This window comes from Diplotaxodon limnothrissa, linkage group LG18 (genome assembly GCF_057381915.1).
Source record: "Diplotaxodon limnothrissa isolate DT_005_m linkage group LG18, D_limnothrissa_male_GT1.1, whole genome shotgun sequence".
Taxonomy (NCBI): Eukaryota; Metazoa; Chordata; class Actinopteri; order Cichliformes; family Cichlidae; genus Diplotaxodon; species Diplotaxodon limnothrissa.
Genome location: NC_140613.1, coordinates 650,328 through 779,472, shown reverse-complemented (window position 1 = coordinate 779,472; position 129,145 = coordinate 650,328). Strand labels below are relative to the sequence as shown.

Below are 129,145 nucleotides of genomic sequence, written 5' to 3'. Positions count from 1 at the left end.
ACTAAGCCACAGGAAGCTGGACTGCTGTACAACATTGTATTCACAGATCCAAGCATCATTCATCCATGTAAACTCTGACATGCATCACTATGAACCACATAAACATGTTCACTCTGCTCATTATCCAGATGTGTTTGAGGAGGGAGCAACAAAAACAATGTAAACAGCACAGAGCGTCCTGAGGTCTGTAGTGTTCAGAGAAAGTTAGATTTATCGTTCTGAAGTGAAAGAGTGAGAGAGTGTTCCTACATAACTGAATTAAAGAGATCTGTTCATGTGAGACGGACTTCATGATAAATTAATTAATTAAATCATATTTATGTCCATAAAATATTCATATCTGACTGAACCTTCATGTGTGATTGAATTCTTGGCAAATTATGTGAAGTAAAACATCAAAAAGAAGAAAATGAGATGAAGTGATTTCAAAGTTTAAGCTTTGTTTTAAGTCCTGTATGTAATAAACTCAGAGAGGATGATAAGCTGGACATCGGTCGATAGACGTCAGCAGCAATGATCGGATGTCACAGTGGATGAGACCAGATGTAATCTCAGAAGCTGTCATGTCCAGAGGAGTGAGTGGGGGAGGCAAAACGGCAAAGAAGTGTAAAAGAAGGCACCCGGGACCTTTTGGAGCTGCCACTGCCTCTGGTTCTTGGAATGATTAGATTTGGCCCGCGGAGCCCACAGGTAGAAATCAGAGCAAGTTACAGCAGAGGAGCAACCAAGGCCAGCACAGTGAACGTTTTGTCTTGTTCCCTGAACATTTTTGACATGTGGGACTATAAAGTCAAGAAGATCTGGATTCCAGCTGTTTCTTTCAGTCCTTTCCTGTTGGATTGTATCCACACAGAGACAACGGGCACGTCCTGGCCGACATCTGCAGCTTCTCTCCAGTTTCTCTCCTCACAAAGATTAGAACACACAACGAGACAATGGACGCAAAGCAGAGCAGTGATGTAGGACACAGAAGTAAAACAGGAAACGACACAGACATGGAGTTGACAAGGGGATATGTCTGACAGGGAACACAGACAGAAACCAAAGACTAGAGATTCAAAATAAGACAAAAAGACTTAATAATAACCAACATAAAACACTGGGTCACTGAGCAGGACCAGGACACCCAGGTGGGAGAGGGGTGTGGCTCTGCAAGCGTGGTCCAGGGTCCTGTCCCCTGGTAGGACCTTCAACATGTTGGTGGAATTTGGGGAGTGCAGATTTCAAACATGCCTCATGAAAGTCCCCGACAACAACAGAGTGCTCTCGCTGCTGATAAAAAGTTGGAGGTGATTGAGTGTTGAGCTCACCTCAGCATCAGGGGTGATGTAAACAATGGTAAGTATGGCTGCAGTGAGCTCGCAAGGTAGACAGAAGCACCTACACCTAATTGGAATGGCCTGTAAGTCCGCTGAGCAGTTACTGTCTACAATCCTTCTGTTGAGGCACCAGGCCTGGAGCACAGAGGACAGTATCATTGATATCATTTCATTCCAGGGTCCTATGATTTTTGTGTTTGCATCAACTTTTCTTTTAGACTAGAGAGAAGTGATGGGACTAATTGGATCAGCCAATCAAATAGTTTTGTGCTTCCACAGCAGCTCTGTCTCTGTCTCTGATCTTTACTGCTTCATTTCTCTGTTGTCTTTGTCATCAGTCCAATGACACAAGAATCAGAGGTTTAACAGTGTGTGGCTCCCTCTAGTGGATGTTGTGGAGTATTCTGTTGTCTTTGCTCCAAAGGTTTTTGTACAGAGTTTTGCTGTTTCCTGTCACTGTGGGCTGCAGAGCACAGTAGTACACAGCAGAGTCAGACAGCTGAAGCTTCTGGATCTTCAGAGGAGCTGACTTTTCTGCTTTGTTGATTTTAGCATCAAATCTGTCGTTGTTGAACTCTTCAGATTTATCTGGTGTTTCTGAGAAACATTTGAGCATATACTTTGGGTAACTGTTCACTTCTTGTTTGTACCAGAACAAAGTGGGACTGGGGTAACTGGTCTCATATCTACAGTCAAGTGTAACTGTGTCTCCTTCAGCAGCAATGACATCTCCTTGTTCCTGGATCACTTTGTCTTCTCCTTTACACTCTGAGGAAGAACAGAACATGCAGAGGAAGAGATGGATCAACAAACATGATTAAAAACTCACCATTAATCAGACTCACACATTTATTTAAGCAGAGGAAACATGTTGATGTTTGTATCTCACCAAAGAAAAGAGCAGCAAGAATAATCCACAGCCAATGTTCCATCTGTACAACAAGGTTTAAATCAACAGGAGAAACTAGCTGATGTTCAACATTCAGTCTGAGAATTGTTCTCTTCACAGCAGCACTTATTATTGACACAATGGTTGAACACAGTGCAGAAGGAGAGCCCCGCCTACTGGATGATGTCGCCCTCCAGTGGAGCATCTCTGTGGGTTTGCTGTCACTGTGGGCCTCACAGCAGAGTCAATTAGATTTACAGCTGGAACAGTGATGAGCTCCATCAAACGTATCTGAAGGAGAGCATCACTCAGCTGATGGGCTCGTGTGAGTTCCTGGTTATATTTATCACTTCATGTAACATTTTTGACCTTAAAGAGATAAACCTGCTAAAAAAACCCAACAGATTTTATCCAATAAGCTTAATCTGATGAGTCATTTTAAATGACTTTATTTAATAACTGTTCTTGTTTCTTTGTGTTTAAACGTTCCTACAGTTGGTTTGTGGTTCATTTTGACATATTTTCTTTTCTTCCACTAATAAATGTTTTGTCCTGATAAGTTTCACGTGCGATTGTGAACATTTAACATTTACAGACATAAGCTGTGGGTGGAGGCTGGTTGAGAGCTTGACCTTGAATGGAAGCACATCTTTTAAGTCTTTAACTTTGAGTGTTTTTGTGTGTTTCACTTGATGTGCAGTAGTGGAGAGAAAGCTACAGTGAAGATGATGTTACTGAAATTGTTTTCAGCTGATTATTTTATGTACAGGTACTAATCAGTGTTTTCCCGCTAAAGATGGCGCCGGGTGTCATGGCATGCTGTCTCTCGGTTCTGAAAAGTTTATGAGGGTGTCCAAATTCATGGGCTGCATCCTCCTGAGGCCGCATTGGTAGACCGATTACGTCACAGCAACGCGGCAAAGGCTCCGAAAAATGCGTCCCCCTTTTCCCCGAATTCGAAGGATGGGTCAGGTGTGTCCTTTGTGGCCCACCATATCCCAGAATTCATAGCGCGGCCCAGCCAAACTCCAGTTTCCAGCAATGGCGGCCGCTACTAAGTTTTTAATATTACTCTTATTAATCTTTCTGGGTCACAAAATAAACTTTTAAGATATTTTCAGGCGAGAAAGTAGCTGTGTAAACATCAAATATCTGCTCGGTTTATCAAGATATCCCATATTTGCAAAAGTGCTTCGACGTTTTCAGAGGCGTCTGCTACCCACCAGCTCAATAGCTAGCTGGGAGCTCGAGGGTCACTAGCAGAGTTGGGTAATCCGATTACTTTTTTCAAGTAACGAGCAAAGTAAGGGATTACTATTGCAAAAACGGTAATTAGATTACTGTTACTTTCCCGTAGGAACGCTGCGTTACTGCGTTACTAAAACCGTGATTTTTTTTGCGAGAGTGTCTCATGACAGTGACGTAAGCGAGTGCGACGTTCGTGACAACAGCTGTGTGCAGATCAACAATGGATCATATCTCGAGTGCAGAGAGAGTATGAGCGTGCAGCGTTTAAAGCGTGGAAGTACTGACCTTACTTTGAGTTTGATTCCATAAAAAGTGACAAAAACATTAGTGTCCGCTGTGCGTGGGAAGAAAACTTCTTTTTACAGTGGAAAAACCCCTAAACTTCCAACAAGCACCGAGTAGCTACGACGTAATGGGAAACTCACAGAGAAACTCGTGGATAAACAACAAGGACCTGTTATCACCTAAGGAACGTTGCTAAAGTCAGACAGGTTTTATCACGTGACACCGCACAGGTTCTTATGCATGCATTTGTGTTACATTGATTATTGTAACGCTCTTCTTTCTGGGTTACCAAGAAAAGTTTTAGAGGTTTACAGATGGTACAAAATGCAGCTGCTCACATTTTAACCAAAACTGGGAAATGTGAGTGCATTACCCCAGGACTCAAATCTCTTCACTGGTTCATTGTCAGGTTCAAGCTGATTTTAAGGTCCTGTTGCTCACCTACAAGGCTTTAAACGTTTTGGCGCCTTCATATCTCTCTGAGCTTTTGCACCTCTATTTTCCTTCCCGTGCTCTGATCTCAGGATACTGACCTTCTAAGAGTTCCTAAAGCCAGAAAAAAGATTATTGGGGAGCGAGCTTTTTCTTTTTGTGCCACATTTTTATGGAACAACGTCTGCTGTAAATGTCCAATCAGAACACAGAGGAGAAACTGTATGTATGACATCACACAAAGAGGTGATTCTTACAAAATAAGGAAAAGTTTAAACCCTTCTGGAGAAAATGTGAGAATAACAAAGTAAATCTTTCAGCTGTAAAACATCATTAATGCACCAACAATGTTGGGAGTTTATTACTAGTTACTGTATTTGACTTCTGATGCTTTTTACACACATAATCACTAAATAAGGAATAAAATGTCTTCATGTCTGAACGTTCCTGCAGTTGGTTTGTGGTTGATGTGGATTTGCTGCTCATGTGAATCCTCCCACAGTGTTTCATTAGCAGCTGTAACCACAGTGACTCTGATAAAACAGGAATTAGCAGAATCCATCTGATATGAAGCTGTGCTTTGAATACCACTTCCCTCCTCTTTGAAGAGTAGTCAGATATCTGTGTTCAGGTTTTTGTACAGCCTCTTCTACACTTTGTATCACTGTGTTTCTAGAGCACAGTAGTAGAGAGCTGTGTCTGCCAGGGTTAGGGCTGCTATGGTCAGATTAGTTGTTGTAGGTGATGTTTGGGATCCATATCGATTATTGGGAATATATTCAGCACTCCATGATCTTGCATCTTTCCAGAGTATAAACTGAGGAGCCTGAAGGTCAGAATCATGTCTGTACCAGTGAAGCTCAACACCATCTGCATCTGTCTCATAGCTACATGTGAGTGTGACAGATTCTCCTTCTGTTTTAGTGACTTCAGGTTGTTGAGGAGTGATTGAGTCTCCAGCTGTTAGTCCTGGAAAAAGAAAGAAGAAAAGTAGTGAAATGCAGTCTGTATATCTGCTTAATGCAGCAGCTTCAACTAAACTTTAATCCCTGTTCTTAAACTCACCTATAATGTGAGATAGAAGCAAAAAGAGGTGCAGCAACATGTCTTTGGAGTTATTAAAGCCAGACAGACAGCACATGAACAATGTTCTTCCACTGCAGCACAATGACCAACAAATAATGTCATTGGATGAGCTCAACTTCAGTGGGCGGGGCCAGTTTAATAGCTGAGCCAATCAAATAGTTTTGTGCTTCCACAGCAGCTCTGTCTCTGTCTCTGATCTTTACTGCTTCATTTCTCTGTTGTCTTTGTCATCAGTCCAATGACACAAGAATCAGAGGTTTACCAGTGTGTGGCTCCCTCTAGTGGATGTTGTGGAGTATTCTGTTGTCTTTGCTCCAAAGGTTTTTGTACAGAGTTTTGCTGTTTCCTGTCACTGTGGACTGCAGAGCACAGTAGTACACAGCAGAGTCAGACAGCTGAAGCTTCTGGATCTTGAGAGGAACTGATCTGATGCTGGAATCCAGTGTGGATGAAAATCTCTCCTTGAACTCGGCTGCTATGTTTCCATCATCCCCACTATAGCGACTCAGGATGAATTTGGGGCTGTTGTTTCCATCCTGTTTGTACCAGAAGAGATTAATATTTGATGAGCTGGTGTTATACTGACAGCCAAGTGTTACTGTGCCTCCTGCAGCAGCAGTCTCTTCTCCTTTTGCTTGCAGCACGTTGTCTTTTTGTGCTCTGCATTCTGTAAAACACCAACAAACAGTATCAGTGTGCTGTTAAAGAATCACGTCAATGTTGATATCAAAGAAACAGAGTTGTGTTCATACCGAGGCACATAGCAGCCAGCAGCACTGAGATGAACAGAGGCGTCATATCTGCAGTGTAGAGTAACTGTGAGCTACAGCAAGTATAAAGAAGCTGTGATCTCTCTGTTTAGTCTTCATCAACACTAAGTTGGTGGATTAGAAGGAGGAGCCTGATCACAGTGACAGGACTCATTCACAGCCCTGTGTTATTCCCCCTGCTGACAGCTTCACACTCAGCACCACTCTTTAGCCTTGTTAGTGTTTAACACAGGAAACATGGCGAGACAAAGCAGCATGTAGACATGAAACACATGACAGGAACACAAGGAGAGGTAACTGGAAACAGATAAGTGGGACGAAGGCACGGACATAACTCACACGTTAAAGACAAGACAGACAAGACAGAAGACAGGAAACAACACAGAGACCCACAAGAAACACAAACCAGACTCAGACTCAACTAAGACAAACTAATAGTAAAACTAGAAAACATTATTTCATAAGTAATCAAAAATACAAAATAACCGAACTGACAACATCACGCAAACTAAACATTAACATAAGAAATCAAAAATACACACAATATGCAGATTGTAATGACCATTGATCAACAACCACTGATCAGTGTCCATGAGTCCCATTCACAGAGAGTTGGGGAATGGCTGCAATCACAGCATGTAAGATGGTGACAGATGTACCCTTAGGCCCCTCCTCCATTCAGAGATGGTCTTTCCCTTTTCACGTAAACAGCCTCCTTGACTCCGCCCTCAAACCAGCGTTCCTCCCTGTCCAGGATGTTACATCCAAATCAAATCAAATCACTTTTATTGTCACATCACATGTGCAGGTACATTGGTACAGCACATGTGAGTGAAATTCTTGTGTGCGAGCTTCACAAGCAACAGAGTTGTGCAAAATACAAGAATGGCTACATCTGAGACTAATAAATATATGTACAATATATAATAGTATATGCATTTCTGGATGTGTATACTAAATATTTTTCTACGTGTGTGTGTGTGTGTGTGTGTGTGTGTGTGTGTGTGTGTGTGTGTGTGTGTGTGTGTGTGTGTGTGTACACATATTTTACAAATTAAATAGAGTAAACAATAAATAAAATATATAAAATATACAGAGTGAGACATGTGCAAAACAGTGGCGTTACTGTACAGTGTGGAGTGCATAATGTTAAAGTTCCAGTAGTGAAGCTGAGGTGTCTATGACGTGTTCAGCAGTCTGATGGCCTGGTGGAAGAAGCTGTCTCTCAGTCTGCTGGTACGGGACCGGATGCTGCAGAACCTCCTTCCTGATGGAAGCAGTCTGAACAGTTTATGGCTGGGGTGACTGGAGTCCTTGATGATCCTCCCCGCTTTCCTCAGGCAGCGCTTCCTGTAGATGTCTTGGAGGGAGGGAAGCTCACCTCCAATTATCCGTTCAGAGCACCGCACTACTCGCTGGAGAGCTTTGCAGTTGTAGGCGGTGCTGTTGCCATACCAGGTGGTGATGCATCCAGTGAGGATGCTCTCAATGGCACAGTGATAGAAGGTCCTGAGGATGCGGGGGCTCATGCCGAATCTTTTCAGTCTCCTGAGAAAGAAGAGGCGCTGCTGCGCCTTCTTCACTGTTTTGTTTGTGTGTACTGACCACGTAAGATCCTCAGCCAGATGTACTCCAAGGAACCGGAAGCTGCTCACTCTCTCCACAGCAGCGCCGTTGATGGTGATGGGGGTGTGTACTTCTCTGCACCTCCGGAAGTCCACTATCAACTCCTTTGTCTTTGCGACGTTGAGGGTGAGATGGTTGTCTTGACACCAGTGGGTCAGGGCGCTGACCTCCTCCCTGTAAGCCGTCTCATCACCGTTGGTGATAAGACCCACCACTGTAGTGTCGTCCGCAAACTTCACAATGATGTTGGAGCTGTTAGTGGCTGTGCAGTCGTAGGTGTAGAGTGAGTACAGGAGAGGGCTCAGTACACACCCCTGTGGAGCACCAGTGTTCAGTGTGACGGGGGATGAGGTGATGCTGCCCAGTCTGACCACTTGGCGTCTGTCAGACAGGAAGCTAAGGATCCAGCTGCAGAGGGAGCTGCTCAGTCCTAGATCCTGCAGTTTCCTGTCCAGCTTCGAGGGAACGATGGTATTGAATGCTGAGCTGTAATCTACAAACAGCATCCTCACATACGTGTCTCTCTTCTCCAGGTGTGACAGGGCAGTGTGTAGTGTCAGGGCTATGGCATCATCAGTGGACCTGTTGTGGCGGTATGCGAACTGTAGAGGGTCCAGTGAGTCGGGTAGTGCAGAGCAGATGAAGTCCCTGACCAGCTTCTCGAAGCATTTGCTTACGATGGGGGTCAGGGCTACAGGTCGCCAGTCGTTCAGTGAGGAGATGGTGGAGGATTTGGGTACAGGGACGACGGTGGCCATTTTGAAGCAGGCTGGGACTACAGACAGAGAGAGGGAAAGGTTGAAGATGTGCGTGAACACTCCAGCCAGCTGAGCCGCGCATGACTTGAGGACGCGGCCGGGAATCCCGTCCGGACCTGTAGCTTTGCGTGCGTTCACCTTCCTGAAGCACCTCCGCACATCCTCCTCAGACACAGTGTGCGCACTGACGTCATCCGCGGTGCGCACACTGTCCGGTCTCATGGTGTTCGCTGTGTCGAATCTAGCGTAGAATACGTTTAGATCCTCACACAGAGAGGCCGTGGTCTGCGGTGTGCTGGTTTTCCCTCTAAAGTCTGTGATCGTGTTTAGTCCCTGCCACATACTCCGAGGGTTGTCAAACTGTTGCTCCACCCTGTCCCTGTACTCACGTTTGGCTGCTTTGATCGTCTTCCGGAGTTGGTAATGTGCGTGTTTGTAGTCCGATGTGTTCACGGAGGCAAAGGCGGTGCTCCGTGCCGCCAGTGCCGCGCGAACATCTCCGTTAATCCAGGGTTTTTTTTCCTCATCATTGAAAGAGTGTCCACTGGCCTGTAGGTGTAAACAGACTGCAGAGTCCTGATGAGGTGGCTCTGCTGTGTTGTAGCCAGAGGTTGTTTGGTTTCCTCGATGTATAAATCCTGCCAGTCCTCCTGCACTTAACAGCGTACACTATGTTACTCTGTTTGTGTCGGGGACCCGATCCGTGGACCAGTTTTTGGCGCAGCGTGTTTTGGGGTTTTAAAAGCCACAGAGACCCGGTGTTTAGAAAAAATGTGTCTCAGCTGCTCCGATACTCCTGACACGTACGGGATCACTACAGGTTTTCTCTTAGGCAGTGGTTGTCCTTCTCTCCTGGATCAGCTGGAGCTTTCTTTTGGCGCCTTCCCAGCTTTGACAAAAGTCCAGCTGGGATAACCACATTTACTCAGGGCCTTCTTGATGTGCTGTTTATAAGATCGGGGAAAGCTGCAGTCAGCTGAGACTGAAGAAGTCACCTGGATGAGCGACGAAATGTTTCCCACTGAGAACTCTTCCTCCAGATAAACTCAGAGGCAAAGCTGATGATCTGCTGGTCCTGGGTCAGTTCTCCCAGTGTTTTGAGTTTTCTTGTGTTTTTTCATTATTATAATTTATGTCCTAACAAATCCACTCTGTTAGTCTGGAGTTTATACTATAGTGCCTGGGTTGTTGTTCAGATTTTGATTGTTAGATTCCCTCTGTGTGCTTGTGTGAGTCCTTGTGTCTCGTTTCCCTCTTTGTGTTCCATCCTGTTTCCCCGTCATGGCGTCATGTCCCAATCCAGCGACCGCACGCTTCCTAGTCCGCGCAGTTTGCGTACTACGTACGGCGCGTACTAGGAAGTATGGAAAGTATTGAGAAAGACAGAGAGAAACACAGGGAGGAAGGTTTTGAGTTCTAGAGATGAAGGATACAGTAACTAGTCTGCTTCTAACTCCGGTTTACTTGACTGCAGTCAAAACATAAAGAAGGTTCTTTTCAGGAAAAGCCTCGGAGCCCTCAAGTTGGACCGCTCACTCCGCCATCTTCCCAGAATCACCCCCAAATTTGAAGCGTGGTCCGGTGGACACTTCATGGGCCCATATATCCCACAATTCATAGCGCGGCGGCGGGTGTGGATAGTTTTGCCGAATAATACGGCTGAAGAGTAAACTTTTAAAAGTAAGTACTGAATATGATGTTCAAATGTTTAATAATGAAGAACATTTAAACATTACTGTTGACCACATGTCGGCAAAGTCATGTGACGTTAGTGATGTTTGTACTAACTTGGTTTTAAAGCCTCTACATATATATATAGTCGACCTTAATCTTACAGAGACTGTGATGATTTATGGATAATTAAAGTCAGTCATAAGAGCTAAGTTGATCTATAGTGTTACATCATATTCTATAAGGATGTTATGTGTTTGTAGACTTTCTGCCAGTTTGACCCATTTAGCAGACGTCAGCCTGTTTAAGGCTCTGATATCTATTCTGTGTGACTTACAGCAGTTATGACATGGTCTGATTTTCTCACCCAATAAAGGAATATTTCATATATCAGTCTACTCTTCATTCTATCAGACACAGTTATCACAGCTCCTACATTTGCTTTCTACACATGTATGTAAGCATTGAGCCAAATTTAGTAATGCCAACATATTAAAAGAACAATATTTGTGTCTTATGTATAAGACATATGTACATACACTTTTGAGTGAAGATTTAAGGTGATAGGAAATATAAATAACTGCAACTTGAATCTTTCAAGTTCAAGCTCACTGCTGTAATACACACACACACACACACACACACACACACACACACACACACACACACACACACACACACACACACACACACACACACATATTTACAGTCCTGTGGTCTCAGCCTCAGATACTCAGCTAATCAAAGTGATGTCATGACAAAAATGAATGACCAACAAAACATTTTTCTCCTTCGTTTCTGTCACACAAAGCTGTAACGTTTCTCGCGGTTAGTATCATGGTTGCTAGGCAACCGGAACAGCGCGACGCAGGCTAGACCGTCCCATTTCACACGCCTCTCACTTCCGCACTTCTCGTACTCATAGTACGCACCGTACGTAGTACGCGTAGTGCGCGTACTTCAAGCGTGCAGACCCTGAATTGGGACACAGCCCATGTTTCTCCTGTGGCGTCATGTTAATAATTCACGTCAGCTGTTCCTCGTGTCTTCTCACGTCCTCGTTGTCCTTCTGTGTATTCATGTCAGCGTCTCCGTCCTCCGTGTGTCCTGCAATCTGCCTGGTTTGTTTTGTAGTCCCACATTAGTTAATGTTGTAATCATTGTGTTCAGCAGTAAAGCTGCTTTTGAGTTTACTTTTTGCCTGCCCGACGCGTCTGTGTTTGGGTCCAGCGCTGCCTGCTTCACACACAGTTTAGTACATTTCCCTCCGTTGATAAGGCAGTCTGATATGGAGAGAACGTGTCCATAAGTGTGATTATCTGTTAAGCGAGGTTTGGACGTTCCAAATCTGGAACCAACCACCAGTCCGGGCCTGAGTAACCCTCATCACTGGGATCACTCTCACACAAACTCAGACCACATAATGTACTAATATAATATATTCTCCTCGGCATTCCCATGATGCACTGAGTGTTTCTTCTTCGCTTCTTTTGTCCTGTCTTCCTCCTCTCACATCAAACCCACTGTCACCAAAGTGCTTTCCCACAGTGGGTCATCTGATTGTTGAGTTTTCTCTGTATTATTGTCTTGACTTTACAATATAAAGTGCCTAAAAACAGCTGTTGTGATTTGATGCTATAAATCAGATTAAGTTGACTGAACAGTTTGAGGTTGGCACAGATCAGGTTCAGAGTTGGCAGACTGTTTATAAGGTTACATTCAAACGTTTATACTAAGTCTACATTTAAGAAAAGCATTTCATGAGCTCAAATTACAAACATTTCTTCATCAATAACTTAATGAGAAAAACTGAATGTTGGAGACCTTCAGGGCCTCAAACACGTTTCATAGATTTCATGGTTGATCTTAGGTTTGATTAATAATCGTGGTAACAGATGGACTCCATCAAGACCATGTGTGTGTCAGGTTTGCTCAACTGTTAACATGTTTTTCATTTATGTTATTACATAATAATGTTTTTTACTTTCTGTTTTGTTTTAGAATTGTTTCATGACTCTGTTCGTGTGTATTTCTGTATTTTGCTCATGAAGAACACGTCCGATCTCAAATCTGCAGGCGCAAGGAGCTGCAGAGGCGGAACAAAGCTCAGTGCGCTCTTCTGCCGGAACTTGACTGTGTGACACCAGGCGGAAGTATACAAAGAAGAGGCGGAAGCCCCGTTTTGTGAGCAGAGAGTGTGTTGTTGTGTGAGCCGCGGCAGCAACGATGCCTTCAGTTCAGTATCTGAGAGAGTTCATCAACGAGCGACTAACTGCTGCTGCTGAACAAATATTCTTGGAGTTTGAAAAAACGATCGTCCAGTACGAGGAAGAGATCGACCGTCAGCGCAGACTGCTGGATATCACCTGGAAACCCCAAATCAAGCTGCACACAGCAGGTGAGTCTGTGTCTTCATCTAAAACCTGCCTTTAAATCACGGAGTCCCTGTTTGACACAGTTATAACCTCCGCTGTGAGCAGCATGTGGCCGCTGTCACAGCAGCTAACTGCTGTTTGACGGCGTGTCGGGTAGAGGACACAGGAACCAGTCCAGTTAGCTTTTACTGCAGAGCCTCGTTACTGATTAAAAGGAGCCATATTTATGTTTCTGTCCACCAGACGTCCCACAGGAACATGTCTGTAAGGAGGAGGAGGAGGAGGTTCTCCCTGAGCAGCAGCTCTGGAACCAGGAGAGGAGCTCCAGTGTGGAGCAGGAGGAACCAGAAGCTCCACAGATTAAAGAGGAACAGGAGGAACTGTGCAGCAGTCAGCAGGGAGAGCAGCTGGGACTGAAGGAGGAGACGGACACCTTCATGGTGACTGCTGCTGAGGAAGGAGAGCACAGTGAACCAGGAGGAGACGAGGAGCAGCTCCTCTGTCACAGCTCTGCTGGAGCTGAGAGCCAGGATCAGGAAGGAGGCAGGAGTGCAGGCTCGGGACCGACTAGAATTATATATCGAATTCACTGTAACAATCCTGCACACGCTCGCATGTTAGCGCGTCAGAAGAACTCTGACGCAGGTAAAAAGACTTTAAAGTGTGATGTTTGTGGAAGAGCCTTCAAGAAAAAATGCCAAGTCAAAGAGCATCGCAAAATCCACACAGGAGAGAAACCGCATTCCTGTAAAATATGTCAGAGAAGCTTTACTCAAAAGAGCACCATGCTGCGCCACATGATAATCCACACTAAGGAGAAGTCGTACTCCTGCCTGACGTGTGGAAAGACCTTCAGTCAGAGCGGGAATCTGTACGTCCACATGAGGATCCACACAGGCGAGAAGCCGTATTCCTGTAAAACATGCGGGAAAACGTTCGCACGGAGCAATCACATGTTACGCCACATGAAGACTCACACGGGGGAGAAGTCGTAGTCCAAGAATGCATTCAGGTTCAAACACACTTTTTAGACTCAGTTTGTTGGAGTCGCTCGGTGAGGTTGGTCACATGATCAGTTTGACTTGGGGGAGGCGTGCTCATGTATTAATTTACTTTTCTTCTTCTAGACAACATCACGTCGAGTCTTGGAACTCTGTTAGTATGAATGAGAGGTGGTGAGTTGTGATATGATGAAGAGATGGAAGTGAAGCTGTTCTTCTGAGAGGCGACTGTGCAGCTGTGCTGACGTTTCACTGATGTTCGACACGCAGCTGTTTAAACGTTGATCTGAGGAGCTTTGAAAGGAAACCTTTGGACGTCTTTAAGTTGCCTTGAAGACGTTTAATCCGAGAAGCTTCTTCAGTTCTAAGAGCAACTGGTGGAGAGTCACGGATTTAAGCCCTACAGGACAAGACTCATCAGTATACCTGCAGCTAAAGGTCAAAGGTCACTCTCTGAGGATGCCAATGTTCACATTTTGGACAGAGAGGACAGAGGGCGGGGCTTACCACACCAACTGTCTGCCATCTATAATCCAGTTTGGAGATCCCTCCCCAGACGCCTTAATGCCCACTCACATCCTGGGCCATCTGACCTCAGGAAGTCACATGATAAGGTGGGCCAGGTTTCACAGTGAGCTCACCTGAAACCCTGGCTGATTGGGACCCACACCCGCTTTCACGCCATGGCCCATGTGATTAGGTGGACTATCATCAGGGGGTCATTGTCCCTCTTGGGGGGAAACTCCCACTGGGCTTCTCGGATGAAACGTCTTAAAGGCGTCCCGGCGCTTTTCTTAGACTAGGATGACCTGGATGACCGAGAACCTTCACAGACATGTTGAAACACTCGTGGCTTTAATTCATGTTACTGGGTTTGACGAGTGTGACCAGTTGGTGACCTGAAGGGTTCATGCAGGGCTGTTCTAACATTTCCTCAACTGCAGAAACTCGAGCTGAGCTAAAATTTTAGTTGACTGAAGTAAAAATGAAAACTTGTTTAGAGGAAATAGACCGCACAGTGAAAGCTAAATAACGTGTCACTGAATACATAACTGCAGTTTTATTGGAGTGATGAGAGGCGGCTGAGCTGCTCCCGCCTCCTCGGGCAGCGGCGCGCGCCACGTTGCCCAGGTGGTCTCCAAGGAAACCAACTTTCATGAGAAAATGAAACGGGCTGAGGTGACCTTCGATATTTCAGTGATATTTGAAAAAGGAGAGGGCGCACCCCCCTGACTGTGACTGAGCACAGTCAGCAGGGACTGAAGCGCCGCCTCATGGCTCTCCACCATCGCCACGGCGATCGGGGACCTGCAGGCTCAGACAGATTATAGATGATAACCTCGCAGCTGTTTCACACTCTGTTTTCTATAAAAGCTGTTTTGTAGGATTTCTTTGAGACTCTGGAAGAAAACATGTTTGACGTCTCTGCTTCAGTAGAATCAGAGGCAACAGTGTAAATATGAGAAAGATGCAGCTCTGATCTTCCGCCTGCATCGAGGTTTTCTTCTTTACCTCCATCACTCTGTTTGCACCTGAACGTTTAGTGGAAGATGTTTGGTTTGTGTCCTCAGTGATTTTTGGATTGAAGTCAGATGTTGAACTTTGTGTTTCAAGCATGCTTTGTTTTGTGTTCACATCTTTTTAAACGTTTCCGTCTTTAGAGCTGACACTAACAAACTGTACGAGCTGTTTGACGTGTCGATGTGAAAGGATCTTTATAAATAAAGTTTCCTTCCACAGCAGCTCTGTCTCTGTCTCTGATCTTTACTGCTTCATTTCTCTGTTGTCTTTGTCATCAGTCCAATGACACAAGAATCAGAGGTTTAACAGTGTGTGGCTCCCTCTAGTGGATGTTGTGGAGTATTCTGTTGTCTTTGCTCCAAAGGTTTTTGTACAGAGTTTTGCTGTTTCCTGTTACTGTGGGCTGCAGAGCACAGTAGTACACAGCAGAGTCAGACAGCTGAAGCTTCTGGATCTTCAGAGGAACTGAATTTTCTTTCTTGTTGATTTTAGCATCAAATCTGTCGTTGTTGAACTCTTCAGATTTTTCTGTTGTTTCTGAGAAAGATTTCAGCATATACTTCGGGTAACTGTTCACTTCTTGTTTATACCAGAACAAAGTGGGGCCTGTTCTTGTTGTTTCATATCTACATCCAAGTGTAACTGTGTCTCCTTCAGCAGCAATGACATCTCCTTGTTCCTGGATCACTTTGTCTTCTCCTTTACACTCTGAGGAAGAACAGAACATGCAGAGGAAGAGATGGATCAATAAACATGATTAAAAACTCACCATTAATCAGACTCACACATTTATTTAAGCAGAGGAAACATGTTGATGTTTGTATCTCACCAAAGAAAAGAGCAGCAAGAATAATCCACAGCCAATGTTCCATCTGTACAACAAGGTTTAAATCAACAGGAGAAACTAGCTGATGTTCAACATTCAGTCTGAGAATTGTTCTCTTCACAGCAGCACTTATTATTGACACAATGGTTGAACACAGTGCAGAAGGAGAGCCCCGCCTACTGGATGATGTCGCCCTCTGTCTCCTCTTTGAGTCTGACTTCTCTCACTTCCTCTTCCTCCTGGTTCACAGACTGTGAGCAGCAGTTGAATCACTGTGAGGAGGGAGGATGGAGCACTTACTGTACATCTCTGTCCTCTGCTGCTGTGGACGGTTGACCCGAGGTATTTAAACTCTACCTTCACTTCCTCTGCTCCTTGCAGATTCACCGTCTCTGTCCTCATACATGTCCTCCTCCTGACTCCCTCATGCAGGACCACAGCTCCTCTCTCAGCAGCCAATCATCTGTTTTCTCTGATCCACCTTCTCTGAACTTCTCCGTCACCTCCCTTAACCTACAGCAGCTCTTTCCTATATCTTCATGGTGGTTTAACTCTCTGTAGTTACTGTAGCTCATCCTCAGCTGCCCTCGCTTCCTCCTTCCTAATCCTCTGCACTTCCTGATTCGTTTACTGTCCTCCATCCATCAATCTTCCTCTTTTATTTTCTACATTCATCAGCTCCTTAAATGCTCCTTCACCTTCTCAGCAGCCTCTCTTCATTCATGAGTACATTTCCACCTGTGTCCTTAAAGCTGCTGCACATCCTTTCCTGTGTTTGCTGCACACCTGTCCTGCCGTTACACCTGCCTGCTCATTGTTCTTCCTCATTCTCCTCTTTCCTCTGTCCACAGACACACCAAAGACCTTCCACTCTTTTCTGCTCCAATCTCCACTCTGTCCCACTTACTTCACACTTCCTGTTCTTCTTGTCTCCAACCTGTGAGGCGTGCACACTGATAACATTAATCATCTCACAGCCCCACCCCCTTTGGCCAGCAGTAGCACAGTTTCCATGGAGACAGTTGTTGTTATCCTGGGTCAAACGTCTTCCTGATGCAACCCTCCCGGTGTATTCAGGCTTGTGCGCACGAGCTCATTCGCTGTTCCGACCGTCTGCAGAGTTCTTAATATTATCGTTAAATAACCGTAGCTGCCGGCTTGTTTGAGTAATCTGTAAATGAAGCTGCTGCAACCTCAACAAGTCCCTTCTTAACAGTTGACCTGTCACACTGCTCCCACTGCCAGACTGCAGCTGCACCTTATGTACATTTTGTAGTATTCATTCCACCTCATTCATTTCTGTATTTTATGTATACAAGTTTAGATTCGTTATTTATAGTTGATTTACACAGCGTGTGTGTGTGTGTGTGTGTGTGTGTGTGTGTGTGTGTGTGTGTGTGTGTGTGTGTGTGTGTGTGTGTGTGTGTGTGTGATTTACATTGCTGTGCTTGAGAGCCACCATCTACCGGAACCAAATTCCCTGTATGTGTCTGCACATATACTTGGCCAATAAACACGATTCTGATTCTGATGATTCTGAAATCACAGTCTAGGCCTCGCGGTGCAGCGGGGGATCCTGCAGACTCGACGACCTGCGGCTAGAATGTGCTTTTCGTGCAGTATGAAGGGAGGCGTGCTTGTAGTGAAGCTGGAGTTGTACTAGATGTGTTTGGACCTGCTGGAGCAGATGAAGAGCTGCTGCGTGTTCAGCACCAGCTGTTTGTGCGTCTCCTTCCTGACAAGCTTTTTGTGCAGCGACTGTGGCTTTGCTGTCACTGTGGGCCTCGCAGCACGGCAGCTGTTCCTCCCTCAGCTCAGCGAACAGCGCCCGGCTCTTCGTTCTTCATCCACAGCTGTCCTCGCTCAGTCAGCTCAATCGGACTCCTTCTGCACCACCGCCCCCTCCACCCTCACAGTCACACACAAACCTTACAGTTTATTCTGGGGGTCATCAGCAGCAGTGTGTGCAGGTCAGGGGCTGGTTTTACAGCAGAACGCTGCAGCAGCTCCTCACGCTCTCCTCTCATCTTTGCACTACAGTCTTTGGCTTTGTCTCCACCTGCTGGACTGAAGCAGCTGGAAAAACAGCCCTCGATCGTATTTTCAATTTTGAAAATGTTTCCTCCCTAATAAAAATGTAGACGAAGCAGATACAGCAGTGAGGGCAGCTGTCACCTGGTGCCTGTTTGGGTGTTTTTGTTCTAGTGACATAAACAAAGGCTGTTGGGCACCTGTGCGTGGCCCTCTGCTGCCCTCTGCTGGACAGCACTGAACGCTGACACGTGCATTCTGCTACAGTCACGTGCTTCGTCACTTCCTCAATTCGCACACATTTGTTTTAGTGTGTTTAAAAGCGAAGTCCAAAGAAAATATTAATGCAGGGATTTAAAAAATCAGGTTGAGGAGAAAACCTCCGCAGTCCGCATTCATGTGCGCGTCATGTCACCCAGAATCACGCGGTAAAAGCTCGCAATGACTCATTTTCTCTGGAAATGCAGAACGATCGTGGCTGTCTGACGGTGTGTGGGTTCAATGAAGACAAAGCAGCAACAAAGCGTCACCTGCAGATCTGTAACTGGCTCCACATTTACCTGCTACCTGAAGTCTGACGTCAAACAGTGGTTGATGTTTGCTTTAATAAAACGTGTTTGTCTATGAGTCAACTCTGAGCTGAGCTCCTCAGGATCAGCTGATTTATTTTGTACAGAAACTTGAAACATTTCACGAAGCTAAATCTTCGGAGTCACAGGAGCTCCGATCACTTCATTTTCATCCCGCACGGGTCCAGGAGAGCTTCCAGGCAAACATGTTTACTCTGGTAGAAACTGCCACCAAATTAATGTCACCGGCAGGATATGCTTCCTCCTGTGAGCATCTCACTCGGAGCCAGCTCTGCGCACCTCCAGTGTTCACAACAGGAAGCTAAACTGCTTTACTACGTCCACCGGAAACGATGCGGCCACAGTTTCTCCAACACGTGATAGAAATGTGCAGGTGAGATAGTGCCACAGGTGAAAACAGGAAATGAGCTCATGGAAGTGTTTTAAATCCACTTTTTAAAACTCAGATAAATGTGACGTTTTTGTCTCCAGCTGATCCTGCGTCAATTTCCGGTTCCTTCAGGGCGCGGCGCCATTAGCTGTAGGAACAAAGCAGCTCATTGGTCGGCGCGATCAGGTGGTCTCGGCTCAGCCAATCGCAGGCTTTGATGTTGCGCCGTGGACGGCCGGGTGGCGTTCAGCAGGAAGCATTGCTGCTTCGGTTCACGGTGTTTTCCTCGAGTCGTTAACGGCGCCGGAGACTGAAAATCCGCGCGCACGCGAACCCCGAAGAGGTGCGGATTCGTCACCACCGCGCGAGGCTGCCGGAGGAGAGGCCGACCGGACAGCCCACGCGACCAGTTAGCCGCTAGCCGGCGCTCGGTGTCCGTCAGAGAGGTGAGTGCTCCCGGGGCTCGGGCAGCCGAACACAGCGCCTGAGACCCGCGCTAAGCCGCGACCGCAGGCCGGCTCCAAAGTTAGCGCGAGAATCAGCTGATTTAGCTTCTTCCGGCTTCTGTAGAAAGAAACACGATCAAAGACGCAATAACGGAGAAACGGCAGACACGGGGGAGGTTTCCGGTCGGTTCGGCAGCACATTAACAACTGACATGAAATACAGGGAGGTAGGACAGGTGGTTCCATCCAGACTTCAGTCTGACAGCTGTCAGAATCAAATATATCAGAGCGTTTATCGAGCAGCAAGCATTTCTCTTCATCATCATCAGCGAGGCTCCTCTAAGGAAGACGTTCCTGTGTCTGTTCATGAAGCTTTAGATCCAACATGAGTTTATCAGCTGGAGGCCGGACACCAGCAGGAAACAGCCCTCCGGCCTCTACAGCCTCAGATGTGCTCTCATTAATATCTCTGCTGAACGCTCTGACGGGTTATTACAGACACCTGCATCCAGCTGCATCTCCTACGAGTCCTCCCACAGATGAGCTTCATCTCCAGCATCCTCTCCACCCACTGCTGCAGAACCAGGACAGCCATCACCGGCTGCAGAGGAGGATGAGAGGAAACGAGAGGGGCCGGGTCGTTTCCAAACAAGAGCGAGGGTCTAAGGCTTACCTCCTGCTGCTGGGACTGTGCTGAGACCAACACCCCAGCAGCACCAAGCTTAACTACAACTAAACTGAAAACTAGAGCGCGATGTGACAAAGCGTCCAGTTAACGTAGATGTGAAAATGAAGACCAGGTGAACTAGAATAGAAACAGAGGAAACATTGCTAGTTTCTCACAGCTCGGCGGCTTTGATGGGTACAGCTCTGGTTCGTAGTGCAACACCTGCACTGACCTTCCTGAATCGGTCCCACGCCCTCTGTGATGATTAAAAATACTTAATCTGACACAGGGTCTAATAAAAACTGTCTGACTACGGTCCTCGTATCTCCTCGCCCCCGTGCTGCCTCTGATCCTGAGGTCACCAGGTCATGCTGTTTACCTTCTGATGTAAAGCTCTTAGAGGCTGTTGTCAGGCTGTGAATACAGTAAAATGTGTGTGAGGGAAACACGTTTTCTGTTTCCCGTGATATTCATGGTCTGGGGTTTCTCAGAGGTCAGAGGTCGTGAGAGGAAAATAAATGACGTAGAATACCTTACTCTGCTCGCCCCTCAGCTGCTTCTTTTATGGGCGAGTGAACGGCAGCAGCCATGACCGCCGAGCCGGACGCGCTGGCCGTGGTCAACCAGCTGAGGGACCTGGCCGCCGACCCCATGAACCGCAGGGCCATCGTCCAGGACCAGGGCTGCCTGCCCGGACTCATCCTGTTCCTGGACCACCCCAACCCTCAGGTGGTCTACTCCGCCCTGCTGGTGAGCTCACAGTCCAGTGGAAACACATAGACTCTGTCCAATAGAGAGAGGGCGGAGCTTACATGAGGATTTCAGACACCCGGATCAGCTCAGCTTGATGTAACACCTGTTGTGTGCAAAGATCTGCTCCAGGTGTCTGAACCCAAACATCAGAACGAGTTGGAGGCTGCTGGTCGTCGGTGCTGAAACGCCTCGAACAGCAACAGAATCTGTTATTTTAAATCAGACGATATTTGAATAGAGTTTGGTGTGGGAAGCCGTCTCTCTGATTCAGTTTCTGACTCTTTCCGGGTGTCCTTCCAGGCGATCCGTTACCTGGCAGAATGTCGAGCCAACCGGGAGAAGCTGAGGGCGGAGCTGGGGATGATGCTGAGCCTCCAGAACGTCATGCAGAAGTGAGTCTGATGGAGCTGATCCAGGTTTCTGCAAGCACAGTAGCAAAGTGACTTCCTGTTTGCTGTGAGCTCTAAGAAACAAGTTTAGAGGAGAATAAAGGAAGAAGGAATGTCGTGAGTCGCTGCTGATCGTGGCGCTTTATCTCGTCGATATCAGTGACGTGTACGTAGAGACCAACCTGCTCACCCGCTCGTACTTGCAGCGCTGTGAGCAGAGCGCTGACGCTCCTGCTGCTGGGAAAACGAGGTTCCACAGCTCTGCTCTTTCCATCCAGGTCGACCACGCCCGGCGAGACGAAGCTGCTGGCGTCTGAGATCTACGAGCTCCTGCAGGCGTCCGGCAGCGCCGACTCCGAACCGGCCGAGGAGGCCGTCAGCAGCCGCCGTAAAGCCCAGTTCTTCCTGGGCTCAAGCAACAAGAGAGCCAAGACCGTCGTCCTCCACATCGACGGCCTGGACGACTCGGTCAGCGCGCCTTTCACTCAGTAATGATTCCCTTGGCGTGGGCGGTGGGAGGAGTCATGAGCGTTTTGTTTTGTGACCCTGCAGAGTCGGAGGAGTATGTGTGAGGAGGCGCTGCTGAAGATCAAAGGCGTGATCAGCTTCACCTTCCAGATGGCCGCGAAGAGGTGCATCGTCCGCATCCGCTCGGACCTGACGGCCGAGGTCAGACCAGACCACGCCCCCTCGTGGTTCTCGCTGTATAATCACGTGATCACAGCTTCCTCCTGAAATCTGCTTTTGTTCCTTTGTTGAAGTTTTTCTGTCATTTTCTGTGAATCAGCTGCTGAAATGTGAGTTTCAGGAGGTCGTCTGTGAATGACTGACGGTGTTTTTGTGTTCAGGCTCTGGCGTCCGCGATCGCCGCCACCGAGGTGATGAAGGCGCTGCAGGTGGTGAAAGGAGAAGACGGAGACGAGGTCAGTTTGGCTCTCAGCTCGTTGGCACGTCACGCTTGCTCTCGTGCTCGCAGCTTCGTCGTTCGCTCTGACGTTGCACCTAAAAGCACCAGAAGAGAAGGTGGAGCAGTGCTGTCAGCTGTGGGCTTTAAAGAGCTGAGACACTGTGTGGCCAGCAGGGGGCAGCAGAGACACACTCACACCTGGTAGTTAGAAATGTGCTCGCTCAGCCGGCTGTCACTGTGGAGTGCCCACTCAGGCCTGCTGCATCAAAGACTTCACGTTACAACATTTCCTGCTCACACAGTAACACCCAGTTTGCACCCACTGTGGGCCTCCCACAGGTGGAGCACCAGCCGGGACTACTACACCCGGCTGATAACACCATCAAAGTGGGATCAGTGGGAGTGGGTGTAGCTCATGTTTGTGAGCGTGGCAAGATGACGGGCACGAGTTCACTGACAGGAAGACGCACAAAAACCAAGGGGCGGGGTCATGCTTAAAGAACAGGTGTGCAGCCTATCGCAGCGCGTCTAACGTGTGCGTTCCCGTCCGTGTGTGCAGGTCCTGATCCCGTTCCCGGAGGACGGCTCTGTGGAGGTGGAGCAGAACGTGGACCTGCCGGACTACCTGCCGGAGGAGGAGAGCCCATCTCAGGAGCCCGACAAGGCGGTGAGCCGAGTGGGATCGGGGCAGGACGGAAACAGCTGGCTCGGAGCCGCCGCCAACTTCCTGTCCCGCTCCTTCTACTGGTGACCGGGCGGAAGGGTCGGCGCTGCCCCGCGGCCCCGCCTCCCCCCGTCGGACCTTCGTCCTCGTCTCAGAACAAAAACTCACAGCTGCCAAATCAGGATGTTTAGCTGGAGAGACGACGCAAAGTGTGAAATGTTGCCGTGGAAACCGTTTCCTCCTGGGGTCCCACGCTCAGTCTGACCTGCACGTGGCGACGTCCTCTCCGTGAACCAGTCCTTGTGTTACAAACCAAAATGTCTTAACAGACAGGAAGTGAACAAACGCCGAGTCAGAACAAACGAGACTCCTCCTCCTTTATACTGTTTATTATTTATTCGCCCTCGTGCCGTTTGACGTGTTGGAGCGGCGGCGGCGAGCCATGCCTTTCAGTTTCTCTGATCACAAACTTCCTGCTGCTTCCTTTGGGGCTGCAGAGATCGACCAACACGAGCGAGAGAAGAAGAGGTGGTTAAACACTGCGCCGGGCCGAGCGGAGCGTTTCCTGTAATGTCTGAGCGCGGGCTCGTAACGTGAGCCGCGTGTCGGGGTCAGAGGTGAACGACTGTTCCGCTCATATGTGGCAGATGTGTTAACGTGAGGAAGGACATAACCACAGCTCAGTCAGCTGAGACCCCTCAGGGCTTTGTGCCGCGTGCTGGGGACACGGAGCAGATCATGGCTGCGTCATTAGAGGAGCACGCGGCCGCTTTAACCCTCTGCTGCAGAGGCGTTTACTGACCTGCAGGGTCAGAAGCACAGGTTGGAGCTGCGGGGGTTTGCACAGGTAAAAAAAATGAAGCTGCTGCTCCATCAGTCAGCCCTCGGGGTTTCCACGGGAACCATCACGTACCTTGGCTAACTTCAGCTATAAAACTCCTGACTCGTGTCCCTGTGGGCAGACAGCTCACAGCTTTACTGAGAGCTCAGAGGACTTCATGTTCCTGCTGTCCACTGTTGTGCAAGTTCCACTGACCAACCACGTTTGACCTGTGGTCCTCGTGGAGTGGAAGAACGTGTGGAGACGGCAGCAGTCGCCTGAAAAGAATCCAGCTTTTAAATGTGTTCAGCTGATGAACAGGAGGTGACCTGATGATTCCAGGTGTGTGTGTGTGTGTGTGTGTGTGTGTGTGTGTGTGTGTGTGTGTGTGTGTGTGTGTGTGTGTGTGTGTGTGTGTGTGTGTGTGTCGTCCCCACACACCCAACCACCTCCAAATCAGGACAGGAACGTTTGCAGTTATTCAAACAGGCGGTCCGACACGGTGCCTGGGTCCTTGCTCCGGCTGTGATGAGATGCACGAGCCTTTCTGCACTCATGTCCACCATCACGCCGCCCGCTGCCGTCACGTTTAGCAGAGAGCGTCAGTTTAAAAGCTGCAGGCCGATCAGAGAAACTGAAAGGTCACAGGTTTGATTGCCGACCACCGTCGTGTTTATGGAGACATGTTACCTGCTTTTGTTTCACTTCGGAGACCAAAGGGTTGGAATCACCACCTTTTTTTTATTAAACATGGTTTAATGTGAGGCTGCTGAGTGTAAACGGCGTGCGTGTTACTCTGTGGACGACGCGGGGAACAGGAGCACGATCCAGTGACCGCTCGCTCCGAGCATCAGGTCCAAGGAGCTTTAACGAGCTCGTTAAAGAATCAAAGCACAGTCGATTGGAGTGAAATTTGCAGAACTTTTGACAGTCTGACATCATTTCCTGTTTCCCCTGAACGCTCGCTCACGCTGTGGTTTCCGCTCAGCGGCCAATCAGAAGCTTCATTGTTGATATTTCAGAGTGAAACAAACTGATTTGATTGGCAGTGGAAGTGACCTTTGACCTCCATATACAGATTTCTGCTGTCGTCTCATTCTGTGTTAATTGTGTACCTGCCAGGTGTGCTCACGACTCCACCCACAGAACACACGGTCCAATCACATTCAGAGTAGCCTGTTGAATCCAAACGCGGTGTCGGCTGAATCTAGGACAGCAGGTAAACGCATCGGTGATGTCATTGGCGTTTCCATGGAAACGCTGTATAAAACGCCCCGTCGTAGAGCCTCCACAGAGCGTCGAGCTCCAACCCTCGGGTTCCTGAGGATGTCCCGCTCTGATGGTAACCACGGGACCGCTGAAGCCGCCTCTTCCCGAGGAGGGCAACGCCCCGCCTCCAGGTTCTTGACTGATGTGTTGTGTGACATCACGGTTCTGCCGCCTCGCTAAACGCTCGTGTTAAAGCCGAGCTCTGAGCACTGCGGCGTTTTACAGCGTTATTACAGGTCATGTGACCGAAGCATCTTTAAAACAACACCCAGCGCACATGGGTGAGCTGTTCTCCACCCGTGCGCGCTCTTCTCCACCCGTGCGCGCTCTTCTCCACCCGTGCGCTCTGCTCTTGTTTCCTCTGCTCAGGTCAAAGTGTGAAGTTTCACATGTGTCAGAAATAAAAGCTTTTCTTCGATGTTGTGTTGACGTCATGTTTTTGTTTTCTTCGCTGAAACCAGCTGAAACTCGTGCATTTTCTTCATCGTGTGTTCATCGTGATGTGTGTTGCCGTAGAAACGGTCTGTGTGGTGACTGCTGAATAAAAACTGGTGAACCTCGCGCTCGCTGTTTGATGTTTCGGATTCGTTGTGTTGTCACTCAGCACTGCTCACACAAAAACACACACGGGCCTCAAATGTCATAAACACAGTGGTAAATATCCAAACGGATAAATTATGATCGCACTGAAACGTTTTGTTGACAGATTGTGTAGTAACCTCGAGAGTGGCCGCTGCTTCGTTCAGCAGTCTGATGGCGGTTGGAAAGAGGTTTCCTGTGAGAGCAGGCCGTGGTCGGGCTCTCAACAGATGACGCCGTGGCCCCACTGGTCCTCTCGGCGACCTCGCCGCTCTCCTCGGGGCGCACGCGCACAGATGCTGCCCGTCAGCACTGTCAGTGGAGCGTCTGTAGAACGTGCTGAGGACTCGGGTGTGCCTCCTTAAAAAGCAGATGCTGTTGTGCGTCTGTGCTTAATGATGTGATTTGTACCAAACATTGAACGTTTAAGGGCTCAAGACTCAGCCCTGAGGCGGCCCGGTGCTCAGGAGGATATTGTTATACAGGATATACAGATGTGTTACATTTATACAGATGTCGCAGTGTGAGGTGAACATCTACAGAGTGCTGTGAGTGCATCAGTGGGAGCGTGGCTCTCTGGACTAACAGTGTGGGCAGTGTAACAGAGACTATGTCAGTAACCAATGTGAGCGTGTGGTGAATGTTGAGAATGAATGACATCATGGTCACTGGGGGGGATAGGGGGGTGACAGCTGTGGGGAAGAAGATCTTCCTAAACCTGCTGGTTTTAGTCTGAAGGGTCCTGTAGCGCCTCCTGGAGGGGCGGAGCTGGAAGAGTTTATTGGCAGGATGAGAGGCGTCCCTGAGAATGATGCGTGCTCTGCGTAGACATCTCTTCTTGTGGACATCCTCAATGGCAGGAAGTGGAGTCCCTGTGTCCCGCACAAACTGAGGTGTGCTTGTCAGGAAGTCATGGATCCAGTTTTGAAGGGGTGGGTTCATCCTGAGTGGGCCCCGTCTGTTTACCAGCTGCTGGGAGATGTGGTGTTACATGCTGAGCTGAGCTGTTCCGGTGCGGTGGGTAAGGCATCCTCGGTGGATAAGGCATCCTCGGTGGATAAGGCATCCTCGGTGGATAAGGCATCCTCGGTGGGTAAGGCATCCTCGGTGGATAAGGCATCCTCGTGGAGCCGATTGAAGAGCTGAGGTGATGTGATCCTTGATCAGTCTCTACCTTATAAAGCATGTAAGTGCTACAGGTCGAAGGTCATTGCCTGAGCTGACTGAGTGTTTCTGTGGCACTGGGAGGACGGCCGACCGGCTTGAATATACCTGTGAAGATGTGAGTGGGCTGATCTTCTCCACTCCACCGTTTCAGGATTCACAGATTTCACAATGGGATTTTCTGTGGTAACGATCCAGAAACACAAAAGTCTGCCTGAGTTTGTCACTGTTCCTGTTTCCACACCTGCTGTGGGCCAGTCACCTGGAAAACATGCCCATGCAGGGCTTTCCCACAGAAAACATGAATAAGGACCCAGAGGAGCAAAGCTGCCGTGGGGCAGTGTGGGCACACCCACCTGGGTCCTCTGTGGGATCGGTGTGGGTTGCCGTCTGTGGGCCTGCACAGGCATGTTTGCTGGCACATGGTTTATAATCAGGCAATAAAAGGGAAGCATGTCTGCTGTGGAGATGATGAAACACAGAACAGGTCTTATTACAATATCAGGTGTGAGGCAGAGGAAGGACTGATCCAACACCTCCATGAAAGGAGAAAAGGAAGGAAGGGAGGAAGGAAGGGAGGAAGGGCATGTCTTCAGGCCAGATTCCATTTTCTGAATCAGAATAACCTGTTTGGTGCGAACATTTTGGTTTTTTTCATTCTGATTAGTGATGACTTGTCTCACTGAAGCAAAGATCCCTGCTTAGGGTGTGGGAGGAGGCATGAACGCCGGGGGAATGTCAGGAAAAATCAGCTCTGGATGAGGGAGCAGAGCCCACTGTGGGCCCAGTACTGGTGTGAGGCGTGGGGTTGGTTTGCTGTGCTCCAAATGTAAGAAAGATCCAAAAGTGAGAAGAGGCAAATGAGACGAGTCGACACGTCTCTGCCTGCAGGTCGTCGGCGCCACCTGCAGTGGGCTCAGAGAGGGGCGGCGGCTTCTCTGAGTGTTCTGGCTCAATGCGGCTTTGACTCGTCCGCTGAGAGGAAGCTTTTGTTAAGCTCTGTGCAGAAAAAGAAAAGCTGCTGTTGTTCGTGCTGCTGAAAGGTTACTGCAGTTCACGCAGAGGAGGCCCGGCCGTGCTGCGTCCAAAAACACGAGCGCGATGAGCTCACACAGAGTTACACAATCGTAAACACCACACATGCTGTGGACAGCTCAGAGGCACAGACGCAGCAGCAGCAGGCGAGAGGGTCGGCGAGGGTCGCCGTCCTGGTGTCTTTGGCTCGTTGAACTCTTTCTGAACCGCGTCCAAATCGTTCATCAGCAATCTGAATGCATTTTAAAGTTTGTCAGCCAGCACTGAATGTTCTGCAGCACACAACACGCTCCTCTTACTGTCCTAAAATAATCTCACTGCTCACCCTGACACGAGCCTGCAGAGAGACTTTTGTGGGATATTTCCACTCAGCTGAAGTGTTCACCGTGTCTCATCTGGAAATCTGTTTTTACCAGCAGCGTGCAAACCTCAGCGTTCTTCTGCTGCTGCACTGCCTGCGTTTGCTTTCCCTTCAGTGAGCGTGTCGTCCTCTGAGAACAGCAGAGAACAGTATCTCCTGCAGTCTCACCTGCACATTCAAATAAACATGCAGCTGTTATCCAGCGGTCCCATCGTAAACAATGAGCTCAGCTCCTGATGGGTTGATGGGCAGCATTCACTGTGAGGGAGAGACTAACACGCTGACTGCGGGACCGGCTGCTGCAGTTATTGTGAAAGTTTATCAGCTGTATTTACAAATATTTGTCATAACTTCATGAGTGCATATCATTTGTGTTATTTCTGGTAAATGACCCTCAGCACTCCGTGTGCTTTGGTTTATTTTCCAGCAGAGATTTTGGGCCTGACGCCCACAGCGTCAAACAAACACTGAGTTTATCGTACACTGTGGGGTCTAAGTGCCATGAGAGTACTGCAGCGCTCCAATCTCACTTCAGTTTGATTTACTTAGCATTAACTGCTGTCTCAAGGTGCTTATTGTAAAGTACAGACCCTACAGTAATACGCTGGTCACTTTATTAGGTACACCTTGCTAGTGTCAGGGTGAAGCTCAGAGCTGGTTTCATTCTTCATGGCTCAGATGTTCCTCACAGATTTTGGTCCCTGTTGACATGATATCATCACGACATCATGACACAGCTGGTGCATCCTTGATGCAACTCTCCCGTTCCCCCACATCCCAAATGGCTCTGCAGGACTGAGATCTGTGGCTGCGGAGGCCGTCTGAGTGCAGTGAACTCACCATCCTGTTTAATTCGAGCTTCAGAAGAAGCTCCAATCAGCAGCAGCCTGAACACTGAAACAGGCCATCCGAGGCTCCTCAGACCAGGAAGCGCTTTCCCACCTTGTGTTGTCCAGTTGTGCGAGTCTGTGTGAGCTGTAGCCTCAGGTTCCTGTTCTCACTGACAGCAGTGACACTGACGTGGTCTCCTGCTGCTGTAGCCCGCCTGCTTCAAGGCTCAGAGATGCTCTTCTGCAGATCGTGGTCATAACCCATAACCCCTTATTTCAGTGCCCGTTCCCTTCCTAGAGGTTGGAGAGTCCCAGCTCAAATCAAATCGAATCAAATCACTTTTATTGTCAAATCACATGTGCAGGCACACTGGCACAGCGAGTGAAATTCTTGTGTGCGAGCCCCACAAGCAACAGAGATGTGCAAACACAACAACACAAACGAGCAAAATACAAGAATGGCCAACCTGAAACTAATAAATATATGTACAATATATAATAGTGTATGCATTTCTGGATGTGTATACTAAATATTTTCCTACGTGTGTGTGTGTGTGTGTGTGTGTGTATACACATTTTTACAAATTAAATAGTAAAAAAAAAAAAAATAATAATAATAATAATAATAATAATAAAATATATAAAATATACAGAGTTGAATATGTGCAAAACAGTGGCGTTACTGTACAGTATGGAGTGCATAATGTTGAAGTTCCAGTAGTGAAGCTGAGGTGTCTATGACGTGTTCAGCAGTCTGATGGCCTGATGGAAGAAGCTGTCTCTCAGTCTGCTGGTACGGGACCGGATGCTGCAGAACCTCCTTCCTGATGGAAGCAGTCTGAACAGTTTATGCTGGGGTGACTGGAGTCCTTGATGATCCTCCCCGCTTTCCTCAGGCACCGCTTCCTGTAGATGTCTTGGAGGGAGGGAAGCTCACCTCCAATTATCCGTTCAGAGCACCGCACTACTCGCTGGAGAGCTTTGCAGTTGTAGGCGGTGCTGTTGCCATACCAGGTGGTGATGCATCCAGTGAGGATGCTCTCAATGGCACAGTGATAGAAGGTCCTGAGGATGCGGGGGCTCATGCCGAATCTTTTCAGTCTCCTGAGAAAGAAGAGGCGCTGCTGCGCCTTCTTCACTGTTTTGTTTGTGTGTACTGACCACGTAAGATCCTCTTACTGCAGCTGCACAACGGGCAGAACAAAAGGAGGTTTGGAGGTTTGCTGGTGGAGCTTTACTGGTGGAGCTTTGCTGGTGGAGCTTTACTGTTGGAGGTTTACTGGTGGAGGTTTGCTGGTGGAGCTTTACTGGTGGAGGTTTGCTGGTGGAGGTTTGCTGGTGGAGCTTTACTGTTGGAGGTTTGCTGGTGGAGGTTTGCTGGTGGAGCTTTACTGGTGGAGGTTTACTGGTGGAGGTTTGCTGGTGGAGGTTTACTGTTGGAGGTTTGCTGGTGGAGGTTTGCTGGTGGAGGTTTACTGGTGGAGCTTTAATGTTGGAGGTTTGCTGGTGGAGCTTTACTGGTGGAGCTTTACTGGTGGAGGTTTGCTGGTGGAGGTTTGCTGGTGGAGCTTTACTGTTGGAGGTTTGCTGGTGGAGGTTTGCTGGTGGAGGTTTGCTGGTGGAGCTTTACTGTTGGAGGTTTGCTGGTGGAGCTTTACTGTTGGAGCTTTACTGGTGGAGGTTTGCTGGTGGAGCTTTACTGTTGGAGGTTTGCTGGTGGAGCTTTACTGTTGGAGGTTTGCTGGTGGAGCTTTACTGGTGGAGGTTTACTGGTGGAGGTTTGCTGGTGGAGGTTTACTGTTGGAGGTTTGCTGGTGGAGGTTTGCTGGTGGAGGTTTGCTGGTGGAGCTTTACTGTTGGAGGTTTACTGGTGGAGGTTTGCTGGTGGAGCTTTACTGTTGGAGCTTTACTGGTGGAGGTTTGCTGGTGGAGCTTTACTGTTGGAGGTTTGCTGGTGGAGCTTTACTGGTGGAGGTTTACTGGTGGAGGTTTGCTGGTGGAGGTTTACTGTTGGAGGTTTGCTGGTGGAGGTTTGCTGGTGGAGCTTTACTGGTGGAGGTTTACTGGTGGAGGTTTGCTGGTGGAGGTTTGCTGGTGGAGCTTTACTGTTGGAGGTTTGCTGGTGGAGCTTTACTGTTGGAGGTTTGCAGGTGGAGCTTTGCTGGTGGAGCTTTACTGGTGGAGGTTTGCTGGTGGAGGTTTGCTGGTGGAGCTTTACTGGTGGAGCTTTACTGGTGGAGGTTTGCTGGTGGAGGTTTGCTGGTGGAGCTTTACTGGTGGAGGTTTGCTGGTGGAGCTTTACTGGTTTTCGGACATTCGAGGATTCAGATATCCCAGGAATCGAGCTACCAACCTTCTGATTGGCAGATTCCTGCTCTGCCGCCTGGGCTACAGCCACAGCTTTCTTTGCTTGAACCTCAGGTCAGAGTTAATGGCTCAATAAAAAAAAGCTGCTGTGAAAATGCAGCCAACTGCTGATGAAGAGCACTGTCTGGCTCCTTTTTAAAGATGAGGAGTGGCGCGAGACTTTTGCACAGTACTGCAGGGTGGGGCTAAAGTATTGACAGGTCAGAGGGAGGATGTGAGAGTAATGGACGCGGGTGTTTAATCATCCAGTTTCCTCCTCTGAGCGTTCGAGCTGCGATCGAGCGTACAGTCACACAGACTTCTTTATTCACAGGACTGTGTTGACTTTAAGCCTTCAGCCTGAAAGTCTGTGACGCCGAGCAAACGCTGACTCATCAAAGACTCATTCCAGCCGAGAACCTGAGCAGGAGCTTCCTGTGACGGTGTCACGGTTCTGGGTCGTTTCTTGTGTTTCGGTTTGTTTTCTGATGCTCGTGTGCTCTGCTGGTTCTGTTTCTGGTTTTTGTGTTTAAGGATTTGTTCTTCGGTTGTGTCTCATGTTTAGCATAGTTTGAGGTCCATGTGTTATATTCTGTCTGCCTCTCAGTGTCGAGTCTGCGTCCTTGTGTGATGGTTTCTTGTTTCCTGTTTTATTGTGAAAGTCCGTGTCTTATGTGTGTATTCAGTTTGCCTTCCTTGTCTCGTCTTGTCAGTTACTTGCAGCTGTGTTCCCGACCTGTGTGTAATGTCCCTGTTCTCTGAGTGTATTTAAGCCGTGTCTTCTGTTGTTGTAGTCGTTGGGCCGTCTGCGTATCTGCTGTGTGGTTTCCCTGCTGTCACCATCATGTACCTTTGTGTGTATGTTTGCTGTTCAGTAGTTTAGTTTGTCTCAGTACAGATTAGTTTTGTTCCGTTTTGCCATTTCCACTTTTGTTCTACAATAAACCACATTCAATGAGTGCCTGCAATTGGATCCTCGTTCATTTCCTGACACAGTGTCATGATTCATCGTCCTCACATAGTTAACGATGACTGTGCTGAGAGCCACACGAAGACATCAGTGACGTCTTTTCAGTGTAATCCAATTTTGTGGAAGTCTACGTGAAGCTCGGAGCCGTTAATGAGAACCAGACGGCTGCTTTCCCAACAAGAGCCGGCCTCCTGCGGGAACGCTCGGATTACATCAGATGTGATGTTGAAGCTCACAGAGTTTTTTTTCTCACACTGTTGCTCAAGCAGAGAGCTGAAGTCCTGCATCTATTCAGTGAGTCCTGACAGAGCTCCAGCCCCACGACGTTTAACGCATCTCAATAAACGCCTGATGAGGCTCCAACTGGAGACCTCAGCCCGCCTCTGAGCGTAACGGTTTCAGAAAGAATAGAAGACGCTTCACAGAAAAACATCTGGGAGGTCGCTTTCCAACAAATCCTAACATCAAGGAATGTTGTGTCGTGGTTATGTCCATCTTTTATATACAGTCTTCAGAAAAATGCAGCACAAAGCACTGGCTACACATTAAACTCCTTCTGACCTCCATACAAACGTTTCTGTTTCAAAAATAACCGAACAAATTGAAAACTGTTGCTGAGAGTATTTGGGCTTTTATTTTGAAGGCTGAACAGCTGTAACTTCCTGCACATTGATGGCACAGGAGGAAATGTCCTCTTTCCTTATGCTCTCCTTTCTCACAACCCAACCCTGATCCGGGTTCTTAACTTCCTGTTGGAAGGGAGTTTTTCCTTCCTGCTGTCGCCTCGTGTCGGCCCACAGGGGTCATCCCTCTAACACTGCAGGCTGTTGGCTGCACATACACGTGCACTGAACTCAACCCGCTGCTCGCACACTTTCACTCAGCAGAATCAGGTCAGACAATCACAGCGTGAACCCCGATCCCAGCCCAGAGGCCCGGCGAGCCGAGGGTTTGAGTCCGTGCGCCCACGCTGGCACTGTGTGTTTCTGCAGGTCATCGCTGACGTGCTGTAACTTAACAGACATATTCTGGATCTGTTGTGAAGCAGCTGTGGGACAGTTTGTCCGCGTGAGGACGAGCACATCTAGTGCAGAACTCGGCGTTCGCCTCCAAAATAAAAGCCGTGCAGAGCAGAAGAAACAAATGTTGGTGTAATCAGAGGACATGCAACGTGAGTTTACAGGTAACGGTCTCTGCACAGGACCAGCGTGACATGACTGCTTGTGTTTGTGCTGGCAGCTTCACACAGGCTCTTATCAGCGGTTTCACTGATATGAGTTAAGCTTCCACGTCGGGTTTCGCTCATGTGTCAACACAATGTCTGGAATTTTATCGATTTCCCACTAACTGTTATTGTCTTTGTGTTTCATTAACGCTGATAGACAAACATGTGCTGCTTGTGGCCACGGCTCACTTACAGACCTGACCCTGGTTAGACGACAAAATAAAACGATAATAACAGAAACATTTAAGAACAGCTGTTTCACTGATCGTTAATGTTTTTATTTCAGGTGGCAAAGTTCCTGATCTGTAAAGAGGAGCGGCCGATCTCCAAACACATGAGCCGCTAATGCCAGAGACACGTTAAAGCGTGTTTCTGTCTCAGAAATGTTTGAGCAATGTCTCTTTACACAAGCCGGCATTGGTCACCCATCACGCTGGGATGCCTTCACTCTCAGATTGAGATGATTTCTTTCCACACTCGTCGCTGACAGACTTGGTGGGAAACAGTCGAGATGAGAATGTCTAAAGTGGATGTTCAGAGACATTCAGCATCGGCGCTCTGCTCCTGATTCAGTTTCCTTCTGGAGTGATCGTCGAGCATCAGTTCAGGACCAACAAAAGCCTGCCTTCAGTTTGGCTTCACAGACTTAAAAGCTGAAACCTGTTCGGTCATCCAGGCTGTCCAGTACTGAGACGCTCCAAACTAAAAAACAGGGAACAGTGTCCAGATTTAGAGTCAACAGGTGAAATCTGTGAGCGAATCCCAGCGGCAAAGTTCACTGCAGAAACATGTTCCAACAAAGTTCTTCCTGTTAAAAGGAAATTCTTCTCTAAGTGTTCGTTGTGCATCGTCTGATCTGATTGGTGGTTTCTCTCTAATGTCAGAATTTCTCAGTCCGTAGAGCTCAAAACTTGATTTTGGGGAATAAATGTAATTTTTGTCTCCAGCTGAGGAGATTTTGGACTTCTGCAACTTCCCTTTAACCCCAGATCAGGTACACGGCAGTGCTTCATACAGAGACAGAAAAGCCATGAATGTACCTCCAGATATCTGGTTTCGATTGGCTCGGCCTGCTTCCTGTTACAGTCTGCCCGAGCACACAGACTCACAGAACACTTAAAATGATTGTTTTTGGTTTTTATGTCACAAGTATTCTTATTGCACTTCAGCTAATTTTACAGGAACTTCTTTGACTGTTACCGATCATCAGTAACACTGTGGCGTTTTCCCCGGCTGAGAAGCATCACTTCATGAAAAGACCTAGGGCTTCCTCACAGCACCTGTAAGTGGATCAATAGCTTCCTCACCGACCGCAGACAGAGAGTGAGAGTGGGACGTTACACATCTCCAGCCCTAAATCTAAGCACTGGGTCGCCACAGGGCTGCGTGCTTAGTCCACTGCTCTACTCGCTTTATACACACGACTGCACCCCCGCCCACCAGAGCAACACCATTGTAAAGTTCGCAGATGACACTACTGTGGTGGGGCTCATATCTGGGGGAGATGAGTCTGCCTACAGAGATGAGGTGGAGCGGCTGTCTTCATGGTGCAAGGATAACAACCTTCTCCTAAACACGAAAAAGACCAAAGAACTCATAATTGACTACAGAAGACACAAGACAGAAATCCAACCACTAATCATCAGCGACGACTGTGTGGAGAGGGTGGCAGACTTCCGCTTCTTGGGAGTCAGCATAGAGGGAAACCTATCCTGGAGTGTGAATACCTCTGAGCTACTGAAAAAGACACAACAGAGACTGTACTTTCTGAGAGTGCTTAGGAAGAACAACATCACACAGAGACTGCTGGTGTCTTTCTACAGAGCCTCCATCGAAAGCATACTAACGTACTGCATAGGCATATGGTACGCTAGCTGCACAGTGGCTCAGAGGAAAGCACTCCAGGGAGTAATCAACGCTGCCCAAAGGACAATCGGCTGCCCTCTCCTCAAACTGAAAGACCTACACAGTTCCCGCTGCCTCAAAAGAGCCCATAACATCATAAAGGACACCTCACACCCTGGACACTCCATGTTCGAACTGCTGCCTTCAGGTAAACGGTATAGAACAACATACACAAGGACTAACAGACTCAAACACAGTTTCTACCCAATTGCAATATCATGTCTCAATGCTACTAAAAGCAGATGACTTTCATTGCCCCTGTTGTCATTTGTGCCCTTGATGTTGGAATGCTTTCAGACATGTTTTGTTGGATGCGCTAACAAATTGACTGAGTGATTGATTGTTTGAGTGATATATCAACTAGGTCGTATGTTGAGTGTCTGTATGGGGCCTTAGGCCTGGATTGCTTGGGTGTATCTACGGTATGAGTATACTGTATTTTATATGTATTTCTATCTTTTATATCCTATCATTATAGTTTTTAAGTATTTAATTATAGTTTTTAAGTATTTATCTTTTGTGATGTTGCACTGACCAGAGACATCTTTCAATTTCATTGTACCTGTGACAATGACAATAAAGAATATTCATTCATTCATTCATTCATTCATTCATTCATTCATGAAAGCCAGTTTTCTGTCCTCTCAGGATGTAACTCGGTGTGTTGGTGCAGGCGGTGCGGACTCGGCCGTCTGACTTCTGCATGACTTTAAAGCCTTTCCTGGATTAACTGTGTGGAAAAACAAAACCTGCTGAGTCTGCAAATCCAAAGTTTGGTTAATAATGGATGCTGTTGTTCTCTTAGCTGGTCTCTGCCACAAACAAACTCTCATTGAAATGAATCGACAGATTTTATTGTCATTTCAACCAGACATGTAACACACAAACACAGGACTACGTAAAGTGCAATGTGCAAACAAATGCACAAATAAACAAGATAAGACAGAACAGGACGACACACACAACGCTCTGCAGTGTTGTGACAGCCATGAAACTCGTTTTACTTCCCAGAGACTTATTTATTAGGTCAGGTATATTTTGGTCTCATGAAAGGAAACACCCTGATCTGCCTTCATCCCTTCATCAGACACGGTGATGTGATTAGAGAGAAAGCTGCCTGAGCTCTTTTCACGGTCCCTAACAGTGTTGGTGGTCTCCGTTTTCACAGGCGTGGACTGCAACTGTCCCAGCTGACAGCGAGCTTCCACTCCAACCCCACATCCACGAAGAACACGCACTCAGTGAAGGAGATTTGAGTCTTCGCGGCCTCGTTTTTATCTTTGTTCTTATAACTTTGTATTCTGTGTGTCACATGTGGCATCCATATGATCGATAAAAACAAACTGAAGTTGGTGTGTTTTATTTTGAAAGCTTCCGGTGATGTGCGCGTGTATATGTGTGTGCGCGCGCTCCCGCAGAGTAGAGCTCCGGTGTGAGTCCCGGAGAGAGGTAGGATCATGTCCCCGCTGCTGCTGCTGCTGCTGCTGGTGCTCGGCCTGCTCCTGCCGCTGCTCCTGCTGGTCCTGCGCGGCAGGACGAGGTGAGTCCGCCCGCGTCTCTGTCCGGCTCGGCTCGGCTCGGCTCGGCTCTGATTTTTCGTGTCTGTGTTGATGAGAAAAGTTGTTGCACGCGGAGCTCCTGGTTGGCTCTGAAACGTGTCGGTGATTATCGGCATTGTAACATTTTTCATGAACGATGTTTTCGTGTTTGTTCTGTAGTTTTGACCCGGGTCACGTTCACTGCTAGTCCGACTGTAATGTTTCCCAGCAGCGAAGCAAAGGGTGGGGTAGCCTGGGGTCACTGCGGGACGGAAGTGCTCGTTGTCCCGTTCCAGACTCGGGCACATGATGGAAGTGTGTTGAGATCGATGCTGCCACAGGAAGTGGAAGAAGATCAACACGCACACGAAAGGAAACAAAGAGATGGAGGATGAGGTCACTGAGTGAGAGACGACCAGAGGTCAAAGTGGGGAGAAGCTCAGACTCACGCACAGACCCGGTGCATCACAGAGACGCTACAGGAGCTGCGCTGAAGTCTTAGTTTGAGTCTTAGAGGCAGCTTCAGGTGGATGGTGACCTGCCCCTACCCCAGTATCGCAGGCTGGTCAGCCGTGAATCTCCTCAAAACCTCCTCCTCAGGACAACTGTAGCTGAAGGAGAGGCTTCTGCTCCCCTCGGGAGACTCCGGGTCTGATGAAGAGCCCAGAACTCGTGCAGAAGGACTTCAGGTCTGTCAGCACTGAGCTTTCGGGTATCGAGCTTCATCTCGATGATCCTCGGGTGACAGACTCATCGATAAGATGAATGAAGCAGATCAGAGAGACGATCAATGCAAAAGAAAAATACAGGCAGCAAATCAGTGAAAGTTAATGAACCACAGAAGAGCAAAACAATCAGCTGAGGTGGAGAAACCCGAGGGCCGCAAAACTCCTGCAGTGAGGGTGTGAGGACGTGTCAGCATTACCAGAGGGGCAAACCGTCATCGCCCTGCAGAGGGGAAATCGGTCCAGCGTGGTCATCCCAGTTACTAATGGCAGGAACTAGGGGTGGGGGAAAAATCGATACTGTGTAGTATCGTGATATTTTGTTTGCTAATAATGTATCGATACAGGGACAGCAGAAATCGATGTTTTGTTACAAAAAAGGTTTTTGTGCTCTGACTTCAGAGCATGTTGGTCCTTTTTCTGAGCAAGAATCCTGACACTGTCCAAATGTGTTTAACTTTTCTTATGGCAGCAATAAACATGACCGTTTACTTATTTTAATTTAAGACATGTTTTATTTTAATTAAGTTTAAAACTTTTTTATTTAATGTAAAATTATATTTTGTTTTAATTTACTTTCAAATTCTTCAGTTGCTGAAGGGGCTGCATAGTTTTCATATTGCATAGTTTTTATAAATAGCTGTAATTGTACCAGATGTTTTCAGTTCAGTTGGACTAGACTGTAATACAAACCGTTCAGTTTGTCAACAATAAAACTGAAATGAGAGAAAGACTGAGTGTGAGACTTTGATATTAGATAAAATGAATATTGATAAAGTTTAACTTTATGGACAGAATCTGAATATCGCAAAATATTTTTAAAAATTGCAATAACATCGTATCGTGCGTTAAATATTGTGATAACATCGTATCGTGGGATGTATGGTGATTCCCACCTCCAGCAGGAACCATGACATCACCCTCATCCTTCGCGCCGCGCCGGGCGACTGCAGCGAGTTACAGCTGTTTGCCCTGTAGACGGCGATCACTGGTTAAGTAAGTTGACTCCTGCCGCTGGAGGGAAGGAGCGTACGGTGAGGGGGAGAAATGCAGCCGTGATTTATGGGAGCCACCTGTTTCAGCTGACCCCAGATCAGCAGGTGAGACGGCTGCTTTTTCCAAAGATGAGAATGAAATGGGATGCATCCCGTCTCTGATGCAGCGTGACGTCATCCTATCCCTCCTGCTCAACACATGCTCAGCGTCCTGAGCAGGAGCGCATGGTTCTCAGCGCTGGTGCAAGGCGGACCATCATGGAGGACAGCAGCACGCCACTCACAGCCTTTATCACACGTTTTGGGAACGGCTGGCTTCCCTTCGGCTTGTGCTCGGCTCCAGCGCAGTATAGACGAATGCTTTTGCAGGTGGGACAGGTGAGATCTCTGAGCCACGTTTGGATGAATTTGGTCGGCACCGAATCATTCGAGGAGCATCTGATTGATGCGCCTGGTGTGAAGCTGACTCCAGAACAGTGTGGGGTGTTTGAAGACGCCCTCGGCTCACGAGTGACGTCGTTCACTCAGCGTTTGAAGCGAGCGGCTAACCCTGAGAATCCTGCAGCATCGACAGAAACTCTGAAGGCAGATTTCTCTGGTTTCTTTCTTCTCGCAGCAGATTTGTGGTTGCACATCCAGAGTTTCCGAGCATTTCGAACGACTGTAAGGACTTAAACGCTCAGGCTTCAAACTCTGCTGTTCCAGGACAGTGCCTCCTCAGACTGCACGCTCCGTCCAGCTCTGTCCTGTTCTGGATCCTTATGCTGGATTCCCACAGCTGAGTGGGAGCGCTGATGTCCATCTGGTGGGATGTTCCAAATATTTCTGTCTTGCATTCTTGAACTCTTTGTCCCCGCGGTCGTTCTCAGAGCGCCGATCGCCTCCACGTCTTGGTCTCTGACACACTCGGCGTCTCACAGCGGACACTCGGTGTCTGGACCGACACACAGCGCGTCATTCCTCAGTTTCCACACTTTGCAGTCTGACACAGCTGCTGCAGGTTCATCTAAACTGAGCACATGAAACGGGACGATGTCTCTGAAATATCAGTAACCCGGCTTCACGGGTTTCACCTGGATGAGACGGACGGTGTGGTCACGTGGCACAGCGTGGGATAGAAAGGCACGCAGGGATCTCTCTGCAGGGAGTGACTGGAGGTGGGAGGCTGATGTTTGAGCATGTGCAGACACGGCTTCGTTAGGTTTGGCCGCACGTTAGTGCACACACACCGGCTGTTGGTCAGGTGACTCGTTCTGCAGATGCACTCATACTTTACACCCAACCAGCTACCGGGAGAGACTCACACCCGGTTCTCTGGTCTGATTCAGATATCTGTTGTGTTTTAACCTCGTTGTGAAGAACTTTAGTTTACCTTTGGTTTTAAATGTGCGATAGAAATAAAGTTGTTTTGTATTCAGATGACGTAATGAGAGCAGATTAACTGATGGTGTCGGCGATGTTTGGCTGTCTGGCCCCAATGAAAGGCTTCCTGTCTGTGTTTGAAGACAACTGGGCCGCCTCCAGGGTGTCCCGTGACCTTTTGCTCCCAGGAGGAAGTTCCTCTCAGTGTGAGGCACAAAGACTGGAAGTGCAGGGGAACACTTAGCAGCTCAGGAGGAAACTCACAGCGGGAACCTCAGATTGGTTAAAGGGTGGAACGTTTCCAGCCGCTGCGCATGAATGCGGCGCAGTAATGACCCTGCTGCTCGGTCCTTTGTACAAGTTGTTTTCTCGAGGCAGTGAGGCGCCCTTCAGCTCGGACCCGGCAGGGCCGCGTTTCTCTTTGTTCCCCCGGAGTCACGATTCCTCTCACGGCCCGTGGGAGTCGTGCGGAGTCTTAGTTTCACTCCTTGGTTACGTTTAAAGACATCTCTTTACATCTCGTTACTTTCTGCCTTTGTGTGCGTCCTTTTTACCTGAAGGTCAGGTGAAGGTGATTAAGACAGATGTAAATGTAGGAATGAGTGAAGGAAAGCCTCGGGTTTGTGGACGTAGCGAAGGAGGACATGCAGTGACAGAGGAGGACGCTGGAACAGAAGATGTGACTCCTGGAGGGAGCAGCTCGGAGAGAAAGGCCTCACTTTGCATCGCTTTCAGAAATGCTGTGTTTGTGTTGCACTTCTCTGGGGTCACGTTGTGTGTGCTTGTTTGTGTACACGAGTCCATCAGTAGTGTGAACACAGAGCATCACTGTGACCGACGACTGCTTCGAGGTGATCCGGCTGCAAACTCTGGCAGAGAGCTGAAGTCATTCTGTGTCCTCGTCCCTCGTTAATTCAGGGTTTCGTTCCCTGTTTGCTAATTATGCAGAACATCGGAGTCTTGTTGAGGCATGAACCCTGTAAATGTGACGCTTGTTGTGATAGTTTGTTTCCTGCTGTGTTATCAAACTGAACCTTTCTGTCCAAACGTGGAGCTGGGTGGAGTGTTTCTGGCTTTCTGCACTCGCAGCTCGTTTAGGGTTTGTAACTCGGATCAAAGTGGAGACTCGGCGCTTAAACGCACCGTTGATGTTAGGTCAGGAAGTCGAGCTCAGATTGTGACTGGCCCGGACGCGTTTTCGTGTTTCCTGAGAAATTCCTTCACGACATTCGGGCTTCCACGGCAGAGCTCTGGGTAAACACCGGACTGCTCAGGATTACGGCCATTAATCCAGGGAATGGGGCACAGTGCACACACCGGCTGATGCAGCATGTTAGGCTCCTTGCATTAAATCAAACTGCACTGACTGATTCTCTGTTTAAAAGCAAGTTTACATGTGAGCTGACCGAACAGCAGCGAGCCGATAGAAAACAGATCCTGAAGCTCACAGCAGGCAGACGTCTGTTTAATAACCGCAGCAGACTCTGAAGGTGTTTTATAGGAGGGAGTGTTTTTCTGCCTGAGGTTACCCTTTATTACAGTTTCACAATCTCAGTGAACAGGAACACCTGAGCCTCCGTCCACAGGAGGATTCAAAGTTCAGATCAGACACGCTGTGTGACGCCAGATAAACTGTTTGATGTCAAACTCACAGAGGTGAAATAATGTGGTTTCTCTTGTGTGTTGCTTGCAGACGAGAAGATGAGCCCCCTTTAATAAAAGGCTGGATTCCTTTCATTGGAAAAGCTCTGGAGTTTGGGAAAGATGCCCACAAATTTCTGAAAGAACATAAGAGGAAGTTTGGAGATGTGTTTACCGTCCAGATAGCAGGTTGGTATTTCCAGCGTCCCTACCAGCCCCATTAAAGAGAGACGGCCTGTCTGCACGTTAGCAGCACAAACTCGTTAAAACAGTCCAGGGCTGCACTTCAGTCATTCATAAAAATCAAAATCCTGTAAATTATACAAGTGTGACGCACAGATTATTACGGAGCAGGTGACAGGGTGAGCCTGTGTCCATCTTTGCTTTTGACTAGGGCTGCCACGATTACATCGACTATCAAAATCGTCAACGGCTAGTTTAATAGTCGACGCGTCGTTTGAAGCTTTGTAAGATCCCAAAAGACGCAGGAATAAGTAGCAGGATTTAAGAGTGTAATAACGGACTGAAACAGAAGATGGCAGCACTGCATGTACAAGGATGCCAGCTGCCGTTAAACCCCGAAGAAGAAGAAGCTGTGTACCAGAATTCATAGCACCGCCCAGCTCAGTAGTGATGGTAAATTTGATTCTTTTTGCTGAATCGAGTGTTAATGAGTCACTCACCAAAGTGAATCGGGTGTTTTGAGTCATTTGATTCACTGAGTCAGTTGACCAGAGAGTGCAAAAATTTTACATTTTCACTCAAACTTAATTTGTTTCCCTTTTCATGTAAATCCCACTGCTAAGATGAATGATTAAAAAAAAACCCAAAAAAACCCCCCAACTATTTTATAGAGAAAAAAAGAGCAAAAACATTTCTAAAATTAAGCAATTTCTTATCAAAATTGCTTAATAAACATTTATTTTGTTTATTTGTATTTTATTAGTATTTTCCTTAAGTGTGTCAAATATACATTTTCTCATCTAAATGTCCACTGTGCTGTGAGCCAGGGAGCGGTAATGCGCCTTAACATTGGTTGCCAACCAAGAAGAAGAAGAAGAAGAAGCAGCTGTGAGCCAGGAGGGAGGGAGTGAGTGAGTGATTCATTCGCTCTTTGATTCAGCACAGGAGGGAGGGGGTGAGTGAGTCCTGAGTGATTCGTTCGCTCTATGATTCAGCACAGGAGGGAGGGGGTGAGTGAGTCCTGAGTGATTCGTTCGCTCGCTCTATGATTCAGCACAGGAGGGAGGGGGTGAGTGAGTCCTGAGTGATTCGTTCGCTCACTCTATGATTCAGCACAGGAGGGAGGGAGTGAGTGAGTGATTCGTTCGCTCTTTGATTCAGCACAGGAGGGAGGGGGTGAGTGAGTCCTGAGTGATTCGTTCGCTCGCTCTTTGATTCAGCACAGGAGGGAGGGGGTGAGTGAGTCCTGAGTGATTCGTTCGCTCTATGATTCAGCACAGGAGGGAGGGGGTGAGTGAGTGATTCGTTCGCTCTTTGATTCAGCACAGGAGGGAGGGGGTGAGTGAGTCCTGAGTGATTCGTTCGCTCACTCTATGATTCAGCACAGGAGGGAGGGAGTGAGTGAGTGATTCGTTCGCTCTTTGATTCAGCACAGGAGGGAGGGGGTGAGTGAGTCCTGAGTGATTCGTTCGCTCGCTCTTTGATTCAGCACAGGAGGGAGGGGGTGAGTGAGTCCTGAGTGATTTGCTCGCTCTTTGATTCAGCACAGGAGGGAGGGGGTGAGTGAGTCCTGAGTGATTCGTTCGCTCGCTCTATGATTCAGCACAGGAGGGAGGGGGTGAGTGAGTCCTTAGTGATTCGTTCGCTCGCTCTTTGATTCAGCACAGGAGGGAGGGGGTGAGTGAGTCCTTAGTGATTCGTTCGCTCGCTCTTTGATTCAGCACAGGAGGGAGGGGGTGAGTAGCTCAAATGTGATGTTAGCATGTTAGCAGCACGATGCTACTGTGAACGGAGGAGCTATTTTCTTGATGTGAGCTTCTACTCAGGGGTTTTTCTTCCAGTTCAGAGCAGAAATGCTTTTGTTACGAAACTGGCTGTTGTTCCCCCCCCCCCCCCCCCCCCCCCCCCCCAATTTTAATTATAAGCTAGATATATTTCTACTAATGGAATTAGTTTGCTAACAGCAACAGGGATGAGTCAGTGAGTCAGTTGGGCTTGTGAATCATGATTCACGAGTCAGTAAAGTGATTCTTGAGTATTGAACGATTCGTTCACGAATCGAACATCACTACTGCTCAGTTTCCAACAATGGCGGCAGCTAGTTAGTTTTAATATTACTCTTATTATTCTTTCTGGGTCACAAAATAAACGTTTAACATATTTTCAGGCGAGAATGTAGCTGTGTAAACCTCAAATATCTGCTCAGTTCATCAGGACACCGCATATTTTCAAAAGCGCTCCGACGTTTTCGGAGACGTCTGTTACCCACTAGCTCGATAGCTAGCCGGGGGCGAGGCTAACTAGAGCCGTGAGAACACCGGACTCCCGGCACATCGTTTTCAAACCCACCGCCATCTTTCGCTACTCAGGTTAAACATGATATATGAGTCACTTAGATAACTTAAAATGTTATTGTTTGGCTTTTTTCAGTATTTTATTTGTTCCTGAGTAAATCGGTTTGGCTGAGATTAAAGTTTTTACACAGCTGAATAAACGTCAAGCAGACAGCTGATTATCAGAAGTGTGAGATGCTCCAGAGTTTACTCCGGTGTCCTGTTATATTTTAGATAGCAAGGAGTTTATTAAACTTCACCGAAACAATCTGCAAACTTCATTAAAATTTAATAAACTATCATCTTGTCTTTATTGTTAGTTAGCACCTTAAACACTTAAAGCTGTAAGCTAATGATAGTTATATAAGAGCAGATGCTGCTGGTGCAGTAAGCTGTAATGGATGATGATCTGATTAGTCGACTAATCGCAAAAATAATCGCAGACTAGTCGACTCAAAATAATCGTTTGTGGCAGCCCTACTTTTGACACACTCCTTCTATACCCAATCACCTGAGTGACCACGAGCCAGTGAAGCTGTGCGCTGTTTCCAGGTCATTATACATATCAATGTTCAAGGTTTCTAAATAGTCAAAGTTTATATTATTTACTTGTGATACTAATATGTTTTTTCTGGGAATGATTCTGAGGAACTTATCAATAATGTAGGTGATGAATAAGACAGAATTAAGGTGAATGATGGGACGCAGACACAAGTAGAAAATGAAAAAGCTGAAATGGTAAAGCAGAATAAATTCTTAGGATTGATAATATCAGACACGTAGTCATGACCAAATTAAAGATTATAACTGTCTCTGCAGACGTTTTAGTGTCGAGCTGTGAGGAAATAATGATAAAAATGCACAAAATTATCTTTTCAGGACACTTCTTATAACACACAGATGGGTATTTTCATCATACAAATGTCTTATTTTTACAGTCAAAATAATTAAAACTTCAGGGCTTTGTTAGTTGGTGTTCGAGCTGTTAGAGTTAGATAATGTTTAGAGCACAAAGTAATCTATTACCAGTTGATATTTAAGATCCTTTGGACCACAGAGATGGTTGATTTTAACGTGCTCGTGGTGAGAACGTCTGGGAATGGTTTTTGTGAGTCTGTGTTTGGGTTAAATCGTGTATAAAGACATGGTTTAAATGCAGTGATGGGCTGAGGCAGCATGATAATAGAACATGTTACGTACACTCAGGAAGAAGCTGCATGCCTGAGCTGCACTACGTTACTTCTTCCCACTGCTCTTTGAGCTAGAAGATAGTATTCTCCTTCCTGTATATACGCGCTTGTATATACAGGAAGGAGAATACCATCTTGTGTATATATGTACGCACATGTTCAAAGTGATCAGTCGGCTCCTCCAGCTGTTTCTCTTCGGGACCACTGATCTTTCCAGCTGTTTTTTTTTTTTTTTTTTTTTTTTTTTTTTTGCTCTGTCCCAACTTTTTATAGACTTGTTGACCTTTTATCTTAAAAAGCTCCAGTCTGAGATTAAACACCTGATACGGTTTGCATCTTTTATAAATACAGGTAAATACATGACCTTCATCATGGATCCTTTACTGTATCCCAACATCATCAAACAAGGCCGGCAGCTGGACTTTCACGAGTTCTCCAACAGGGTGGCATCATTTGCCTTTGGCTATCCACCTGTTACTAGCAAGTTCCCCGGCCTGAAGGAGCAGATCAAACGCAGCTTCATTCTCCTCCAAGGGGATAACCTCACGCCCCTGACAGAGAGCATGATGGGTAACCTGATGCTGGTATTTCGTCAGGACTACCTGGACCAGGAGAGCAGCTGGAAGACCGCCTACATGTACAAGCTCTGCAACTCGATCATGTTCGAGGCGACCTTTCTCACCATGTACGGCAAGCCGCCATCCGCCAGCCGCCACAGCGGGATGAGCGTCCTGGAGACGGACTTCATCAAGTTTGACAAGATGTTTCCGCTCCTCGTCGCTCAGATACCCATCTGGCTGCTGGGACGGACTAGGGCGATCCGCGAGAGGCTCATCAACTACTTCCTGCCGCACCAGATGTCTTGCTGGTCACATTCTTCAGAGTTCATCAGGACACGATTCGAGATGTTTGAGCAGTATGACACGCTGAGGGATTTCGACAAAGCAGGTAGATAATTAGCTACTGTGCAAACATGTTTCTGCTGCCCTACAGCCCAGACCTCGAGTGGCTCATGTGCAGCTGTGGTCGGAGGTTAACATCCACCCATCGTGGGCGCTAACTTGTCTTGGTCATTTCAAGTTTTGAATCACTTCTTTGAACGCTTCTAATAAATGTCCCTCAGCAAATCCCACCTTGACCAAATGCTTTTGGTTTCCATCATCAAGCTTCTACCAAGTTTGGCTCTATATGATGATGTTTATTTAATGGTAGAGTTCATCTAAATTGAACTGACTCGGCTTTTAAGCACAGTCCCAAATACTTGACGGGGGTTTTGTGGAGGCTGTTGCAGAAGCGTAATGTCAGCCTGCTTTATGTGTTTGCAGCTGCTGATGGATTTAGGCCTTTCTTCCCTCCCTGTGCAGTGTACCAGTGCCACTGGCAGCTCAACAGCCCACAATATAGACAATAATTGTTTTTGTGACCTGAGTGTAAATGCTGCGTGGAAGCTTTTTGTGGATGACATTCTGCATCCTGCTGACTTTCAGCTCATCACTTTGCCATCCTGTGGGCGTCTCTGGGGAACACGGTTCCTGCTATTTTCTGGGTCACGTATTACCTGGTGAGTCACCCTGAGGCGCTGCAGTTCGTCCGTCGGGAGCTCGAGGACGTCCTGAGACTCAGCGGGGTGGAATTCAGCAGAGATAAGGATGTGATGCTGACCCCAGCGCACCTGGAGAAACTTCTCTACATGGGTACGTGCACACAGAGATTCTGCATTCGTACACTTAGAGATGTGAACCTGAAGATCATTGACCCGACTGTCTCCACAGAGAGCGCCATCGAGGAGAGCCTCCGCCTGTGCTCGGCCTCCATGAACATCCGGGTGGCTCAGGAGGACTTCAGTCTGCGTCTGGATGCCGAGCGCTCGGCGGCCGTCAGAAAGGGAGACATCATTGCCCTGTACCCTCAGGCTATGCACCTGGACCCCGAGATCTACGAGGACCCACAGGTACGCTGGACCACTTTTCAACTTAAAAGGACTCAGTGCACCTTAATACATGCATTTGTTGTTTTGAACTGATTACATACCTGCCTTAAGGTGAGACTTTAAAAAATCCAAATGACAGCGTGGCATGTCTTTCTTTGCGTTTGTATTCAGAGGGGCTGTTACCCCTGAAGCCTTGAATCCCTGCAGAATCACAGTTCTGGTTTTTGTGTAACTTTAAGGTGTTTTCATCCAGTCATGTGATCAACTCCAAATTAAGAGGAAAGTCTGGAAACCTTTGAAATCCACACAGACTGATTATCTGCTGTTGGGGGAAATGATGGGTTATTAAAGCAGCACAGGGAACAATAGTGCCATCTGTTGGCATTTTAGTCAAACTCCATCTTCCATCCATTTTTCTTCCGCTTTCCAGCTTATCAGCACCTCAGCCTGTCCCAGGAGTGACGGGGTGAAAGGTCATCATTCTGTGGCAGGGCTCCATCTGAGCCCAGGTTTATTAAGTCGGTGGTTTCTTCCTCTCAGGGCTTATAGCCGAAGCTGTAACAGTCATTTGCAGTGAAGGGATGCCACGTTTGACTGTTGTTCGTCACGCTGTCGTTCTTCTCTCTGTGCCGTCAGACGTTCCGGTTCGACCGCTACGTGCAGAACGGCCAGAAGAAGACCAACTTCTACAAGCGTGGCCAGAAGCTCAAGCATTACCTCATGCCTTTCGGCTCAGGTGCCAGCAAGTGTCCCGGACGTTTCTTCGCAATCAATGAGATCAAACAGTTCCTGTCCGTGATCCTGCTTTACTTGGACCTGGAGTTGGAGGAGGGCCAGAGCAAAGCCACCTTGGACCTCAGCAGAGCCGGCCTGGGAGTCATGCTACCAGCTGAAGATGTCCGCTTCCGCTACAGGCTGCGGCCTGTCTAACGGGGACCCCCCCAGCAGGTGAGGCTGCTCTGCACGGGCATATCCAACCTGGTGTTCGTAGAATTCTCGATCACGTTCTGCTCAGATTTTTCTAATTTCTGCTTCATTTTCAGTCGTCCTGGTTCCCTGTGAGCGCCGACCTCGCGGCGTGCACTTCTGTGCACAGCCTGGACAGCGAGAGACCAGAAAGAACCAGACGTGCTGCACATGAACGGCTGTGGAGACGCTGGACAGGTTGAAGCTTCCAGCCTGTCGGATTTTTTGCCTTAAAGCTTCGTCAGTTTTAAAAGAAGACCGAAAGTAATTAGTACGTATTTTTGCACCGTGGTTATTGTCCTTGTTTTCTGTGCCTCGGTTCTGTTTGCCAGTATGTACCTTTATGTAGCACTGGGCTGTAAATACTGTATGAGCCAGGAGCTTCAGGTAAACAGTGTTGCATTTGCATGCTTTCATATTAACACTGCAGCTCTCAAAGTTAAAGGAACAGTCCACACTGTGCAGGAAGTCCGGCCGCGGTTAGCTTAGCTTTGCGTAAACACAAGCGTCCACAGCGTACTTCAGAGTCGGCTGTGAACACCGTTAGATTGAGAACTTCTACAGTGGCGGACGTGGACAAAATGCTGTTAATTTTACTCTCTGCAGTGTTTACATGCTTACACAGTTGCTGTGCCTCCACAAACAGCACTCTGTTCTGCTTCTATGCCCCGTCTTTGTTTACTCTTTCCCACCCAGGCTTCTAGGCCTCTGATTGGCCAACACGGTTAGGAATATATCGCCACCTGTTGCTTTGGCATGTTCATAGCAGCGTTTTGCTTCATTTTTGCGTCTGTGGACGGGTTTTTTTTATTTTATTTTATTTTATTTTTTTAAACGAGAACGGAAAATCTCAGTTTTCAAAAATACGTGTGGACGTAGCCTAAAGCTGTCAGCAGACTGAGAAGGAAACTTGTCAGATCAGGAGGGTCCGACTCCAGGCCTCGAGGGCCGGCGTCCTGCAGGCTAAATGATGACCTCCTTACATGTCTTGAAGGTCTCCAGAGGCCTGGTGATGAACTAATCATGTGATTCAGGTGTGCTGACCCAGGGTGAGATCTGCAGGACACCGGCCCTCGAGGCCTGGAGTCGGACCCTCCTGTGTTTGTCCCACAGGGTGCAGCGAGTCAGTGCCACCTGCATGTAACGAGGTCAGCCGTTAACGGCACGCTCTTAGTCAGAGCGGTGGCGTGGCCCTCTGAGGAGCGTGTAAAAACAGCTGATGATAACCCTGCACCGGACTTCCTGGACAGTGAGGCTGTTCCTGTAGCGCCACCTAGTGTCAGCACGCTGAGCACGTCAGACTGCAGGTGGAAAACGATGTTTGAGATCTGTGGTGTGTGTGCACAGTGAACCAGCTGACAGATTTAATGTGAAACTGTCCCACTTGTGGATGAACTGTGCGAGGACCTGCAGGGCGCCGTTAAAGGAGCAGTTCACCTCAAAATCAGGTGTGTTGTAGGTCCGACTGCTCTTCCCTCACGGGGATGTGAGGAGATGCACCGACACCGAGCTTTTAACAAGCGTTTCATTCAGGAACTATTTTCTTTGCACTAATTACTCTAAAATGTGTTGATTTGGGGGTGAGCCGTCCCTGTACTGCAGCCTGTGGACGAGACACTGTGTGCCAGTGTACAGAGGGCCTGATACTCCACAGTAATACCCGTACATGTGTATTTTGATGCATTTCAGGTGATTTTGGTCTTTTATTATTAAAATAAAATGTAACGTGCTGTGTCGCGTGATGTTATGTAACCTGAGCAGCACAGACGCCGAGCACAACCAGCTTCTCTCTAAACTCGCATCTTTCTTTGGCCATGAAGGTCTAAACGGAGCAGACAGATTTAATCAGGGTGATGATTACAGCTCCACTCAGGAAATTCATTTAGCAGTACGCCCAGTGCCAGGAGACGCACACCATCGAACACTAATGACGCAGTGGTTCCCAAACTGTTTTTACTGGCCCCCCTTTGTTTTACAACAAAAATGTTCGCCCCCGCCCCCCCGCGTGCACAGGCACAAACACACCCTCCAACCACACGCCCATGTTTTGCTCCATTGTGGTTTATTTCTCACCTCCAACATTTAGTAAACAATTAAGCAAACACAAGTAATCTGCAGGCAGTAATAAAATAAACTCTTTTACGCTGCGTCCGCACCTACACGGGTATTTTTGAACACGCAGCTGTTTCGTCCACGTAAACGACGTTTCGAATCACAGAAAACAGATTTTTAAACTCCTTTTTTGCGTTTCCGTGTGGATGAGGAATACAGAGTTCGTCACGCAGCGTCAAAGGTATGTGCCTTTTCCACGTCACGCTGTGGCCACGTTATTGTTTACATGAGATGAACTGCAGAATGATAGAGACGAAATACTGTTAATCTGACTGTCTGCAGGTTTTACAGCAGTTACTGTCCCTCTGTTTACAAAGGCAGAGGCTCACGGTGTCATTATTTTACATGCAGTTGTTTTTTTTCCTGTGTAATAATATTCAACATTGATCTCAATACATTTTTCAAAAAATGCAAAATGTGTTCAAAAACATAAACAACTGTGGGATCCTGTTTGTCTGTGACAGGGGGAACAAATTGTGGCAGGATCAGCCTGATGTTATTTGTATCCTGCTGCAACTTTACTGTATAAAGAGCAAACATCTCCAACATGTCAGGAGCAGTTAGTCATTACAACAAGTGTTTGTGAACTAAAGATCAAGAATGTGGGATCCTGTTTGTCCGTGATTTGAAGAGCCCAGCGCTGCTCCCGACGCAGGGAAACTAATCCTGCAGGGAGACCTACCTCCGCACCTGTGCAGGTGAAGCCAAAGGGAAGATTTGCTTCACCATATTTTCTAGTCTTTGAATGAAGTTGGTTTAGAAACATATTCAGCGATGCTTCATCTCCTGCTTTGCGTTTGCGTGGGCGCCTCATCACAAACCTGTCCATTATGCTAGCAGTGTCCTCCAAGGGTTCTCCCCCCCCCCAATGGCTCTGAAGCTCTGGGTTAGGCTAACAGAACAATAATTGTGGTTCTTCTTATGTAAAACTGATTATCTGTGAACGAACAGACTCCACGACAGCTTTTACAACAGCCCTGATCAATGCTCACAGCTGACCTGATTGGCTACCCCCCTGGACTTTTTGGGGGCAATAACAATAATAATAAACATGCACTCATTCTTTTATTTGTTTATCAAGTCATCCTTTTTTGCGCTTACCTTTCTGGCACTTCAAGTTACAGTGTTGTGTTTAGTTGTGCGTAGTGCCGACATGGGACAGTTTGATGTTGTTGCATTGTTGTGCTTGGTGTGACTGTGCAATGACAACAAAGACTTGTATTATGTTAACAGGCTTTGGGGTTTGGTTAAAGCAGCTAACCCAAAGAAAGCTGGCTCTCTGCAGCCCTGAGACCAAAGCTGACAGCAGGTCAGAGCGGCGTCCGCGGCCTCGGCCTTGATGGGAACGTGCTGGCCTGCTTTTGTTGTTTTGACAGAACATTTCCAGCGATGATGTTTGCTGTTTTGTTAAACTGTCCTGCTCGTCCTGGAATGATGTTAAACCTGATCCCCTCGTGTCCGCTCAGACAGACCACATATTTGAGCAAGAGTAAGCAGTGAAGGATCCGCGTGCACGATCCCTGCTTCTGCTCCAGGAAGCAGCTGTACATGTGATTAACATTTATGTTGCTGTAATCGCAGTGATTTGGTTTGGTCACACTCATCTTGTTGGAGATGAAGTGAAGCTTAGGTTGAGATGACTTTAGGACTAGCTGTGGGTCATAGCGGGCTGCTGAATGCGTCCGGATCTGTTCGCACGACGAACACAGTCACTGAATGTTGTCAGGCAGCTTTTTAAATGCACAACAGAATCTAAATCGCCCCGAATCACACACAGATGAACAGTGCTGTCTGTTTCAAAGTTCTTCTCAGCTGCTCCTGTGTCTCGCCACAGCAGACGGAGCCACAGACACCCCCGTCTGTCCAGCCTCGTGACCTCTGACCCACGGTTCACAGGCGCAGAGCCGCTAGCCACAGCTGAGAGCTGGATTTCAAGATCCAGATCAAAGAAGCAGCTTCATCTATGACAGAAACGCTGAAGTCGGCCATTTCTTGGCTCCGCCGGGTTAAAATAGATGCTCTGCTCTGTATGAGCCAGTTGCCATGGTGAACGCTCAGAAATTAGTCCTAGCAGGAGGCCGAGGACGAAGCTGCAGCTCAGGATTTATTCACTGACTCTGCCTTCAAGCCAGCACGTGTGTTTATTGAGCATTTCCATCAGTTTGCATCGCGCTGGCAGAGGAGGCTGCAGATCAGTTAAGCATAAGTGCCACCGTGCTGACTCGAGGCTGCAGGCGCTCTGCGAACGACGACTCCGGGGGTCGCTCTCCTACGTGAGTTCACTGTTTGGATTAAAGTTACAAGAAAGTATCATCAAACCTGAACTCCCCAACATGAATCTGCCGTTAAAGGTCAACATGGAGTGCTCGACCCGTATGAGGCCAGAGGCCTGTGACCGTTCTGTGCTTCCTGAATTCTGTACATTCAGGTGGGTTTGCTGTGGCTGGTCTCCGGTCAGCCTCTGTGCACGTGTCAATGAAGGAAAACAAGGAAAGCACAGCAAAGAGTCTGAATGATGTCAAAGCTTTCCTCCGTTGGTCTTCTGGTTTTCTGTTTAGAGGAGTTTGTACTCCCAGATCAGGCTGTCAGTCGCAGTTTCTCGCTCCGTGACTTCATGGAATGAAGATGAACCTGATAAACTCCTCCTCCTCTGCAGCTTCTCAGCTTTCTGTGTGCACCAAACTGCACTTTTTCTTCTGCCTGTCTGAAGGTAATCCTCAAATAAAACAAAGACTGCTCTCCGTGACTCGGCACACAACATGTGCATGTTCTGTAATTTCACATTTACAGTTCTCGTGAGTTACGAGGAGGCGAGGAGAGGTTGGGTGCTCTGTGATCCAGCCTGCACACCTGACGATACTGTCCTCTGCACTAAACACATACTCGTGAGTACAGGAGGTTTATCTTCCCCTTTCATCAACCTGTTCCTACACTGTAAGCATGTAAACACCTGACATAAGATAAGACAAACCTGTATCAGGGAAATTTGCTTGAACATGAAACAAAGTGGACAATACAAAGATAAGAGCAGCAAAAATTAAGAAAAACAATAGAATTGAATAGAATTGTATGTCAGTTGTGCAATAGTAGCAATACTGTACATAAGAGAGACGAGAGGCGACCATTGTGTGTTGGATGTGTGTGTTGTTATCTGCAAATCAGATTCAGGAGAGTTAAAAGAAACTGTTGGATCTGTTTGCAGACCTGCTGGTTTCCCAGCCGAGCATTCGCATTTTTCAGCAAGTGTCATGAAATTCTTGTCATGGCAAGTTGAGGAGAAGGAAGCGGTGCGGAGCCAGGCCGCACACATTCACTCATTATTAAAGTAGAAATCACGTCTTGTTCTGTGTGTCAGATTTCTCAGCACAGCTGTTCCAGGCTCGTGCGTTACACGCTGATCATTTATTATTATTATCATTATTATTATTATTATTATCGACTGAATGCTTCATTTTCAGCTCCTCTACAGTGATCAGATTTCTGTTCTTCTAACAGCAGCTCTGCACTGCACACGCACAAATGTGCAAATATGAGTAAAGCTCCAAGTTGTGATAGGCAGGTTGATCTCAGTGTGTTATAGGAGGCATGAGTGCTGAGTGTATTCACAAAGATGAGCACACTGCGGGCTCCTGAAGGGCCCGATCACCTGTGATGACCTCGGTCCTCTCCTGGTGATGCAGGTAGCTGCGCTCACTGGGTCTGGAAGAGGAGGGGGGTGGTCTTGTGATGCATGTTGGCATCATATTTGGACTGGAATGAAGTTAAACCTGATAGCTTCTTTCTGCTGCCTGCTCTTAAACACAGCAGCTGGTTTCTGTCCGCATATTTCCTGCTGCTGTCGTGTCTTGCAGACGTGCGACGGACTGGCGCAAGTTTGGGTTCGGATCAGAACTCGCCTTTAATCTGCTGAGAAGAAGAGAAACTCTTGGCTGTCTCTCAGAATTAAAATGCCTCAACTGGCCAGAGAAAAGTTGTGCTGCTCGATCTGTCTGGATCTGCTGAAGGATCCGGTGACTCTTCCCTGCGGGCACAGCTACTGCATGATCTGCATTAACAACCATTGGGATGGAGAGGATCAAAGGGGGGTTCACTCTTGTCCCCAGTGCAGGAAAACCTTCATACCGAGGCCAGTGCTGGGCAAAAACACCATGTTAGCAGAGTTGGTGGAGGAGCTGAAGAAAACTGAACTCCAAGCTGCTCCTCCTGTTCATCACAACTATGCTGGACCTGGAGATGTGCCCTGTGATTTCTGCACTGGGAGGAAGCAGAGAGCCACCAAGTCCTGTCTACAGTGTCTGGCCTCCTACTGCGACGATCATCTCCAGCCTCACTACGATTCTCAGGCCTTTCAGAGCCACAAACTGGTTGAAGCCTCAGCAAACCTCCAAGAAAAAATCTGCTCTCTCCACAACAAAGTGAAGGAAGTTTTCTGCCGCAGTGACAAGCAGTGTATCTGCTACCTCTGCTCTATCAGCGAACACAAAGGCCACGACGTCGTGTCACTGGCAGCAGAGCGGGCCGAGAGGCAGAATGAGCTCGATCCATGTCGGCAGAACCTCCAGCAGAGAATCCAAGACTTGGAGCAAGATCTGACAGTGCTTCAGAAGCAGGTGGGGGTCATCAACATTTCTGCCGATGAAGCAGCAAGGAATAGCCAGATGGTGTTCAGCCAGCTGGCCCAACTCATCGCGAGACGAAGCTCCGAAGTGCAGCAGCAGATCAGAATCCAGCAGGAAACAGAAACGCGTCGGGTCAAAGAGCTCGAGGAGAAGCTGCAGAACGAGATCGCCAAGTTAAAGAAGAAAGACTCGGAGCTGAAGCAGCTTTCATACACCGAGGACCACCACCGCTTTCTACTCACTTTCTACTCGCTGTCAGCACTCGGCAAATCTACACACACCGGCATCAACGTCCCTCCTCTGAGCTTTGAGGAGGTGACGGCGGCGGTATCGCAGCTCAAAGACAAACTCCAAGACCTTCTGAGTCAGGGCTGGACCCAAGGAGAGGTGCCGCTGAGACCAGCAGAGCTCGAGGGTTCAGGGAAGCAACCGCATATAGTCCCAGCACCAACATCCTTCATAACAAAAGAAGAAGTCGTCAAATCAGCAGCCTTCCAACAACCACGTGTGGTTCCACCAGCAGAGCCCAAGAGTTTCTTGAAACAACCCCGTTTTCCACCAGCACCACATCTAACAGCTTTTCTGGCAACAGCAGCACGCAAAAATTCATTGAAACATGTGGTGCCTCCAGCAGAGCCCACGGCTTTGGCCCCACTACACCCAGCTTTGGTGACGCCGCCGCTACCTTTTGCACCGCCGACAGAGCCCAAGACCAGAAACGAATTCTTACAGTATATGTGTCCAATCACGCTGGATCCAAATACAGTGAGCAAATGGCTGTCACTGTCTGAGGGGAACAGGAAGGTCACGTACATGAAGAAGGAGCAGTCGTACCCTGATCACCCAGAGAGGTTCGACAGCCTTCAGGTCAAGAAGCTCTGAGTGGACGGTGTTACTGGGAGGTGAAGTGGAGCAAGTTTGTTGCTATAGCGGTCGCCTACAAGAGCATCAGCAGAACAGGAAGTGAGAGTGGATTCGGATTCAACGACAAGTCGTGGGCGTTGTGGTGTCACAGTAACGAGTTCAGACATGACAGCACCACCATGTTCCTACAGGTTCCTCAGTCCAGCAAGATCGGGGTGTACGTGGATCAGAGCGCAGGTATCCTGTCCTTCCACAGCGTCTCCGGCTCCATGACTCTCCTTGCAAAGGTAGAGACCACCTTCACAGAGCCCCTCCACGTCGGACTCTGGGTTTGTTCGGGATCTGCCAAGTTGGTTCAGCTGCTGTAGGATTTCTTTCTGCTTGAACTTCATTTCTTCTGTCTCTGTCCGTCACTTCAGAAGTCAGCTAACATTCCAAAGAAGCCATTTTTCCAAGTTTCAAGCCACTCCGGGAACTGTTTCTGTACGTACTGTCAAGCCATTTAGAAATCGTTTGGACAAAGTAAATTAAAAGGAAAAAAGAGCTCTAATAATTCTGAAAACTAAGGATACTTTATCTTATGTGACACCTAATGGTTATCTATTGTTAATCGAGTAGAAATAGGGCTGATCAAAATGCTTTTGTTTTATTTTGATTTGTTAATTATTTTTCTTTCAGTGATTAAAACCAACTTCTTTTCTCCTTTTTCTAAACTGAGCACCTGATGATTTTGAACTTTTCTTGTCCATCTTGGTTTTAATTTTGAACACCCATCCCTCAACCCGAGGATCACCACAACATAACCTAACACACCTACACCTTAGTTCACAGATTCACTTTGTCTAAGGTGCTTTTCTGGGATTTCACACAACCCAGGATTCAGATCATGAATCCATAATGAGCTTGGATTTACATCATTATGAATGAAATACGCTCTATTTGGAAGCAGCAGGCCCCTCCCCTTTCGACGGGTTGTGTGGAGACTTTAAATCATCAAACTGTAAATTTTAAATTGTTATTGATCCTTTACCCCGACTCCTAAAGTGTATATTTATTTTCTTATATATATTGTTTGTTTACTTGCACTGCTGTAGCTGGAGCCTCGTCGTCTCGTCTCTATATGCTGGACTGTCTGTAGCGGAGATGACAATAAAGTTTACTTTGACTTCAGCAGCGCGCAGGCGCACCGAGGGCTCTCGCGCTCACTTTTCCCTATAGAAAAAACATCGGTGCAGATTATAAGTCTGTATCATGATGTCTGGTGTTTTCGTGTTTGTTGTTTTGTTTTATTTTGCGAGTTGGTTATTAGATGCTGCTCCAGCCAGAGACTCCCCCGCCGCCCCGCCCTCTCCTCCCTACGCAGCAGGCGTACCTCGCAAACGGGGGGGGGGGGGGGGGGGGGTGCGCCCTTACTCCCAGCAAATGGGCGATAGAAAACCGATCGGTGCCTGTGACATTCCCACTATGCGCTGGCTGATGTCGGGCAGCATGAGCATGGGCAGCATTTTTTTTGCCGACGCCCGTGATCCCGCCCCGGGCTGCCGCCCGTGTCGCCCGTATCAAGAACCGCTACTGGCTCCACAAATGTACTAGACCAGCATCCAGTCCGTGTTTATGACACAGCATTCCTGTCATGCTCCATCTGCCACTGTGCACTTTGATGTTTTATTGTTGTTACACATGAGCGTAAAATTCACAGTTTTACAAAAAAGCTGAAAAAAGTAAATCCGATTATTATTTGATTAAAGTGACACATTAAAGTTATTTACTTGCATTCCTGGAAAAAAGGTTTTAGCGGTTAAGTGATGTGACTGAGCTGCTGGCGCAACTATCGGTGTAAAAACATGAAGTCACGTGTTTCCTTGATTTAAGAGAATTACAACACGCTTTGACAGAATCTTACAGGATCCGAGTTTCTCCTTTTTATGGCAGGTAGTCTGATATTGTTTGAGCACCTCACTGGTTTATTAAAGCGTCTGTATCTTATTGTTTGGTGGCGCTACTTATTTCATGTTTGTGGAGATTTATGCTTGTGTTTTAGCGCCCTCTAGGGGACACTGGGCACACAAACCCTGGTAAAGCCTTCGGGTCACGTGTTGGTCTGTTTGTTACATTATTCCACTCGTGATACTTTTATACCTCCATGCTGAAGATGTTGGATCAGAGCAGCGTCTCCTTAAACTGCAGACAGACCACAAATCCTTTGTGGGCGTATATTCATATGATCGCGTGTTTCTGAGAATTCACAGCAGTGTTTGCAGTAATTATTGGTTACAAAGTACTTATGATCTATAGATGAGTTATATGAGTTTTATTTGCACACAGCTGAAGCAGACTTATATAAACAAGGTAACATTTATGCACAGGGAGGTCGTAGGTCAGCTGCAGGCCGAATGTTAACAGAAGCTGTGATTGTAGAGAGGCTAAGCAGACCACAGGACTACCACAACTCCATGACTGAGGACCTGCGTGCGCAGAGTTTTAAAGGCAGACAGCAGATCACGTGCCTTACATCGTTTACAGGAGGTGCAGTGTTATTTCACAGTGTGGTACAGAGTGGACTATGGACGCAGCAAGGAGCTGCCCGCTGATGTCACTACATCGCATGTGAGGCAGGAAGTGTGGTCCATCAGAGCTGAGAAGCCATTCTCCTCACTCACCGCCTCCACCACTAAGGATACTTTATCTTATGTGACACCTAATGGTTATCTATTGTTAATCGAGTAGAAATAGGGCTGATCAAAATGCTTTTGTTTTATTTTGATTTGTTAATTATTTTTCTTTCAGTGATTAAAACCAACTTCTTTTCTCCTTTTTCTAAACTGAGCACCTGATGATTTTGAACTTTTCTTGTCCATCTTGGTTTTAATTTTGAACACCCATCCCTCAACCCGAGGATCACCACAACATAACCTAACACACCTACACCTTAGTTCACAGATTCACTTTGTCTAAGGTGCTTTTCTGGGATTTCACACAACCCAGGATTCAGATCATGAATCCATAATGAGCTTGGATTTACATCATTATGAATGAAATACGCTCTATTTGGAAGCAGCAGGCCCCTCCCCTTTCGACGGGTTGTTGAAAGTACTAACCCTAACCCTAACCCTCCTCACTCACCGCCTCCACCACTGCATCAGCACAGGGCCTGCCCTCCTCACCGGTCTTCGGTCTGGTCCTGTCCCCAGACCCGAGCGCAGGAGATGGCCGATGCCCCCGCAGTCATAGAAGAGCCTCAGGAGTGCCCGAGTCAAAACACATAAAAACTCTTAGAATGTGTTGCATATGTGAAGATGCTGCTCTTCTCTGTGTCAGCCTGAGCTGCTGAACGACGGCCCCACAGCATCGCGCTCTGCCTCCTTCAGTAGAAGATATTGTGAGTGCACTGTGACGCTGTGCTGGGCCCATCTCTACACACGACTGTCAGCTTGTTGCCACGCTCTGTGCTGCTCTTTGTGCCCTGAGTGAAGCTAACTCAAACCTGTTTGTGTCTGTGTGGATTTATTTCACATTTCCATAACAGGACATACTTTAATCATCATCACATCTCATTATCTTTGGCACAAAGAGGTGTGCGTTTGCATTTTCAAATCTAGACGTTATGTTTTGAACTTTTTACAAATGATTTCCGCTAATGAAGACTGAGCACGCCACAAACACTTAATTCCTCATTTATTTTAGACCCACATCAAACAATAAAATAAAGCCGTGTGTTAGTATTCATTCACGTCAGACTCTTTGGTGTTGAGTATATGAATGATCAGTAGTAGAATGGATATGATTCATTATGGATAAAAACCTGAACGAGGCCTTTTCTTTCCATTTTCTCTCCTTTATTATTTGTAACACGCTGTTTATGTATTTATGGCTCAGTTTGGTACATTTAAATAGGTTTTAGGAAGAAAGAAGGACGTTTATTCCAAGCGGAACAAAGTATTTGAACATCCTCCTCCTGCCGGAACTTCAGAGCGGGACATCCGGTGGAAGTAAACAATGAAAAGGCGGCAGTATGGTTGTTCCAGCGTGAACTTTTGGAGGCTTTGTGTTGTTGTGTGAGCTGAGTGTGTGAGCTGCGGCAGCAACGATGCCTTCAGTTCAGTATCTGAGAGAGTTCATCAACGAGCGACTAACTGCTGCTGCTGAACAAATATTCTTGGAGTTTGAAAAAACGATCGTCCAGTACGAGGAAGAGATCGACCGTCAGCGCAGACTGCTGGATATCACCTGGAAACCCCAAATCAAGCTGCACAGGACAGGTGAGTGTCCCTCTGAGGGAGGATCCTGATCACAGCTCTGCGGGACGTTAAGTCTGCGCACAGACGCGCGCGCACCGAACAAAAGGTCTCGTGCGTCCTGCGCGGTCTGGGCTCTCTGGAAGGTCGCCAACAGCTCAGCCACGTGATCAAATATCAGCTGATCGATTTGCAGCGTACACACGTGGTAAACTGTCGCGATCAACTCCGGACGTGGCCCCTGACGTCGGTCTGTTTGATGAGCCCGTCTCCTTTCCCTGACCTGGAGCGCGAGCCGCGGGCGGCCAATGAGTGCACAGGACAAACTACGTCACCACCATGTTGTCTCTGTTTGTGAAAATAAACCCGGGCTTCATTAAAGCGTGGGCGAGGACACGCCCCGTGGGCTCTCAGGCAGCAGGGATTTAAAATAGCTCTCTACCGACTTACCTGAGCACACCTGCTCAGTCCGCCTCACACCACCTCCACCTGTTTTATAGGCGTGGGGTCAGCTCCAACCAGGCGCAGATGAGTGTCTGGATCCTTAACTGTGGGCCTGTCAGGCTGTCACATGCTGGGGAAAGAAAAACCCAGAGTTATGAACGCCGTGTAACCGTACAGCACCACCACGCCATGAGCTCGCTCTGACAGCAAACCGTGTTCACGTGCAGTCAGCTGTGCCTCGCACGCAGCTCTGGATAAATCCCTGCCTCCACCTGAGGCTCAGTCCTCAGGACCCCGCAGCAGATTATCAGCAGAGTTCTCCCTGATGGCACAAACGTCCTCCTCTCAGACAGAAACACGACCTGCGTGGGTGCTGCGTGATGTTCATCAGGTGTGCTGCTGTTGGAGCTGCGCGGCTGTCGGCTGATTGCTGCTTATTATTACACGTTGTTGCTATTGTCACCATACGTAACAGTTATTTAATCCTATTGTTTTTATCTGCTTTTTTAAGTGTTTATTGAAGTTATGCATGAAATGAAATGCACCTCGTTTAACGGCTTCCTTAGTTTTAAGACTCATAAGTACAGAGGAGCATGGTAGTCTAGGTGTGTGCACTCACTTCAGGTACTTTTCCTTCACACAGGTGTGAGGACAGAAAAAAACAACATGTGCAGATAAATGTAGTTTGTAACTACGTACATGCATGGTGACATTAGTACGTGTTACTATACAGAGTAAAAACATTTAAACATTTATTCCTTCAATGATGACAATCAGCAATATCCAGCGAAGCCATGTCTCATACTCTAAAGTCAAGTAATCTTTTCCATCTTATAAATCTGTAACGTTACATGAGTCCAGCTGGGTAATGTTGGTGGATCCTGTGTTGGCCATCTTTTGGTCAGCAACACACCAAGTATTTATCTACACCCTGTGTGTCTGAGGGCGTGTGTCCTCTAGGGCCGCCACAAACGGTTATTGTGATAGTCGACTAATCAGATGATCCAACGTACAGCTTACTGCACCAGCAGCATCTGCTCTTATATAACTATCATTAGCTTACAGCTTGAAGTGTTTAAGGTGCTAACTAACAATAAAGACAAGATGATAGTTTATTAAATTTTAATGACATTTGCAGATTGTTTCGGTGAAGTTTAATAAACTCCTTGCTATCTAAAATATAACAGGACACTGGAGTAAATTCTGGAGCATCTCACACTTCTGATAATCAGCTGTCTGCTTGACGTTTATTCAGCTGTGTAAAAACTATAACTTTAATCTCAGACAAACCGATTTACTCAGGAACAAATAAAACACTGAAAAAGCCAAACAATAACATTTTTAATTTATCTAAGTGACTCATATATCATGTTTAACCTGAGTAGCGAAAGACGGCGGTGGGTTTGAAAACGATTTGCCGGGAGTCCGGTGTTCTCACGGCGCTAGTGAGCCTAGCCCCCGGCTAGCTATCGAGCTAGTGGGTAACAGACGTCTCCGAAAACGTCGGAGCGCTTTTGAAAATATGTGGTGTCCTGATAAACTGAGCAGATATTTGAGGTTTACACAGCTACATTCTCGCCTGAAAATATGTTAAACGTTTATTTTGTGACCCAGAAAGAATAATAAGAGTAATATTAAAACTAACTAGCTGCCGCCATTGTTGGAAACTGAGCTGGGCCGCGCTATGAATTCTGGGACACAGCTTCTTCTTCGGGGTTTAACGGCAGCTGGCATCCTTGTACATGCAGTGCTGCCATCTTCTGTTTCAGTCCGTTATTACACTCTTAAATCCTGCTACTTATTCCTGCGTCTTTCAAGATCTTATAAAGCTTCAAACGACGCGTCGACTATTAAATAAGTCGTCGACGATTTTGATCGTAATCGTGACTAGTCGATTAATCGTGTCAGCCCTAGTGTCCTACAAACATGGATTTGAAATCAAAGAGTAAATATGTGCTACAGATGTTTTGTATCACTTCCTGAACGTCTCTGCAGTAGTTATTAATATGCTTACAGTCCCAACACGCATGGTAGTGGTGTGCTGCCTCGGCCACAGTTGTTGTTGAGTGATTGTTGAAATCATGAAGACTTTTGTATATTTGTGAGATCACAGCTTTCTTAGTTTCTGACCTTTCAGCATTTAGGAAGAGTTGGATGAACGGCCTCGCTGGTTTTTGGCCTTTAATGTTTCGAGTATAAAGTTTCTTAGCTGGAGATGTCTGTAGTGGTCTCGATTTTCTAAATGAAATGTTTGCTTTAAAGTTTGGAAACTTCGTCTTCCCTCACAACGCCACATATGGAATCCTTTTTCTATCCAGTTTTTAAACCTAGCATCTATCTGATTTGGTGTAGATTCTGAATCATATGCACACATTTCGATATTTTGTATCCTTCTCCAGCTTATTTTCTTTTATCACCATTTTACCCTGTAGAGTTGTCTGCCAGCACTGCCTGTACATGCGTATTGGTTATTGTTGTTCCATGTGATGGATCCCACCAGTGCATCATTGCTCAAGTACAATATTTTTTTGAACGCGGTGGGCCCAGCCACTGTTCTCTTTTAATGTTTTGTCATATAAATCTAGAGATCGTTTTATCCTGTTCAGTAAAATCTTTGTGATTAATCCTGAGTGGGAGGCACTGAAACATACAGAAATCTTTTGATGGTTTCTATTGTGGAGCTTATGCTCGGAGGTGTGATCCTGTCTCTTTAATATAAATGGTTGTAATTTTGTTTCCATTTCAGTGGGTCTGCTTGTTTGGGTTTTTCACATGGGCTGTAATTATAGGACCTCAGTTTACATCCTGTCATTGGACCAATGTTTTTGAGGCAGTTCTTTACCTCAGGCAGGGACTCCTCGGGTGTTTTGAAGTATAAATGTACATCATTGACATTTATTGCAACACCTGTGATTTTTTTCTGTTGCAGCAAAGAGGAGACGAGGCACAGCCTTCTGCAGTACTCTGTATCAGCACTGCCAACTAACAGAGCCAAAAGCCTCTTCAAGGATCACAGCCCGCTCTGTGTGCCGTTGTCTTGTATCATCCTGGGTTTATGTTGAAAGCCAGCTTGATCTCCTTTTTGTATATTGATGTTTCTGTGCCAATAATTTATGTCTTTGTCTACAAAGTAGCATCTTCTGTTCAGTCTCCCGAGTGTATGTGAAGTTCTTTTGATTTCTTGTTTCAGTGTATTCAGATTCTGGTTCAGTGCACGGCTGTTTTCCAGCTCTTTTTGGGAATCGTGACGTTTTTCCTGCTGAACTTTCTTTTTCCTTGAGGCTGCTGCAGTCATTTTATCTGTGAGGACACCTCTCCATTATCATTTTCTTTCATGTACTTTTGAATTTCATTCTTTCCTAAGATTAGCATCGTTAAGTAGGCTGGGCCTAAGTCTCCATGTTGTTTCTCTTTAGTCGACTACAATATTTATCAGGGCGCATTCGCTCAGGTCTACTGTTCCCACGTCCGACTCGATAGCTCTTGATCTGTCCCTGCGTTGGTCTATTCTGATATATGATGAGTGTGGAATAGGGAGCACCAATCAAACCCATGTCCTCCATCAGCTCTTTCACTTTTGTACCGGTTGTTTTGTTGGAGCTGTTTGTTTGGGGTTTAAGTGTATGTTCAGATCACCTCCACGCACCTTTAGACTGGCTAATCACCAACTTCTGCTTGTAAAAAGAGAAAGTACTGCAGGGTGGGATGTACACACCTTTTGCCTGTAACTGCCTTTTACTATTATTTTGGTTCTTATGAGGAGATTTCCTTCAGCAGACCTGGAGCTTGTCTCTGCTGCTGCCCTGGGGTGTGTTCTCTCCCGGGATGCTCCATGCTTGCTGGATCAGCTGCTCCACAGGATCCACTGGGGGGTCTTTGACCGGGGATCCTCGGTCCTTCAGGGTCTTTTGTAGCCTCATCAGCTGAGTGGTAGATTGAAGCTGATTTTCTTCAGCTTCACTTCGTTGTATTCTTTGTTTATTCAGCACCGCTGTCAGATAATCATGATAGAAATAAATCCTCCAATTTGTTGCCTTCATGTCTTTCTTAATCCGTGACTGAGAACCTTCACAGACGTGCTTTAAGCAGAATTTTGTTTCGTAGTGTGAAATGTGATCACCATCGATCTGAGTCTTTCAGTGGAGGCAGGCTTGGAGGTGAGCGCTCTGTGTGCAGCTCAGTGTCGGGTGGACTGTCCAGGTTTTCTCTGAGTTTCTCCACAAAACCTCCCCTCTTCATTTTCTGTGACATTATACATCCTAATATTGTCTCTCCTGGCTCCTCCTGGCCCATAAGTTCTCCATCGTGTCGGGCTGGAGCTTTGAGCACATGTTTCATCACCTGCTCCAGTATTTGAGCTCTGCTTTCGCCTGCTTCAGTCCGGTTTTCCACCTCCCGATTCTCCTCTTGGTCTAAGACATCTAAGGTAAAATTACCTTTTATATCTTCGAGCTGTGTGTTTTGCTCTCCTTTTGAAATTCTTGAATTTCTTGTAAGATAATCTCCGTATTTGCCCGGCAGGTTGGAGGGATGTCTGCCTCATGTTGTCTTCAGCATTGCCAGCACATAGCAGGCCCACCAGTCCTCATCCACTTACTGCGTCACGTTCTTCTTTCTTTTCCTCTCGTTTCCATTTTTCCTGCTTTCAGCGTTTTTAACATCAAACAGGTTTTAAATCTCAGTTTGCAGGACATGTTTCTGTTTTTGATCGGAGGAGGTGTGTCTATGCGGCCGTCATGAGAGAGGGCGGAACAGGAAACCCCCATTGTTTGTTTTCATTCCTCCTACATGTCATGCAGCCGTCTGCCACCAGGTGGAGCATGACTCCAGAAACCCTGTCAGAGTCAGAGAGACTTTATTAAGTCGTCATAGCAACAAATATATAACCAACAACAAGCGCTCGTATAAAACGAGCGTAGAAGCAGAGATATTGATAGATAACTATGAGGTGTGACTAATCCCGTTCCACATGTGTGGATCTGACACCAGTGGATGAATGACAGCAGCAGAAGGAACGAGCTCCTGTTCCCTCACACAGCCAGGCTGAAGGAACCTGTTGCTGAAACTGGGAGTCACTGATCACCTCCTCCAGGCTGGGAGCTTCAGAGCTGCACACACTGAAGGATCTGAGCCGGCTCAGACTCTTTCTGTAGGCGGCGTCCGGCCGGCAGACCTCTCCAGCTTCTCATCCAGCTCGACTCCCAGATACTGACAGGATGTGACATCAGTGCCACCAAAGCAGACAGGCGAGGGTCGGGATCTGTTGTTGTTTCTGTTAAAGGCAAAACAATTAGATTAGGGACACAAGTGGAGGTCATCATTCATGGCGTGCGGCACAATACGCCACGCTGTGTGATCGTCGTCTCTGTTTCGGATGTTACATGTTTTGTAGGAACATGCTTTCCTGTCTCGTGTATATACGGCCGCTTTATTGTCCACGTGGTTCTTTAGTGTTCAAAGGTGCCGCACGGTCAAGCTCATAAATGAGTGATGTCATTAAAGCTTTCAAACGCCTCTGATTAGACGGTTTTTGGCGTTTTCTATGAAACGCAAAAGCAGCACATGTTCCAGACATTTCCACGTCTCGCACGATTTGTTGTCTTTTAAAGTGTTTGTCCTTGTTCCTGATGTGCAGCTTCCAAACACAAAGCGTCCGGCTCGAGACGCATCTTTCACAAACGGGGCCGATATATCTCCAGATGTTCTGGGAGTGCGTTCCTCCGTGCTGTTGGACAACCACACAGCATGTCCGGGCGTTCCCTTTGCAGTGACAGGAGGACACAGCAGCTTTTAAACCAGTACTGTGCTTGTGCTGCGGGTCAGGTCCTCCTCTGTGTCACTGGGATTGTCTCGTCCTCAGAATTGATGATGCTATTGCTGGACTGGGTGGGGGTGTGGATGTGGGTGTAAAGGGTGGAGCCAGCGTTTAGGCTCGGGTGATGTGGGGCCCCGCTCGTCTACCCTGGGAGCAATCACACAGAAGTGAGGCAGTGAGGGGTTGTCAGCTGGTCACCGGTCTGTGACCAGGACATGAGCTGAAGTCCACAAAGAGCAGCGTAGCGTAGATCACCTGACTGAGGATGAGGGAATCCCAGAAATGTATAAAAGACGACGTGTTGAATTAAAAACCAATCTGTTTTATCCCGTGGCAATGAAACTGAAATAAAGATGCTTCGTTTTCAGACAACAACTATACGTGTGTGTGAGGACACTGTTGTGTCATTTGTAGTTTGAACTAATGTTTTCGTGGTTTGTCTCTCTGTCTGTGAGGAGGAGCAGCTGTGTGACCTGAAGATGAACTCCAGTGAGGACCAGGAGGAGCCGACGCCTCTACACATTAAAGAGGAACAGGAGGAAGTGCGCACCAGCCAGGAGGATGAGCAGCTCGTCCTGAAGGATGAGACCGACGCCTTCTTGGTGACTGCTTTTGATGACAGTGACCACAGTGAACCAGAGGCTAACGGTCACCAGCTTCACTCTGACGGCGCTCCCGGCAGCTGTCCGGTGTCAGAGAGTCAGCGCGACGCCGACTCGAGTAAAAAGCCTTTTAAATGTAATGTTTGTGGAAAAGCCTTTAAGAAAAACTCTTACGTAAAGGAACACCAGAAAATCCACTCAGGCGAGAAGCCGTATACTTGCCAAACATGTGAGAAGAGTTTCACTCGGAGGGCTCACCTGTTGGGTCACATGAGAACCCACACGGGCGAGAAGCCGTACTCCTGTGAAACGTGCGGGAAAGGTTTTACTCAGAGCAGTCACCTGCTGAGCCACATGCGGCTTCACACAGGTGAGAAGCCATACGCTTGTGAAATATGCGGGAAAGGTTTTATTCAGAGGGGTCACCTATTGGTCCATGTGAGAACGCACACCGATGAGAAGCCGCACACCTGCGAAGAATGTGGGAAGAGTTTCCGATTCAGCGGCACTTTGTCGGTGCACATGAGAACGCACACGGGCGAGAAGCCGTATTCCTGCAAAGCCTGCGGGAAAAGTTTCCGCCAGAAAAAGATTCTGTCCGTGCACATGCGCACTCACACGGGCGAGAAGCCGTATTCCTGCACAACGTGCGGTAAAGGTTTCGCTCAAAAAAGCGATCTGACGATCCACGAGCGAACGCACACGGGCGAGAAGCCGTATCCCTGCAAAGCCTGTGGGAAGAGCTTCCGCCAAAAAAACATCTTGTCCGTGCACATGAGAACGCACACGGGCGAGAAGCCGTACTCATGCAAGAGCTGCGGGAAAAGTTTCCGTCAGAAAAGCATCCTGTCCGTGCACATGAAGACGCACGCCGGCGAGGAGCTGTATCCCTGCGACGCGTGCAGCGCCACTTTTCCGTCTAGTCGCAGCTTGTTGGAGCACCTGGACACTCACACAGGTGAGGAGTCGTAGCCTGGAAAGCTGCAGGTCGGAGCGGGGCGTTGGCGTCTGCCTCCCGCCTCGACTTTTGGCTCCGACGGCAAAGGAGCTCGTCAGCTCGTGTCGTTCACGCAGCCGTTTTCCTTTGCTTCGTCCATCCAACCCTAACCGTACCGACGCGCTCTGTTCCTGTCATGTTCTCCTCCACGGTTCCTGACCTGGATTCTGTCGTGGCTGCAATCCTCCCAGTTTCATTTTACCCTTCGTGTGTCATACTTACGGTAACTTTGTATCATTTCAGACTGTAGAGGTGACACTAACAAAGTGTAGGTTGTTGTTAAAGTAACCTGTATAAATAAAGTTTCTTCTAAATTGTGATCGTGTTTTTCTTTTGCCCTGTTTATGAAATAAGAGAAAGTTTCAGTCACAGCGGTCTCACCCTCACCTCGCACTCTGAGAGAAGCTGCCCTCCCCCTGAACGATTATGACCTATGAGCTGTTCCACACGTCACAGCCACAAATTTAAATGTGCTGGGGGTTTTATGTGACGGGTAAACAGAATAGAGCATAACTGAAAATGATTGAGCAAGTTCACATGTTAGAATGACCCCGTCAGAGTTCAGACATACATGGATGCTCTCCATCCACTGACTGAACTCTGCCCCCTCGAGTCAATAAAACATTGACTGACCTGCTGCGGCGAGCAGCTGGAAGCTCGTCATTGTTTGATCCACAACAACAAAATGACTCGACTCAGTTTATTTATGGTTGTTTTTGTGCACTAAAGCTCTAATCCACGTCACCAGCGTTAACCCTGGTTTCTTCTTACTGGGGCATATCACCATGGTAACCTACGCTGCAAACAGCTTTGAGATCAGCAGGTATGAAAGTGCCTGCTGACCAATCAGAGCTCCGGAAAACGCCACCATTCCTGGAAGATCCCTCGTAGGAGGTCCAGACATTTCTCCAAAGTCTCGTGTTTCTGTGACGAGCCTCTGGAGGAAAAACAGATTCTCAGATTTATCCTTTCTTCTTTTTCCTGTTGGCAGCAAACAGCTTTCTACAACTGTTAATATGTGACCCTGAAACAGGATCGTTTGTACCCGTTAAGTCCTGTGTTTGAATTCTGTTTTTATTCTTTAGTCGGAGCTCGATAAACAGCTCTGTCAGGACGGAGCGATGATAAAACTGAACTAAATCAACGCCTGTGGGAATAAATCACAGAGCGTATGAATACTGATGGTTTTCTTTTAAATAGAACATTTGGGTTTTTCTGTCGTCTGAAAAGAGATTAAACTCCAGAAGAAGTCATAGAGCAGAAGATATAATCTCAGCACTAAGGTTTGGTCATACAGTTTATATGACACTAAAAAGGATCATCTGAGCAAGTAATGTTAGAATGTGGTTAATATAGACGGGAAAGGCAAATCTGACTTTCAGAAAAATAGAGTTCAATTATGAATAAAAGAAATATTACAAAGCGACACAGGTGATGTAGTTTCAGGGTTTTAAGAGCAAAAAAGCTGTTCTCATCCAGAAGGTGGCGGTAATGCACCGGAAGTTGAAGAAGAGCTGCCGGAACTGTGAGGACGGACATCCGGTGGCTGGACCGTTAGCTTTGCTCCGGTGTGAGCCGAGTGTGTGAGCCGAGTGTGTGAGCTGAGTGTGTGAGCTGCGGCAGCAACGATGCCTTCAGTTCAGTATCTGAGAGAGTTCATCAACGAGCGACTAACTGCTGCTGCTGAACAAATATTCTTGGAGTTTGAAAAAACGATCGTCCAGTACGAGGAAGAGATCGACCGTCAGCGCAGACTGCTGGATATCACCTGGAAACCCCAAATCAAGCTGCACAGGACAGGTGAGTGTCCCTCTGAGGGAGCATCCTGATCACAGCTCTGCTGGAGATCACGGCAGGTGAGCGCAGGTGGAGCCTCGGCTCCGGTTTCCTCTCGGGTCCGACTTTTTCTCTTCTTTCTTTTTTCCAAAACCTTTATTAAAAAACAGTATACAGAGAATGTGCACGAATTAAGAAGTTACATACGTTCAAATGATTTTAAATAGCATAAAATCGTTTTTATTAAGTGATCCACGAATCAATCTTATGTAAGAGAGTATCATTATAGTAGAGTTTAAATTAGGTTTTGGATACTGTATTTGCATTTGTGGAAATAAAATTTAGCTAAGATAACTAACAAATTTATTGTAAAGTATATATCACCTTCTTTTTTGCCTTCGAAATAAACAAAATCCAACATTTTCCCGTTTCAGAGTAAAGTCCTTGTCGAGATGTCCAGTGATGAATGTCCCGGAGTCCAAAACGTTGTATGTGAACAGATCAGAGGTGCTGCGCAGTCTCAGGATGGCTTCCACAACATCCACAGTTCATATTTATGTCCCCTTTGACCTTTGTCATATAATGATTAGCAGGATAATATTTATGAAGTATTTTAAATGAGACTTATTTCACTTTAATTTTTCCCAGATACTTGTTAGGAATTTTTCTCGTTAATGTCACTGACAAAGGAATTCCAATAAGAGATGCTCTCTGGAACAAAGCAGGAATATTCGTATTAGCAGACAGATTCTTCCAGTGTGTGAACCCACAGGGTTCAGAGAGGCAGATGATATGCAAGGTTGAATACCTGTAGAAAGCATTATAATACGCGGAGGTATTGCATCAAATAATACAACATATTCTTTGGATGTGGCTGAAAATTTATAGGTGTTTAAAAATTCTGAATAAGACATAAGCTGCTCATTAGGATTAAACAGCTGTTTCACTAAAACAATCTGTTTCTCAACCCACCTAGAAAAAAATAATGATTTATTTTTATGCACTATGTTCCTGTTATTCCAGATTAAACACGTATGGGGTGTAAAGTTGTGTTTATATATAAGGGACCAAGCTAATAGAACTTGTTTGTGAAACGTCGACAGGTTTTCTGGAAGCTTATCTATATTACAATCACAACCTAAGACAAAACTTTGACCCCCAAACTTAGAGAAAATGTAGTGAGGAATACAATTCCAGATGGAGACCTGATTTTTAGGAAAATGCTTTGTCTGGTTAATCTTTAATGTATTGTTTAGAGCAGGGAATCCAAAACCTCTGTGTTCATCGTCATTCATCACTACACTCGTGCTGATGTAATGTGTCCCGTTTTTCCAGAGGAAGTGGAAGAGCATTCGGTCAACATCCTTACAAGTTTTGCCGTCCACATGCAGAGAAATTGCTGCATAAGTCAGTCGAGACAGACCTTCTGCTTTTCAGAGCAATACCCCCCCTTTAAACTTAAATCTCTCTGCAACCACTGATTTCACTTGGTTTGAGATTTTTTAATAATTTGGGGAAAATTTAGTAAAATTCTGTTGTTTTTGTTTTGTTTTTTATCTTTGCTCATCAGACCTAAATATGTTGCTTCATTTTTAACTGTTATATTACAAAGACTCTGAACGTTACACTCTTTGACAGGTAATAACTGACATTTATTGAAGTTTAGCATCAATCCAGACCCTTCTGAGAAATCCTGTAAATGTAAAGCAGTCAGCACCTGGTTGGAATTTTAAAGAAAGGTTGTGGTATCATCTGCCAACTGACTGCTATGTTTATACCCTTCACAGGGCTATTCGAAATATGAGAGGCAAGAATTTGGGTGCAAAGTAAAAAGATCCGCGCTGATCGGCCTACACCTCGATTAAGACTAAAACGAGAAGTGGTGCTGTTTTTCATTCTAACACAGCTATTAGCATTGGAATACAGAGTTTTGATAGCTCTGCAGAAGATATCACCAAAACCACATTTCTGAAGTGTAAGAAATATAAACTCATGCTCAGTTGAGTCAAAGGCTTTATGGAAGTCCAGGACAAGGATCAATGAGTCATCAGATGCTGAGTAGTCCAGAATATCCAAGACGAGTCTAATATTATTGGAGATGTGCCTGTTTGTCATAAAACCAGACTGTGTCTCGTCTACAATATCATCCAAAATATATTTAATTCTTCTAGCTAGCAATAGAGTTAATATTGTACAATCATTATTTAGGAGGCTTGTTGGTCTCCAGTTGTCTGTAGAAAGTAGGTCCTTCTTAGGTTTGGGAATTAAAGTAATAAGTCCATCCATCTTTTTCCTGAACGAACAAAAGCTCCTTCAGCTTTCTGGCGCAAATCTCATCCAGTTTAGATTGAAAGGTCCTAAGACGTAATCTGTCCTCCTCCGAGACCTCGTCTGGTGGGAGTCAATATATGACAGAACAATCTGATTTTCTTCTGCTGCTGCACTCGACTTTTTTTGCCCCACACCGTCTCAACACTTGTTTCAAATTTCCCACTTTGTGCTGTAGGAATTCTCAGTATTAGCCTCGTCGATAAAGTGTTTTATAAGGCGTGTAATACGCTCTTCCTCTTTGGAGCTTGTCTCTGCCTTTGACATCTTTTATCTTCTCACATGCAAAGCCCACCATTCTTCTGACTCCGGCAATCTGTAACGCGAGGTCATCCATTCTTTCGTTTATTAGCTTTGATAGTTTCAGCAACATCCACGCTATCTTCCTTTGAGCGCAACGCCTTTCTTTGGCGCCGGAGACTGGCTGGATGAGACTGGTAGAGGTGGAAACTCGCCCATCACATCCTCAGTTATTGGGAGAGGTAGTGAAATAGCCGAGTAGTCACGGCAGTTGTTGGTTTACCAACACGGCTGTTTGGCTAGCATTAGCCTTTAGCAGTAGCTTTGTTCTGGAGCTAGCCGAGGGTCTTTTATTATCACGCTGTGACATTTTGGCGCTTTATTCATCAAATTCAGTCCTTTTCCGGATTAAATACCGAAGAAGCTTCTAAAGTCTGAATTGACATGATGTTCCTACCGTATTATAAGCTTACGTTTGCTAAGCGCGGCAGAAAAGTTTATTGTTAGAACAATAAAGTTTTTGCATTATAACATGATGTAGCTCTGGTTTTTGTTTGCCTGAGTGGCAGCTCGACACTTCTGTAATGCAGCGCTTTTCACAGATAAAAATCATAAAGTGCTTCACAATACTAGGAATCAAAATACAACAAATAACAATGTAAAACAATCAAATACAACATAAAAATTAATTGAAAGCTTGTCTATATAAAAATGTCTTCAGCGTAAAAACAGTAGAAGAGAATTCCACAGCCTGAAAGGCCCGATCACCACGAGTTTAAATGGAGTGCGTGCGGCGACCAGCAGTCTGTGACCTGATGACCTCAGAGCTCGGGACGATGAATGCAGTTTCAGCAGGTCCGATATGCACTGGGGAGCCTGAAAGGTTAGAACTAAAACAAGTAGAAAGACCTTTGCAAAAATCCAAACCGGAAGAAATAAAAGCATTAATAATCATCTGCACTTCAGCCTTTGACACCATTAGCCTGAGTTTTGAGATATTCCTTAGACGATGAAAGCAGTTGTGGACCAAGCGACATCGAGCTGTCAAATACGACACCGAGGTCTCGAAGGCTTGGTTTAACAGAAGCTGAAATGCTGCCTAATTTCTGAGATCATATGGTCGGGACCAGTAATTAATGTTTTATCAGAGTTTCGCTGGAGGAAGTTGTCGTTCACATGGAAGTCCTCGTGTTTTTAAATCTGTCACATTGTGTTTGTTCATAAAACTGCTGCTAATCAAACTGAGTTTGCTGCACTGTGATGGGTTCAAGGGTTCTCCCTCCTGCTGAATCCACTTTAACCTCTTCCCCATTTTTATTTCTCTGCTCATGTTCTACTTAATCAGCTGTCCAGCTGATCGGTGGTGTGGTGAGGAAAATGTGGGCTCCTCATCGATGTTACGGAAAGACAGAGACAGGAGGCCGAGGCCTTTTTGTTCACTTTTATAAAAAGACTTTCATTGTTGTCTGAAGATAACAGTGCAGCTGGACATAGAGGCCTTTTTTTGCTGAGCTCTGTAATCTTGTCAACAGGATCATTTAATGAAAACGAGGAATCTACAGATGCAACATCTGGAATACGGAGTGTGGAATATGTAAACAAAGCAACATAAAAACCAGTTACTCAGCCACTCATCAGAATCCAAACCTGAGAGCCTGACAGCGTCTCACTCAGGTTGAGCTCTGGACTCTGACCAAACCATCGTAGTTGCTCCATTCGTTCCTGTTTCAGCCGTTCTGTTGGATCTTTGTGCTGCTGCTGATGGTCCGAGCTTCAGCTGTGGGACAGACGGCCTCACACTGACTCTAGAACACTTAGACAAGAGTTCACGGTGCACTGAGATCATCGTCCCTCCTCCACCGTGCTGACAGCTGCTCTCAGGTGTTTTTGCTGATATGCTGGGTTTGATTTTGTGCGTTATGGACAAACATCTCCACTTTGGTCTTGTCTGTCTGAAGGATACTGCTCCAGGAGGCTTTCTCTTTAGACAGAAGAGGCCTTCCCCTGCTTTTTTTTAGTCATACTGTCATGAAGTTTAAGCTTAAACCTGCAAACTGAAGAGTCTGAGATGAGCTCTTGGGTCTGTTGCATGCTCTGACCTGTTTCATTAATCTTCTGCACTGCAGAATGATGGACTTTGGTTTATTTTGATATGATCTTATAACCTTTCCAGGTTGATGGGCAGCTGCAGTTTCTTTTCTAAGATCACTGCTGATGTCTTTCCTCCTCAGCATCATGTTAACACACACCTGAATGCTCGAGACCAACAAAACATCTGCTTTCATAGCAAGGCTCACACTGCCAATGATCAGCTCATTGTGAAGCTGGTTATGAGCACCTGGCTGCTGCTTACACACTCAGTAAATATCTGCAAAGCTCTCGTGGCATCTCTAAGGTGTTCTACAGCGTCGTGGAGGAGTGTGACAGCTCCTCTGCATCAGTCCATCAGAGCGCGTGATCAGGCGTGTTTGACACTTTATTTTTAATTTGGTTTCTTCTTTCATTAAGCTAGCAGTAGTTACCCTGGAACAGCAGGTCAGGGCAGACCTGGAACAGGACCTGGAAGCACCTTCCCACCTTTGACGTGACCTTTAACCTGTACAGTCCAACAAATCTGTCAGGTCAAGCTGGTTGCATGAGTGTGCTCACACTTAGACTAATACTTTGATTTAGTCACTGCTTTCAGGCTTCTTGGGTTAATGTCTTAGTTTACAGAGAGCTCACAAAGCATGAAAGCAACCTCATTGTTGAAAGACATCAGTCAGAAGAAAGGATTAGATTTATCCTGGGACACAATGAAGACAAAATATGGGACGACAGTGGCGATGCAAGACCTGCAGCATCACCGAAGGAGCTGCAAGAACTTCTGTTAAGCAGTGACAGCCGTCTCCCTTCATAAGTCTGGACTGTGGGGGATGTGTCAAAGAGGGAAGCCTTTTCGAACAAAGGAAAACATCCAAGCCCGGCTACAGTTGGCATAAAAATACAGTAAGTCTTCCAAAAACATTTTGGTCTAATGAGACCGAGGTTCAGCTTTTTGGCCACAGGTACTTCTCTCTTTGTATAGCGTGGACATGTCACCATATTCAAATGATTTGATTCTGCATTAGAAATACACCAACAGCACAACTCAAGAGCTCTGTACAGACGACTTGAGTTAGTAAAATTTAAGCCTTAATCCAATGAAAACAGGTGAGTTGTAACAACATCGTCCACCATACAGGAGGATGTTGTATCTGTAGCAACCAAACCAGTTTCTGTATCGGGCTGTAAACATATGCATTTTACCAGGGGATTCTATGGTTTATGATTTTAACCAGAGTTTATTTGCTGTGTTTTTAATCATGTCTCTTCTTTCATTTGTTGTTGACACTCCAGACGTCCAACAGCAGCCTGTCTGTAAGGAGGAGGAGGAGGTTCTCCCTGAGCAGCAGCTCTGGAACCAGGAGAGGAGCTCCAGTGTGGAGCAGGAGGAACCAGAAGCTCCACAGATTAAAGAGGAACAGGAGGAACTGTGCAGCAGTCAGGAGGGAGAGCAGCTGGGACTGAAGGAGGAGATGGATACCTTTATGGTGACTGAAACTTATGAGGAAAGTGACCACAGTGAACCAGAAGGAGACAGGGAGCAGCTTCTCTTTGAGAGTTCTGTGAACAACAACAGCAGAGATCAGCGAGCAGAACATTATAAAGAAGCAAGATCAACTAAAACCGTAGAGTCAGAGTCAAAAAAGAAGCATCGGAATAACAATGCAGACAGCTCAGTTATGTCAGAGAGAGAGAGTAACACAGGTACAGGTGTGAAGTCTGTAAAATGTTACGTTTGTGAAAAAACTTTCAAGAAAAAATCTCAGATGCAGATACATTACAGAACGCACACAGGCGAGAAGCCGTATTCATGCAAAACATGTGGGAAACGATTCAGCCAAAACTGCCATTTAGCTGTTCACATGAAGATCCACAAAGGGGAGAAACCGTTCCCCTGCAATGTATGTGAAAAAACCTTCCGAGACACACTAACACTGAAATATCACATGAGGGTTCACACGGGCGAGAAGCCGTACTCATGCACAATTAGTGGGAAAGGTTTCTGTCAAAGTAATAACTTAAACATCCACATGAGAACACACACGGGCGAGAGACCTTACCCCTGTCAAATCTGTGAGAAAAGATTCATTGACTCCTCCACACTTAAAAGACACATCAGAACTCATACTGGTGAGAAGCCGTATGTTTGCAAAACATGTGGGAAAAGCTTCATTCAGAAAAATATTCTGTCTGTCCACATGAGGATCCACACAGGCGAGAAAACACATCCCTGTGAGCTCTGCGGAAAAAGCTTCCGGTCTCGTGAACTCTTGTTAGTCCATGTAAGAACACACTCAAAGTAGTATTTCTGTGAGACTTGTGGGAAAAGTTTCAGTGATCGTGGTGAGGGCACTCAGGTGAGACGCTGTAGTTGTGGGAAACTAGAAAAGGACTCACGTGTAGCAGGTTCTTATTTGATGCATACATTTTTCAAAGTAGAAAAGAAAAGCAGTCCTCATACTGAAAGCACCTTTGGACTGTGCTTCACTGTGATTATGTTAATGACATGTGCCAACAGGATAGAGTTCATGCTAATGGTGAGGTGTCAAGCTGTCCTTTGGATTCTTACAGAAAAGCATCTCATTAAGTAGTAATTTATTTATTTTTTGGGAAATTGTCTATGCAAACTTTTACAGGAAACAGGAAGTGTGTTGTTGCCACGGATTTATCAAATTATACTGTGAGCTGTTTCTTTTCATTTTGAAAAATCTAGTTCAGAATTAGTTGTGAAGTTTGTTTTTGCTGTTTAGCGTTATATTTATAGGCCTGCAGGGTTCAGGTCTGTGGTGTCCTCCTCTGTCTTGTGGCTTTTTACTGGCACAGTTTGTGGGCCATCTTATTGTGACACCTGATTGTTCTCTTATTTAGTTATAGCAGTATTTTTAAATGGTTGTACACAAATTGCATTGCATTTTTATATAAATAGTTGTTTACAAAATTTGTGCATACGTTTTCAACATGTACAATTTATATTTGCATTTCAAGTTATGAAAATAATTCACTAAACGGGTGTGATTTCTATAGTAAAAAATATAACTACTGCTAGGATTTTGTTTTTGTTTTTTATGATTTCAGATCAGTTGTGTTAACACAGTATGTCAATGAAAAAATAACTAAATTCAGAACCATGAGGTTGAGCTGAAGAGAATGATACCAAAAAAGGTCAGAACATTTGAAGGTGACATATAAATAATGTAAAACCAAAAGGAGTCAAAATAGACAATTATATTTTGGACCCCAGAGTGAGAACCTAACAAATCATGAAAAATTGGGTTTAATTTTTGTTTATGAAGGTGCAGATTTCTGACATTTTGTGTAAATGTAAACATGTAACAATGTGATTTTTCTAACAAGGCTACACAGTACATGACATGTTTATGTAACTGAGATGTTTAACCTCCTAAGACCCGAACTCTTCCCTGGCATGCATTTTTAATTTCTTATGCTATTTGGGCTGATTGAGACCAGATGAATGTTAAAACAAAGAATTACCTGATGTATTTTTTTTTTTCACCTGATTTTCGTTTCTGAGAAAAATTAGATCCAAATATGAGGATATTCATTTTAAATCTCGATAGGACAGTGGCAGTGTAATGTCCTCATAAGTGGATATCAGGCCCTTATAGAGAAAACTTTTGTATTTTGGTCAACACAACCCAAAATGTGATGTCCACATATGTGGACGCCAGGTCCTAGGAGGTTAATTATGCAGGCTACAGAAAATAACTAGGTTATAGACTACATTAATGTGAAACGTGTATACTTGCTGCATTTGAATCCTTTTAGCCATATGTATTCAATTCAATTTTATTTACACAGCTTCAAATCACAACAACAGTTGTCTCAAGGTGTTTTATATTGTAATGTAGACGCTACAATAATACAGAGGAAAAGCCCAACAATCATATGACCCCCTATGAGCAGCACTTTGGCAACAGTGGGAAGGAAAAACTCCCTTTTAACAGGAAGAAACCTCCGGCAGAACCAGGCTCAGGGAGGGGCGGGGCCATCTGCTGTGATTGGTTGGGGTGAGAGAAGGAAGACAGGATAAAGACATGCTGTGGAAGCGAGACAGAGGTTAATAACAGATATGATTCAATGCAGAGAGGTCTGTTAATACATAGTGAGTGAGAAAGGTGACTGGAAAGGAAAAACTCAATGCATCATGGGAATCCCCCGGCAGCCTATGTCTATCCGGTTGTTCAGTCTGACGTCACTAGCCGTGTCTGGGCCTAAACTCCGCTGCAGGTCCATATATCAAACGATCACTATGGCATTACTGAGAGTTGAAAAACTGTCTAAAGTCTTTCATCTTTAATAAAATGATCAGCGTTCTGCTCTACCAGGTGTAACAATTGAGTTTAACATCCAGGCATCCATGAAAACGGAATTTATGACATTTAACGGAGTTAGAAGTTAGCAGGAAGTTAGCTCGCTAGCTTCTATCTAAATACAATATAGCATGTCCTGACTGCGGGGTTTTGGAAACAAATTCAAACGTACAGCTCTGCTATCACTTCCAGCATAAATGAAGACAGAAAACTAAACAGCAGTGACGTTTGTAGGGTTACTGAAGTTGGGCTAGCTGGTATATAATGATGTGCTACGTGACCGCTAGCGACACAGCTATGTTAGCATAATATAAACAAGCTAACTTTTTTTCCACTCGATGAAAGTTAACGTGAGTGTTCTCGGTGGTCAGGAACAAATGTAATCGCATGGCAGGATGCTGTAAAAGGACCAAACTTCAGCCAGGAGAACAACTGAGATAATCCATCCACAATACGAGGTTATTCATTCATATACTGCTGCATGGGCTGGGCTGTAGTTACATCCTAAGGTTTTAAAAACTGAGCTTAAATAAATGATTAGCGGTAATAAAAGCCGAGGGAGGTCAACAGTGGTCGCTGACTGTTTTAGGAGCTTTTTGAGATCAAATAGAAGAAAATACATAACATTAAACATGTTAACAACACAAAAGCCATATTAAACGCAGACTACTTTAGACCCGGAAGTAGGATTCGTCGCGTCATCACTGAACAACCGGATTGCAGCATAACTAAGGGAGGATTCAGGGTCACCTGGTCCAGCCCTAACTATATGCTTTAGCAAAAAGGAAAGTTTGAAGCCTAATCTTGAAAGTAGAGATATTGTCTGTCTCCTGAATCCAAACTGGAAGCTGGTTCCACAGAAGTGTACAGCTACGTTCTGTTGTTCCAGGCGGCAGCGTTACGGTTACCATGGTTACAGGGTGACACTCTCTCTCTGCGACTGTGTGTTTCCTGGGTGACAGAGCGCCTTTTTGTTGTTGTTGTTGGGCTAAGCTAATAGGCAGAATGCTACAGGCATCGCCCTAAAGAATGTAGCCTCATGGGCAGTGTAGTCAGTGCTGCAGCGAGAATGGACCGCCATACTCGTTATGTGTCTGTGAGCGAGGGAGGGAGATAAAGGAAAAGTGCGAGCTGTCACGGAGCATAAACGGGAGCTGGAAGCATGTAAATATAATAATAACCACTGCAGCCAAGAAGAGTGCCTGACGAGCCCAGCTGAAAGTAAGCTGTTAAGACTCGACTGTACACCGTGTTTGTGTTTTCCTCTGAAACAATAAGTTCTGTTGCAGCAGCCTTTCAACGCCTCTCTCTGTCTCTCGCTAGCAAAGTTGACCCACACAACAAAGTAAAGCTAATTTTCAGCTACGAGCCGACACGAACCCGACGTATTAGTCAGAGGTCCCTTTACTACGGTTCGGAGCCGCGGACCTTCAGTAATAGCAATAAATCAGGTTCTAGTTCCTCCTGCTCCACACTGGAGCTCCTCTCCTGGTTCCAGAGCTGCTGCTCAGGGAGAACCTCCTCCTCCTCCTCACAGACCTCCTGCTGTGGGACGTCTGGAGCGACGGAAGAAAGAAGTTACTGATGCAACCGCAGAAACATTAACAGGACTTTACAGCATGACTGCATCACTCATGAATGTGGACAGGCACCTGAGTTCACCTGTTTTGTGGTTTAAAAGCCACAAAGACGCTGTGTTTAGAGAAAATGGGTCTCAATTGTTCCCATACTGCTGACACATACGGGATCACTGAGGGTTTTTTCTTCTCCAGCTTTGACAAAAGTCCAGCTGGGATAACCACATTTACTCAGGGTCAGCTTTTCATCCATTTCATTAATAGTAATAAAAATCACACAGCAGTAATACGTCGAAGATCCTGAAGTTTGATCTGATTTCCACCAATGAAGACTCTGAGCACGCCACAAACACATTTAATGAACAGCGTGTGTAATTCCTCATTTATTTTAGACCCACATCAAACAATAAAATAAAGCCGTGTGTTAGTATTCATTCACGTCAGACTCTTTGGTGTTGAGTATATGAATGATCAGTAGTAGAATGGATATGATTCATTATGGATAAAAACCTGAACGAGGCCTTTTCTTTCCATTTTCTCTCCTTTATTATTTGTAACACGCTGTTTATGTATTTATGGCTCAGTTTGGTACATTTAAATAGGTTTTAGGAAGAAAGAAGGACGTTTATTCCAAGCGGAACAAAGTATTTGAACATCCTCCTCCTGCCGGAACTTCAGAGCGGGACATCCGGCGGAAGTAAACATTTTTAAAAGCGGCAGTTTGGTTGTTCCAGCGTGAACTTTTGGAGGCTTTGTGCTGTGTGTGAGCTGAGTGTGTGAGCTGCGGCAGCAACGATGCCTTCAGTTCAGTATCTGAGAGAGTTCATCAACGAGCGACTAACTGCTGCTGCTGAACAAATATTCTTGGAGTTTGAAAAAACGATCGTCCAGTACGAGGAAGAGATCGACCGTCAGCGCAGACTGCTGGATATCACCTGGAAACCCCAAATCAAGCTGCACAGGACAGGTGAGTGTCCCTCTGAGGGAGGATCCTGATCACAGCTCTGCGGGACGTTTCTGATTGTGAGGACTTTTTGGAGATGTGAGCTAACAAAGAGCAAACAGAGGACAGGACTGCGCTGCGCTGCATTCAAACAGCAGGCGCTGAAATCAGCCTGGATTTGAGCTTTTCTCTGACCTGGATCCATCACTCAATCCTGTGAATCGTTTGAAAAACTTTTTGTTTGGCGGTGAAACGTGTGTTTGATGGTGCGTTCAGGTGCACCTTCTAAACTCAGTAATCTAGCCTGAAAAGGTTTTTCCTTGGTTTCCTTTCTTCTTCTGCAGAGCTGTAAAGAGTTCAGTGTTAACGTCATAACAATACGTCTTTTTTATTTCTCCATCAGTGACGTCAGAGTGGTCGCCCGGGCCCTTTGTGATGATGTCACATAAAAGCTAAAGTGGTACACAGCACGTGCACGGTTCCTGTGGTCACATTTACACACGTGTGAGAACAACAAAGTCCACCATGTTGTTGTTCAGAGTCACGGACGCGACTGAAAGAAGTGACACAGAGTTTAATGTGCAGCTCGGCACAGTGACACCTAATATTGAATTTATGAACTGTAGTGGCAGTGCGGTGCTGCTGCTGTGCTGAGGGGGCTTTACCTTCCAGATGTTCGTCTGAATAAATGCAGATCTGAGATCAGTGACTTACAGCTGACTGGACGGCTTTACTCTCACACACGAGCGACGCAGTCATGCTGTAAAGTCCTGTTAATGTTTCTGTGGTTGTGACTTCTTTCTTCTGTCCTCCAGACGTCCCACAGCAGCAGGTCTGTGAGGAGGAGGAGGAGGAGGAGGTTCTCCCTGAGCAGCAGCTCTGGAACCAGGAGAGGAGCTCCAGTGTGGAGCAGGAGGAACCAGAAGCTCCACAGATTAAAGAGGAACAGGAGGAACTGTGCAGCAGTCAGCAGGGAGAGCAGCTGGGACTGAAGGAGGAGCCTGAAGTTCATAATGATCCTGTGCAGTACGAGGAAGAGATGGAGCGTCAGCGCAGACTGCTGGATATCACCTGGAAACCCCAAATCAAGCTGCACAGGACAGGTGAGTGTCCCTCTGAGGGAGGATCCTGATCACAGCTCTGTGGTACGTTTACTTTGAGGCTGCAGGGATGTTTCTGGAGGACAGAAGGTGGATGTGTCTCTGTTTAAACAAACATTCAGCTTTAAACTCACCCGAGGACGCTGCTGTGAGGCAGGGTTGGGGTTTTCCTCTCACACTTCTTACTGGGTACATCACCATGGTGACTGATGGCTTTTTGCAGCATAACTAAGGGAGGATTCAGGGTCACCTGGTCCAGCCCTAACGATATGCTTTAGCAAAAAAAAGTTTGAAGCCTGATCTTGAAAGTAGAGAAAGTGTCTGTCTCCTGAATCCAAACTGGAATATAACAGGACACCGGAGTAAATTCTGGAGCATCTCACACTTCTGATAATCAGCTGTCTGCTTGACGTTTATTCAGCTGTGTAAAAACTTTAATCTCAGCCAAACCGATTTACTCAGGAACAAATAAAATACTGAAAAAGCCAAACAACAACATTTTTAAGTTATCTAAGTGACTCATATATCATGTTTAACCTGAGTAGTGAAAGACGGCGGTGGGTCTGAAAACGATTTGCCGTGAGTCCGGTGTTCTCACGGCTCTAGTGACCTTGCCCCCGGCTCGCTATCGAGCTAGTGGGTAACAGACGTCTCCGAAAACGTCGGAGCACTTTTGAAAATATGCGGTGTCTTGATAAACTGAGCAGATATTTGAGGTTTACACAGCTACATTCTCGCCTGAAAATATGTGAAACGTGTATTTTGTGACCCAGAAAGAATAATAAGAGTAATATTAAAACTAACTAGCTGCCGCCATTGTTGGAAACTGAGCTGGGCCGCGCTATGAATTCTGGGATAGGTTGGGCCACGAAGGACACACCCGACCCATCCTTCAAATCTGGGGAAATGAAGGGTGTATTTGGAGGGGTCTCTAAATTTGGACAGCCTTCGTCACGTCGCTGTCATGTGATCAGAATCAGAATACTTTATTGATCTCTAAGGGAAATTAATCGGTCTACAATTGCGCCCTCGGAAGGATGCGGCACCTAAATTTGGACACTGCTTTTTTTTTTTTTTTTTTTCTTCCTTGGCATTTAACGGCAGCTTGTAGATGCAGTGCTGCCATCTTCTGTTTCAGTTCGTTATTGCGTTTTTCAAATCCTACTTATTCCTGATTCTTTCAGGATCTTACAGAGTTTCCAACGACGCATCGACTATTAAATTAGTCGTACACAATTTTGATAGTCGACTGATCGTGGCAGACCTACTGTAAGGTCATTAAGAGTTGATTCTGTTCATCTGGACGTAGCGTTTTGTGGGAGAAACGTTTTATCATCATCAGGTGACGTCTTCAGTCTCAGCTGACTGCAGGTTTCAATCTTATAAACAGGACATTTGCATAATGACTGAAACCAGCCCACTGAAGGACAATGGGCTGTGAGGTCAGTTCATTAATCTTAATTATGCAAATTCTCATGACTGATCAACAACCACTGAACCACAAAAAATTACCAATAATCATCCCACAGATGTAATATTATCTACAGCTACTCTTAGTACCATTGATGTTAAGTTAGACTCTTTTCCTCTAATTGATCTTTCTGAGTTAACTTCAATAATTACTTCCTCCAAACCATCAACGTGTCTTTTAGACCCCATTCCTACAAAACTGCTCAAAGAAGTCCTGCCATTAATTAATTCTTCGATCTTAAATATGATCAACCTATCTCTAATGATCAGCTATGTACCACAGGCCTTCAAGCTGGCTGTAGTTAAACCTTTACTCAAAAAGCATCTCTAGACCCGTGTGTGTGTGTGTGTGTGTGTGTGTGTGTGTGTGTGTGTGTGTGTGTGTGTGTGTGTGTGTGAGATAAATACAGTTTAAAGAGGTAGGGGTGTTGGTTGCATTGAAGTATAAATAGAAATACGATTTATGGACATTACACCTTATTTATGGGTGTTGGCGGTGCACTTATCCTCCAGTCAGGGTGGAGGTAGGGCATGTTTGACAGCCTGTGGGTAAAAACTTCTGTTGAGTCTGTTTGTTTTTGACCTGATGGACCTGTAATGTTTACCAGAGGGAAGGGGGGGGGGGGTCCTTGATGATGATGCTGGCTTTCTGCTGAAGTCTGCCAGTATAAATGTCTCTGAGGGGGGTCAGTGAGGTGCCGATTGCCTGCTCTGCTGCCCTCACCACCCGCTGCAGTTTCCTCTTGCCCTCCATGGTGCAGCAGTTGAACCAGAGTGTGCAGCAGGAGGTCAGAAGGCTCTCGATGGTGGAGCGGTTGGGGTTAATTAGCAGTCTCTGGGGTAACTGGGCCTGACGTAGTTTCCTGAGGAAGTACAGCCTTTGTTGTGCTTTCCCTACCTGGTGGGAGATGTTTGTGGACCAGGTGAGGCTGGCCGAGATGTGGACTCCGGGGAACTTTCCACCTCCTCCATCAATGTAGAGGGTGGAGTGCTCAGTCGATTACCATCTCCTTGGTCTCGGCTGTGTTCAGATGCAGGTTGTTGTCGTCACACCATCGCTTCAGATGCTGAACCTCCTCTCTGTAGCTGAATCATCGCTGTTGTCGATCAGTCCTATGATGGTGGTGTCAGCAAATTTTATAATGGTGTTACTGGTGTGGATTGGTGAACAGTTATGGGAGAAAAGTGAGTATAAGAGGGGACTGAGGACACACCCCTGTGGGACACCTACATTCAGAATGAGGGTGGAGGAGGTGTGCTCTCCCATCCTGATGTTCTGGGGTCACGCAGGAAGTCCAGTATCCAGCTGCACAGTGAGCTGCTGAGTCATGAGTTGCTTATTAACCAGTTTGTGGGGTTGGACTGTGTTGAAGGCAGAGCTGGTCCACAAACGGCATTCTCACACAGGTGTTGCTACTGTCCAGGTGAGGGCTGTGTGAAGAGCTGTTATTATGGCGTCCTCTGTCGACCTGTTTGCCCAGTATGTAAACTGGTGTGGATCGAGGTCTGCAGGGATGGCAGCTTTAATGTGGGACATGATGAGCTGTTCAAAACATTTGGTAATTATGGCTGCTCAAGCACGTGGACGATGGTCATTCAAGCAGCTCACTGTGTTCTTGGCCACTGAAACGATGGTGGCTGACTTAAGGCAGGATGGTACTACAGACTGTAGCAGTGAGAGGCTGAAGATGGTGGTGAAAACCTCTGCTAGTTGGTCTGCACATGCTTCAAGCACTCTACCAGCTACACCGTCAGGACCAGCTGCCTTCCTCACGTTGACTCTGCACAGTGTGGCTCTGACCTGATGCTGCTCCAGCTGGATGGGGGCGTCGTCCCTCTCTGTAACGGCAGGATGGGTGATGGTGTCCCTGTTTCGTTGGTTGAAGCAGATAAAGAACTGGTTTAGGGTTAGGGCTGGGCCATATCATACCGTTCACGGTAATAGTATAATGTTGGGCAACGATAGGAAAATGAAACATGGAGATAGAATATGGGTAAAACGTGCATGCGCAGTGCCTTTGTTTTCATACGCACACGGCGGCGACGCAGAAGGAGAAGAGCGAAAGCGGATCATTGAATGAAACGATGAACCAGAACTGGTTTGTAAAAATGCTGCAGCTTCACTGGTGTGGAACTGGTTTGGCTTTCGTCCATCAGATATACAACAAAGCACTATTTTTGGTAGCGCATGCTAGCGGGCCGTCGTTATTACCGTGTTGTTTGGAAAATACGGCGCACTTAAAATCAATCCTTTGATTTTTCTGAAAGTCGACAGAGCCCCTTATAATCCCGTGTGCCTTATGTTTGAACTCTGGTTGTGTTTACTGACCTCGAAACGATTTTATGTGCACGGCGCTCGAAAATCTGTCAAATGTTTCAGTACGACTTTGCTGAGCTACGAAGCCGCACCGCTTGATGGATTGTTGGAGCATTACGGCTATCGTAGGCGGAGCCTCGCGGAGTGATACGTACTAGAGATATCACGAAAGCACCTCACAAAACTTGCAACACGCCGTAACTCACCTCAGAACGTTAGCACGTCGGCGCAGTATGCATCACGTGATAGAGCGGCGGTGGCATGCGGGACCTGTCGGTGGTCTGGATAGCATGTGGAGCTTCGCTAGCAACCCGGCATTTCATCTCCGACAAAGTTATCCCGAGAGAAGTAAAGCAAGTGTGCAAGTCCATCTCTGAATGTAAAGCATTCCAGCGTTAAGCTTAACAAGCGACTGCCTCTTCTTGCTGCTACTTCAATCATGAAACTGCTTAACGATCAGCTGATCGGCTTTTCTGTCACGAGTCCGTCTCTCTTGTTTGTTTTTGGCCCACTTTGCACCAGAAAGAGGAAACCAGCGGCTGAACAACAGCAGCACGTTTAAGCTTGATCAGCTGTTGTTAGAATGTATTTAATATTACTTTCTACTCCAGGATCTTTTTCTACAGCTGACGTAACTGTGCAGGGGCGGATCTAGCAAAGTTTAGCCAGGGGGGCCGATAGGGCATTAACAGGGAAAAGGGGGCACAAAGACATACTTTTCTTTCTTATTCTCATTTAAAAGGTCGAGCTTTTAATAAATAATTATCTGACACCCAAAGTTTTAATTTGATGTAAAATGTATAGAAGTCCATTACTGTATATAGTGACTATTAAGTCTAATATATATACCCTAGTAAGCTATAGTACTTTTTCCTTTGGGAAGGTACCATCTGTGCAGTCTGCAATTTTGTTGAAGAAAGATGTTGAATCTATTTAATATTTCTTGAAAAATAATTGATTTCTGTGCATTTTTTTTCACACTGCATCAAATTAAGGTTGATTACGTCGATTAAGCATCATGAGGTGGAGCGTGAGGGGTGGTTCCCTATTTTTTATTTATTTATTTTTGTTGTTGCTGGGAGTTGGAACCCTATTAGTTAGGTTGCTTAATATTTATGCTAAGTACTCTTTAAAATACCAGAATAGGGAGGATGGTGCAGGTTTAAGTTTATTAGATTGATCAGTATTGCTGAACTATGAAATATTTTTTTTGCATACAGGTATAACAGAATAGCTTTAGTGTAGTTGTTGTTTTAAACTTGAGTATGAACTTATACAAAATGCAGCAAGATATTTAAAAAACAGTTTTGTTGATTAAAAAACACTATATCGGATTCATATCGGTATCGGCAGATATCCAAATTTATGATATCGGTATCGGACATAAAAAAGTGGTATCGTGCCATCTCTAATACGTACTGTGCTTCAACATAATATTACCGTACTGTGTGTATAACCTTTTTTAAGTTTTGTGGATATTATACATGGTTATGCCGAGGATATGTCGGCCAGAGAGCCCAGGAATCGAACCGGCGACCTTCAGGTTACAGATGCGCTTCCCACACATGTTGGTGCAGACTTGGTCCAGTGTGTTGTTTTCCCTCGTCAGAAACGTTTTTAATGAATCCAGGCGGGACAGATTTCAGGTTTGCATGGTTAAAGTCTCCTGCCACGATCACAGCGCAGTCTTGTAAGTCTTAACAAGTTTACAAAGAGTGACCTTTGACCTTTAAATGTAAATGGACGGCCGAGTCTTGTCTCGTGGAGGTGGCTCTTCTGTGTTGTGCCATGCATTTATGAAGTGGCTGTTTGGTCTCTCCAATGTAGAGGTCTGAGCATTCCTCGCTACACTGTACAGCAAACACCACATTGTTAAGTTTGTTTAGGACTTCTGTCCAGTTTCTGTCGGAGTGTGTTGCTGGGTGTGAAATACACTGGGATGTCATGCTTGACAAAAACTGGTTCAGAGGTGAAACGACTTTAAGCAACTTAAAGAAGTCCAGACGCTTTTCTCTCCAAGCTACTTAGATGATGTAAAGTGTTGTGTCATCAGCATAAAATTGAAACTGTACTTCTCAATGGTGGGGAATATTTGTGAGAGTAAAGGGAGAGATTGTAAATAAGAGGAGTCCCAACACTGACGGTTCTGCTGTGAACGAGCTGTTTTGTGTCAGATAGGAAGGATGTAAAATATCGTAAAGCTGTGTACGTGATTCCAATACTGGCCAGTCATTCTAACTGGAGAGGATGGGAGATAGGGTTAGGAGCATCACTGCTGATAAGAATGGTGATAAGGTTGGTCCCAGCTCACTGGTGATGTCAGCAGTAGCTGTTTCAGGACTGCTCCTAGAATGAGAAGTTGATCAAATGCCTTGTAGAGCTTATTGAGAACTCAGTAGGCCCGGAGCTGAGATGCTGTCTGGGTGATGCAGAAGTGTTTATGAAAATGGATAGCATAATGAATATATTCACCATTTTCATGTATCCGATTTTTCTCTCCAGACGTCCCACAGCACCATATCTATGAGGAGGAGGAGGTTCTCCCTGAGCAGCAGCTCTGGAACCAGGAGAGGAGCTCCAGTGTGGAGCAGGAGGAACCAGAAGCTCCACAGATTAAAGAGGAAGAGGAGGAACTGTGCAGCAGTCAGGAGGGAGAGCAGCTGGGACTGAAGGAGGAGCCTGGTACCTTTATGGTGACTGTTGTTGAGGAAGGAGAGCACAGTGAACCAGGAGGAGACGGGGAGCAGCTCCTCTGTGATGACTCTCCTCAAAGTGAAAGCACAGATGAAGAATCCAGCAAGTGTGAAGAGTCAGGGTTAAGTGAAACTGTGACCTCAGTGCCAAAGAAGAGGAAGAAGCGAGACAGACGTCAGGATGATGTGGAGAGCTGGACTGTGTCAGAGAGTCCCTGCAATGCTGCCACAGGTAGAGAGTCTGATGTTTGCCAAAAATCCATCAAGAGTCAGGCCCAAAGAAAGAAACCCAACACTGATGTGAAACCCTATCCTTGTGATACATGTGGGAAAAGTTTCAGTGATAGAAGTACGTGGAAACGTCACCTTAGAACCCACACAGGTGAGAGGCCATATCCCTGTGATATGTGTGGGAAAAGTTTCAGTCGAAGCAGTCACTTGTATGATCACATGAGAACTCACACAGGTGAGAGGCCATATCCCTGTGATACATGTGGGAAAAGTTTCCATAAAAAAATGAATTTATCTATCCACATGAGAACCCACACAGGTGAGAGGCCGTATCCATGTGACACTTGTGGGAAAAGCTTCAGTCACAGCAGTTATTTGTATAATCACAGGAGAACCCACACAGGTGAAAAACTGTTTGCTTGTAATACCTGTGGGAAAAGCTTCAGTGATAGAAGTACCTGGAAACGCCACCTTAGAACTCACACAGGTGAGAGGCCATATCCCTGTGATACATGTGGGAAAAGTTTCAGTCGAAGCAGTACTTTGTATATTCACAAGAAAACTCACACAGGGGAGAGGCCGTATACTTGTGATACATGTGGGAAAAGTTTCAGTCGAAGCAGTACTTTGTATATTCACAAGAAAACTCACACAGGTGAGAGGCCGTATACCTGTGATACATGTGGGAAAAGCTTCAGTCAAAAAAGTAGCTTGATGTGTCACAAGAAAACTCACACAGCTGAGAAGCCAGAGGCTCATAAAACATTTCAGTGTGAGTAGGAATTTGATAGACTGCATGAGAACTCTCACAGGTTGTTTTCCAGAAATATCTGTCTTTTATGCTGTATTCCTGTTTGTGGTCACTGTTTTATTTGAGACTCAGAATCCCTCAGAATCTTCCCCACTCGCTGTCTGAGGAGGGTGCACAGTATCCTGCGGGACCAACATCACCCTGCGCGCCACCTTTTCCATCTGCTGCCCTCAGGGAGAAGGTACAGGTCTATACAGGCCAGAACATCCAGACTGGCCAACAGCCTGTATCCACAGGCTGTGAGGCTCCTGAACTCTCTGCCCCCCTCTCACGGACAATAACCATATCCAACTTCTTAATAGCAATGAACTGGTCTGCATTGGTGCATCATATCTTTATTCTCTTCCCCCTCCTGCCCCCCCCCCCTTTCTTAAATAGATAACTATCATATCTGATATCATATCTCACAGTACAATAATATTGAATGGGTTGCATTGTTGTATTTTGTCATGTTTCTCAGGTCTTTGTCTGAATTTCTACGAACATTATTGCTAAGGATTGTCTTATTGCATTGGAGTCACACTGGGTTAAATATGTACACTTGGGTTTTAAGGGGTATTTATTATTTTCTTCTTTTTTTTGGGTTGTATGGAAGCCCCAAACGCAATTTCATTGTTCTTGACAATGACAATAAATAAATAAATACTAAAATACTAAATACTCTGGCCCTTTCTGCCTGCTTTAGTCTGTAATGGTCTCTTTAGAGCACGTTGTTTCTTCTCATGCATTCATTTATTTTTTGATTTCATCCACTTGTTATTGTTTCAGCCTTTAGAGGTGATCCTAAAAACCTGCATCCTGATGTATGTATGACACATATTTTGGTTTACAAGGTTACAAAATTTGCAACTACACAATCTGATTTACAAGTACAAAATAAAAGTTCAGTTTTTTTAACTTTTCTCACGCAGCTTTATTTGCAGAAACCCCGTGTTGCATGTAACTTAAAGAAGTATATGTCTCTGGCCATTTCACTTTTAATCTCATCACGTGGTGTTATCTGGCAGTGCTCTTGTTTATGCTTAGATTAAATCTCCAGGGTCCATGCATACTCGCAGTTCTTTAGTTTTGTTCCATTTCTCCATGCACAGCATTGAGTTCGGTTCTTCCACTTGTTGTGATGAGCTGCAACTGTGACATCCTGTCCAGCTCTTTTTTTTTTTTTTTTTTTTTTTAAGACGATCCCTAAGCGGAGCTGGGACTCTCCGTGGAGCCTGGATTAGCGGCTTCGCATCATCTTTCAGCTGGACACTGTACAGTGGTTTGCAAAAGTATTGGGCCCCCTTGAACTTTCCCACATTTTGTCACATTACAGCCACAAATATGAATCAATTTTATTGGAATTCCAGGTGAAAGACCAACACAAAGTGGTGCACACGTGAGAAGTGGAACGAAAATCATACATGACTCCAAACATTTGTTACAAATAAATAACTGCAAAGTGGGGTGTGCGTAATTATTCAGCCCCCTTTGGTCTGAGTGCAGTCAGTTGCACATAGACGTTGCCTGATGAGTGCTAATGACTAAATAGAGTCACCTGTGTGTAATCTAATGTCAGTACAAATACAGCTGCTCTGTGACGGCCTCAGAGGTTGTCTAAGAGAATATTGGGAGCAACAACACCATAGAATAGAATAAGGCCGCACTTCAACTTTTGCATGAGTGTATTGCACTTCTTCGTTTTAACACCAGGGGGAGCTACTGTTGATCAAGGCAGTTGCTCCACCAAAAAGGACAATCACAGAAGAAATTTACCCCAAGTTACTAAACAGGTCAGAACCAAAGAAGCCAAAGGTAGAAAGTGAGTGCAGAAAATTTCAGACACGGTGGGAGAGTGAAGATTTCTTCAAAGAACTCAAGTGTGTCTGTTTGATCTGCACTGAGACTGTGGCAGTTATGAAAGAGGATAATGTGCGACGTCATTATGAAGCCAAACATCAGGCCTGTGCATCCGACACTGGTGCTGAGCCAGAGCAGACATTAACTCTCCCGCAGGGTCAGCAACAGTATTTATCTCGTGCTCGAAAGGTCCAGGAAAAGGCTCCGATAGCCGCTATGAGGTCGCCCAACTCATCGCGAGACATGGCGAGCCTTTTTCAGATGGAGACCTCATAAAACACGGCCTCGTTAAAGTCACCGAAATAATGTGGAAAAAGTGCAGAACTTCAACAACGTCAGCGTGTCCAGAAATCCAGTCGTGCGACGCACTGAAGACTCGTCAGCCAACATTAAACTGCACCTGTCTGACAAAGCTGTGCTTTTGATTTTGACTCCATCGCAGGCGATGAGAGCACCGACGCCACAGACGCCGCACAGCTGCTAATTGTTGCTGGGAGTGGACGAGAGCACGAGCGCCTTAGGTGAGTAAAAAATATATTCCACAGTACCCGTGTGTTAGGTGCAGGTACACATGCTTCAAATATCAGTAATGCGCATCGATTCTGTCACTACTCTGCTTTTGTGCACCACTTTCTTATCTGCGTTTTCCTTGTTAACACACAGAGCACACACCGCTGTGCACAGCGCACGCAGTCAGCTGATCTCATCTGATGCACATCTGCTCCTTGATCAAGTGACATTTATCCGGGTTTTTGGCACGAGTGGCGTCGGATCAGCACCGCAGCTGGACGGCCCGATTTACAAACCCAGCGCAGCTGATACTCACCAGAATAATCTGCTAAAATGATGCACTCCTGTTATTAAGCCCAGTTCAGTCTGTTAATGTTGATAACTGTTTCAAACGGACGTTAACAGGTGCGTTGCTGAGCCTAATAACTTAAATAACAATGTTATTGGGAGTATATGCTTCATAACCTGAGTGCCTCTCACTTTCTTCTGCTTTATTGTGTTCAGTTTTTACATTTCCAGGAGACACTGTGCCCACAAAGAAAGTTGCACCTCCTTCCCATAAGCAGGACACTGTCAGGGTTCATGTCTGCCACCACATGGCTTTCAGGAGTAGGGATGGGTATTTATACGATTTTCACGATTCCGATTCCATTTTCGATTCTGTTTAACGATTCGATTCTTTATCGATTCTTTATCGATTCTCTTTAAAAAAGGAGAACACTAAGGTCGATTAGCTCAGAACTTTGTTTTATATCTTCTCTTTGAACAAGATAGAAATTTAGGAGTAACATGGCCTTACAAACCCAACAGTGAGATCTTAAGAGATCCAGCCTGCGGCTCTTCAATGGGGTGTCACAGGGTCCCCGGGAAAAACATTGTAAATGTAAAATAATAAAATAAATATTCTTCTGTAGCGATAATAAAGTATAACATAAATTATTCTGTAGCAATTACACAAGAATATCCAGAAATGTCCCTGCCTACAATTAAACACATTCACTTACCGAAAATCATCTGCTGTGGCAAACGGCTGCAAGCCTTTGACCACAAACTGAGTCACTGCTCGGTGACATTCGTCTATCCTGCCTGAAAGGAGACGCTGCCGGCAGACTGCAGCGAGAACTGCCAGCATCTGAGCCAGACTCTGTCTGTCTCATCATGGTCACTAAATGCACAGTAATGGCAGGTTTTGTAATAAGGCAGATCGCGCTAACATAATATGCACTGTTATGCTGGGCTTACGCTGTGCGGCTTTTTGGCCCATTTTGAGCCAATTTGTCAGTCGTGCGACCGTTTTGGTGATCGGCCCGATTTTGGCCTTAATCGTACGACGTGTAGTATACGTGGGGTAACGAGAAGCGATTTACACCTCAAGACCAGCCCCCGATCATCAATCGCTTGGTCGGTTGGTTGAAATCCTCACGACCATCGTGAGGGTGTCACCGCAGCTTCTCACACTGCTCACGTGCAAACATATAAATGTCGGTGAAAAAGATGGAGCAGCGCGGCTGTGCAGCGTGTGATCTGGACACAAGCAATGGAGGCACAACTTGTAGAGCTTTGGAAAGCTCATCCGAGCCTTTTTGATGTGGCATCACAAAATGATCACGACCACAACAACCGTGAAAATAGTTGGATCTACATGCTGCTCAATCACAGCTGATCATGTTTTTCATTAGCAATTTAGCAAAGTGGTGTGTCTGTGTGAGTGAAAGACAGAGAGAGCGACATAATTTCTGTTATAACCTTCATGTTATGGACGCACAGTGTGAGCGCTCAGGTCGCATCAGAGCATCGGGCGGTATAGTGTGAGACCTGCATCGTGACCTATGAACTTCTAACCCCTGCGAGTCAATCGTGCAGTTTGAGCAGGAGCTGAATCGCGCGACTGAAAAAAATCGCACAGTGTAAGCCCAGCTTAAGTTGATTATTTACCTGCCGCATTAACGGCAGAGGACGTGCAAACGTTACCGCTGCTGCTCGGTTGAGATTCACGAGTCCGGAGCAGAATTAAAAACACGACATTCATTTAAGGTCATCGCGTGTTTTGTGAGCAAATGCTTTTGCATATTCGTAGTGTTTCCTCCCTTAAATGAAACATCTACTTGCAAGTATTGCAAGTTGTCCTGTTGTCATCCGTTCTCGTAAAGTATAACCAAACTTTTGAGCCGCTTACGCGCCGTGTTTCCTGCCAGGTAAATGACGCTCTGCAACGTGGTGACGTCATTCGGGGCGACTGGAATAGATAAAGGAATCGTTTGCAAAAATGGCAAACGATTCCAAGGACTTGAAACAGTGGGAACCGGTTCTCAACAAGAACCGGGTTTCGATACCCATCCCTATTCAGGAGTACATTGGATTATCTTTGCTGGTGACACATTCTTCTTCATTTTCTTTTTAACCACAGCTATTTTCACACTGTCGTGCACTGCAGTGACACTTGTTCCATTAAATGCCTTTGCATGCTGCGAAGCTAACTCACTTGCATGACACAGTCTTTCTGCTTCATCCACAGTTGGTTCGGCACGTCTGAGCAGCCGTTCTCTAGTCCGTTTGTCGTGGATCACATTCACAATTGGATCACAGACCACAGAATTTTTTTACCCCCCAAAATCACATGACTGTGCTTTAAGCTTCAGATCAGTCACAAAGCAATCAAAAGTGTCTTCTGGTTGCTGCATCTGAGATCAGAAGATGTACCTATCATATACTGTGTTCTTCTGTGGTCAACTTTTCAACCGCTTATTTCTGTCACCAACTTCCTCGAACTTGAACGTGTTGAAGACTTCAGCGGTGTGAGGACCAGCCACCGTGAGCAGCAACACAATTTTCCTGGTGTCGGGTTCAGAGTCCAGTCCCATGGCAGCCATATACAGCTTAGACTGATGAACCGAGACTGGTGTCCACATCCCCACTAGTTTCAGCCCTTCCAGTGGATTCAAACTTTCCATCTTGAGCAGAACTTTATGTACAGGCTACGAACAGGATATAAATATGAAAAACTATACAGAAATCTGAGATATACAGTTATACAGAAATGGGAACTATGCAGGTTATAAACAGTTGTAGGATTAAAAATTATCATATTGTACAGAATGATTATTTACACAGAACTATACAGCAGTGCAGTTAAGATAAGTGAGGGTGTAGATAGTTTCTACAGAGGCTATATAAAGTGCTGGTGGTTGTGAGTGGTGGTTCAGTCCATGTTATTATTGTGTGTTTGAGGGTACAGTTGTCCATTGTGTGTGTGTGTATGTTCAGTCCATGTGTTAACGTGGGTCAGATGTCAGGAGGCAGAGTTCAGGAGTCTGACAGCTGTGGGGAAGAAGCTGTTCCGGTACCTGGTGGTCTTAGTCCGGAGGCTCCTGTGGCGCCTCCCAGAGGGCAGGAGGGTGAAGAGTCCATGTGATGGGTGACTGGGGTCTTTGATGATTTTCCCAGCCCTTTTCAGACACCGCTTCCTGTAGATGTCTTTTATGGCAGGAAGTGGTGCTCCGGCGATGCGCTGGGCAGTTTTCACGACCCTCTGCAACGCCTTCCGGTCCGAGGCAGAGCAGTTCCCGTACCAGACTGGTCTCATCGTTGTCACTGATGAGGCCAATCACCGTGGTGTCATCTGCAAACTTAATGATGGTGTTGGAACCATCAGCAGGTCTGCAGTCGTGGGTGAAGAGGGAGTAGAGGAAAGGGCTCATCACACAGCCTTGTGGTACACCGGTGTTCATCGTGATTGTAGATGAGCAGCGGTTATCCAGCCGGACATGTTGGGGGCGGTTGGTCAGGAAGTCCAGTAACCATTTGCAGATGAGGGAACTGATGCCCAGGTCTGTCAGTTTCCTGATGAGTTGTGAGGGGGGGATTGTATTGAATGCTGAACTGAAGTCTATAAACAGCATTCTGGCGTAGGTGTTGTTGTTGTCCAGGTGTGAGAGGACAGAGTGCAGTGCGATGGAGACTGCATCCTCTGTGCTCCTGTTCTGGCGGTATGCGAATTGGTGGGGGTCCAGGGTGGGGGGGAGACAGGATTTGAAGTGTGCTAGGACCAGCTGCTCTAAGCACTTAGTGATGATTTGCTGATCTGCACTGGTTGCCTGTGAAATTTCGTATTCAATTCAAAATTCTGTTGTTTACTTTTAAAATTACTAATAACACAGGGCCAAGTTATCTTAAGGAACTCTTAAATTCATATCTTCCTACGAGGGCCTTAAGATCTTCCTCACAGTTATTGTTGGTTCAGCCCAGATCTCGCTTGAAGTCTAGAGGTGATCGAGCGTTTGCTCTAGCTGCACCTGAGCTGTGGAACAATCTCCCGATTGGCATCCGGGCGTCTGATTCTATTCAATCTTTTAAATCACGGCTTAAAACATATTTGTTTGAACTTGCTTTTTCTACTAGTTAAATTCTCGCCTCGCTTCTGTGAGTTATTCTATTAATGTGTCTGGTTGTTTTGCGTTGTCCTGCGCTGTCAATGTTTTCTATCACTGTGTTTGATGGTACAGCTTTACTCTGCTATAGCTGTGTGCTATAGATTATTCCTATTAGTGGTTTTTACCTGTGAACATAATCCCACACTTATATGACTCCGATGTTTTAGTGTAAATCATTTTATTGTTTTATTGTTTTATGTAAAGCACTTTGGCATGCCCCTGGCTTTTAATGTGCTCTATAAATAAAGATTGTTGTTGTTGTTGTTCTTGATGGGGGTGAGTGCTACTGGGCGGTAATCACTGAGGCTAGATGGGTTGGAGTTTTTGGGTATCGGGACGATGGAGGTGGATTTGAAGCAGGCCGGTACCACAGCGTGGGCCAAGGACAGGTTGAATATGTCTGTGAGCACTCCTGCAAGCTCCCCAGAACACGCTCTGAGAACACGCCCGGGGATGCCATCAGGGCCTGCAGCCTTGTGGACATTGATCCTGCTCAGCACCGCTCCTACATCGGTGGGGGAGAGAGTCAGAGGTTGGTGGTCTGGCGTCACGTCTGCTTTGGTTGTGGTTGTGGGGTTCCCTCGCTCAAAACGAGCATAAAAGTTGTTGAGCTCGTTGAGGAAGGAGACATCAGAGGATGCGGGGGAGGGTTTGGTGGTCCTGTAGTCTGTGATGGTCTGGAGTCCTTGCCACATGCGTCGGGGGTTGGAGTTGGAGAAGTGTTCTTCTACCTTCTTTTTGTAATGGTGTTTGGCTTTTTTGATGCCCTTCTTTAGATTAGCCCTGGCTGTGCTGTAGGCGTGTGCATCTCCTGACCTGAAGGCGGTGTTGCGGGCCTTCAGGAGGAGACGAACATCCCGGTTCATCCAAGGCTTCTTAGATTATAGGTATTGCAGTAGAGGAGGATCTAGAAAAGCTCAAGCAGTTTATTCATGGTGGTGAGGTCAGCAGGGTAAAAGACTATTAAAAACAATGAATGGGAAGAGGGCTGGTAGTGTGTCAGCACTTTTGGAATTCAGGAGGCTATCCTGCCAGATAGAGTTCAAATAGGATGCATGAGCTTTCCTGTTAGAGCATATGTTCCCCTGCCCCTCGGGTGCTATAAATGTCAAAGATATGGGCACATCGCTGCAGTTTGCAAGGGGAAACACAGGTGCCCCAGGTGTGGAGGTGAACACAGGTGTGAGGAATGTGGGGATAGTGTACAGGATAAATGCAGTAACTGTGGGGGGCAGCACAGAATTATGGGCGTTGTGAAGTCAGAAAGAAGGCCATGGAGGTCAAACAAGTTAAAGTAGTTCACAACATAAGTTACACAGAGGCTGTCAACACGGTACAGAAGGCAAAGGACGAGACAGGAAAGGTTCACCCTATGTCAACATCAGATTTAGTAGAGTCCCACACACCTGGAGCTGATTCTGGGTAATCAGTTTGAGGATTTAAGCTCTGCGTTGACTCTCCTTCACCGCCAGTTTGTCAGCTACCTCAAGTTGGTAATTGGCTCCATGTTCCATGCTATTGGCTCTTTGTACTTCACTTAAGTTGTTGTCCTGTGCCACCACTCACCTGGACTCTCCACGCCACTTACCTTCAGCTGCAGCTTCTCTAGGACAATCTCTCCAGTCTGGAAACCTCTCTGATCCTTACCTGCCTGCCCTCCCCCATCTCTCAGTCTCTCGGACACAGCAGAGCTCAGGTCAGCCAGCTCATACCAATAACCTACCTGGCTACTCACCGCCTTTCCCTCAAAGCCAAGCTCCACTCCGGCTACAAGTAAGCAAAATACCAGTTATACTCACCATCTCCAAGCCCCCTCTGCGCTCCACCATCCTAACACCAGTTACTTATTTTCTCAGTTCAACCACGAACAGCAGCTCATGGAATGAAATGTGAGTCACAACATTAATGAATATTTAGCCAACCTGTTGCTTTCATAGGTGATGTGTCACTGTGAGCTGTAGGATGGGAAATGGATGATGTGGTGATGATTCTTCATCCGATGTAAAAAGACTGAATCCTTACTAAGTTTAGAGAACATCCTATGAAGCTTGCAGGCTCAGTCTGTCTGCAGGAAGATCTGACCCCAGGTAAATGTCCAGCGCAGCACTTTCAGGCAGAGACTCAGACCTGTGGAGGCCGCTCAGTGAGGACTCGGCAGCATGTGAACACAACCTGAGCTCTTTGACAATTCTGAACAAACCGTGATTATTTTACCACAGAAAGTAGATTCTGTTCAACTGGACATTTTCAGTTGGAGAAACTCATCTAAGTAACTTCTTCAGCCTCAGCTGACTGCAGGTTTCCCCAACCTTCCAACAAAACTGAACATTTGCATAATGACTGAAACTAGCACCGCTGCTGAGCACTTCAGTACTCCAGTGCTACTTCCTGAATGTCCAAATTAGCCACAATGGGTGAAACTGGGGAACCCATGGCACACCGATTTTTTGCGCCTGTAGTACTGAGCCTTGTATATGAAATGTGAAATAAAGACACAGTTCAAAGAGCAAACACTGTTTATAAGGTTGGAAACCTGCTGTTAATGAGGAGGTTCAAAGGAAGGTGGAGGTTGTTATCACCGTGGCCTCATGCGGTCAGGATGTGAATAAAACAGCCACCAATCTATTGAAGTTATCTCGGTTTATTGAACTGTAATCAGCAGCTCAGTTTCAGTTTTATTTGTCATATGCAAGTTAGCACAGGGTCATCATCGCAATGAAATGTATTTTTTAACGAGCAGAAGACAGTCACTCAGCAGAATGGTACAGTAGAAGAAAATAAAATAATAAAAAATAAATAGAAAAATAGTAAAGAGCAAAATATTAATAAGATGTAGTAAAAGAAAAAAGATTTTCAGTTAACTGACTAAATATATGTATGTATGTGTATATATAAATATATGTACACACTAGTGATTGAATAAAGAAAATCTTAAATAGGAATGTGAGGGGGGGCAGAGGGGATATTGCACAGGAATGAGCAGCAGTACAAACTGAACAGTACAAAGGTTTTGTTTTTTGTGGCCGTTGTTAGCGTCAAATGAGGTTCAAGCAAGAGTCTCTCTTATGCTGGGGCTAGACACATGTAGCTGATCACGGATCATTTCTTCTGTCCTGTCATCAAACTCACATTTAGAAGCAACTCAGTTCAGAGATATCAGCAACAACATTCACCTTGGCTGAAAAGTGTTGTTCAGTAACAGCAGAGGCGAAAGTATCACCTGTATTTGGCAGTGAGTAGAAAATCCTTTGTCCCTCTGTTCCCAAGCAGTGAAGTAAAGTAGCTCTTCGTGCTTCAGGCCAAGCATTCCCTGTTGCATTGATCACAAGCAAATAATTGTTGAACATACGCATCCACATGTTGAAGGGCAAAGCAGGATCTCCAGGGCAAGGCAAAAACATCGGCGGTGGATGGACGTTTGCAGCCACGATGACTCAGCAAAAAACTAAGCAGAAAAACCACGCAGGGTTACTCGCTGCCAAAATGTAGCAGCGGCCGGTAATGAACCAGTCCTCATCAAGGAATAGTGCTCTTTAATGATTTCAGCACAGACTTTACATCATAGGGAGACGCATCAAGTTATCAGTTAGCCATCTTAACTATATTCTAAAATTTTACCAACTCCACTTTACTCTTATTTCACAACACCACCCACTAGTGGTGCAATATGGTACAGTCATTACAGGACACAATACAGGTGGACATGATCAAGCTAATGAAGTTTTATATTGTGGTTGGAGACCAGAGACGGGAGAGCGCCAGACAGCTGGTGGACGTATGTGCCGAACCAGGGGAACAGTGTATCGGGTCACGGTCCTTTCTACAGTTACCTTTCATAGCCATTCTAACCCTTTTGTGTCAAGTTCTGTGTATGTCATCAGGCCCACTCACCAGGTATGTAAACTTTTGATCAGGATCATTTGGGTAATTTGTGTAGTGATCGTGATTTAAAGAGTAAACACAGTTGTTTGACAATAAACGTCTTCAGCCAACCACTAACCATGAGTGAAAGAAAAACTTGTCTGAAAAATGGTTAAGAAATCATGAATTCTGCCAGGATATGCACAACAGTACAGCGTTTTAATCATCTTTGGAACAGACTCCAGTTTCAGTTCACCTTTATGTGTTATACATACCGTATTTTTTGGATTATAAGGCACTTTAAGCAAAACAAAACAGTCAGATGAGTCAAACTTTACTTAGCTCATTCTTCTTGCTTCCTCCACTTCTGTACCATTGATTCATCAATGCTGTATTCTATCACAGCTGCTCTATTCCCATGTTGTTGCAGTATATTAATGACTAACCTCGTATTGTGGATGGATTATCTCAGTTGTTCTCCTGACTGAAGTTTGGTCCGTTTACAGCATCCTGCCATGCGATTGCATTTGTCTCCAACCATGAGGAACCTTCACGTTAACTTTTATGGAGTGGAAAAAGTTGGCGTTCATCCTCCAGCTTCACTGTGTTTATGTTATGCTAACATAGCTGTGTCGCTAGCGATCACGTAGCGCATCATTATATACCAGCTAGCCCAACTTCAGTAACCCTACAAATGTCACTGCTGTTTAGTTTACTGTCTTCATTTATGTTGGAAGTGATAGCAGAGCTGTACGTTTGAATTTATTCAGAAATCTCTCAGTCAGAACATGCTATATCATGCTTAGATGGAAGCTAGCGAGCTAACTCCCGGCTAACTTTGTTAAATTTAATAAATTCGGTTTTCATGGATGCCTGGATGTTAACATATTGCTGCAAAAAAAACAAGTTTAACTATCGCCTCTAAAGGCTGAAAAGAAACCCCAAAACAAGTGGATGAAATCAAAAAATAAATGAACGCATGAGAAGAAACAACGTGCTCTAAAGAGACCATTACAGACTAAAGCAGGCAGAAAAGGCCAGAGGGATTCTGAGTCTCAAATAAAACAGTGACCACAAACAGGAATACAGCATAAAAGACAGATATTTCTGGAAAACAACCTGTGAGAGTTCTCATGCAGTCTATCAAATTCCTACTCACACTGAAATGTTTTATGAGCCTCTGGCTTCTCAGCTGTGTGAGTTTTCTTGTGACACATCAATCTACTTTTTTGACTGAAGCTTTTCCCACATGTATCACAGGTATACGGCCTCTCACCTGTGTGAGTTTTCTTGTGAATATACAAAGTACTGCTTCGACTGAAACTTTTCCCACATGTATCACAAGTATACGGCCTCTCCCCTGTGTGAGTTTTCTTGTGAATATACAAATGACTGCTTCGACTGAAACTTTTCCCACATGTATCACAGGTATACGGCCTCTCACCTGTGTGAGTTTTCTTGTGAATATACAAAGTACTGCTTCGACTGAAACTTTTCCCACATGTTTCACACGTAAACAGCTTTTCACCTGTGTGGATTCTCCTGTGAATATACAAACGACTGCTTGAACTGAAACGTTTCCCACATGTATCACAGGGATATGGCCTTTCACCTGTGTGGGTTCTCATGTGAATATACAAATGACTGCTTCGAGTAAAACTTTTCCCACATGTATCACAGGGATATGGCCTCTCACCTGTGTGAGTGATAAGGTGGTATTTCCAGGTACTTCTATCAGTGAAGCTTTTGCCACATGTGTCACAAGCAAACAGTTTTTCACCTGTGTGAGTTTTCTTGTGAATATACAAATTACTGCTTTGACTGAAGCTTTTCCCACATGTATCACAGTGATATGGCTTCTCACCTGTGTGGGTTCTCATGTGGATATACAAAGTACTGCTTCGACTGAAACTTTTCCCACATGTATCACAGGGATATGGCCTCTCACCTGTGTGAGTTCTCATGTGATCATACAAATTACTGCTTCGTCTGAAACTTTTCCCACATGTATCACAGGGATATGGCCTCTCACCTGTGTGGGTTACAAGGTGACGTTTCCACGTACTTCTAGCTCTAAAACTTTTCCCACATGTATCACAAGGATAGGGTTTCACATCAGTGTTGGGTTTCTTTCTTTGGGCCTGACTCTTGATGGATTTTTGGCAAACATCAGACTCTCTACCTGTGGCAGCATTGCAGGGACTCTCTGACACAGTCCAGCTCTCCACATCATCCTGACGTCTGTCTCGCTTCTTCCTCTTCTTTGGCACTGAGGTCACAGTTTCACTTAACCCTGACTCTTCACACTTGCTGGATTCTTCATCTGTGCTTTCACTTTGAGGAGAGTCATCACAGAGGAGCTGCTCCCCGTCTCCTCCTGGTTCACTGTGCTCTCCTTCCTCAGCAGCAGTCACCATAAAGGTACCAGGCTCCTCCTTCAGTCCCAGCTGCTCTCCCTCCTGACTGCTGCACAGTTCCTCCTCTTCCTCTTTAATCTGTGGAGCTTCTGGTTCCTCCTGCTCCACACTGGAGCTCCTCTCCTGGTTCCAGAGCTGCTGCTCAGGGAGAACCTCCTCCTCCTCCTCACAGACCTCCTGCTGTGGGACGTCTGGAGCGACAGAAGAAAGAAGTTACTGATGCAACCGCAGAAACATTAACAGGACTTTACAGCATGACTGCATCACTCATGAATGTGGACAGGCACCTGAGTTCACCTGTTTTGTGGTTTAAAAGCCACAAAGACGCTGTGTTTAGAGAAAATGGGTCTCAATTGTTCCCATACTGCTGACACATACGGGATCACTGAGGGTTTTTTCTTCTCCAGCTTTGACAAAAGTCCAGCTGGGATAACCACATTTACTCAGGGTCAGCTTTTAGATGTCCCCCATTACTGATGGAAATCTCACAGTCCAAGAAGGCTAACCTGTGTAGAATAAGGAGGGGATGTTTTTCGCATTATCATTTAATATTTTAATATGCCATTATTAGTTCATTAGAAGTATATAACCAGCTTTGCATTAAGCATGAATTGAAGTTTTTGATCTTACATTATTCTTTGCATTACAGTGATGGTGATAACTTTAGTTTGATCTTTTCTTACAGGTACCAGAATAATAACATGATTTTCCATTGCAGATGTAACCATGATCATTCCATACACATTGCAGTTTGTTGCTCATTCTAGAGTTGTGCTCAAGGTAATTAAAGGTTAAAAGCTACAGCCAGCGCGAGTCTGGCTGATCTATGGAGGGCAAAGGCTTTGAGCTTGGAAGGCCGCACGCGCTTACACAGCACTTATAAGATGTTATTCTTGATGATTTTGTGCTTAGTCATGTTTTAATATGTTTTAAGTAGAAGTAGCTGATCCAGCAATATTCATTTAATATTATATACTTGATTTAGAGCAATACACACTGATGGTCTTAATAAATGAAAGAGTCCTTGTAGCTGCCATGTTGTGTCTTAGCAGGGTACAGACGGTTCCAGGAGACGGGGGCAGTCAGCGTCTGCCCTCGGGAAGGAGACAATGTTATTCTTTGTGTTAAATAAAATTGTCAACATTGATTGTATTACACCTGTCACTACGCATGAGGGGGCGTTCTAATACCCTGATTTCATAAAACTATGGTGATGTGTTTTTTGAGATGAGATCTGAGACTGTCTGCATACAGTGTCCATCTCCCACGTGTGTGATCATTAAATCATCGTTTGACTCAACCCGACCGGACCAGTGTTGTTATTGTGGGTTTTTCCTCTGGTGTCCATCTCCAATATTTTTGAACCATAACACCTGCCACTTTTCATATCCTCCCTGGTGAATCTGATGTGTCGGTCCAGCGAGTTAATGTGATCCGTGAATTGTGGTACGTCCTGAGATTTGATTTTCACAAAGGTGTCACCTTCGTCTGGCACAAACGATTATTCTGATAGTTGGCTAGTCACCGATTATTTTTGCGATTAGTCGACTAATCAGATCATGCATCCACCAGCATGTGTCTCCTCTTATATAACTATCATTAGCTTACAGCTTGAAGTGTTTAAGATATGTGCTAACTAAAAATAAAGACAAGATGATACTCTATTAACCTTTTAATAACATTTGCAGATTGTCTCGGTGCAGTTTAGTAAACTCAGCCGTCTGCTCCTTGCTATCTAAAATATAACAGGACACCGGAGTAAATTCTCGAGCACTTCTCACACTTCTGTTTAATCAGTTTTCTGCTTGACGTTTATTCAGCTGTGTGAAAAGTAGAGATGGCACGATACCACTTTTATGCCTGATACTGACATAGTGTATTTAAGCAATAAAACAGTTTTTTTAATATCTTGCTGCATTTTGCATAAGTTCATACTCAAGTTTAACACAAACAAACTAAACAACACTGAAGCTATTCTGTTACACTTGTATGCAAAAAATGCACTGCAGCCAAAATATTTCATAGTTCAGCAAAACTGATCAATCAAATAAACTTAAACCTGCTCCATCCTCCCTACTCTGGTGTTTTAAAGAGTACTTAGCAGAAATATTAAGCAACCTAACTAACAGGGTTGCAAACTCCCAGCAAAAGAAAAAAAAAATGCACAGAAATAAATTTTTCAAGAATAATTAAATAGATTCAACATCTTTCTTCTACAGAGCTGCAGACTGCACAGATGGTTCCCAAAGGAAAAAGTACTATAGCTTACTAGGGTATATTAGACTTAACAGTCACTATATACAGTAATGGACTTCATTACATTTTACATCAAATTAAAACTTTGGTTGTAAGATTCAGATAATTATTTATTAAAAGCTCGACATTTTAAATGAGAATAAGAAAGAAAAGTATGTCTTTGTGCCCCCTTTTCCCTGTTCATGCCCTATCGGCCCCCCTGGCTAAACTTTGCTAGATCCGCCCCTGCACAGTTACCAGCGTCAGCTGTAGAAAAAGATCCTGGTGTGCAAAGTGTTATGGAATAAACATATATTCTTAGTGCTTATTTTCTAATTATATTGTTTTATTTACTTTAATAATGAAGGCTTGTAAAGCAAGGCCACTTTTGACTCACAAACTAAGTGTTCAGCCAGACTGAAAAACAGGAAGTTAGTGTGCAGCTGTACAAGCATATTAATAAATACAGGAAACTAGACAGAAAAAGAGGAACTACTAACATATAAGGATTTGTTTGTGTTGAAACTGTGTGTGACGTGTAAAGTACCAAAATAACACCTATATGAGACATGTTTAGCCTGTAATGTTAGAGATTCTGCAGCTGGCTTTGGGCTGTGCAGGGAAGATGATTGGATAAAGAATTATAAATGTTTTGACCACTCTGAGTCGGGTCTTCTCTGTTCTGTCATGGGGATCAAAGAATCGGGTTTAATATTAAATAAATTCTAACAACAGCTGATCAAGCTTAAACGTGCTGCTGTTGTTTATCCGCTGGTTTCCTCTTTCTGGTGCAAAGTGGGCCAAAAACAAACCAGAGAGACGGACTCACGACAGAAAAGCCGATCAGCTGATCGTTAAGCAGTTTCATGATTGAAGTAGCAGCAGGAGAGGCAGTCGCTCCATATATCGCTCGTTAAGCTTAACGCAGGAATGCTTTACAAACATTCAGAGATGGACTTACACACTTGCTTTACTTCTCTCGGGGATAACTTTGTCGGAGATGAAATGCCGGGTTGCTAGCGAAGCTCCACATGCTATCCAGACCACCGACAGGTCCCGCATGCCACAGCCGCTCTATCACGTGATGCATACTGCGCCGACGTGCTAACGTTCTGAGGTGAGTTACGGCGTGTTGCAAGTTTTGTGAGGTGCTTTCGTGATATCTCTAGTACGTATCACTCCGCGAGGCTCCGCCTACGATAGCCGTAATGCTCCAACAATCCATCAAGCGGTGCGGCTTCGTAGCTCAGCAAAGTCGTACTGAAACATTTGACAGATTTTCGAGCGCCGTGCACATAAAATTGTTTCGAGGTCAGTAAACACAACCAGAGTTCATACATGAGGCACACGGGATTATAAGGGGCTCTGTCGACTTTCAGAAAAATCAAAGGATTGATTTTAAGTGCGCCGTATTTTCCAAACAACACGGTAATAACGACGGCCCGCTAGCATGCGCTACCAAAAATAGTGCTTTGTTGTATATCTGATGGACGAAAGCCAAACCAGTTCCACACCAGTGAAGCTGCAGCATTTTTACAAACCAGTTCTGGTTCATCGTTTCATTCAACGATCCGCTTTCGCTCTTCTCCTTCTGCGTCGCCGCCGTGTGCGTATGTAAACAAAGGCACTACGCATGCGCGTTTTACCCATATTCTATCTCCATGTTTCATTTTCCTATTTACTCAGGAACAAATAAAACACTGAAAAAAGCCAAACAATAACATTTTTAAGTTATCTCAGTGACTCATATATCATGTTTAACCTGAGTAGCGAAAGATGGTGGTGGGTTTGAAAACGATTTGCCGGGAGTCCGGTGTTCTCACGGCTCTAGTGACCTAGCCCCCGGCTAGCTATCGAGCTAGTGGGTAACAGACGTCTCTGAAAACGTCGGAGCGCTTTTGAAAATATGCGGTGTCTTGATAAACTGAGCAGATATTTGAGGTTTACACAGCTACATTCTCGCCTGAAAATATGTTAAACGTTTATTTTGTGACCCAGAAAGAATAATAAGAGTAATATTAACACTGGGGCCACGCTATGAAATCTGGGATTGGTTGGGCCACGAAGGATACACCTGCCCCATCTGTCAAATCTGGGGAAGGACGCCTTTGTCGGCCGCATTAGGAGAAGTCTTCGTCGCGTCGTAGCGTAATCGGTCTACAATTGCAGCCTCCGAAGGATTCGGCCCTTAAATTTGGACACAGCTACAATACCGGACACAGCTTCTTCTTCTTCGGGGTTTAACGGCAGCTGGCATCCTTGTACATGCAGTGCTGCCATCTTCTGTTTCAGTCCGTTATTACACTCTTAAATCCTGCCACTTATTCCTGCGTCTTTTGGGATCTTACAAAGCTTCAAACGACGCGTCGAAAATTAAATTAATGGTCAACGATTTTGATAGTCGACTAATCGTGGCAGCCCAAGCTTCATTCACATACCTGAACCAACGACTTGGTGGTTTTCCAGGGTACGATAACAGAGCCCTGTTTTCCACTTCCTTCATGTATAAATTGGCCACACCGAGTGAAAGTCGGGCTACATCGCACACCCACGCTTCAATTCAAGGACACGCTCACGGAACAGGCCTAGCTTCCTTGGTTCTTTTGTTAGAGATCGATCGATCAATATTCCAAGCTGTATAGGCTCGAAAGCCTACTACCAATTAAGCATATTAGGTGATGTGCATCTCTGTAATGAGAAGGGGTGTGGTCTAATGACATCAACACCCTATATCAGGTGTGCATAATTATTAGGCAACGTCCTTTCCTTTGGCAAAATGGGTCAAAAGAAGGACTTGACAGGCTCAGAAAAGTCAAAAATAGTGAGATATCTTGCAGAGGGATGCAGCAGTCTCAAAATTGCAAAGCTTCTGAAGCGTGATCATCGAACAATCAAGCGTTTCATTCAAAATAGTCAACAGGGTCGCAAGAAGCGTGTGGAAAAACCAAGGCGCAAAATAACTGCCCATGAACTGAGAAAAGTCAAGCGTGCAGCTGCCAAGATGCCACTTGCCACCAGTTTGGCCATATTTCAGAGCTGCAACATCACTGGAGTGCCCAAAAGCACAAGGTGTGCAATACTCAGAGACATGGCCAAGGTAAGAAAGGCTGAAAGACGACCACCACTGAACAAGACACACAAGCTGAAACGTCAAGACTGGGCCAAGAAATATCTCAAGACTGGTTTTTCTAAGGTTTTATGGACTGATGAAATGAGAGTGAGTCTTGATGGGCCAGATGGATGGGCCCGTGGCTGGATTGGTAAAGGGCAGAGAGCTCCAGTCCCACTCAGACGCCAGCAAGGTGGAGTACTGGTTTGGGCTGGTATCATCAAAGATGAGCTTGTGGGGCCTTTTCGGGTTGAGGATGGAGTCAAGCTCAACTCCCAGTCCTACTGCCAGTTTCTGGAAGACACCTTCTTCAAGCAGTGGTACAGGAAGAAGTCTGCATCCTTCAAGAAAAACATGATTTTCATGCAGGACAATGCTCCATCACACGCGTCCAAGTACTCCACAGCGTGGCTGCAAGAAAGGGTATAAAAGAAGAAAAACTAATGACATGGCCTCCTTGTTCACCTGATCTGAACCCCATTGAGAACCTGTGGTCCATCATCAAATGTGAGATTTACAAGGAGGGAAAACAGTACACCTCTCTGAACAGTGTCTGGGAGGCTGTGGTTGCTGCTGCACGCAATGTTGATGGTGAACAGATCAAAACACTGACAGAATCCATGGATGGCAGGCTTTTGAGTGTCCTTGCAAAGAAAGGTGGCTATATTGGTCGCTGATTTGTTTTTGTTTTGTTTTTGAATGTCAGAAATGTATATTTGTGAATGTGGAGATGTTATATTGGTTTCACTGGTAAAAATAAATAATTGAAATGGGTATATATTTGTTTTTTGTTAAGTTGCCTAATAATTCTGCACAGTAATAGTCACCTGCACACACAGATATCCCCCTAAAATAGCTCAAACTAAAAACAAACTAAAAACTACTTCCAAAAATATTCAGCTTTGATATTAATGAGTTTTTTGGGTTCATTGAGAACATGGTTGTTGTTCAATAATAACATTATTCCTCAAAAATACAACTTGCCTAATAATTCTGCACTCCCTGTATATAGGGGGTGTATGAGAGTCTTTGTGAGTCTTTCACACACATATTAAACAAATATGTAAGACTGCTTTCTTCCATTTGTGCAACATCTCTAAAGTTAGAAATATCCTGTCTCAGAGTGACGCTGAAAAACTAGTTCATGCATTTATTACTTCCAGGCTGGACGACTGTAATTCATTATTAGATTTCAAGATTCAAGACGTAGGCTGCCGGGGATTCCCATGATGCATTGAGTTTTTCCTTTCCAGTCACCTTTCTCACTCACTATGTATTAACAGACCTCTCTGCATTGAATCATATCTGTTATTAACCTCTGTCTCTCTTCCACAGCAGGTCTTTATCCTGTCTTCCTTCTCTCACCCCAACCAATCACAGCAGATGGCCCCGCCCCTTCCTGAGCCTGGTTCTGCTGGAGGTTTCTTCCTGTTAAAAGGGAGTTTTTCCTTCCCACTGTCGCCAAAGTGCTTGCTCATAGGGGGTCATATGATTGTTGGGTTTTTCCTCTGTATGTGTTATTGTAGCGTCTACATTACAATATAAAACACCTTGAGGCGACTGTTGTTGTGATTTGGCGCTGTGGAAATAAAACTGAATTGAATTGAAGTGTGAGAGGAAAACCCCAACCCTGCCTCACAGCAGCGTCCTCGGGTGAGTTTAAAGCTGAATGTTTGTTTAAACAGAGACACATCCACCTTCTGTCCTCCAGAAACATCCCTGCAGCCTCAAAGTAAACGTACCACAGAGCTGTGATCAGGATCCTCCCTCAGAGGGACACTCACCTGTCCTGTGCAGCTTGATTTGGGGTTTCCAGGTGATATCCAGCAGTCTGCGCTGACGCTCCATCTCTTCCTCGTACTGCACAGGATCATTATCAACTTCAGGCTCCTCCTTCAGTCCCAGCTGCTCTCCCTGCTGACTGCTGCACAGTTCCTCCTGTTCCTCTTTAATCTGTGGAGCTTCTGGTTCCTCCTGCTCCACACTGGAGCTCCTCTCCTGGTTCCAGAGCTGCTGCTCAGGGAGAACCTCCTCCTCCTCCTCCTCCTCACAGACCTGCTGCTGTGGGACGTCTGGAGAGACAGAAGAAAGAAGTCACAACCACAGAAACATTAACAGGACTTTACAGCATGACTGCGTCGCTCGTGTGTGAGAGTAAAGCCGTCCAGTCAGCTGTAAGTCACTGATCTCAGATCTGCATTTATTCAGACGAACATCTGGAAGGTAAAGCCCCCTCAGCACAGCAGCAGCACCGCACTGCCACTACAGTTCATAAATTCAATATTAGGTGTCACTGTGCCGAGCTGCACATTAAACTCTGTGTCACTTCTTTCAGTCGCGTCCGTGACTCTGAACAACAACATGGTGGACTTTGTTGTTCTCACACGTGTGTAAATGTGACCACAGGAACCGTGCACGTGCTGTGTACCACTTTAGCTTTTATGTGACATCATCACAAAGGGCCCGGGCGACCACTCTGACGTCACTGATGGAGAAATAAAAAAGACGTATTGTTATGACGTTAACACTGAACTCTTTACAGCTCTGCAGAAGAAGAAAGGAAACCAAGGAAAAACCTTTTCAGGCTAGATTACTGAGTTTAGAAGGTGCACCTGAACGCACCATCAAACACACGTTTCACCGCCAAACAAAAAGTTTTTCAAACGATTCACAGGATTGAGTGATGGATCCAGGTCAGAGAAAAGCTCAAATCCAGGCTGATTTCAGCGCCTGCTGTTTGAATGCAGCGCAGCGCAGTCCTGTCCTCTGTTTGCTCTTTGTTAGCTCACATCTCCAAAAAGTCCTCACAATCAGAAACGTCCCGCAGAGCTGTGATCAGGATCCTCCCTCAGAGGGACACTCACCTGTCCTGTGCAGCTTGATTTGGGGTTTCCAGGTGATATCCAGCAGTCTGCGCTGACGGTCGATCTCTTCCTCGTACTGGACGATCGTTTTTTCAAACTCCAAGAATATTTGTTCAGCAGCAGCAGTTAGTCGCTCGTTGATGAACTCTCTCAGATACTGAACTGAAGGCATCGTTGCTGCCGCAGCTCACACACTCAGCTCACACAACAACACAAAGCCTCCAAAAGTTCACGCTGGAACAACCAAACTGCCGCTTTTAAAAATGTTTACTTCCGCCGGATGTCCCGCTCTGAAGTTCCGGCAGGAGGAGGATGTTCAAATACTTTGTTCCGCTTGGAATAAACGTCCTTCTTTCTTCCTAAAACCTATTTAAATGTACCAAACTGAGCCATAAATACATAAACAGCGTGTTACAAATAATAAAGGAGAGAAAATGGAAAGAAAAGGCCTCGTTCAGGTTTTTATCCATAATGAATCATATCCATTCTACTACTGATCATTCATATACTCAACACCAAAGAGTCTGACGTGAATGAATACTAACACACGGCTTTATTTTATTGTTTGATGTGGGTCTAAAATAAATGAGGAATTACACACGCTGTTCATTAAATGTGTTTGTGGCGTGCTCAGAGTCTTCATTGGTGGAAATCAGATCAAACTTCAGGATCTTCGACGTATTACTGCTGTGTGATTTTTATTACTATTAATGAAATGGATGAAAAGCTGACCCTGAGTAAATGTGGTTATCCCAGCTGGACTTTTGTCAAAGCTGGAGAAGAAAAAACCCTCAGTGATCCCGTATGTGTCAGCAGTATGGGAACAATTGAGACCCATTTTCTCTAAACACAGCGTCTTTGTGGCTTTTAAACCACAAAACAGGTGAACTCAGGTGCCTGTCCACATTCATGAGTGATGCAGTCATGCTGTAAAGTCCTGTTAATGTTTCTGCGGTTGCATCAGTAACTTCTTTCTTCCGTCGCTCCAGACGTCCCACAGCAGGAGGTCTGTGAGGAGGAGGAGGAGGTTCTCCCTGAGCAGCAGCTCTGGAACCAGGAGAGGAGCTCCAGTGTGGAGCAGGAGGAACCAGAAGCTCCACAGATTAAAGAGGAAGAGGAGGAACTGTGCAGCAGTCAGGAGGGAGAGCAGCTGGGACTGAAGGAGGAGCCTGGTACCTTTATGGTGACTGCTGCTGAGGAAGGAGAGCACAGTGAACCAGGAGGAGACGGGGAGCAGCTCCTCTGTGATGACTCTCCTCAAAGTGAAAGCACAGATGAAGAATCCAGCAAGTGTGAAGAGTCAGGGTTAAGTGAAACTGTGACCTCAGTGCCAAAGAAGAGGAAGAAGCGAGACAGACGTCAGGATGATGTGGAGAGCTGGACTGTGTCAGAGAGTCCCTGCAATGCTGCCACAGGTAGAGAGTCTGATGTTTGCCAAAAATCCATCAAGAGTCAGGCCCAAAGAAAGAAACTTGTTTAAATCCTTCAAAACATGTGGGAAAAGCTTCAGGTTGAAAAAGACCTGGAAACGCCACTTGAGAACTCTCACTGGTGAGAGGCCACATCCTTGTGAAACACTCGAAAAGTGTTTTGGTATACCACAGGAACGTCTGTAACCAGAGGTTTGTTGAACATGAAGGCTTTCAGCGCAAAAGGAATTTGATGGACCACACGAGGACTCTCACAGGTGAGAGGCTGTAGTTGTACCATTGTAATCACACTCTTAGAGATGGAAGACACTGAGCTGGTCCCAAGCCAGCTAAGACATAGAGTCTCTCCATCGTCCAGATGCCTGAGGACCACAGCGAGTGCAGGAGACCTGAGAGCTGCTGAGGGATCTCTGCTACAGAGTCAGTGAGTGATGGCTTAAGATGTTCACTAGGTGACAGACTTGACGTGAGCACAGAATGGAAATGTGGACACCCAGGCTGGGATCTTCAGGGAAAGGTGAGACGAGGCAGCCGTCTATGAGCAGATCTCCAGTCTGCTGAGTGAAACATGCATTCGTGTTGCAAAGCGACACAGTGAAACATGTAGCGCTTGAACTTCAGGTGCGTGGCTCAAGCCGGGACGCTGTCATCCTGAAGGCAGAAGCTGGAAAACATCCAGGAAACATCCTCTTCATCATAACTGAATCTAATGATCCATCTTTGATCCTGAGAGCCTCTGTGATCCAGGCTGCTCGGCATCCACACAAACCTTTGCAGGACCGAAGGCTTTTGATTATTTCATACAAACTATCACAAACAACAGCTGTGAGCTGCGTGGTGATCATATCAAAGGAAATATTCTGACACCGAGGGCTGGACGTTGGCATCACACGCAGGTACAAAGGAGACCTTTATCTGCTCTCACCTGTGCTGAGCAGACACCTGTCCTACATGCTGATATGAGCCCTGAAAGTTTACCCAGAATGCACTTTGTGTGTGAAGCTTCATGCAGGGAATTATGACAACCAGATCAAACATCCAGGTTCCTGCTCCTCTGCGTCACACAGCCATAGGTCCAACACTCCCACACTCACAGATGTTCAGTCTCTTGGAGTGGATGTAAAACTGATCTGAGTTCAGTTTCTAACAGAGCCTGTAACCGTGGGACACACCAAAGAGATTAGGTGTGTTTTAGTTTGGACATAGAGCACACACCGATCTCTGACAGCTTACCCTCCAAATTATCTGCTTTTTCAACCAAAGGTCTGACACTTTGAATTCAATGCCTAAAAATCTTTATTTGCAAAGTGCTTTTCACAGAAAAAACTAAAATAACATAAATAAAAGTGCCGAAATGTGTGGTTTCCATTAATTTGGTAGTAATTCAACAGAAAGCCCGTTTAAATAATGAAGTTTAAAGCTGTGACTTTTATTGTGAAAGCGCTGACAGGAAGAGGCTGTGTTTCGCCGGTGTGCTTTGACCTCGGAGCTGTTCGGAGCGGCTCGGCTCTGCTCGCTCCACCTTCGTCCCTCCCCTGGCCGGAGCGGAGTGAGATGCGTCCCGGAGCCTGAGGCGTTCGGACGAGTCAGAGCCGGACGCGGAGCTTTCAGGCGGGGAGCCTCCGGAGAGACACCGCGCCGTCTGTCGCACTGAAACCGGGTGTAGGTGCACTGCTGGCGGCTTCGCCTCCAGCTGCCTGCCGCTGAAAGCTGCAGGACTGAGACATGTACCAGGTCCAGGTGAGCTCATACCTGAGTTTTTATGTTTCTGGAGGGCTTAAAGAAATGACTCTGTGTTATTGTCCCCACACCATCATCATCATCATCATCATCATTCTTATGTCTGCTGAGTTTTCATCTGCATAAATAAAGGATGTAAAAGTCCCTGCATAAAACTGACTGACTGCAGCTTCTGCTGTGACAGATATTTCCGCGTTTTACATTTGCAGATCAGCCTGCTTCCTGTGTTTAGAAAGTGAACATCAGCACTTTTATTGATCACTTTCTTCCATTTTTAATGGAACAGCTTAATGCTGCACCTGACATTATTATAACCTGCGATGTGTTCCTGAATGATCTGGACCTCTGATGTTTCCTCTTTGCTCCATAAGATCTGAGAACAGAATCCACGGTTATTCACTGCTCCACAGAAAACATCGTCTTCCTTCGTTTGTTAAACGTCTCAAAGCGTTCAGGTTTAATATGAACGTTACATATGAGATTACAGCTTCACAGCTGAAATATGAAACTGACCTCAGTCCCAGAGTTGAACCTGTCAGGGTGTGAAAGTTTCTTTAGTGTTCTATTAAGATTAAAAAGAGTCCTGTAAACCATCGCTGTGACTAATCAGGCAAAGTTCAGCTGCTGACGACCGCCTCCGTCATTCTTCTAACCTGGTGAAGCTTTTCGTCGTGTAGCGTGTCTAAATGTCGTTTTAGTGGAGTCACTGTTGTGAGCAGCAGAGGAGGCATGAGACCTGTGTTTGTGTTTGTTGTCACTGGATCAGCATCAGGAGCACACCAGGCTGGAGTGTTTTTGATCCACTCAGCAGCAAACAGAAGTGAAGTCCTGACCTTCCTCTTTGTGTCATCATAAAAACTCCAGCAGCGACTGTCAGAGACATTTCAGGCTGTGGTGCTTTAACAGCACTGACCGGGTTCTCCATGTTCCTGTGTGGGTTCTCTCTGGGTTCCTCCTAACAACACAAAGGCAGATTAAGTGTTTGGATGTTAGGTTATCTGTTCAGCTGGGAGAGGATCCAGCCACCCTGAACCGGATAAAAAGAAGAAGATGAACGGATGGATGGATGGATATTTGGTTGGTTGGATGGATGGATGCATGGATGGATGGTTGGTTGGTTGAACAGATGGATGGACAGATGGATGGACGGTAGAGCAGGGCGATATGGCCAAAAATATTTATCACGATATATATTTGAAAATTTGCGATAACGATATAACCGACGATATAATTGATGCGAGACAAAATACAACTCCACAACATTACTAGTGCAAAAAGACAACCTTCCATTTATTTTCACTTAAACAAGAAGCTGGTTTTTATGTACATTAAAGCTTTATAAAAATGTAACAGTGCAAATGCAAATTCCTTGCTGAAAGTTAAACCAAAAGGCATTTCCAGTAGAAATGGGCTGACATATCCTGAGCATAACCATGTTTAATATCCACTGAAGTTAAAAAGAGGTGCTTTGCAACATTAAACTGCAGTGTGCCAAATAAAAAAGTCAAATATGTATTTTTCGGACCATAAGGTGCACGGGATTATAAGGCACATTAAGCGAAACAAAGCAGTCAGATAAATCAAACTTTATTAAACTCATTCTTCTTGCTTCCTCCACTTCTGTACCATTGATTCATTAATGTTGAATTCTCTGGCAGCTGCTCTATTCCCATGTTGTTGCAGTATATTAATGACTAACCTCGTATTGTGGATGGATTATCTCAGTTGTTCTGACTGAAGTTTGGTCCGTTTACAGCATCCTGCTATGCGATTGCATTTGTCTCCAACCATGAGGAACCTTCACGTTAACTTTTATGGAGTGGAAAAAGTGTTAGTGTTCATCCTCCAGCTTCACTGTTTATGTTATGCTAACATAGCTGTATCGCTAGCGATCACGTAGCACATCATTATATACCAGCTAGCCCAACTTCAGTAACCCTACAAACGTCACTGCTGTTTAGTTTCCTGTCTTCATTTATGTTGGACGTGATAGCAGAGCTGTACGTTTGAATGCTTCAGAAATCTCTCAGTCAGAACATGCTATATCAGGCTACATTTCACTGTGTGTTATACTTGTATAACTATGCATGTGACAAATAAAGAACCTTGAACCTTAGGTAACTAGCGAAACTAGCGAGCTAACTTCCGCTAGCTTCCTGCTAGCTTCTAACTCCGTTAAATGTAATAAATTTTGTTTTCATGGATGCCTGGAAGTTAAACTTCATAGTTACACCTGGTAAAGCAGCAATGCTGATCGTTTTATTAAAGATGAAAGAATTTAGACAGTTTTTAACTCTCAGTGATGCTGCAGTGTTGTTTGACCTGAACGATACGGAGTTTAGGACCCAGATTACTCCCAGCTTTAAGAGCATCTTAGTCCGACAAATACGACAATAACCACGGCCGCTTGCATGTTCTGCAAAAAAAATGTGCTTTGTCGTGTATCTGACGGACAAACACCAAACCAGTTCCACATCACGGAAGTTGCACCATTTTTACAAACCAATTCTGGTTCATCTGTTTCACTCAACAATCGGCCATGTGCGTATGAAAACAAAGGCAGTGCGCATGCGCGTTTTACTCATATTCTATCGCGATATTTCATTTTCCTATCGTTGCCTAACATTATACCGGTATTACCGTGAACGGTATAATATGGCCCAGCCCTAGTGGACGGTTGGTTGGTTGAACAGATGGCTGGATTAGAGCTGGGCGATATATCGAGTTTTTAAAAAATATCGATATATTTTTATACGAGATATAAGATGTGACAATATCCTTTATATCGATATAGTCTATGTTACGTTATAATTATACTTGCGGAGCCGCAAGTTTGCCTCTCTTTCGTCCACTTTCGTCTTTACGCAACGTTACTCGGCCTCGCCTCTCCTTCACTGAACACAACTCCCCCTCCTCCCCCATCGCTTCACCTGCAGGAAGCGACAAGATGGACACGGCAAATCTCCGTTAACGAGTTACTGCGCATCGCCCCGTGCGTGGGGCTGGACGGCGTCAACGTGTTAGCTAGCTAACCACGCTAACGAGCTAACCACGCTAACGCCATGCAGCCCAGAGGTGCTGCACGGACTAAAATCCTTTCATTTTCTCAAAAGTTGACAGCGCGCCTTATGTATGAATTCTGGTTGTGCTTGATGGCCGCGAACCGATTTTATGTGGAACACGGCGCTCAGCAATCTGTCAAAAAATGTTTTAGTACGACTTTGGTAAGCTACGGAGCTGCACCGCTTGATGGATTGTCAGAGCATTACGGCTGAGCCTCGCGGAGTGATACGTACTGTGCTTCAACGTAATATTACCTTACTGTGTATAAGGACCATAAATGGCACCTGTTAAGAGACGTGGTTGCGAAGCGGATTACAAACTCCAGGCTGTCAGTCACGCAGTACAAGTTGGGAACAAAGCAGCTGTGAAATCTGTCTTTGTTATTATGCTCAGCGTCTTTTAGTTTACATTTTGACTGGACAATTGTGAGCTTTTTGTTATGCACAAAAACAACATTGTTTTCTTTTATTTATGGAGCATTATTATTTAATGAATGCTCATAATTTATTTTTGAGTAAATTTTATGTACATCTGCTCTATGTTAATAAAAGTGCCTGTGTGACATCTGGGACACAGTTTTGACTAAGAACTCTCTTTTTGTTCTTACTTTATGGCTTTAAAAAAATATATCGAGATATATATCTTATATCGCCATCCAGCTAAAAAATATCGAGATATGAATTTTGGGTCATATCGCCCAGCCCTAGGCTGGATGGATGGTTGGTTGAATGGATGGATGGATGGATGGATGAATGGTCGGATGGATAGGTGAAAGGTTGGATGGATGATCGGTTGGATGAATTGATGGACCGTTGGATGGACGGTTGGTTGGATGGATGGACGGTAGGATAGATGGTTGGTTGAATGGATGAATGGATGGATGGATAGTTGGATGGACGGACAGATGGATGGATGGTTGGTTGAACAGATGGATGGATAGATGGTTGGTTGAATGGATGAATGGATGGATAGATGGATGACCGGTTGGATGAATTGATGGACGGTTGGATGGATGGACGGTTGGATAGATGGTTGGTTGAATGGATGAATGGATGGATGGATAGATGGACAGATGGATGGATGGATGGATGGATGGATGGATGGATAGTTGGATGGATGACCAGATGGATGGACGGACAGATGGATGGATGGTTGGTTGAATGGATGGATTAACGGTTGGATGGATGGACAGATGGATGGATGGACGGTTGGATAGATGGTTGGTTGAATGGATGAATGGATAGATGGATGAATGGATGGATGGATAGTTGGATGGATGACCAGATGGATGGACGGACAGATGGATGGATGGTTGGTTGAATGGATGAATGGATGGATGGATGGATGGATGGATGGATGGATGGATGGATAGATGGATGAACGGTTGGATGGATGGACAGATGGATGGATGGATAGGTGAAAGATTGGATGGATGACCGGTTGGATGAATTGATGGACGGTTGGATGGATGGACAGATGGATGGATGTACGGTTGGATAGATGGTTGGTTGAATGGATGGATGGATAGATGGACAGATGGACAGATGGATGGACGGTTGGATGGATGGATGGATGGATGGATGGATGGATGGATGGATGGATAGTTGGATGGATGACCAGATGGATGGTTGGTTGAATGGATGAATGGATGGATGGATGGATAGATGGACAGATGGACAGATGGATGGACGGTTGGATGGATGGATGGATGGATAGTTGGATGGATGACCAGATGGATGGATGGTTGGTTGAATGGATGGATGGATGGATGGATGGATGGATGGATAGATGGATGAACGGTTGGATGGGTGGACGAACGGTTGGATGGGTGGACAGATGGATGGATGGATGGATGGATAGATGGATGAACGGTTGGATGGGTGGACAGATGGATGGATGGATGGATGGATGGATAGGTGAACGGTTGGATGGATGACCGGTTGGATGAATTGATGGACGGTTGGTTGGATGGATGTCCATCTGTGCTGGCAGATGGGCCTTCTGAGGGCTGTGGTTTGGGTTTTCAGTTCTGGTCAGCGACCGTGATGTGAAATGCTGAATGAATGACACGTTTCAGCACAAGGAGAAAAAGTTTGTGGGAGAAATATTTTTACTTGACAATCAGGCAGCGTTTGCTGTGAACAAAGCATCACATGTAAAAAGAGTAAAAAAGGAAGTGGGGTGTTGAAAATCAGATATTGTGATCATAAGAGGTGCTGGACTGGTCTCTCCGATGCTTCTGCAGAGAAATGTTTTTGTTGCTCAAATGTCTGTGAATCAGAAAGTGGTGGAAGTGGATGTCACAGCTCAGCATTCAGAGTCAAATGAATGAAATGCGTCTGCGGGATCAGAGGAGCTCTGAGAGGATCCAGTTGAGGGAGGGTTCAGCATCTGCCCAGAGCACCCCCTGGACCATTTCATGTCCTGACCCCGGGGCAGAGCTGGGACTCACCTGCTGGAGGATGTCTGGGCTTCTGTGCTCAGACTGCGGCCTGCAGAACTGTGGGAATCTGCCTGTGATGCTCCTGCAGGGACTGAAACAATGTGCAGGTTGTCATCGGTGGAGGGTCGTAAAGCTGCCGCAGAGCAGGCAGATTTATGATTTAATCACTGCACTGTGACAAACCGCCGCTCTCGCTGCTCCATCATCATTTCCAAACAGCTTCAGCTCCACGTGTAGAGCTCTGGCCACCCCAGAGGTTTCTCTCACTTCCAGTTCCTCCTGTGAAACTCCGTCTTTAAAGACAGAATCAGGACACTTTTTCATCACAGAAGCACCAATAAGTTAATATTTAAATAATGTTTTTAATGTAGGGAAAAAAAGTCCTTCAAACACCAGCAAATAGACTGATCCCGGAGGGGGCGATCAGCAGAGAAACAGGCAGACAATACAATTCAATAAAATGCTGAGCTGCACAGAAAATCATTTCCTTACGTTTCACAGGTCGATGCTCAGCTTCAGTTGTTTGGATTATACACGCTGACACATTTTAGCATTTTTATTTCATTATTTTTCATCTGACTGACTAGCAGAAAATTCGCTTTCATTTTGAAAGGGCAGCCGCTGCCATCCCCGGGCCGTCTCCGGCTGTCCTGCAGCTGGTGGTCCTGGTTCTGCTCTGAAGCTGAGAGCTCCAGGGTCGGTCTAACAAGAACCTGCAGCAGGTGGAGAACTGGGTCACGTGAGGCTATGCAGAGCTCAGCCTGCAGAGTGAGGACGAGGAGACGGAGCTGGTGCCCGGTTGAGGGCTCTCCTCCCCACAAACGTCCCCACCCAGTGTTTCTCTCCCTGTCATTGAACACTGTGAGTGAGTATCTGCCCCTCCTCTGTGGAGGAGTGTGAACATCTCGGGAGGGCGCTCGGCTGGAGAAAGGGCACGTCCGCCCTCATTACCAGTGTGAATGTGAGGAAGGAGAGAATCAAAGAGCATCACAGAGAGCTTCCCAGGGCTCCACTTCCACAGTGAAGACTGCTCAGAAGGACCTAACGGACCGTACTATGCAAACATCTGGAGCATTGCTTTATATGTTGCAGGGAAAATGGGCAATTAGTGCAACGAGTCATTGAAATGTGTGCAAACAGACATGGAAGCACAGTATATCAGGCAACAAGAGAGACCACAAGTCTCAGATTTGGGCTGAGCTTCGTCCTGCAGCTCAGTGAGAGCTCTCCGAGCTGAAAGGATCCTTCATTAACACTGAAGTAGAGTTTTAGGCCTCACACTTCTGCTTTTGCTCCATTTCAACCAGCTTTCAAACATGGAGTAAGCGAGCTCAGCGACTGTATGATGCTGCCGCCATGTTTCTCCACCTGTGGTGCATTCAGGGTCGTGTGGTCTCATACGTTTGTTCATTAACTTCGGTGAAAGGGAAGCTTCAGCAGTGCTGCTGCAGGAAGTGTTCAGCCTGATCCCAGTGACAAACACACATGCACACAGCCTCCTGGGAGATTGTGGTTTTCGGTCCACTGAGCAGAGTGGCGTGCTGCAGATGTGAGGCGGAGTTTACGAGGTCATGTCTCAGGTGTTCGTGATTCCTCTGAATCGACTTCACCTGTGCACACTGAGCGAGACAGAAGCAAACAGCTGGGACGCAGTTAAACACTAGAAATATCTGACGCCTCAGTGACCGCCCAGTCTTCAGGGGCGGGGTCAGAGTGTTTTGGAAAAGACCAAACGAGGCCAGTAAAGTTTCAGTGGTCATCAGCAGCACCTGTGAGTCCGTCTGAGGACGAGGGGTTTTCCACCCACCTGTCAGAACTACCATGTGTGTTTATGTCAAAGGTGTCTGGCTGGTGCTAGCAGACTGCCTGTCCTGGCAATTCGTGGCAAATATGAAAGATCAAAGCGATTTTACACTGAAGATGGTGGGGCAGCGGTGTGTTTGAGAGCATTGCCGTTGTTTACACCCAGACTCTTTGTTGCCCTGAGCTCGAGCGCGTTTGCAGGCTGCCGCTCGGCGTCCTCTGCTGTAGTTACAGTACGGCTGGAGCTGGGAGAGCCACGGGGGGAAACTCATCCAAGATTAATTAGCAGCAGCGCTGCGGGAGGATCTGAATCTCTCTGGGGTCAGCTCACGTCCTTGGCACAGTTTCCCCACCACGCCTGAACCTGCGCTTTATTTACTGAGCGACACTAAAGGCATCACCCCTCCACCTCCCCCAGCATCCGCCCGTCTGACAGCAGACTTCTGTTTATGTGATCAGCTGTTACAGCCGCTTCATGGCCCATGTTTCATAAAAAAAACACGCAAAGTGTGATGGAGGGCAGCTCTCAGACTCCCCGTGACTAATAGGTACTGCAGTATCAGCAGAGTACTGCAGTAGTCTGGCTGCACACTGAGGATGTGCTGCAGCAGCACTGATGGAGGACTGTTTGCTCAGCACAACAGCAGGTTATTTATAGTCTGACAGCATCTCCACAACACACACACACAGAGTGAGGGAGAGAGAACAGAGAGATGGAGACAGATACGTTCTCAGTTTCTACTGTGTGTCTTCTATTTTTACAGTAGAATCACAGTAGAACCATGTAGTCCGGCTGACATCCTTCCTGGTTGAATAATCTGATCACTGATGCTCTCTGAACTACTCTTTTGAGTCATCATGGATTTACTCCTCAGTAAAAAGTTACCCATTACTTTAGTTGCTCCGCTGCTCTGTCAGCTCTTGGAGAGCAGGAACTGTCCCACTGATGCAGGATGACATCACAAAAACTGTCCAATCACTGTGTAACGCTTGAAATGTGTCCTTATCTCAAGTACCTTTAGAGCGCGGCGTGAGGCTGCCCTACACCTGAGTCTGGAGTCAGAGCGTCCACTCACGTAAACATGACCTCAGAGTGATGTCATATATGTTGGAGCCACCTCTGAACGCGGCGTGCCCCTCGGTCACTCGCTGTAGCGTGATGTCTGTGTTAAGCGAGTCATCCATTAATGATGGTGGTGGTGGGGCGCTGCTGCTTTCGGCCTCCATCACGGCTCTAATAATAAAACTGCAGATGATGTTTTATTGATTACAGCTGCCGAGTTCACAGAGGCGCGTTTCGCTCTCAGCTCGCCTTCCTCTGCCCGCTGGCGCTCGTCACGACTCGCCATTCCTCCCTCTGAACGGCAGCAGGTGAACCAGCTCACCTGTCGTACCTGAGCTGCAGGTTCCTCAGGGCCGGGTCAGAGTTTTAGTGGATCGGACCTTATCGCGGTTCTCGTGCCTGAATTATATTTATTCACAGATGTATTTTGCTGAGGTTAGTCCAGGTTTCAGGGAGCTGGATGTCTTTGGATGTCTGTTACGTTTCCATTTACGCCCGATGTTACTGCCCATGTGCAGTAGAGTGATGGTCAGAGAGAGCTGAGCTTAGCTGTCTTCAGCAGCTAAAGCCTCTTTGGGGGGAAACTCCCACTGGGTTTAAATCTGGGACTCTCCGCCATCTGACCTTAGAACTGAAGAAGCTTCTCGGATGAGAGGTGAAACATCTTCGAGCAACTTAAAGAAGTCCAGACGCTTTTCTTCGCAAGCTCCTTTGACATCACAGAGCCATCTCGTTTACGTATGACTTCCCTCTGCAGAATAAAACAGAATGGCTCTCGTTTGGCCCTGGGCGAAGGCCGTCGCACTTTTCTCCTCTCCCTTATCTTCCCCTGCTTAGTTCTTGTGTCCTTGTCTCGTCTCGTGTGTATTACTTTCCCTGAACACTCTCTCACAGTCTGTTTCTAAAACCTAAAGAGAATTATGGATTTGATCAACTGGTCTCTGAATGCTATTGACACCCTTTAACGAGAAGTCTGGGCTCGGGAGAGCTCGAGTGCCCTGGAGGGACTTTCCCTGCCGGATACATGATGGACGGGTGGCAGACATGGAGGATCGTGTGCTTGGCGGGACTGTCGATCGAGGATGCTGAAGATATCTACCTGTGGTCTCAAGGCTGGAGCCGAACAACAACACCCTGATAACGACTGTGTTTAGACTGTTCTTCCCATTCCATGCAAGGCCACCTGGGTTGGCTGGAAGACTGTTTACTGAGCCTGGCGGGGCGAAGGACACTGTCTCAGCTGAACTCTGGACACGCACACACACACTGATACACACTCGTCCCCCCTCCTCTTCCAAACGCCTTCGATGCTTGTTGCCTCCTGGGAACACGGCGGATCTGAGCCCGCACTGGAATGGTAGCACTGGTCAGGATGGCTGCTGTGCTGCTTCGGATGACTCCTCACTAGGGCCGCCACAAACGATTATTGTGATAGTCGACTAATCAGATCATCATCCATTGGACGTGAAACTACAGCTTATTGCACCAGCAGCATCTGCTCTTATATAACTATCATTAGCTTACAGCTTGAAGTGTTTAAGGTGCTAACTAAAAATAAAGACAAGATGATCGTTTATTAAATTTTAATGACATTTGCAGATTGTTTCAGTGAAGTTTAATAAACTCCTTGCTATCTAAAATATAACAGGACACCGGAGTAAATTCTGGAGCATCTCACACTTCTGATAATCAGCTGTCTGCTTGATGTTTATTCAGCTGTGTAAAAACTATAACTTTAATCTCAGCCAAACCGATTTACTCAGGAACAAATAAAATACTAAAAAAGCCAAACAATAACATTTTTAATTTATCTAAGTGACTCATATATCATGTTTAACCTGAGTAGCGAAAGACGGCGGTGGGTTTGAAAACGATTTGCCGGGAGTCCGGTGTTCTCACGGCTCTAGTTAGCCTAGCCCCCGGCTCGCTATCGAGCTAGTGGGTAACAGACGTCTCCGAAAACGTCGGAGCGCTTTTGAAAATATGCGGTGTCTTGATAAACTGAGCAGATATTTGAGGTTTACACAGCTACATTCTCGCCTGAAAATATGTTAAACATTTATTGTGTGACCCAGAAAGAATAATAAGTAATATTAAAACTAACTAGCTGCCGCCATTGTTGGAAACTGAGCTGGGCTGCGCTATGAATTCTGGGACACAGCTTCTTCTTCTTCTTCGGGGTTTAACGGCAGCTGGCATCCTTGTACATGCAGTGCCGCCATCTTCTGTTTCAGTCCGTTATTACACTCTTAAATCCTGCTACTTATTCCTGATTCTTTTGGGATCTTACAAAGCTTCAAACGGCGCGTCGACTATTAAATCAGTCGTCGACGAGTCTGATAGTCGACGTAATCGTGGCAGCCCTACTCCTCACCCCCCACCCGACCCTGTGGCTGGTCACGTGCTCCATAATGTTGTGCTGTGGACATTTATGTGCTTTCTGTGCAGAGGAGTTTTTTGTTTCCTGTTCTTGTGCTGTCCTCCCAGGAGCCCAGCATGAGTAGAGGTCTCTTTTTTTCCTCTTGTACTTTCCCATCGTTGTGTATATTTCAGTGTTTTTCTGTAATGTTACCGATCTCCGACCTGTGTCCCCATGTGATGTCTGTGTTGTGTGTGTAGGGTTGGGGGGGGCCCATTTCACTGCAGTGCAACCTGCACGTGGCGAATAAAGCCTTGATTGATTGATTGATTGATTGATTGTTCTAGAAATTCTTCAGATAAACTTTAATGTGAATTATTTACGGACCTGCTGCGAGCGGCAGAAAGATCGGGTACAGGTGGACAGCGTGCACAGATGAGAGCTCTGGTGAGTCTCCTCGTTTTCAGCTTCAGATCAGAAACGTCCTCGTCGCCACTGAGCCGGACGGAAAAGCTGCCAGCGTGAAACCTGAAGCCTTTCTGCACAGACTGACACAACATCACGACTCGCCGCCTCTGGCTCCGCCCATCACGGCGACCCTGCCCGTCTGCCTGTCGTAGGGGAAAAGGTTGTTGCTGAAGGAGCTTCCTGGTAAAAAAGACATCCTCTGAAGGGAACCCCTTCCTCCCCGTGATGACCAAGGTTGGCATGACCACCGTAGTTGTTTGTTCCCCCTCGCAGCTCGACATTTAGTTCCTGCTCACAGCAAGCAGGTCAAAGGTCAGCGCGTTTACTGCCCTGCTGAAACATTTCTTTGTGCATCACGGTCCCGCCGCCGCTGTCAGACTTCTCAGGTTTAGTCTGAGTGAACAACCGTCTTATTCCCGTCTGCAGAGTACGCAGTTTTCAGTGTGATCATGTCACCGACCTTTGACCCTCCGCTCTGCTGCAGCTGCCGTTACTGTGCTCCGCTCAGAGAGAAACTTCATCGCTGCCAGCTGCCGCACCTTCACACAGCCGCGGCGCTGCGATTCCCCGCGCTGTCCCCGGCTTTTAAACGCAGCACCAAAGTCATTTAGCTCTGACCGCTCTCCTCTTTCCTCCTCGTCGACACTTTTACCGGACGCTCACTGTAACCCTAAGCCCACTGAAAAATGATCTGAATATCATCTGTCAGCGACAGGAAGACAGAACAGTGTCGTCGGTGTGTTTGTTGTGTCAGATGAACTCTGAGGATGAGCTGAAAGACCTCACCAGGTCGGAAAAGGAGACCTCGTCCTTCGTCCTGGGCACAGAGTCGGATCCCTGCTGGAGTTCGGGAGAGTTTTCTGTTCCAGACACGGCAGTGAGGATTCACCGAGGTCATCGAAACCTTTAAAACTAAAGCAGCAGGATGAACATGTGCAGGAAGCTGGGAAGATTCGTGACTCACACAACTGTGAGACCGATTCATCCCCGATGACAAAGGAACGCCCTGAAACAGCAAACGCCTCCTTGGCCATTCTTCCTGCGACGTGGTCAGGAAGTCATCCAGCGACGTTACGGTTTTAAGCATCGCTCTGTGTCACATCCAGACTTTTCCCTCCACTTTTCCTGGTTCAGCTGATAAAACTCTGAAGCTGTTTTATCTCTGGATTATCCTCCCATCTCATTCTGGATTTATGATCTCGGATATGTTTCCTGATCCGTGCTGTTTCATATCCTTTTTCCTTTGGGCCTTTATTCTGAAGCGATCAGTTCACAGTGAATCTGTGCGGTGCTGCTCGCCTCTTCACGGGATTAAACATGTGGCGCACACAGCGCTGTGGATTAGGATTAGGAAGGCACATAAAATAATCTGTGATCTGGCATCAGACTGGGATTTAACACTTCCCAGAATGCTTCAGAGCTGGCAGGCAGCAGAGCGGCCTGTTGGGCACATCTGTCCACCGGTGTTTTCAAAGGAGCTTGCAAAGAAAAGCGTCTGGACTTCTTTAAGTTGCTTGAAGACGTTTCATCCGAGAAGCTTCTTCAGTTCTAAGGTCAACTGGCCGAGAGTCCCACTGGGTTTAAATCTGGGACTCTCCACCATTTGACCTTTGAACTGAAGAAGCTTCTCGGATGAAACGTCTTCAGGAAACTTAAAGAAGTCCAGACGCTTTTCTTTGCAAGCTCCTTTGACTACGATGACCTGGATGACTGAGAACCTTCACAGACATATCCACCGGTGTTTCCACACCAGCTGGCTCCTCTGCAGGTGTAACAGAGCCCGGTCAGAGCCGGGAGCGCACCGCGCCCACGGATTGCGCCTGCGGTGCAGAACGCGGCGCCTCATTTGCTGCTCGAGCGGTGCTGAAGGTTTGCTGTGACACAGGCATGTGCTCCATCACACGGTTGGTGTTTTGCAGGCCGTTTTCAGCCTCTCCTGCTCCCTCAGCAGCGGCTCGGATGAACGAGACATTCACCGGTGAAATCAGCGGCAGCTGTGATTCATTTGTGTGTCTGAGTCGTGCCGCTGTGAGGAGGCTCCGCTCAGACACCAGCGTGTGGAGGCGACATGTTTGTGCCTCATTCAGACACATTCATTACCTTTGGACCAGTTATCTCATCATCCTTTCATAATGTGACAGGCTCGCTCTGCCGCGCCGGCTTCCTGCAATCACTGCAGGGCCCTAAAAGCTGCTCCGCCTCCTCCGCTCCATCCTGTCACCTGACTGAGCCGTCCTTTTAAAAGCAGCCGGCGTAGATTTCTGCTTCATGTTTTAGCTTCACTTTCACAGGTCCTGACAGAGTGTAACCATAGCTGATGGTGTCAAACGTGACCTCTGACCTCTGGACACGAAGCCACCCAGAGACATGCAGAGTCCTACGTAGCAGCGAACTCATCTTTAGTTGTTAAGAGTCTCTGTCTCTCCTCCACAGCGTGTCTTTATCCTGTCCTTCTCCAGCAGATGGCCCCGCCCCTCGCTGAGCCTGGTTCTTCCTGTTCAAAGGGAGTTTTTCCTTCCCACTGTCACCAAAGCACTTGCTCATGGGGGTCATATGATTGTTGGGTTTCTCTGCATTGTTGTGGAGTCTTTACCTTACAGTATGTGCCTTGGGGTGGGGGGTTATTGTGTTATTGCGTCTCCTCGGCGGTCTGCTCTAACCCGTTGTTTCTGCCCTCCAGCTGGTCGGGGAGCAGCAGGAGAGCCGGCCCCTACTGAGCCCCTCCATCGATGACTTCCTGTCGGAGACCCGGAGCGACACCCCCTCCGCCCGACCGCTCACCTCCAACACAGCAGGTAGACTCCCGCTAATTACCACCTCCTCCCGTCCTTCCCCTCCCCTCGTCTTCCACAGCTCAGCGGGGCTCCACCTCCTCCTCCACCTCCTCCTCCTGCTCAGTGTGAGGATTCTTTTTCAGCCCTCGTGCAGGAGAAACGAGGGGAAACATTATTGATCCATTTCTGTTTTATTTAATTTGCTAAACATGACTGAGCTGTGAGAAGAAACCTCCTCCTCTAACCTCCCCTCATTCTGATCTCCTCTCTTTTCTTGCACTCTAACTTTCCGCCCTTGGCCGTCCTCCTTCCTCCTCTGTGAACCATCTGTCACCTCCGACTCAGCAGGTACACCGGCCATTAATTAGCACCTCTGACCTCCTCTGTCCTCCTGTCTGCTCTGTCCTCCTCCTCACATTAAACTCAGGCTGCTGTGCTGCTTCTTTCTGCATTTACATAAAAACTGTCGACGTGTCAGGAGGAGGAAGAGGAGCCCCGCTGAGCTGTGGAAGACGAGGGGAGGGGAAGGACGGGAGGAGGTGGTGTGGCTGAAATTCTATCTGATCCGAGCCTGGGCTCCGGGCTGCAGGGAGACGCTCAGAGGTCACAGAGTCACGCGTTCTGTTATTGGTCGTGGATCAATTCAAACTTTATTCGTCTTTGAGCGCGGTGACAAGAACACGTCTGAGCGCTGCTGTAACCCTCCTCTAACACCGCTGAAGGCTCGATGGTTAAACTCACTGATGAGGGTGGGTGGACACGGACGCCTCCTCACAGCCACCTCCTCCAGCTCGTGGACGCCGTGATGAACGAACGCTGCAGGTCGGCCAGAGCGTCTCAGTCCCAGCTGGTCGTGCGTGTAGGAGGCGCCCTGTCCTAACCGAGCTCGTCGGCCTCCGAGGCTGAGCCGAGGCAGTAAATCTGTTTTAAATAACCTCGAAACTGTGATGCTGTGAGTACTCGGAGTACTCTGAGTACTGTGAGTACTCTGAGCACTAATCTTCTGACTTCTGAGTTAAATATTGTTATTGTCTGTTATCCACACCAAAGTGAAGGGCCGACCGCTCTCACAGACACTGAGCCTGTCGGGGTAACGAGTCCACCTCTCCCGCTGTCTGCAGTTCTGTCCACAGCTCTGGATCTGGTGGACCTCAGC

General features: G+C 46.2%; 8 protein-coding genes and 1 pseudogene across 9 annotated transcripts in view; 8 read left to right on the top strand and 1 right to left on the bottom strand.

Moving 5' to 3' along the window:
* Positions 1-12,310: 12,310 nt before the first annotated feature.
* Positions 12,311-13,473, top strand: LOC146612721 (uncharacterized). Its single transcript, XM_085377497.1, has 2 exons — positions 12,311-12,482; positions 12,703-13,473. Exons 1-2 carry the CDS (start codon positions 12,311-12,313, stop codon positions 13,452-13,454), a joined length of 924 nt encoding a protein of 307 aa, XP_085233623.1. The 3' UTR covers positions 13,455-13,473.
* A 5,596-nt stretch (positions 13,474-19,069) lies between these two features.
* Positions 19,070-23,821, top strand: LOC146612720 (armadillo repeat-containing protein 1-like). Its single transcript, XM_085377503.1, has 7 exons — positions 19,070-19,244; positions 20,465-20,661; positions 20,965-21,056; positions 21,332-21,521; positions 21,606-21,722; positions 21,902-21,976; positions 22,520-23,821. Exons 2-7 carry the CDS (start codon positions 20,500-20,502, stop codon positions 22,709-22,711), a joined length of 828 nt encoding a protein of 275 aa, XP_085233629.1. The 5' UTR covers positions 19,070-19,244; positions 20,465-20,499; the 3' UTR covers positions 22,712-23,821.
* Positions 23,822-36,172: 12,351 nt separating this feature from the next.
* Positions 36,173-53,495, top strand: cyp7b1 (cytochrome P450, family 7, subfamily B, polypeptide 1). Of its 2 annotated transcripts, XM_085377423.1 has the most exons (7): positions 36,174-36,668; positions 41,442-41,578; positions 45,447-46,043; positions 46,583-46,789; positions 46,868-47,046; positions 47,662-47,973; positions 48,069-53,495. In XM_085377423.1, exons 1-6 carry the CDS (start codon positions 36,586-36,588, stop codon positions 47,953-47,955), a joined length of 1,497 nt encoding a protein of 498 aa, XP_085233549.1. In that variant the 5' UTR covers positions 36,174-36,585; the 3' UTR covers positions 47,956-47,973; positions 48,069-53,495. The 2 variants fall into 2 exon arrangements, with proteins under 2 accessions (XP_085233548.1, XP_085233549.1); XM_085377422.1 differs by having other exon boundaries at positions 36,173-36,668; positions 46,583-47,046.
* A 74-nt stretch (positions 53,496-53,569) lies between these two features.
* LOC146612718 (E3 ubiquitin/ISG15 ligase TRIM25-like) lies at positions 53,570-56,163 on the top strand (annotated as a pseudogene).
* A 3,556-nt stretch (positions 56,164-59,719) lies between these two features.
* LOC146612717 (uncharacterized) lies at positions 59,720-67,931 on the top strand. Its single transcript, XM_085377521.1, has 2 exons — positions 59,720-59,845; positions 66,536-67,931. Exon 2 carries the CDS (start codon positions 66,560-66,562, stop codon positions 67,652-67,654), a length of 1,095 nt encoding a protein of 364 aa, XP_085233647.1. The 5' UTR covers positions 59,720-59,845; positions 66,536-66,559; the 3' UTR covers positions 67,655-67,931.
* A 7,391-nt stretch (positions 67,932-75,322) lies between these two features.
* On the top strand, positions 75,323-76,411 carry LOC146612716 (uncharacterized). The gene has a single exon (XM_085377483.1). The coding sequence runs from the start codon at positions 75,323-75,325 to the stop codon at positions 76,409-76,411; it is 1,089 nt and encodes a 362-aa protein (XP_085233609.1).
* Positions 76,412-80,784: 4,373 nt separating this feature from the next.
* On the top strand, positions 80,785-89,550 carry LOC146612715 (uncharacterized). The gene is made up of 3 exons (XM_085377415.1): positions 80,785-80,983; positions 81,775-82,062; positions 88,349-89,550. Exons 1-3 carry the CDS (start codon positions 80,812-80,814, stop codon positions 89,548-89,550), a joined length of 1,662 nt encoding a protein of 553 aa, XP_085233541.1. The 5' UTR covers positions 80,785-80,811.
* Positions 89,551-101,372: 11,822 nt separating this feature from the next.
* On the bottom strand, positions 101,373-111,078 carry LOC146612714 (uncharacterized). The gene is made up of 3 exons (XM_085377397.1): positions 110,847-111,078; positions 109,767-110,054; positions 101,373-102,829 (listed from the first exon to the last, which is right to left on the bottom strand). The coding sequence occupies exons 1-3, from the start codon at positions 111,016-111,018 to the stop codon at positions 101,373-101,375; spliced, it is 1,917 nt and encodes a 638-aa protein (XP_085233523.1). The 5' UTR covers positions 111,019-111,078.
* A 948-nt stretch (positions 111,079-112,026) lies between these two features.
* pex5lb (peroxisomal biogenesis factor 5-like b) overlaps positions 112,027-129,145 on the top strand; it is a 26,849-nt gene continuing 9,730 nt past the window's right edge. Inside the window, exons 1-6 of the mRNA XM_085377586.1 lie at positions 112,027-112,261; positions 125,642-125,817; positions 125,970-126,108; positions 126,984-127,119; positions 127,883-128,010; positions 129,111-129,145. The exon at positions 129,111-129,145 is cut by the window's right edge and continues 181 nt beyond it. Of these exons, the coding sequence (XP_085233712.1) occupies positions 112,027-112,261; positions 125,642-125,817; positions 125,970-126,108; positions 126,984-127,119; positions 127,883-128,010; positions 129,111-129,145 (849 nt within the window). The remainder of the gene's footprint in view (positions 112,262-125,641; positions 125,818-125,969; positions 126,109-126,983; positions 127,120-127,882; positions 128,011-129,110) is intronic.

Coding starts and splice junctions, on each gene's coding strand:
- LOC146612715 (XM_085377415.1), top strand. CDS start 80,812: ATGCCTTCAGTTCAGTATCTGAGAGAGTTCATCAACGAGCGACTAACT. Junction 80,984..81,774: donor AATCAAGCTGCACAGGACAG/GTGAGTGTCCCT, acceptor TCTGTCCTCCAG/ACGTCCCACAGCAGCAGGTC. Junction 82,063..88,348: donor AATCAAGCTGCACAGGACAG/GTGAGTGTCCCT, acceptor TTTTCTCTCCAG/ACGTCCCACAGCACCATATC.
- cyp7b1 (XM_085377422.1), top strand. CDS start 36,586: ATGTCCCCGCTGCTGCTGCTGCTGCTGCTGGTGCTCGGCCTGCTCCTG. Junction 41,579..45,446: donor GTTTACCGTCCAGATAGCAG/GTTGGTATTTCC, acceptor TTATAAATACAG/GTAAATACATGACCTTCATC. Junction 46,044..46,582: donor GAGGGATTTCGACAAAGCAG/GTAGATAATTAG, acceptor GCTGACTTTCAG/CTCATCACTTTGCCATCCTG.
- LOC146612716 (XM_085377483.1), top strand. CDS start 75,323: ATGGTTTATGATTTTAACCAGAGTTTATTTGCTGTGTTTTTAATCATG.
- LOC146612720 (XM_085377503.1), top strand. CDS start 20,500: ATGACCGCCGAGCCGGACGCGCTGGCCGTGGTCAACCAGCTGAGGGAC. Junction 20,662..20,964: donor TGGTCTACTCCGCCCTGCTG/GTGAGCTCACAG, acceptor GTGTCCTTCCAG/GCGATCCGTTACCTGGCAGA. Junction 21,723..21,901: donor GCTCGGACCTGACGGCCGAG/GTCAGACCAGAC, acceptor TTTTGTGTTCAG/GCTCTGGCGTCCGCGATCGC.
- LOC146612717 (XM_085377521.1), top strand. CDS start 66,560: ATGAACTCCAGTGAGGACCAGGAGGAGCCGACGCCTCTACACATTAAA.
- LOC146612714 (XM_085377397.1), bottom strand. CDS start 111,018: ATGCCTTCAGTTCAGTATCTGAGAGAGTTCATCAACGAGCGACTAACT. Junction 110,055..110,846: donor AATCAAGCTGCACAGGACAG/GTGAGTGTCCCT, acceptor CTGTCTCTCCAG/ACGTCCCACAGCAGCAGGTC. Junction 102,830..109,766: donor AATCAAGCTGCACAGGACAG/GTGAGTGTCCCT, acceptor CTGTCGCTCCAG/ACGTCCCACAGCAGGAGGTC.
- LOC146612721 (XM_085377497.1), top strand. CDS start 12,311: ATGCCTTCAGTTCAGTATCTGAGAGAGTTCATCAACGAGCGACTAACT. Junction 12,483..12,702: donor AATCAAGCTGCACACAGCAG/GTGAGTCTGTGT, acceptor TCTGTCCACCAG/ACGTCCCACAGGAACATGTC.